This window comes from Polypterus senegalus, chromosome 4, assembly GCF_016835505.1.
Source record: "Polypterus senegalus isolate Bchr_013 chromosome 4, ASM1683550v1, whole genome shotgun sequence".
In the NCBI taxonomy this organism is placed as follows: Eukaryota; Metazoa; Chordata; class Cladistia; order Polypteriformes; family Polypteridae; genus Polypterus; species Polypterus senegalus.
The window spans coordinates 166695734-166839912 of NC_053157.1; the positions used below are offsets into that span (position 1 = coordinate 166695734).

Below are 144179 nucleotides of genomic sequence, written 5' to 3' on the forward strand. Positions count from 1 at the left end.
TCACTTGGTAACAGAGGAGAATCATTTCATTCCTCCACACAAAAAGTCACAGTTATTAAAATAAAAAAGAAGTTTCCTTTCTTGTCTACTTGTCTAAGGATGACAGACTGATTGTGGTAAATTTGCTTTTCAACATGACATCAAACTTTGTCTGCCCACTTTCATTTTTTTCACATCTTTTCTTTGTTCTCCCTCTGCCATATTTTCTTCATCTTTATATTGTACTTTCAGCTGAGGATCAAGACTCTGTGAAAATTGTCCATTCTCTTTCTCTCATTTCATTCGCTTGCTATTTCTTTTTCTGATCCTTCTTCATTCTCAATATTAAAGCTCAAGATAAAGGTCACATATACACCACTTTGTGGTATTCTGCAGACAATGCATTTTAGTTGGTAGGAGACTACTGCAGATAATGATCACACTATGCCTTGACATATAGACAAGCACTAGTGTAAAAATTGCAAACAGTGAGCCTACTACTGTTGAGCTGTGAGCTTGTAATCTGCTGCTGTTTTTTCATGTGCAATATGTTACTGGAGATCCACACCAAAAATTCAAATCCCGCCTCATATTACACTTTATGCTGAGAACATTAAGAATGGCCTCTATAATTTGTTTTAAGGCGTGAGGATTTTTCCATTCAAATTTTGGTAAGAAGCTAATATTCTGTTAAAATTGACATTAATATTTTTGATTGATTCAGGAAATATGTTGCTTAACCCAGTTATGCTTAAAATGTGGGACTTAGCCCATATCGGAGCTCTTTGTCCTGACATAGAACTAAAAGAATAAAATAAAAAAAAATGGGAGATGCATGTACAGGCAGAAAAATGGTCTGTAGCTGCGTTTACCCAAAATTTCCAATGTTCTGCAGCTTTAGTTTGCTTCGTGGGATTTGGCAATAGCTTGATGCATTGAAATGATTCCACAGACAAAATATCTTTGTTTTTAAAAGCTTTAGTAAAATTTCAATGTAAAACAGTTCACACAAAAATAGAGAAAAAAATTGGTATTGCAAAGAAAAGAAAAGTTTGTGTCTAAGAAAATTCTTTTTAAAACTTATATACCTTGTTTGTTTCTTAAAGTTTTCCAATACATGTTGAACCATTTCTAAATGGTCAGAAAACTGCATGGCTATCCCACTTACAAACCGCAAGTGGGTCTTTCAGTTCCTGCTAGCAATGAGACTAATTCTGAAAAACTGAGTTAATTAACACACTGTACCACAGATATAGCTGAGAAGGTGCTATCTCATGTTAACTTACAGGGGGGAATGTTATACCATAATCTATAGTTATGAAAGAAAATGATATTCTATTCAAATTAAGCAAACACTACTATGAGTTTAACTTAAATTACTTTCTAACTTTGGCTCTTACAGGGTCAAAGCCGGGAGATCAAAAATAGCAACCAAAACAAGAATGTGAGATTAAAAATAAAAGTGAAGAAGTTCATGTAAAAATAGTAAAAACTGAAGAAAATGATTGAGAAGGTAAAATAGCAAAAGGTCCTGAAAAGTCACTTGGAATCCACAGATTGAATAATAAGTGCCAACTCCTCACAGGCAGTATCTAGGAATATCGACCCGAGAGGCAGCAGCGTTAATCTCTCCCCCATAGGTGACTATGTATGTGATTTTCATCAATTAGAAATTATATTTTTTTCATGCTTTTCTTAAGATAATTACTATACTCTTCATAATTTGTATGAGTTTAATAGCTTTTTAAAAATTCTTTTACTTAAATAAATTACAGTTTTACCCAAATGTTTCCAGAAACTGTGACCCAGTTTCTCAAAACTCTAAACACAAACTGAAAAGAGGTAACTACTATGTCAAAACTCCACAAATCTCTTGCAAATTGAAACACAACACTCAAAACCACTGTCACAATAAGAGACAGGAAACATCAAAGGTTTGGGGCAGCCACCATATTATAATATCCCTGGGTATTTTTTTCATGAGTTGTGAATGGTATAACGTCCAAAACAGACATTTAAACTTTAGTTTGGAAAAATGTCGGCTTTAAAGGCCGTGACTGGAAGTGACGTCATCTGACCGGGAACTGGAAGTGATGTTGTCGAGACTGGTTTTCTTCTGGGCCGGAAGTGGCGTCATCAATGGTGTCGGTACCGGAAATGACATCATCAGTGTCACCGAAACCAAGTGTGTGATTTCCCGAGGATAGTCTGCAGAGGACGGAAAGAGAAAGTTAGTGCAGCTAACCACACTCTGGTCTGGCGTGGTACTACTATTATTTAAACCCTCTAGCTGCCTCCCATGCGCATGTGTCTGACACCATCTTCTCTCTTCTCAAGACTGACTCCTTCCAATAATTCAATATGCACAAATTCATACAGTGCAAATGTACGGCAATAAGTTCCCTTTTTCATCGTATAGGGTTTTTAGTCCCGAACAACTTCTACAATATTACATGCATGGCAGATACATCCCTGGCATGCATCTGTGTAGATGTCATCACATGTTGCCTCCATTGTCTGGAGTTGTGCCATACGCTTGTGGGTTCTGTGTTTGTGCACTTTCCACCGCCATGCTGAAAAGAATGCCGCCATTTGATTTAGAAATGGGGACTACGGTACACTCTGACACAGGATTGAATTGTTCTTCCAACTGAGTTTGCACAGGTGCAACATGAGTGAGACCAATTGGGAATTTGGACATTGCAGTTTGAAGGCCGGTGTTTCTAGGTGAACAATGTGTACGAAATGATACACTTCATGTTCAGGGATTTGCAAAACTGTGATTTAGAATGAAATTTGAATGAGACCAATGGAATTCTGCTTATGAGCTTCACGTTTTCAGAAGTTTGTGTAAAGTTCCATTTTTGTGTGTATGAAATGGGAAAAAACTGTAAGGTACAGGCTGTAGAGTGTGTAAAATCGAGCTATATAATAGAAAATTTGTATTTTTTCCAGACCCAGTACAGTAGTTCCTTCCTTCCTTTCCTACAGAATCAGATACCCACTCTTCATTGTAATCCATTTAGTTGCCATTTTTGTCACTCATTCCATGTATATGAAATGCACTTCAGTGAGTAATTTAATTTGTAAGAAATCTAGATGAGTTTTGATTTCCCAGAGGTTTTATCCATTGTTCATTGTCTTTTTAGATCACTTTTTTGTATACCTTTCTCTTTTGATTATATTAAATTATTAAGGAAAATTTAAAAAGAGCACCAACAGGCACAAATGACAATGAATGCTAAATTGCATCAGCTGTTCTCTTGTTATATCCACCTATGAGCATGTTAGCCAATAAAAAGTTTAAATATTAAAAAATAACCTAATACTACATGAAATATCATACCAAAGGAACTGCTATTAATATTAATTTGTGTCTGTGTATAAAACATTCCATTGAATTCCTTCAAAAAGCCAACAAATCTGTTATTGGTAAATTCGGAAAGATAAAAATGTTTAAAATTATGAGGGGCATAGCCAAGTTGGATGCCAGCTGTTGTATTAAAATAACCACTTGAACAAAGATGCAGGAGCACAGATGGAAGCTAGTTAAGAGGAAGTATCATACTGAACAAATGCTACATGTATTTCAAAGAAATGCCTTGGGGATTCTTTTTTTCAACTTTGGAAAAGCTAGGTTAATAGAAATAAAGAAATTGTGTTCAGTTAAGCAGACTTCTCTTAAGCTCATTTTTCTTGTGTTTTCATTTTGTAAAATCTTTGACTCACTTCTTCAAGTACTGCAGCTTTTCTCTGCCACATGTTTCCACCTTGTACAGTCATTTTCTGCCAAAGGTGGTAGACATTAAGATCCTTTTTTGTAATTTTTTATTTACCTTTTATTTAGCTGTTTCTAGTAATAAATGGCAGGGTTAGTTTCAGTTTTCATCCCTTGACAACTTACCATTCTCTGAAGGTGAAGATCAATAAAGCAGTATGGCCTAGTAGTTAAGGCGTTGGACTCAAATCCTGCTACTGACACTGTGTGACCCTGAGCAAACCACTTGACCAGCCTAATGTTGTAAGTCACCTTGGATAATGGCATCAGAATAATAAGTAAATGTAAGTTAGTAAAGCTGAGGATTGACCAGAGTGAATGTCAATAGCTTTCTTTAACAATTTGTACTCACTTTACAACTTTACTATTAGATTCTGGATGTCACATACTTGATGCCAACTTTCTCAAAAAAGACATTATTTCTTTGTTGTTAAACCATGGACCATTGTCCCTGACAGTTGTTCATGGAATACCATGTCTGGCACAAATAGACCTTTAGTGTTTGATAACACAGCCTGCTGTTACATTAAAAAGCAAAGCTATTGTAGTTCTGGAAAATCGGAAACATAGTGAATTACTTGGAGATAGTCTTGACCTTGTAAATGAAATAAATCCGTACCTATTTCAACATTAGATGACACCATGGGTTCTTTAGTTTGCTTGTATCCATACTTTACACATGTGCTGCAAGTGTTTACATAATCTTCAATGTCTTCATTTATTCCCTGTCAAAACACATGATCTCTCTCTCTCTCCTTTTGTCTTTTCAATGACAAGATACCTTCAATGCAGGCTATGCAAAATCTCTTGTCTTAATATATTTAGAATGATGATTCCATTCTTTCTTCAAAGAAGACCATTTTCATAGCATGTTCCTGCTCTAGTATGATAATACTGCTTGCACACATCACTTTTATGAATGTCCTAAAACTTTGTTTATAATTGCTTCTTTAGTATTTTCATTAGCAATTAGGGTTAGGGTTAGGGTAGGGTAGCGGTTATCATTTTTTTTTAATCAGAAGCCTGAAATATTTTCTACATGCCCATTTTCTTGGGTTTCTGTATCTCTTATCAGAGCTCTAGACTGTTTGGCAGTAATTATGATATATGTTCCTGGTGCATATTCCAACTTCAAGTCACATTTTTGCAACTTCATCCTCATACACTGTATTTTGGTTGTGATTAGTTTCTATATGAAATGTCGATAGGCCATAATTTTCAAACATTCCTCAGATAAATTCAACAATACCAGAAATGTGAAATGATTGATTCCTCACTGAATTAATATTTAAGGATAATTGCTTTGTTTATTGTCCTTTGTCACAATAACAGATCAAAGACATTGAAAAAGTTTGTGGCAGCCATCCGTTTATTGTGCCCTGGCTGCAATTGGGTCATTTTGAAGAAATGTTTACAGGTTTGAGTACAAAACAGAACTTAACTGAGAGTGAAAATATGGCTGCTTTAAAGGCTGGGACAGGAAGTGGCGTCATCTGAACCGGGAAAAGAAAGTGATTCTGTCGCGACCGAAGTGACACCATCAGTAGCTCTAGAACTGGAAGTGGCGTCTTCGGGACCAGAAGTGACGTCATCAATGGCTCCAGTACCGGAAATGACGTCATCAAAGGCGGCGGTACCTAGTGGGATTTCCAGTGAATGGTCTGCAGAGGACCGAGAAACAAAATCACCGTAGCTTGCCACCCCCTGGTCTGGACTGGTACTACTATTATTCATGCCCTCTAGCTGCCTCCCAGTCGCATGTGTGTGATACCTTATATAGTGCTGAATCATACTTAAAACTTATAATATGAGGCATGAAGGCAGAATGGCGTGTGTATGTTAAAAATTGTTTGGAATTTATGAGTGGTGAAATGACACTTTTTAGGAAAGCTTTATGCTTAGTGCTTTGAGCTTATATGAGATATTAGAACAATCTTCTTCAAACTGAAATTTCCTATTGAGCTTGTTAAGGTTTGTCCATATAAGGTAGATTCTTAATGATTTCCTTCTTATTTACATTCATTCAAGGCAATTGTACATTTTTTCAATAGCAGAGGAAGAAGAGTGCATTTGTTTAGTGTAATGGGATCACATCAAAATATTTACACGACCAATATGCCAGTTCCACCTTTGCTTGTAAAACTGTGGATTGAGGGTGAATTCTTTAAAGCACAATCAGAACCATATTCAGCAGCCTAGTTAAACATTCAGGTATAAAATACATGACACCAAAAATGACAATATTTCAAAATATTTTGCTAGTTGTTAAATAAAAAGATTTGTGCTTACCTTTTTAAGCAAATAGATTTTCTTCAATCACTAATAAAAAGTGCACATACTGAAATTAGAAAAAAAAAAAAATTAAGAGGAAGACCTGAGGGCACTTTTTAATATCTTTATGGTCTGCCAAGGTTTTTCTTACTCCTGCTGTTGCTTACAGCCACAAGAGACCTATTTTATGCTTCCACTTGTCTCATTGCTTTTTCTGTCTAGCTCTCATTCTTTTTTCTTTTATCTTCTACTTTGTTCTTGATTTTTTTCCTCAAGATCTTTTTATATATTCCACTCAAAAATCTAAAGTCTGCATGCTACACTGCAAAAAATGAAATCTAAGCAAGTGAAAAATATTTATATCATAATATCAATATTAATATCATAAATCATGTTTTCCTTATTGTAAGAATTATTGACTTTTCAAAAAATCTGTATTTATCATTATTTAGGTACTTCAAGAAATCTTGTCAAGTAAAAGTTGCTTACCTCATTGGCAGATTTGTTTCTATTTTTTTTTTGCATATGTGTTTTTTTGTGTTATCAACCCATTTTATTTTCTTCTTGATGCTGTCTGAGGGTTCTAGGCAGCCATAAATCTCACTGAAGTAGAAAGAAGAGAGTCCCCTTATGCAGTTCCCCTGTGCTTGGATGGGTGGCATATCGCAGTATAGTAAACATTCAATGTGGTCTGTTAACCATAATTTGTAAAATACCTGATTAAAATTCTTTTAGTTAAAATAATTTTGTGTGGGCAAGTTTTATTTGGTGTAAGATTGGTGATGGCTGGAGGTTTACTGTATACATGTGTCCCTGATTGACCCTACAGTCAGGCTTTTGTGAAGCATGTGCCACTAACTGGAGTCCTGACCTATATCCTAGGTCATTTTATTCTGTGTTTAATTATATAATAAAACCAATTTTTAATATTCTTGGTTCTTTTCTTAAGTGGTTTCAGATACACATCAAATGCTAATCCGCTTTATCTGAGTGTGTTGCTTGTTTTCCACAAATAGACGCAACTTTTCATTTATGGCTATTGTGTCAAGACTTTTAATGTTTACATTGGGAGAGTAGAAATAGAGGAGAGGGGTTTATATAATTCTAGAGGTTTGTGCGCAGATGAGACATTACGACTATCTACTTCAACATGGATTTTTTTTTTGTATTCTTGAGCTCATTCAGCTTTGATTCACTGTAGCATGTTCATGAATGGCTGAGCCAGGACTCTAACTAGAAGGGAGCCCAGGTGCACTTGGTCAGACACCAAAAAGAATACATTACAGCCACAAAATTTAACAAATCTTATTTTTTAAGCATTCTATACCTAAAATTGTGACATTGCTTGTATCACTCCCTGTTTCGATAATAAATAATTATTGTTTGAACTGGAAGCCAAAAAAGAAATTTACAATCTAAAAGATCAGATTTCAACGTCACATTACAAACTTAACAATAGAATCCCTGTAGCCTACAAAAAAAGTCGTAATGCTGGGCTGCCTTAAATTCCCACACACCTCTTTATCAGCATCTTTGTTTTGCAAATGTGTCAGCAAGCAGCCTGCTATTCCTTCCCCAACTCAGCTGAAGTCAGTCGCAAAGTTCTTCCAACTAAAGTCTGTTTATCTGGGTGTGAGGAACTTTGAACTGAATAAGGTAAATAATATATCGTTATTTGGAACACATACATTTCATGTGTGTTTCGTGTCTACAATCATCTGGGTAAATAAAGGATTACAGGAAATGCGAGGCAAGAAATGTTGAACACATAACTAAAATAGAAGCATACGCTTCAGGGATTCTAGTGTTAATACCAGATTAGAAAACCCTTTCCTGCCCTCTATACACCACTTTAGTCATTGTAATTTGATAACAGAACAAGAAGTCATAATTTCTAAAATGAAATCTAAAACCTACTACTGCCTTCCCAGTGGGAACTCAGTTGTCTTTTGGCCTTGGAACTCCTGCAGATTATTTTTCACCAACCAAACTAGTTTTTTTTTTTTCTGGCCTCCTAACCTTATCACCAGACTCGTCTTAACATTACATATAAGGACACAACTCTTCTACTTGATATTTATCTGTTTTTAAGAATGTATAGAAGTATTTGGCGGCACGGTGGCGCAGTTCCTAGCGCTGCTGCCTCGCAGTTAGGAGACCTGGGTTCACTTCCCAGATCCTCCCTGCGTGGAGTTTGCATGTTCTCCCCGTGTCTGCATTGGATTCCTCCAGGTACTCCGGTTTCCTCCCACAGTCCAAAGACATGCAGATTAGGTGCATTGGTGATTCTAAATTGTCTCTAGTGTGTGTGTGCGTGCGCCCTGCCCAGGGTTTGTTTCCTGCCTTGCACCCTGTGTTGGCTGGGTTTGGCTCCAGCAGACCACCGTGACCCTGTAGTTAGGATATAGCGGGTTGGATAATGGATGGATTTATTTGTTTTTTTCTTTGTTGCTTATTTTTCAATATTATTGCCTAATCTTATTTGTTTTTCTCTTCTTGTAACTTTCTCTTTGATATCTTTTAAAGCAATTTGAATTACATTGTTGTATGAAAATCTACTATACAAATAAATGTTGTTGTTCCTTAGACCCTGTCCTATCAAAACCTGTGAAAAGCTCAAAGGATGATTTGGCTGTACCCATACTTAGTGTTGTCAATATTTCATTATTGAATTGCCAGTTCCTGATGCACTAAAATGTCAGTTATCAGATTACAGTATTACTTAAAAATCCAGAACTAGACCCACATATGCTTAATAGTCATAAACCCATTTCAAATATACCCTTTCTTTCTAAAATGCTTGAAAAAGTACACATCACAATTGATTTGAGAGGCCAATCTGGCTACCACACTAGTAATAATACAGACATTTCACTAACCCAAGTTATCACCAACATTTTAATATCCTTTGAAGAAGGTGATTATGTTGTTAGATTTAAGAACGGAATATGACACCCTTTACCATTCTATTTTATTACATAGGCTGGAAAATTACATTGAGTTCATAGGCACTATCCTTGCTTGTGTTGACAGCACTCTGTCATTATACTAAAAAGTTAAATCTGGTGTCCAGCAGGGCTTAGTACTCTGATCTTTACTGTTTTCAGTTTACATGTTTCCACTGGGAACTATCATTAGAAAACAACATTAATTTTCACCTGCATGTAGACAACACTCAGTTATACTTTTTCTTTAGACCAAATGACATTTCTCTGATGGCAACTTTAATGAATTGTGTCAATGCGTTAAAGGAGTAGATGGGTGAGAACTACTTGTCACCGGATACAGAAAAATTAGAAATATTATTTACCGAATGGATGATGTACCTGTATACCATAAAAATATTCAGCTTTTAATTTAGTCAGAATCACTGTTAGCTTTACTCTGTCAGGTGTTATCTGTGACACTAGCACGTTGTTTAAAACACACATTACAAAACTATCAAAAAAATGTTTTTCCATCTTAATAATAAATAAAAAATGAAATCTTTTTCTAAATATGCATGATACTGAGAAATTAATTCATGCATTTATTTTCATTAGGATTGACTACTGCAATCCTTTATTCACTGGCAAGTCAAATGGTTCTTTATGAAGCTTTCAGTTATTCTAAATGCTGGTGTAAGAATTACTACATGAAGTAGAAAATACAAATATGTAACTTAAGCTCTCAAGTCTTTACAGTTAAACTTAGGGCTTATTTCAAAATCCTCCTTCTTACATATAAAGCCTTAAATGACCATGGCCCTGCTTACTTATTTGAACTTATCATTACTTACAAACTGCGGTGGGTTGGCGCCCTGCCCAGGATTGGTTCCTGCCTTGCGCCCTGTGTTGGCTGGGATTGGCTCCAGCGACCCCCGTGACCTTGTGCTCCGATTCAACGGGTTGGATAATGGATGGATGTATTACTTACAAATCAATGTGCACATTACAGGACACTGACCTACATAAGATTCCATGTATTAATAAAATAACAGTGGGAGATCAAGTAGTTATAGGGCCCCAATATTGTGGAATGATCCGCCTGCTAATGTAAGAAATGCCCCCTTCAGCCTCAGCTGTTAAATCTAGGATGAATACTCACTACTTTAGTCTAACATACCCTGACTAGAGCTGCTAATTAGTTCTGCATACTACATTTTTGTTTGTTAGTCATTTGCACAAAAAAATAAGTAATATCTATAAACCTTTAGCAACCCTCCTCTATTCTGTTTGTCTTCTCAGTATGTGGCACTGCTGTACTGTCAAGATGCTCTCCTGTCCAAGGAAAAGATTGTTTTACAAATGAAGAAGTATTCTGTCATCAGACTGGATGGCCCAACACAGACTCCACTATAGAATGCCCAGAAGGGGGTAGGCAGCTAGTTGGCTGAGACCACTAGGACTGTGTCTGTGACTGACTTTGTCTTTAATTGTCTCTCTCTTATAATCAACTGTGGACCACCCAGAGGTTTATTTTCTCCAGGGCTGCTGCTGAATGAATTTTTGTTTTCCTCTCTTCTGTTGTGAACTGCCCATAACTCAATAATTATAGTGATTAATGAACATTAATTATTGGTTTTGAATTATGCTAATATCCCTTTCTATATAGTTTTCTAAAATTTTTAAACAGATTTATGTCTTTATGTTTAGTAATTCTGTATTTAGTTATTCTGTACTGTAATTTTACCTGAGAACATATCACAGCACTCTGTTGCACTCAGTGAAGAGCACTATACAAAAATAGACAGAATTGCATTGAATATCAGTGATAACTAATAATAAGGCAAGAATTTAATACTGTGTCTTAGCATTTGCATGTGAATATAGAGCATCCATCCATCCATCCATCCATCCTCTTCCGCTTATCAGAGATCGGGTCGTGGGGCCAGCAGCTTGAGCAGAGAGGCCCAGACTTCCCTCTCCTCGGCCACTTCTTCTCCTCCGGAGGAATCCCAAGGCGTTCCCAGGCCAGCCGGGAGACATAGTCCCTCCAGCGTGTCCTTCCCCATGTCCCGGTTGGACATGCCCAGAACACCTCACCAGGGACACATCCGCGAGGCATCCTGATTAGATTCCCGAGCCACCTCATCTGACTCATCTCAATGCGGAGGAGCAGCAGCTCTACTCTGAGCCCCTCCCGGATGACTGAGCTTCTCACCTTATCTTTAAGGGAAAGCCCAGACACCCTGCAGAGGAAACTCATTTCAGCCAGTTGTATTCGCGATCTCATTCTTTGGGTCACTATCCATAGCTCATGACCATAGGTGAGGGTAGGAACATAGATCGACTGGTAAATTGAGAGCTTTGCCTTATGGCTCAGCTCCTTTTTCACCACGACAGACCGATGCAGAGCCCACATCACTGCGGATGCCACACCAATCCGCCTGTCGATCTCACGCTCCATTCTTCCCTCTCTCGTGAACAAGACCCCGAGTTACTTGAACTCCTCCACTTGGGGCAGGATCTCGCTCCCAACCCTGAGAGGGCACTTCACCCTTTTCCAGCTGAGGACCATGGTCTCGGATTTGGAGGTGCTGATTCCTATTCCAGCCGCTTCACACTCAGCTGCGAACTGATCCAGAGAGAGTTGAAGATCATGGCCTGATGAAGCAAACCAGACAACATCATCTGCAAAAAACAGTGACCCAATCCTGAACCCCACCAAACCAGACCGCCTCAACACCCTGGTTGTGCCTAGAAATTCTGTCCATAAAAGTTAGGAATAGAATTGGTGACAAAAGGCAGCCCTGACGTAGTCCAACTCTCATTGGAAACGGATTTGACTTACTGCTGGCACTGCGGACCAAGCTCTGACACCCATTGTACAGGGACCGAACAGCCCTTATCAGGGGGTCCGGTACCCCATTTTCCCAGAGCACAACAGGATTCCCTAAGGGACATGGTCAAACGCCTTTTCCAAGTCAACAAAACACATGTAGACTGGTTGGGCAAACTCCCATGCACCCTCCAGGACCCTGCTAAGGGTGTAGAGCTGGTCCAAGGTTCCACGACCAGGACGAAAACCACACTGCTCCTCCTGAATCCCAGGTTCGACTGTCCAACGGAACCTCCTCTCCAGGACCCCTGAATAGACTTTTCCAGGGAGGCTGAGGAGTGTGATCCCTCTGTAGTTGGAACACACCCTCCGGTCCCCCTTCTTAAAGAGGGGGACCACCACCCCGGTCTGCCAATCCAGAGGCACTGTCCCTGATGTCCATACAATGTTGCAGAGATGTGTCAACCAAGACAGTCCTACAACATCCAGAGCCTTGAGGAACTCTGGGCATATCTCATCCACCCCTGGGGCCCTACCACCAAGGAGTTTTTTGACCACCTCGGTGACCTCAGTCCCAGAGATGGGGAGCCCACCTCCGAGTCCCCAGGCTCTGCTTCCTCATTGGAAGGCATGTTAGTGGGATTGAGGAGGTCTTTGAAGTACTCCCCACACCGACCCACAATGTCCCGAGTCGAGGTCAGCAGCGCACATCCCCACCATATCGCCGGATGGTGGACCAGAATCTCCTCAAAGCTGTCCAAAAGTCGTTCTCCATGGCCTCCCAAACTCCTCCCATGCCTGAGTTTTGCCTTAGCAACCACCGAAGCTGCATTCCACTAGGTAATTTCACTGCTGGTACCTATTAGCTGCCTTCAGAGTTCCAATGGACAAAAGGGTCCACCAACGGGTTTGGGGATTGCCGCCACGACAGGCACCAACCACCTTACGCCACAGCTCCAGTCAGCCCATTCGACTCAATGTCCCCATCTCCCTAGGGACATGGTTGAAATTCTGCCGGAGATAGGAGTTGAAGCTGCTTCTGACAGGGGACTCTGCCAGATGTTCCCAGCACACCCTCACAATACGTTTGGGCCTACCAGGCCTGACTGGGATCCTCCCCACCATTGAAGCCAACTCACCTCCAGGTGGTGATCAGTTGACAGCTCCACCCCTCTCTTCACTGAGTGTCCAAGACATGTGGCCGCAAGTCCGACAACACGTCCACAAAGTCGATCATTAAACTGAGGCCTAGGGTTTCCTGGTGCCAAATTCACATATAAACACCCCTATGCTTGAACATGGTGTTTGTTGTGGACAATCCATGACAAGCACAGAAGTCCAATAACAAAACACCGCTCAGATTCAGATCGGGGGGGCAGTTCCTCCCAATCACGCCCTTCCATGTCTCACTGTCATTGCCCACGTGAGCACTGAAGTCTCCCAGCAGAACAGGGGAATATAGAACACATGATTTTAAATAACCTGATGTGTACAAAGTGAAAAATTATAGCAAATACTACATCCTGAGTTGTAGGTGTCTGAGTATGAAAACAAACTTCAGTGTAAGTAATAGAATAAACTGCTTTAAATTCAGTTCTTTAACATTGATATTTGTGATATGTTTGGGCAAACTTTCAGGCTGGCCCCACAAAGAACTTAAATAGCACTCATAAAATCTGTAAATTCTCAAGAATTGCAACACTAAATTGCAGACAATTTTAGATCTACTAGCAATAATAAGATACAGCGCCATTGTTAGGGAGGGCTACCAGTGCTTTAGCCCCAATAGGAGCTGTGTAGTCCCTGATCTTAGAGAGTCCCCAGCATTTCAATGCACATATTCCTATAGCCCCTGATCCTCGATAAGCGAGCCCTTGTTTTTCCCATTTATTGTTTTGTTAATGACCACCATCAACAGTGCGGAATCTCCAAGGGGGGCCCAAAAATATACCAAAAAAAGTCATCCATGGTTATGGCATGTGCACTCTTTAGTTTAAAAGTTCAAATAGGGGAAAATGTTTATAGAGCTGACAGTGGGAGCTCCTGAAAACTATATCTTCTCCTTGTCCTTACTTATGTATAAGTGAAACGCTGAGTTATTACACTTAGACCTTGTGTACTGCTGAGGCGTGACTCTTCTAGTATAAGATCTACAGACTCCTTTCAGTGAAGCATCAAGACTAATTATTTCTCCCTGAAGGTCGATGAATGAAATAGCCTAAGCAAGTACTAAAGGACTACTTTCCAATATTATCTCATGAAACATTAACTTAGTTGGTTGACTGCCCTGCAACCACTGAAGTTTGAGTAGAAATTACAATATTATTAATTATTAAATCTGTAGTTTGATATTAAAGGAGAAGGCAATAACCACTTTAAGTAGCTCTGTATTATTTCCCTTAATCTGGGAGGAGTGTCATAGTGACAGAGAAAAAAAATAAATGGAATTTGTGCCTTCATATTAAACAATCAGTAAATAAAGATTCACTGGTACAAAATAAACTCTTTGCTAAGCTTAAGTTAATCACACACTCTCCTTTTTCTGATAATCACAAAATTGCAATTGCTATACTGTAAAACGGCTGCTGAGGCAAAGTACTGAACCCTTACTGCAACACAGCAGCAAATCTGACAAAGATGCGCAATTTGATGCTGCAATACAATGCATTTAACGGTAAATACTGAGTAACATTAGTTTATTTTAAGTATATGTTTAGTGCATAAAATTCAAGTATAACAATGATTCGCAAGGTTTTGAGATTACTTCCAAAACCAGACGTCTTTGTCTAAAAGTGGCTGACACTAACTTTTCTACTTTAAGGTGTAATGGTAAATATACTGGATCATTAATGTTAAAACCTATTAACTGATGCTGAACGAAATAGCGGATTTTAAATTTTAAAATGTGCCATATATTGTTATAATTGTGTATGTAGTTATGTTTTTCTGAACCTATTTTAATTGTATTGTAAAATAATTTAATACTATTGCAAAATGTATTATGTCATAGATATAAATCAGGTTAACGCATTCATATACCGTGGACGGTCTCCATACAGTTCAGAAAGATAAGTGAAACAAAATTAACGTTAAATATTGAAAGAAAAATTCATATTACAATAATTTTAAACAGAGTTAATAATTAATTAATAAAAAGTGCCTTTAAGTTAAGTACAGTACTGTACTTGCCATTCTGGGGGGGGGGTATGGGGGATTGAGTGGAATTTGCGTGAAGTTCGCTGATTGGTTCCGAAATATTCTCAAGCCTCCGTTGTGAGGCGAGTGTATAAACAGGTGTCTTCTGGGAGTTGTAGTTTTATGAGCCATCCTTTTCGTTTGAGAAAGAATAGAGCAGTGTCTCATAATAGACTACAAGTCCCAGATTGACGCGCAATAGGGCAAGAGTTCTTTAAAGGCCGCATGCTCTCTGTCATCATAGTCAGTCATTGTGCAATCGGGTAGTTGAGTTCGGTGTAGGTTTCTGTAGCGTTTCTTTATTTCTTTCTTTTTTATTTATTTATTTATTTTTAATTTTTTTTTAAAATGAAATTGATTGGGTTATTTCTCTTCAGTGTTCATATGAACCTTTGTGTCCTTGCAAACAAATACTCCCGGCAAGCAAATGAACCAGAAAGCGGTGATCAGAATGTCGAGTTCAGGATAGCTAAACTGAACCAAGTATGGGAGAAGGCACTTCGGGTGAGTTTCTCAGTTAGTTGTATTTGTAGTTCACGGCTATTTATAAAAAGAGGTTTTCCTTCCAATAGTGTTCAATTAACAAAAATTTGTGAAACGATTTCTACTGCATTGTGTACTGCTTCTGGGCCGAATTAATTTTTCATTTAAGTGAAACAGCTACAAATGCATAATGAACTTGGCGATGCATGACTCAAAGCCTAATGCCCGATTTCTCAACAATGTAGTACGGAAACAGGCTGTCAGTAGCTTTTGTTCGTTGCTTTTCTGGTAATATGTAGGGTGCTTTTTGGTTTTGTTCAGGTTGCAAAACCAAACAAAATATGTAATTTGTGAATGCATATTATACGTCGTATGTGTGAGTGAGTATGCAGTTTGCTACGGTACATTTATGTTTGTTCTCTTTTTCAGAAGCATTTTGGTGCTAGGTTAATTTTTTTTTTTTTTAAACAATTGTTAACTTGATGCTGTTAAAGTTTAATCTAGATGTTTTCAGCTTCTGGTGATTGTATTTTAGTGTAGATATTATTATAGGCCAAGTGCTTAAGGGGTAAAGTAACAGCAATTAAAAGATCATCGTAGTAAGTTTGTCACGATTGCTGCCAAAGGTAGGAACAGGTTAATATAGTAAATGGTGTTAAAGCAATATTTTATGAAGATCATTCTTTAAGTTACAGGAAATCCATGTGAAGGCAGAGTTATGTGGCTGAACCTACTGGACTTAAAGGGTCTTTTTGTCAGCATTCTAAGAACTAACATTGGGTTTGAAACAGGACTATTTGAACAGTTTATGAAACATTATTCGTAATGGTCGGTTTCGCTTGAGACACTATCCTTCACCATAGGAAAGGGGGGAATAGTAGTAGATACTGTAAAGAATAGATTTATAACCTTGATGAACTCATGCTTGGTGAGCAGGTTTGTCAAAATGAAATTTTAGATCGTCTGAGTTTAAAATTGTCTTTCTATTCTTAGCATGATTTCCACCTATTGGTAGAACTTTTTCCCCCCTGAGGATAAGGGCAAATATTTTTTAATAAATTCAGAGTTTTCAGTGGTTTACAAGAAAGTAAAATTAAAAGTAAAAAAAATAAAGAAAAAACAAAAACGGAGGGCATCAATCAGTTAATCCTAGACCGAGATGATTAACAACACCACAAAAGTGAAGTTAGTAGTTCCAAGAATACTCCACCCAAAAATGATATATTTTTTAACTATTGCATACATTTTGTGTTTTTTTTTTTTATATTATATATAGCAATGACCTAAATAGGTGGGTCTTCAATGCAATAGCTTGATTTTGTTTAAATTGAGTTAAACAATATTGAGTCCGTTCTAGATTAACAAAAAAAAAAATTGGATGACGTATTTTAAGATGGTCCTGCAAAGATGGTTTCATAATAGTTAAAACTGTTAAAGTGAGTACATGTTTGGCTTAAATAGTGAGTAGATTAGTTAGTATGATGTCTAAAGCAGACTGGTTTAGGTATATATTAAAGAGTGAAAGGCACTGAAGAGAGCTGTTGAGTGCAGGAGTTCTGAACTACATCCTAGCAGGTGTATGGTGGACAGAGACCGTGAGTGACTAAGAAGCAGAGCAGCGATGCGGATGATCTGAGAGAGTGAGTGCTTATGATTACGCTAAATACAATTCTGTTTAAACATGTTCAGTGTTTCCCATACAACATTTTGATTGAAGGAGAAAAAATGGGTTATACTTTTGAATTCTGCTCCCAAAAATATATAAAAAAAAATCGCATAACAATTTTATCTGTGTCCAGTATACCTGTGTAATGTTTGACTCCCTTTACTGATTAATCTATCAAATTTACCTAATGAGAGGCTATTTGCTGATGACAAAAATAGTTGATACAAGTTCTTAAAGGGCCAGCAGCCTCCCTATGAGCATGATATCTCTCCATCACCTCTTTGCCATTCCTGAGACTGATATATATATAAATTTGTAAATACAGAATATAGTTTTCCGCAACATGGCATCTTATCAATAAACCATGTCTTTTGTGTACTCTACTAATGCATACGATTTAAATCTATTATTTAGTGTTTTGAATAAGACACATTATTGCAAAAATATTTAATAAACAAAAGTGAGATCTCTTTTTAATGAAGTAAACCAAAAATTAAAAATGCTCACACTTTTAAAAGTTGGAAATCCTCAAGTGCTTTGGAATGTACCAATTTGTACAGTTTCTAACACGTTATACTAAGTAGTAGGTCAGAGAACTGTTTACTTTGCAATTTAAATCACTGAAAGGGGTGATAAATGCTTTTGGTTTGAGGGTGAATCGTATTATTGCCGAAATGCAATTTGAATTATGTCCTAAAGCAACTCGAAACGAGTTTTAGATGGGAGGCTTTGGCACATTTTAAGGATGGCAGTTACTAAAATCTTACCTTTCCACAGTCACTGGAGCTCTCAGCCTAAATAAATTGCAGTGCGTGACTAATTACAGGACTGCTTGCAGGTTTTCACATGGGTGCCAAAATTCAATATTGTGCAGTATGAGTAGCACAAGGTTGAATTTTTTTGCAGTCAAAGTAAATCATGCTAGAATAAGAGCAGGTGATTTAAAAATGAACTGAACTTGCTTCAAGTCTGGATTCCACAGTGCCTTTTCTGACACCCTGTTGTCCGCACATATGGACTCCTGGGTGGATGACAATGACAACTGGGTGGCCTGCCCAGTAATTTCCTTGGTAAAAGAAACGCTAGATAATCTGAACCCATTTTAACTTCTGCTGGAAGGGGTGGAGTACAGCCCTAATAAATGTCTGTTAAGGCCATTGTTTCTTGTATTTTATTTACATATATCACCTTTATCTGTAGGCACTCTTGTATCAAGATCTAATGTTTGTCTGTTCAAATACACCCCATGGAAATTGACTTTTTTAATGTATTTACTTTTTTGCCATGACTATAGCAAAGTGTTTTTTTCACATGTCTAAGTCCAAAAGAATTGTCAAATAAATAAAATTGCTTCTCTGAGACACACAAGTGATACTTTACAGATTCCATATTAAGGAATTCAAAATGTTTCTGCAGCTATTGGAAAGGTGCAATACCTATATGCTTTGTTTATATTTGTTTGTGTGAGTGTGTGTTTCAGTTTAAAGCATTATAATTTTCATTTTTGTAGTTTATTATTTTGCTTTTTCACTAGCTTCAATTGTCACCTGTAAAGCAAGCTGAGCTGCACAGTGATTTAAAAATACAGGAAAAGGATGAGCTTAACTGGAAAAAACTGAAGGCAGAAGGACTTGATGAAGATGGTGAAAAAGAAGCAAAGTTAAGACGTAACTTTAATGGTAAGAATGCAAGATTTTTTTTTTTTTTTTTAAACTCATTAAACAAAATAAAATGTATTACATTATCTACATTGTTTTTAATTAATCTTAAAAGCCTCCAGTAACCAAGTGTCATTGCTTGCTTATCATGGGAGTTAGTTTTCAAATCCTATGATAATCTGCCAGTAAAGGGTAACCCCTAGCCCAACCCCTAACCCCACCACTCAAACACGCAGTGGCCACTTGGTAAACTTTAGACAACATATTCTATATAATATGAACAATGATGCTGTGGTTAGCTATAATTTGCATACTTAATAAATCAAAATCTCTGTAAAATCAAAAATCATACCTGTTGTGCAGATAGTCAAGATTGGTTTGTGATTTGTATGTATGTTCTGATTGTGTCTGTGTGGGTTTTGATTGTGCATTTTGAATGTTCTTAAAGTGTGTAAATGTTATCTAATCACACACTAAAGACACTGTCTTTATAGCTTTTAGTATACAAGCAGGAACTTCCATACTGCAGACATTATTATTTTACAATGTGAGATTTATTTGGTGATTTGTTTGGAAAAACATACTGTAAACGAGAGAAGAACCCACATTGACTTAGAATAAGTCTTTTTGGTATTTTTCATCTATTTAATATCTTTTATGGTCCCTTGAATTACTCTACCTTTTTAAAGGTCCTCCTAATGCCAGAAAGTACAAATTATTTCTTGTTTGTTTGACTTAAGTATTTGTCCATCTCTGATGGTCTTAATTTTCTCAATATACCGTATATACTCACGTTTAAGCTCTCCCGCAGATAAATCGGGTCTTGATTTTTACCATATAATTTCTGGTGTTTTCTAATGTCAGTTAAACTCGCGCTATTGGTCCAAGAGTTTGATAAACTAACGCCCACCTGAGAGAGTAACCATGGAGCACACTGCCTTTTTTTCCTATGTATTGTGCGTACGTGACCACACGGTAATACCCAAACTATTCCCAAGTGACATTTGCACTGTTTTTTTGTATCTCACACCCTCATACACCTTAATCGTAAGAGCATCCCTTAGCTACAATGGAGAGTTCGATCAAACAAAAATATAAAGCTGGTATTAAAAGTGGTTGAAGTGGTGAAAAATTGGTAACTGCGCTGCTGCAACAAAATTTGACGTGTCTGAGAAACTGGTGTGAGATTGGCGGAAGTAAGAAGATGTAAAAGGAAGAAAAATTGTTTTTTTGAACGGACAATTTTTCAGTTTTCAATACACGACTAATACGCAAATATATACGGTAAATCTAATCGGGTCACCATTTTAACAAAATCTGATGTCTCTCTGGTAAAGCATTTCCTGGTATGAATTTTTAAATAACCTTCACCATATTTTAACAAGTGTAAGTTAGAGGTGTAGACCTTTGTTTGACAGATTTTACCAGCATTTGCTGAAAAATTTATTCTGTAGAGTTCTCTTCGTTTTTTTTCTTCAGCGTTCAGTGTTGTGAAACTGGTGGAGATAAAAACGTAGCCACATCGAGTCATTAGGATTGAGTTTGAGAACTACTGAATTGGAATTCTAGTCATGTAATGTTAAAATGTCAGAACTACTCACTGTGGCACTGTTAATGTCTTTGAAATGAATCTAGTAAATACCTAAAATTGTACCATTACAATATTCCCATTAGATTGGACAATACGTTATCAATTAAAGACCAGCTTCTTATGCTGGATTAGTAAACATTCCTTTTATTAAATCTAAAATACTGATAAGCAATTTATAGTGCGGTCTTTTATTTATAGATCTGTTTATTAAAATATTGCAAAGTGTTAAGTATTAGAATTTTTACTTTTAGAATGTGAGTAAATAACTGGTTTTTGGTTTTAATATGCTAATTTTATAGTACAGTAATCCCTCGCTATATCGCGCTTCGACTTTCGTGGCTTCACTCTATCACTGATTTTAAATGTAAGCATATCTAAATATATATCTCGGATTTTTCGCTGGTTCGTGGAGTTCTGCGGACACTGTGTCTTTTAATTTATGGTACATGCTTCCTCAGTTTGTTTGCCCAGTTGATTTCATACAAGGGACGCTATTGGCAGATGGCTTAGAAGCTACCCAATCAGAGCATATATTACATATTAACTAAAACTCCTCAATGCTATAAGATATGCTTGATTATTCTTTTGCCTGCTTGATTGTTTGCTTGTCTCTGCCTCTATCTCACCCTCGCTGACATTCTCTGCGCCTGACGGAGGAGATGCGAACAGAGGGGCTGTTTGCTTAAAAGATACTGACGCTCTTCTAAAAAATGGCGCTTTATTGCAGTGCTTCGGCAAACTTAAAAGGACACGTATTGATTTTTTGATTGTTTGCTTTTCTTTATGAAAGCCAGCTCTCTCTTAAATTCTCTTCTTCTGATGCAGACACTCCTTTGAAGAAAAGATATATTTGCGTTCTTTTAATTGTGAGAAAGAACTGTCATCTCTGTCTTGTCATGGAGCACAGTTTAAACTTTTGAGTAAAAGGTGTTATTTCATGTCTAGAGGACTCTAATAATGTTAACAGTGAGGGAGAGTTTATAAGGGCTTAATATATATAAAAATAACCATACACACATGGTTTCTACTTCGCGGATTTTCATCTATCGCGGGGGGTTCTGGAACGCAACCCCTGCGATCGAGGAGTGATTACTGTATTGTAAAATATTTAAAACTCCTCTCTTCTAATTTAACTGAATTCCACTGTACAGACAATGGTTTTTGGTTTTAATATTCTAATTTTATAGTATTTGTAAAATATTTAACTCCTCTCTTCTAATGCATATTGAAATGCCTGCCTAGCCAAAAAACCTTTAGCGTAAATTACTATTCTTTGTTTCACAAATAAAGACCAGAGTTAAAACTTGACAGTGGTTTTTTTTTATATTTAAGTTTCTGTGCTTATTTTTTTTGGTTGCATGGTGGTACTGCTGCCACAGAGATCTAGTCTTGCATGTGAATCCCATGCACATTGATTATGTGGTTATAGTTTGCATGTACTCCCTGTCTGTATAGTATCTCATCTGGGTACTCTAAGGAGGAAAAAAAAAAAAAAAACGCATTACCAAGGATATATACACTAGGTTAATTGGCAAGTATACTTTGACCCTGTAAGTGGGATGTTTGTGGGTGTGAGTTAACATCCCTGGAGTGGTGCTCCAAGGTTGGTTCCTGCCTTGTTCCTCAAATTGCAGAGGGAAGAGACTTTGGCCCACTTTGATCAAGAATGGGATAAAATGGGTTTAAGAATGTTTGTTTGTTTGTTTGTTTGTTTTTTGAACCTAGTTTATCCATTGTAAGGTTGTAAGATGACTGAGGTGTGTGTGTGTGGATTTTGGGTGTGTGTGTGCGCGCCTTGCTCACTGAGAGATATTTGAAGATGGTGCATGGTGATTTTGTCATTCTGTTCTAATTGTCCAATTCTGAGCCTTTAAATTTCATTCTAAAGTGTTCATAATGAGTAAGTGCTTCATAATGTGTTAAAAAAAAACCAAAAAAAAAAAACACGAAACTACAAAAATGTCTGATTACTTTCATAAATATGTATTTCTCCCAATAAAGAAACAAACATGAATCATAAATCCACTTGGTTGATCCGGTGTGAAACGCATACAAACCCGTTTCATCATAATTAGGCACAATGTTTCCTTGCTCATACATATCAAAAGCTTTTTATAAAAAAAACATACAAAAATAACTTATTTTAAACCTTGAATCATACTGTATGATCTCTGTACTGAAATTCATGTTCTGAAAGCTTAATCGCATTGGTTATGTGTAATGCATTAAAGAACTTGCCTGTAGTGTGTGCTTCCATTAGCAACAGCAGGGAGGTGAATGATTCTAGGCATACAGTGGAACCTCGGTTCACGACCATAATTCGTTCCAGAACTTTGGTCGTGAACCGAAGCAGTTTTCCCCCATAGGATTGTATGTAAATACAATTAATCCGTTCCAGATCGTACGAACTGTATGTAAATATATGTAAAGGTTAAACAGAAATATAGTTAATTACACCATAGAATGCACAGTGTAGTAGTAAACTAATGTGAAAAAATTTAATAACACTGACACAACACCCAGGCTCCCTGCTCAGCTACACGAGCAGGCTCTCTCTCTCTCTCTCTGTGCATGTCTCTGTATGTCTGTCTGTCTCGCACACACCAAAACGTGGAACTCCCCCGTCAGCAGCACGTATGGCACTTTTTTAAAAATGAATTTTAAGCACAGCGGGGGGGGGAAGGAACATTACAACAAATCCAAAGTGTATTTAAAAAAACAACCACAAGCAACCAAAAATAAGATTGTAGGAGATCACGCTATTAACCTTAAAGCCCGATCGCTGTAAACACTTTTTTTTTAAAATGAGTTTTAAGCACAGCGGATAAAGAAAATGAACATTAGATCAAATCCGAAATTTATTTAAAAACCAACCACCAAGTTCGCGTGCACGTACTGCCTGCTTCTCAGAGAGAGAGTCTCCGCTGTACCCCCCTCTCCCCCTATGCAGAAGGCAGGCAATACGTGCACGCAAACCATTCCCCCCCAACCGCAAAAACTCCACCACCTCGGCACAGGCAGGCAGATAGGCAGGCAAACACGTGCAGCAATCTCCCCCTCCCCAGCAGGCTCTTGGCTAGCTCTGTTTCTCGCTCTCGCTCACTGCATAGGAAATGCACAGGGAGAGACTGAACATGTACAAACCGAAAGGGAAACTGGCTTGTTCATATACCGAGTGTGTGGTTGTGAACCGAGGCAAAAGTTTGGCAAACTTTTTGGTCGTGAACCGAGGTTCCACTGTACTGGAATTTATTTTTTTTCTTCCATCCATCTGTTGTGAAACAGTTTTGATTCATTTTAGAGCAATTCAAGTTAGACGCTTATTCTAGTAAATAAACTTTCTTCTCAAGTAAGAATGAGATTGTTAAAGTGGTAATTTTTTATTTTTTGCTTTTGTTTAGTAATTCTTGCAAAATATGGTTTGAATGGAAAAAAGGACACAAGACCTTTGGAAAACAATTTTCTTAAGGATCATGAGGGTGTGCAGGATGACTTTGAAGATCCTCGATTGGAGAAACTCTGGAACAAGGTATACGGTCATTTTTGAAATTTATTTTGAGGACTACTACTAATGTTTAATCCTTTTTTTTAAAAAAAAAAAAAAAACTTTTAGAATGGGTGGAAATATTGAAATAGTTATGACCTGGTCAGTGAAATAATTTACAGCCGCCCTATATTTAAATGGATAATCATTTTTACATTTTGATGTTCATATCTATATTTGTCATAATTTCAGATTTGAAAACCCATTCAAGTTATTCAAGTTTAAATATTTTTCTTTTTTTGGTGGCCTTCATATGTCGTGCTAAGTTCAGGGTGGTAGTTTTAATATTTTAAAAATAAATGTGTCTGTCTAGTAAATGTTTAGTTTGAGTGTGGGCATTCCAGTAGTGCCAATATCTTAGAGCCATGAATAATAAATCTTGATTAATTAGTGGCAGAATGGAAAGGTACAGGTTTTGCTTCATCCAATATTAAGAATGAGAAAAGGCCATTTAACCCAAATCATGTTGTGAATTGTTACCTGTCTAATGCATCCAGAAAAAGTGAAATAGATATGTGAAATCCCCGAAGATGCAGCATTTGGCTTCATTATAAGGTAGTGTATTCTACAGTATATGTCTTTTGGGCTTGGAGTAAAATACAGCATTTTCTAAAATATATGCATTTTACACTCGACTTCTTCCCAGTGTACCCACATGTGAAACTGGTTTTAATATTGCAGCTAGCATTAGCCTTGTTCATCCATACATCCATCCATTTTCTAACCCGCTGAATCCGAAGACAGGGTCACGGGGGGTCTGCTGGAGCCAATCCCATCCAACACGGGCACAAGGCAGGAACCAATCCTGGGCAGGGTGCCAACCCACCGCAGGACACACACAAACACACCCACACACCAAGCACACACTAGGGCCAATTTAGAACTGCCAATCCACCTAACCTGCATGTCTTTGGATTGTGGGAGGAAACCCACGCAGACACGGGGAGAACATGCAAACTCCACTCAGGGAGGACCCAGGAAGCTAACCCGGGTCTCCTAACTGCGAGGCAGCAGCGCTACCACTGCGCCACCGTGCCGCCCTTGTTTATCCATTATTCAATTTTTTTGAACTTGTGTTTTCCATTAATAGGTCATGGTGTGACAGAGCCAGTCCTTCCAGAATTCCACTCTAACAGGGCATACTCTTGCATTCTGTCATGACCATCTGTAGTCATGTGCATCCTTCCATATGGATGTTGTAGTGCCCACTCATGCACATATCCATGTAAAAACATAACTTGCATGCCTTTAGGATCTTGGAAGCTACCATACCCTTGGGGAAACCCATACAAGTACTGCTTTGTACCCATGTTTCTGAAACTGAGTCAGTATCACTAACAGCAGTGTGGTATAGCAGGTCCGCGGCTCTGAAAGAATGCCTATTTTATTAAATAATCCATTGGCCGTGTCAGTCTCCATGGGCGCACTCGCACAGATTCGGGGAGTTGGTGAAGTAATTGGGGTGAGACGCATCTCCACGAGAGGGTGCGATCTTTCTCAATTGCTTCCTACAGTGCATGATTGAGACGCTGCACTCATGGAGCTGTATTCCTCTGATGGGGATGTTTTGACTCCAATTTGCCGATTAATACAAATGTTAGATTATCTTGCACCTTCTGTATTGAAATTTTGTTGGCTCTAGAACATATGGTAAGCCATAATATAATGTCCACTGTATACGTAAGCAACTTGTCCTTGCATTTTTAACTAAATTTTATATACGTTTAACAAAAGCAGTAACCTCTGCAATATTTCCGATGAGACCCACTTTTTTGATTTTTCTGTAATGTACAAGTATTTGCCCCATCTTGATAACCTCTGTTTTTACATATTTGTGATAATAAGTCCCATCTGGGCAAAATACACCTTTAAGCTAAAATGATATTCATTGACTTCAGTTCAGCTTCTAACCATCACCCCTCAGAAGCTCATAGGGAAGTTGAGACTGTTAGACTGCGCTTCCTTATGCAACCAGATACTGGACATCCTGATGGAGAGACCCCAGAAACACTATCTCCAATACCATTGCGCTGTGTACTCTGCACACTTCTGTTAAGTTTGCTGACTCATGATTGTACAGCTAAACACAGCTGTAACTCCGTCATTAAGTTTACAGATGGCACAATTGTGGTGGGTTTTGTCAGTAATGGGTATTTGTCCTTTTTAAAAGATACAACAGTTAGAGGACTGGCGCAAGTACAATAATCTGTTTGTTAATGTGGACATGACTACATTGTTAGCTCTGTGGTTCTGTTGGTCAAGAGAACCACATACCTTGGTGTTCAGCTAACCCTAATTGGTAAATTAACACCACCTCCAAGGCCAAGAAGGTGCTGTAGCATCTCTACTTTCTTTGGTGGCAAACCTACCCCCCATTCTTATCTCATTAAACCGGGGCAACATTGAGAGTGATCTGAACAGCTGCATTACTGTCTGGTTTGGAAACTGCAGAGTCTCTGACTATAAGGTCCTACAACAAAAAGTGCACATCATAGAGGGTATTATTGGGACCTCTCTGCCCTCCATTAAATACCTCCTTTACTAAAGCAGATGCAGAAAAAGCATTTGACGTGGTTGAATGGGACTACCAATTTAGCACATTGCACAAATTTGGGTTTGGCCCAAATGTGTACATGAATCAAATAACTCTAATAGTCCAGAAGCCTCTGTTTGTATTAACAACATTATTTCAATCTACTTCAATAAGAACGTGGTAGTTAAGAAGGATGCCCCCAATAACCATTGCTCTTTGCAATTTCCATTGAGCATTTGGCCATTCACTTTCGAAATGTATCAGAGACAAAGGGGATTACCAGAGGCAGTCATGAACAAAAATTATCACTATATGCAGTGCAATAGCAGAATTTCAAAAGATATCTGGACTCCAAATTAATTTGAATAAAAGTGTGCTTTTTCCAGTGAACTCTCTAGCACCCAATATTAGACTGAACACCTTCCCACTTATTTTAGCAGATCCGTTCAAATGCCTTGGTATAAACATCACAACTAAATAAAGATCTTTTTCAACATAATTTAGCTATCGGCATGGAAACAAGATTTAATCAGATGGTCTACCCTCCATCTCGCATTAGCAGGGAGAATTAATACTGTCAAGATGAACATCCTTGCCAAGCTTCTATTTCTATTTCAGAGCATCTCCATATACAGGGTGACATAGAAAAACGTGAACTGTTGAAAAACACAATAAAAATAGAAGACGTCCAACAAAAAAATTTTATTGACAGCAATTGAACCACTACAACTTGCCTTTTAAGAGACAGTAATCCAAATTATCAATGTCTGAAAATTACATCCTGTAGATGGTGTCCTCCTGTACGTATGCATTCTTCCAATCTTCTGTTGAGGTTCCCCATTGATCGCTGCAACATCTCAGCTGGGATACCACGAATTTCGTCTTGAATTCTTTGTTTCAATTCATTCAATGTACTTGGCCGAGTTGTGTAGACCCAACTCTTAAGGTAGCCCCACAAGAAAAAATTGCAAAACGACAAATCCAGTGATCTTGAGGGCCAGGGAATTTCACTGAATCTTGAGATGACACAGTTACCGAACAATTCTTGCACAGCTGCCATTGATTGCCTTGCAATTGACTAATTTATTATTACTAAATTACTAAATGGCGAGATTGTTTACAGCTCAAGGTCCCTGTTCTGCAGTGCTGCCAACTGTACATAGCTGCCACTACGCATTTCAAAAGTTCCTGTTTTTCTGTGTCACCCTGTACATTATGAGGTTTCTGAACTCTTAGGACCAACCCCCCCCCCAAATGGGATGAAATGCCGAATTGCTACTGCCACATCTGTTTCAGGACTGGTTTTCTGTTGCCAAGGCTAATGCAGTTTTATAGTTCAGCAGCTTAGCACCGCGGAAACAACTGAGCCGATCGAGATCACACTAGAAGCGCTTGTTGCCAATGGGTGATGCAAAGAACATTATAAATGCAGGGAGCAGTATAATTTGGCCACTGACCTGGCCCTGACACTGCCTGTTTGCTGTGTCTGTGTATAGGAGAGTGGTAGCTCTCTCTGTAATAAATAACCTTGCTGTTCCTATTTCTAGCAAAGCCAGCTTTATTCAGCTTAAGTACTAAGACTCAGCTTTGTGTTTTGGGGTGCAAGACAGTGTCACAGCCTTATTAGTTTGTTCTTTAAGAAACCAGATTAAATTTTAAACTCCTTTGGAACTTGAAACCTCCACACATCCAGAGGCGACTCTACAATGAAATACAGCAGGAGGAGGCATGGCACTACCTAACTTTGTTTTATTACTGGGTGGCAAATATACAGCTATGAAGACCTGGACATCAACACAAATTGATGAATATACACAAGCCTGGTTTGCAATAGAAATAAAATCCTACTGTACTTCTTTAAATGCCTTACTTTGTGCCGTTGTAAATACAAATTATCATCAATATACTAATAATGCAGATGTCGATCAATCACTCAGAATATGGAACCAATATAGGAAGCACTTTAAGACAGAGAAGCTCCTGTGTGTTGCACAGCTACGTGATAGTCCCCTTTTTCTGCCCCCTCAAACCTACATAGTATTTAATGTTTAGAAAATGTCTGATGTGAAAACAGTTGGAGATTTGTATATAGGTAATCTCTTTGCATCTTATGAGCAATTACACTTCAAATTTAACTTGACATCAACACAATGTTTCCACTACTATCAAATCAGAAACTTCTCTGAATCAACCTGTCACCCATTTCTATTCTGGAGGCAATACTGATCAGTTTTGAAGACTCAAAAAGCATCTCGGTAATATATAAAAACATTTTAAACTCTCTTCCTTCCAAAGATCCCAAGGTACAACGGGGAAAGGATCTTTCACTTAACATCCAGCAACTTGTTTCCTCTATTTCTGCAGAAAATGGCATACTCTCCACTATCACCCATATTCCCCTACCAACTGCCCTATTCTCAGATTTCAGTTTACCAGCTGAAAATATCTCTGACCTTATAACAAAATCTAATTTTTCCACATGCCAATTAGATCCAATACCTACAAGCTTTAAGTCTTGTCTGTCACATATTTCCCCCATGATAACTCCTATAATTAACTCTTCCCTTACTACAGGCATGGTCCCCCTCTCACTAAAAATAATTACTCCAATCTGAAAAAACCTGGTTTAGACCCAAATATCCTTAACAATTATCGGCCTATTTCAAATGTTCCATTTATATCCAAAGTTCTCAAAGACAGTTGCCTTCCAACTCCAGTCTCATCTTTCAAAAAAATAACCTTTTTGAACAGTTTCAATCTGGGTTTTGCCTAAACAGCACAGAAACTGCCCTGATCAAAATCAAAAATGATCTTCACTGGGCAGCTGACATGGGACTTTTATCAATTCTTGTGCTTCTTAACCTCCGTTTTGCATTTGACTCCATATCCCATCAGATACTTTTTGAAACGTGTAGCTAGTTTTGGCATCTGTCGCCTTATCCTCCAGTGGTTTACTTCCTAACTCGCTGATTGGAAGCAATTTGTTCAAATAAAGGGCTTTAAATCTGAGAACACAAGTCATTACTCTGGGAGTTCCGCAGGGTTCTTTTTTGGGGCCGCTTCTTTTTCTCATTTATATCTTCCCAATAGGTAATATCTTCTGGCACCATGGTATTAAGTTTCATTGTTACGATGATAACCTGTTCTAAATCCATTGAACATATTACACCTATTCGCTCTCAACTTCACTGACTTCCTGTTAACTACAGAATACAATACAACATACTGCTCTTAACATTTAAAGCTCTCCACAACCTTGTCCCCTACCAACCTCACTTATCTCCTCCAGACTTACACTCCCGCTCGCTCATCTGCAACTCTGCTTTCTGTACCACACATCAAACTCGGTGCTATGAGAGCTTGTGCGTCTCTCATGGAGCTCCTCAACTCTGGAATTCTCTTCCCTCTCATATATGTCTGTTCGATTCAATAACACAATTTAAAACTACCCTCAAAACTTATCTTTTCAAGCTGTTACTGCCTGTTATCTTTGTTAGCTAATTATTGCTTTGTGATTTATCATTCTCTTGTTTTTATTTTACTATTGTTGTTTAATTTTGTGAGGTGGCCTTGAGTGCTAAGAAAGGCACCTATTAAATAAAGTTTATTATTATCATCCCCAAAAAGGCAGCCATGCATAGAATACACTTTTTAGCTCCATATGCTGTAGGCATTCAATTATCCAACTTAATATTTTACCAAGCATTTTCATCTTATTTAAAATTCTCAAATATATCTGGGGCAAGATTCAACCTGTGAACATTGCAATCGAGCTCCAGCCTCACTTGGCCACACCAAATTAACATTCTTGACAAAAATCTTTCAATGTCTATTGGAGAGCCTTAGTGTCACGGTCACTCCTAACCCATTAACATCTGTATCCGGTGTACTCCCATATGGGCTTAAAGTGGAGAAGGCCAAATTGATTGTAATTGCTTATACCACATTAGTATCAGTAGACTTATCTTGCTCAATGGGAAGAATCCCAGCCCACCTGTTACAAGTCAACATGTCTGCGTGCCAAATAAATAACATTCGACGTTTTGAAGAAATCATTTTATGACACTATTTACCTTTATTTATTTACTTACTTCCTAAAGCCTAAAGTCACAAGTAGTGTGCAGAGGGCATGCTCAAAAATGTGTGTAATGCCACGAAAAGTGCCTGCTGACACTTTAGTATGCAAGCAGTGGTATGCGCATTCTTGTTCCGATGTAGAAGGGAGCTGAGTTTACCTTTGTTAAAGCGCGTCTATGTGAAAACAGCAGTGTCAGATGCGGGGGTGTGGTGTGTTTGGGCTCATGAACGCGGCTGAGATAATAAAACTGACTTTAAAAAAAAAAAAAAAACAACAAAGCTAACCATTACAAGTATCATAAATTACACCGGCTGTTACAGACTGAAATCAAATGTATTTTTTTATTCTAAAATAGTAAGACTAAGAGCAGTTTACTTCTCAAAACGGAGTGGTGCAGGATTGAACTCGCGACCTTAAGATTCCCAGTCGGCAGCTGATTCTATTACGCCACGGAGGCAGTCATAATAAACAGGTGTCAATGTTGCATGTTAAGGCGGCTTTTTGTTTCTGCAGTTATATTTTTGAATAAAAGCACAATTGTTGTGTTAGATTTGTATCTTTTGTGAAAGTATTTCTTTGATACTTCAGGCTTCATACATTATATAGTTTATGCCTACATTTTGTCATCTACTAGTAGAATATAAAAAACGTTTCTGTTTTAACAATGTGTTTACACAGATTACTGTAGAAACGGAACAGACATGAAATGCGTGTGTTCCAAACAACAATCTATTTTTCCACTCTAAAACTCCACTTCACTCCCAGAAAATCAATCAAGGCATGAGCTGGGAGAAGTTTGTGCACGTTCTAAGTCGGTGGGGGGATGGAATAGCCGGCTGCTTGCAGCCTGATTTTTATCAGCACATTTAGATCACAAAAGACGCTGGTGGAGAGCTGTGAACGATTTTTAAGAAGCGATTTAAGGTGGGACGGAAATACGAGTTTTTTCGTAGGCTCTGGTAATTCTAGTGTTAATTTGGGGAACATCTAAAACCTTGCGTCAGAGCTGGAGACGCAATGGAAGGCTTGTGTGCAACTTGACAGCATTCGCTACACAGAGCAGATTGAAAATTGTCTGTCAGACTTTATCTAATGGAAAAAAGTAACGATTCGAGTGTTACCCAATGTAGCGGAGTAAAAGTAGCGTTTTTTCTTCACAAATGTACTCAAGTAAAAGTAAAGTATGGTGCAGTAAAACTACACTTAAAAAAAAAAATTGTACTTCTAAGTTACTTGAGTAAATGTAACTCGTTACTACCCACCTCTGATACTAAGTGTGTGTGTGTGTGTATATATGTGTGTGTGTGTATGTACATATACAGTAATCCCTCCTCGATCACGGGGGTTGCGTTCCAGAACCCCCCGCGATAGACGAAAATCCGCGAAGTAGAAACCATATGTTTGTGTAGTTATTTTTATATATTTTAAGCCCTTATAAACTCTCCTACACTGTTAACATTATTAGAGCCCTCTAGACATGAAATAACACCCTTTAGTCAAAAGTTTAAACTGTCCTCTATGACAAGACAGAGATGACAGTTCTTTCTCACAATTAAAAGAATGCAAATAGATCTTCTTCTCTTCAGGAGCAGAGAATTTCAGAGAGAGAGAGAGAGAGCTCGCAAAGAAAAGCAAACAATCAAAAAATCAATACTTGTGCTTTTAAGTTTGCCGCAGCATTTTTAGAGGAGCGTTAGTATCTTCTAAGCAAACAGCCTCTGTGCAAACAGCCCTCTGCTCACATCTCCTCCGTCAGCGAGAGAACGCAGAGAGAGCGAGATTAAAGCAACAATCAAAAAATCAATACGTGTGCTTTTAAATATGCCGAGCACCACAATAAAGCAGCATTTTTTTTAGAGGAGTGTCAGTATCTTTTAAGCAAACAGCACCACTACTCACACCCCCTCCGTCAGGCGCAGAGAATGTCAGAGAGGGTGAGAGAGAGGCAGAGACAAGCAAACAATCAAGCTCAGCGCGGGATGCATATATTATAGCATTGAGGAGTTTTAGTTAATATGTAATACATGCTCTGATTGGGTAGCTTCTAAGCCATCCGCCAATAGCGTCCCTTGTATGAAATCAACAGGGCAAACAAACTGAGGAAGCATGTAGCATAAATTAAAAGACCCACTGTCTGCAGAAATCTGCGAACCAGCGAAAAATCTGTGATATATATTTAGATGTGCTTACATTTAAAATCTGCGATAGAGTGAAACCGCGAAAGTCAAAGCGCGATATAGCGAGGGATTACTGTATCTCTATCTATCTGTGTTCTCCCTAGCGTCTTTTAGCCGGGCACTCTGCCCAGCTGTCATCTCGCATGACATTGTGAGGTGGCAGCCGCAGATCTGCAGGCACAGGCAGATCTAATAATCTGCAGAGATGGCAAGGGACGAGCGGGCGGGTGGGCAAATATTGCTAAAGCTAATAGCGGGGAAGAGGCGGAGCAGAGTTCAGAAGCAAAGAGTATGGGGAGGTGGCGTTTCAAGAGCGGGCTGTACATGGTAATAGTGGGGGTGTAGCAGCTTAATAAAGTAGCAAAGAGTATGGAGAGGTGGGCGGGCGAGAGGGGGCTGTACATGCTAATAGCGGGAGCGGAGCGGCAGTTCACAAGCAAAGAGGATGTGGAGGTGGGCGGGCAAGAGGTCTGATAAAATAAAAAAAAAAAAAAATCTTAAAATGGCTGTGCACCGACACTTCCCATCCAACCTGATGGAACTTGAGAGGTGCTGCAAAGAGGAATGGGCGAAACTGGCCAAGGATAGGTGTGCCAAGCTTGTGGCATCGTATTCAAAAAGACTTGAGGCTGTAATTGCTGCCAAAGGTCCATCGACAAAGTATTGAGCGAAGGCTGTGAATACTTATGTACATGTGATTTCTCAGTTTTCTTTATTTTTAATAAATTTGCAAAAACATCAAGTGAACTTTTTTCACATTGTCATTATGGAGTGTTGTGTGTAGAATTCTGAGGAAAAAAATGAATTTAATCCATTTTGGAATAAGGCTGTAACATAAAAAGTGATGCTCTGTGAATACTTTCCGGATGCACTGTAGATCAAATAGCCTGGGCTTATTTGCCCTTGGTGTTCTTTTACTTGGCTTAATTTGGTTATATGTTCTTGAGGTGCTGTCTCTTCTCCAGTAAGTTTTACTGAGCATTTGCTAAGCATGGTTGCTGGGGATCTGCAGCTGTTTTCAGAGACCCTGAGAATGTCTTCATTAGTTATTTTAGTGTTCACTTTTTTAATATATATCACCTACAGTCATTGCTTATACATATACCTGTATGATGTAGCATTATAGAAAATAAAACCACAGAAAAAATTTTTGAAATATTTCAATATTGATTTAATAAAATTTTATTGAATGTATTATCAGTTGCATTTGGTTACCGCAAATAACTAACTTTTTTTTATAAAATTAGCCAAAACAGATATATAGCATTTTGCCATGAAACTCATCATATATTATGACAATCTTAATTTCACTTCTTACAGAGTAACAAAGTGTGAAATTACTTTTAACCAACTGTTGTGCCTTGTATTATTTCTTTTTTCGGAGATTGGATTTAGAGCCTGCTGATAATCAAAAGCCTCTTTTTAATTTGTGTACTGCACAACTACCCTGGGCAGCTGCTGTAGCATCCTGTTAGACACACAGCAAGGTTTTTGTTGAGTCTGTCAGGCACACAAACTAAGTAGTTTTATTATCAAAGCTAGCTATCAGAGGCAGCATGAGGCTAAGTGGACCCACTGCATGAGCATTTATATGCAAAGACTCAATTTCAGTTCTTCAACTAAACCATGTAATGATTTGGATCATGATAGAGAATGATAAAGAGTTGGATGTTGGAGACAAGTGATGGGTAGACCTGTATGGAAATACAGTAAGTAGGTTATGAAAAGTGATGAATGGTAGGAAAGGTGGCATGTTTTTTTAAGTTGCACTTTTGCAGGGCTTGATGTAATATGGTATGCAATATTTTTTTCTTTAATATTTGTAATGTCTGTTTTTTTTTTTTGTTTGTCCTTATCAGGCAAAAACATCTGGAAAATTTTCTGAAGAAGAGCTACATAGTTTACACAGGGAGTTCCAGCATCACAAGGATAAAATACAGGAGTATAATATAGCAATGGAAACTGTGAGCAGAACTGAAGGTAACTAGATTCTGCTTGTAACTACTAGTCATCATTTGGGTACTATACTGTTCGGCTTTTTACTGAGCCTTTTGAATAAAGAAAACCTATTTCTAGACTTTCTTTTACGTAAGCATTTATGGTTTAACCTGCCTTAAATTCCAGTGGTATAAACAAATAAACTACAACCATAATCTTTTTAATGGCATTCATCCAGAGCTTGGCCATTTGACTAAAGTGGATGGATCTCCATAGTTTCTTTCATGATCCTTTTGAATGAACTCAAATGTAACCTAAGCAGCAGTCTCTCCTAACTAAAAATAGGGAAGAAATATATTTGAAAGATTCATATTATAATCAGGGCTTGTAAAAGAGTATTTTTAAAAGTGTATGTGAGAAACTTTTTATTAAACTGATATATAAATTTTGATTAAAAAGCTGGCATGACCTTAATATCTGTATATTAGCTTATACAAACTGCAGCATGCATATTTTTTTTTCCCTGACGTATTTTCAAACCACTAAATTTAAATCCTGTATGATTATGGGTAAGACTGTTAAAGTTAAAACATTTTACTTATTTTCTCCCATGGAAGCTTCATGTTGTTTAACAAAAGACTGTTTTGTTGGTCTCGTCCGATGCGAGAGATGGACGTCTGAAGTGGAGCTCCGCTAGCAGTGGTGCTATTTTTCATATTATTTGCTTATTATTCTGAGATATCCTGTATTTATTCAACCCGAGAGGGACCGCTACAGTATATGTAAACACATATAAACATGGCCAACAAGAAGGGGGTCCGAAGAATCAAGACTAAAGCTACATCCAAGCTGCGATCAGCAAGCCCTAGTTCGAGATACGGCCTCTCAGAGACAGACCTGGATCAGATGGGTGAAAGTACAGACTCCTCGGGACCACGGTCCGCTACATCGTCGCCGGCTGAGAGCGAAAAGGGGAGCGAAGGTGCGATCGTGAGTGCAGATGTGGATAGCTTCGCCCGATTGGAGAGGATTACCTGAAACTGGAAAAGGCCGGGAGGTCCGCGGCTTCAGTTACGCAATTACGCGGGACTGGAGCAGCGGGGACACCGGCTTCAGCAGAGTCTGCTGCTTCATCTACGGCACAAGAAGGCACATTTGAGCTATCTGAACTGAAAGTGTTGCTCGCTGAGCTCACGCAAGATATAAAGAAAAGCGAAGGCTAATGAGAAAGCAACGGCAAAGGCACTTGAGAGACTGAAACAGGAATTAAAACAGGAAATCCAACAGGCAAATGAAAGGCTGCGTCAAGAAGTACAACTTGAACTTCGACAGGTGCTGGGTAAAATTGAAGAGCGCATTGAGAAAAACTCGGTTAAACTGAGCACGCTTGCTGATCGATTGGAGCATCTTAGTGAGACATTCACGAATCGGATCGAAATAGCGAACATCTAGCTGCCAGTGCCGAGGAAAGAGCAGTAAATGTCAGTTCGGAATGTAAAAAACTCGGAGAAAAACTTGGAGACAGACTGGCTGCTTTAGAAGATGGGAATAGAAGGTATAATGTCAGAATTGAAGGCCTGCCGGAGAATCGAGAAAGTTTAAACCCGGTGAAATTCGCAACTGAACTTTTTTCTAAAATAATCGGGGGCGACTTTAAAGCAGAATCTGAGATAGCAGCGCTTACAGCGTCGCGATCAAACACCGTCAGACCCGACCAAGATCTTTTATAGTTCGTTTTGAACGATTATCATTTAAGTTAGAGGTGATGGAACTCCTCAGGAAAAAAAAGGAAGATATTATATATGAAAATTGCCACATTCGCGTCTTCCCTGACTTCTCTCCAGCAACAGCTATCAAACGCGCCGCCTTCTATAATATTAAACAGCGGCTACGGCAAGCCAATGTCAAATACGGCCTCCTGTATCCGGCAAAACTGAAAGTGGAATGGCAGGGTCATTTCTATGTTTTCGCTAGCAAGGAGGAGGCAGAAAATGAATTAAGAAAGCTGATCCCGGGACTAATCTGATACATAATTGTGAGTCATGGCGGTAAATGATAAAGCTAGGATTAATAATCTACTGTCTGATCTATTTGTTTTTAAAATACGGGTTTTTTATCAGCATATATTCTCATATTCTTGTATTATTACTTATTACTTATCATTACTTAGTATTACTAGGGCGCTAAATGTTTGTTTTATTGTGCTTAATTACGTTTTCCTCCTCTTTTTCTTTTCTAATTATTTCATGTGTACCCTAAATGAGACTGTTCAATATCATACCCTTGGTTTGCTGTTATTGCTATTACTGCATTAAGACTTGTTATGCTTGTTTTGGACACATCTTTAACACCATCACCTGGGTTTATTATCTGGGGATATCATCTTAATGCACTAAAATTGATGAAGATTATATATATATATATATATATATATATATATATATATATATATATATATATATATATATATAGTGCAAAATTCTTTTCTTTTTTTTTTTTTTTCTTTTTCCTCTTTTAAAGACTATATTGGTAACGGATATCTCTATCTTTTAACCTTAAAGTGCCACTGCATGGGGGCTTGATGTGCTTTGGACGTGCTCTGACCTAAACTATTTCACTTCCAGTTAAGACTATAATATGACACCAAAAACTCAGAATCAGTGTCTCCATGATGGGACAGTTAACTTCGTAAGCTGGAATGTTAAAGGCCTGAATCACGAATTAAAGAGAAAGAAAGTACTTTCTCACCTAACAGGTCTAAATGCTAAAATAGTATTTTTACAGGAAACCCACTTACTAAGTAAGGATCAGTTCCGGCTGCAAAAAGACTGGACTGGCCAAATGTTCCATTCTAGTTTTACAAAGAAAACTAGAGGGGTGGGAATTCTCATACATAGAACAGTACCATTTGTAGCATCAGATGTAGTATTGGATCCTGAAGGGAGATATGTGATGGTCATGGGAGACTTATCTAACTGTAAAATGATTTTGATAAATGTTTATGCACCTAATGTTGATGATAAGGAATTTATACAAAATTTATTTGCATCCATTCCCAATCTGAACACTCATAAACTTATAATGGCTGGGGACTTTAATTGTGTTCTAAATCCACTTTTAGATAAGACTTCCTCCACAGGGGGAACGGCAACTAACACCGCAAAGATAATTACAAAGTTTATAACTGATCACAACTTATCAGATCCCTGGAGGTTTTTAAACCCAAATTCAAGAACATATTCTTTCTACTCACCAGTACATCATTGCTACTCAAGGATTGATTACTTCTTTATAGATAATAACTTCTTGCCTAAGATTAAATCTTGTAAATACGATGCTATTGTTATTTCAGACCATGCTCCGATGATCTTGGAGCTGAAATTACTAAGCCCCATACACTCACCCCAAGCAGATGGCGTCTCAATCCGCTTCTATTAGCTGACGAGAATTGTACTGAATTTATATCCAAACAAATTGAATTCTTTCTAGAGACAAATACATCCCCTGAGATCTCTGCAGGAATACTCTGGGAAACTCTTAAGGCCTTCTTAAGAGGACAGATTATCTCATATCTTTCCCACAGAAATAAATCCGCGAAGAAAGTAGCAGAGATAAAAAGCGAAATTACTAAAATAGATGAAGAACATGCCAGACTACCAAGCGAGACTCTACATAAGAGGAGGCAGGCTCTACATTCAGAATTAAACCTCTTGACAACTAAAGAAACCGAACAACTAATTTACAAATCCAGACATCATTATTATGAACATGGAGAGAAAGCTAATAAGCTTTTAGCGCAACAAATTCACAAGCAAGATGTACGCAACGCAATCTCGATAATTACTAACACTAACGGAGATAAAATCATCGAACACAAAAATATAATGTACACTTTTAGAGACTACTATAAATCCCTATATACTACTGAGTTTAAAGAAGACAATATACAATCTAATGCATTTCTGGATAAATTACAGATACCACAAATTGGCGCTATTAGTGTGGAGGAGCTCGATAAACCTCTGTCATTATCAGAATTACTGGATGCTATAAAGTCACTCCAAGGTGGAAAAGCAGCAGGCCCTGACGGCTACCCTGCAGAGTTTTACAAGAAATTCTCCGCTCAGCTAGCTCCCTCCTATTAGCAACATTTACAGAAGCCAGAGATAACCAATCTCTTCCACAAACCTTTCGCCAAGCACTAATCACTGTCTTTCCAAAACAAAATAAGGACTTATTACAATGTGCATCATACAGACCAATTTCACTTCTGAATAACGACGTTAAAATACTCTCTAAAATCATAGCTAGAAGGATGGAGAAAGTGCTCACCTCAGTAATATCACAAGACCAAACTGGATTTATTAGGGGCCGACACTTATCTTCAAATCTTCGACGCCTGTTTAATGTAATATACTCACCAACTAAATCAAACACCCCAGAAATATTATTATCATTGGATGCAGAAAAAGCATTCGACATGATTGAATGGAAATACCTTTTACTATTTTGGAGAAGTTTGGGTTTGGCCCAACATTTGTGCATGGATTAAATTACTGTATACTAACCCAGAAGCTTCAGTTTGCATCAATAACATTTGCTCAGACTACTTTAAACTAGAACGTGGCACAAGACAAGGATGCCCTTTGTCACCACTGCTGTTTGCAATTGCCATTGAACCACTGGCAATACATTGTCGAAATACTGATCAGATAAAGGGGATTAGCAGAGAAGGACTGGAACAGAAAATCTCATTATATGCAGATGACATGGTACTGTATATATCGGACCCAGAAAATTCTGTGCCTGCAGTCTTAGCAGCACTCACAGAATTTCAAAAGCTCTCTGGTCTCAGAATTAATCTGAATAAAAGTGTACTCTTTCCGGTGAATTCTCAAGCATATAATATTAGATTAGACACCCTTCCTTTTATCATTGCAGAACAGTTTAAATACCTCGGGGTAAACATCACAAGTAAACATAAAGCTCTTTATCAACAAAATTTCGCGTCTGCATGGAAAAAATTAAACAAGACTTGCATAGATGGTCAACCCTTCATCTCACACTAGCTGGAAGAATTAACACTGTTAAGATGAATATTCTTCCTAAGCTCCTTTTTATTTCAAAACATACCAATATACATTAATAAATCGTTCTTTAAGCAATTAGATTCAACAATAACCTCATTTATTTGGAATTCTAAACATCCACGCATCAAAAGAGCGACCCTACAAAGACAAAAGGCAGAAGGCGGCATGGCTCTACCTAACTTCCAGTTTTATTACTGGGCAAATATACAGTCGATAAGAACCTGGACACAAATAGAAGAACATACACAGGCATGGACCGCAATAGAAGTAAAATCCTGCAGTACTTCTTTGTATTCCTTGCTTTGTGCTCCAATAAACACACGTTATCGGCAATACACTAATAACCCAATTGTGCTCCACTCACTTAGAATCTGGAACCAATGTAGAAAGCATTTTAAGACGGAGAAGCTTCTTTCTGTGGCACCCTGCAAAAGAACCACCTCTTTCAACCCTCACAAACATATGCAGTTTTTAATATCTGGAAAAAATTTGGAATTAACTTGCTTAGAGATCTTTATATAGACAACGTCTTTGCATCCTATGAACAATTACATTCCAAATTTAACATTCCAGCTACAAATTTCTTTCACTATCTTCAAATCAGGAACTTTGTTAAACAGAACCTTCCAGATTTTCCTCATCTTGCACCCTCATCCACGCTGGAAAAATTATTGCTCAATTTCAAGGAGTTAGACTCCATCTCTACAATATATAAAATCCTTTTACAATCCCTTCCTTTCAAAGATCCAAGAGGACACTGGGAAAATGACCTCTCAATTAATATATCCGAAAAGGAGTGGAAAGTAGCAATGCAGAGAATTCACTCAAGCTCCATATGCAAAGCATACAATTATACAACTCAAAATTATATATCGAGCACATCTGTCTCGACTAAAACTCTCCAAAATGTTTCCAGGGCATGATCCAACCTGCGAGCGTTGCAACCAAGCCCCAGCCTCACTAGGTCACATGTTCTGGGCCTGCTCCAAATTAACATTATTCTGGACAAAAATTTTTAATTACCTCTCAGACAGTCTTGGACTCACAATCCCTCCTAACCCATTAACAGCTGTGTTTGGGGTTCTTCCAGAGGGTCTTAAAGTGGAGAAAGACAAACAAATTGTGATTGCATTCACTACACTGTTGGCACGCAGACTTATTCTGATAAACTGGAAGAACCCAAACTCTCCTCTTTTAAGTCAGTGGGAAACTGATGTGTTATATTATTTAAAATTGGAAAAATCAAATACTCAGTTAGAGGATCTGTGCAGACTTTTTCAAAACATGGCAGGATCTAATCAGTAATATTTTGAAATGATTTTATAAAGCACAGAGAATTTGTTGATTTAGGTATTTTTACAAGCCTTAAATTTTACACCGTTTGGCTTGCTCTCTCTCTCAAGGGTGGGGATCGATCTGTTCTTAGCATAATTCTTTTTTTTTTGTAAAAACTTGATTGCTATGTATTGATTGTAATAAAATTAATAAATAAAAAAAAAAAAAAGACTGTTTTGTAATTACACTCCAAGTGATTAGATAGCTAATTTTCTAATATAATATTGAGAATGGGCAGCATGGTGGCGCAGTGGGTGCGCTGCTGCCTTGCAGTTAGGAGACCCAGGTTCACTTACTGGGTCCTCCCTGCGTGGAGTTTGCATGTTCTTCCCGTGTCTGCGTGGGTTTCCTCCGGGGGCTCCAGTTTCCTCCCACAGTTCAAAGACATGCAGATTAGGTGGATTAGTGTTTCTGAATTGGCCCTAGTGTGTGGGTGTGTTTGTGTTTGTCCTGCGGTGGGTTTGCACTCTGCCCGGGATTGGTTCCTGCCTTGTGCCCTGTGTTGGCTGGGATTGGCTCCAGCAGACCCTCCGTGACCCTGTGTTCGGATTCAGCAGGTTAGAAGATGGATGGATGGATATTGAGAATAGGGTTAGGGGACTGCATGTTACACAGCTAATTTACACAAAGGTAAACTGATTGAGTGTATGCTCTCCTCGGTCTTAACATTATTTTGCTAGCAAGGAAAGGTTAGCTGTTGGCTTACATTGTGAATGTATAGCCCCCAGCTCTTTTACTGCTGCTGTTTAATCCTGGCTTGGATCTTGTATGCAGCTTCTAACTGGTTTTAAAGGTATCATCAAAAACAGAGTTGTATGAAGGTAATATAATAAAAAATGTGTCAGATTGTGAAGGAACAGTGACGTTTATTTTTAGACCCTTCACTCCTACTGTCTGATGGCGACCATTGGCTGCCTAATTGTCTTAAAGTACAGCATGTTTTTAATTGCAGACCCAACCTCTGTAACTCTGCCCTATTTCTCTGCAAATTTTAAGATATATAAGCAAAATGACGACACCTTTTATTGGCTAACTAAAATGATTACAGTATGCAAGAAGGGTCCCGAGTTGCCTCGAAAGCTTGCATATTGTAATCTTTTTACTTGGCCAATAAAAGGTGTCTGTCATTTTGCTTGACTTCTCACTACATTCTTAATGGCTAACACGGTACAGCTCCCTAGTACTACTTAATAAAAGTAAAAATTGAATGTATATGTCTAGCACAAATTTGAGAGTTAGTACATTATGTTCTTTAAACAATGTTATTCCATTTATATGTGAAAAATCAAATGGGGTTTTCTTGTTTTGTAAAATTGAGTTTTAGAACAGTTATTTGTTTATGGTTATTTAAAAGGATGTTTTTGGAATGGTTTTTTTATCTGTAAGACAAATTTACTTTTGTGGCTAGCTCTGTTTGGCTCGCTTCTGCACGTTTTAAAAAAATCTGTCTTTAAGTGCCTAAGTATCTCTTGATACTTTGCTTGTATCAGAAAATAAATGGCAAATGATGTAATAAAAAGGAAAAAGCAATGATTTTAAAGGATGCCATTTTCTGAAAATATTTGTCATTAAAATTAGTGTTCCTGTACAAACCTTCCTCAGTTTTATGCCACCCTCCTTTTAAGTGAAGAGTGTTCACTAGAGTGCAACTTAATCTGTTATCCTTACTATTACAGTATATATTACTGTATTTTGTTTTCCTGATTCCTTTGTCTTGTATTTTGCTGACTTACAATATAGGGTGCAGTACAGTTGTTTTTGCTTTTTTGTCTGTGTGCCCTTTTTCCCTTTTCTTTAACAGTTGCAGCACTGGCAGTTAAAGTGATCAGGATCAGGGTGAGACCTTTGTGTATGGGGTGTTTTTTTTTTTTTTTTAGCACTATATCATTGCTACCTGCATCTAAAGTCATAAAGAAGGGTATAGTTACATGAAGGAAATTGCAATATATTTGAAAAATATAAAAATACTTTGGAAATATTTATTTAATGTGCATTGCATCTTCCTGCCAGTGACCTATGTATATTTGAAAAGGTCATACTTGTTTTGCAGGAGCAAAGTACAATAATTTAAATTATTCTGGATATTTTTAAATCTAGGATTTTTCTCACGATTTAGCCATGTACTGAAATGCATATTGAAGTGAAGTGTCCAGGATGAAGTAGCATATCATTTGTTAACAGACACCTTTCATTGATCCCCTCTTGATCAAAACTCCTCATTATTGTATGGACAGTAAACGGCTGATGAGGAATTGCAGAATTTGCTTGTGCCATGGTTGTGGTGGTGTTTTAAATAAATTTAGGTTATAATTTTTGATCAAAGCCCAGACCTTTACAGTATACCAATTGGTTTCTTTCAGAACCCTTTTTTTTGTCCAGAAATGATACCTGATATTGTTATGAGATTTACAAAAAAAATTACATCAGAAGGCAGTGGTAGAATAAAATGATGGTTATTTAATAAATTCTGTCGTCTTCCATGAAATAAAAGAAGGCAGTACCATTTTTTCAGGCAGTTAGCCTTTCAAGTGATTTCTTGTTTTTTCAGATCTTTTTGAGATAAAAACACTAATCGCATAAATGCATGTAATTAATCGCATGTAACATTAAAACATGTACTGTACTTATAAAATTAATGCATAAATCATGAAGTAAATACACACAGAGTCACACATTTAATGTAGAATCAACACAAAGGAGTTAAAAGTTCAGGTTTAAGGTCATTGTTTAAGTTTAACCTATGCCATTTTTTTTAACAACATACTACTTGATTAAGTACAGCCTGAATTTGAACACCTTCCTAAAATGCAAGTTGATAAGAATGCAATAAGAAAACGAGGCCAACATATTAATTAACAAATCAGCATAGCATACGAGACAGACATGTCAAAGTAAAAATTAAACAATTGAAGCCACTGTTGACTTTGAATTTAATGCTGAAAACTGATTTTAATTGAAAGAATAAGCGGCTCTTAAATGGGCATGCATTAAAAGTTGTGTTAAAACTCCATAAATGCTATCCTCCGTAGTTCTTCATCATCATCAATGACTTGATCATTGTACTTTCCAGCAGTGTTTTTCAATTTGTGTGCCATTGTGTCCCGTTGGTCCTGACCAGAGAGAGAGAGAGAGAGAGAGAGACACGCACTCCTCCTTTTGTATTTGTTTTGGTCTCTGAACAAACGTTCTAATACAATGACATTAAAGAACGGCTCTACATTTTGTATTGCATTATGTGACAGTCCAAAGCTGTCATCTAAACTTCACTTAAATGGTCGCTATCTTCAGGAAATATCCTATCAGTAAACTGTTTCAGCAAAACAGTCATGATGACAACTAACCAATGAATTGACTTGGTAGATGAAACCAAGCGCCTTCCATTGATCGGTTCACTCTTACTGAGTGACTATGACCAATTCGGTACACTGACAGGCTAATTGAACCAATATGTCCCTACTGATCTGGATAACGATTAAAAGTTTGTTCATGAACTGCAGGCAAGAGACTCACAGTACAGTACACTGAACTAGTTGACAGAAAAAGTCAGTTTGTGTACTGAACGGAGGAACAAACTACTGAACTAATTCACCAAAAGAATTGGCTCGTGTACTGAGACTCGCAGAATGCTGAATCAGTTCATTTCACTGAAATAGCGGTAGATTAATCCAAAAATGACCAATTTTATTTAGTCCTCAAAGATGTAAGCACTCATATTTTGTTTCTCTTGACCTCTAGGCTATAAAAATATTTTATTATTATGTGTGAGTTATTTATTTTGTTACTTGCTTTTTATATTGTTTATAATGTTTGGTAGTTAAAGTTGTTACAGATTTGTAGGTTAATAGCTGTAATATAGCTTGTTGTTTTTGAAGTGAATGAATCAGTGATTCAAAGATTCAGATCGTTTTGGTGAATCGAATCACAAAAAACGATGACTTTGCACATTACTACTGCAAATGGTAATCTCCAAGTTGCTTTTTTTGCTGCCCCCTGTCCTGCCCCTTTGGACAGTTCAGCACATATATAGACTTAATGCCTTTGTGGTTGGTAGAATCATGGTTTGCCTTGGGATTTTCTGTGCTGCAAAAAGTGTGCCATCACAGAAAAATGGTTGGAAAACACTGCTCTACTTACACCTTTGCCCCGGTACACTAAAACTGATCTCACTTACAAACTGATACTGTGCATTACTTGGATGGTTATGCTACGTTGTATGCGAATTAGCGAAGATACTGCAAACTTGAATCCTAGGTAAAAAATAATCATTACACTTCTGTTTCATAGAATTTTGTCATTATATTCGGGCTGGCAGGCTGGTGAGTTAAATGCAAGCATACTAGAGTCTTATTTTGGCTTTCGTGCCTCTTAACATATGACATTGATTCAGTCTTCTTATGGAAACGTGAAATAAAAATTATGCCCTCTCTTTTGTTTTTCAACTTTGCAGCTTTTCTCTAGCATTACACCAGGTCTGCCATAAGCCCCCAGCTCCTTTGCCCCTATCTCAGTATGTATAAATCAAGAAAATGAACACCAGAGCTACGTCTTGACAAGTTGTGTTACCATCGTGAACTGTGTAATACAAAATATTAAACCTTTAAATGAGGTAGTATATATTTATTTTGGAGAAGTTTGGGTTTGGCCCGAACATTTGTGCATGGATTAAATTACTGTATACTAACCCAGAAGCTTCAGTTTGCATCAACAACATTTGGTCAGACTACTTTAAACTAGAGCGTGGCACAAGACAAGGATGTCCTTTGTCACCACTGCTGTTTGCAATTGCCATTGAACCACTGGCAATACATTGTCGAAATACCGATCAGATAAAGGGGATTAGCAGAGAAGGACTGGAACAGAAAATCTCATTATATGCAGATGACATGGTACTGTATATATCGGACCCAGAAAATTCTGTGCCTGCAGTCTTAGCAGCACTCACAGAATTTCAAAAGCTCTCTGGTCTCAGAATTAATCTGAATAAAAGTGTACTCTTTCCGGTGAATTCGCAAGCATATAATATTAGATTAGACACCCTTCCTTTTATCATTGCAGAACAGTTTAAATACCTCGGGGTAAACATCACAAGTAAACATAAAGCTCTTTATCAACAAAATTTCGTCGTCTGCATGGAAAAAATTAAACAAGACTTGCATAGATGGTCAACCCTTCATCTCACACTAGCTGGAAGAATTAACACTGTTAAGATGAATATTCTTCCTAAGCTCCTTTTTTTATTTCAAAACATACCAATATACATTAATAAATCGTTCTTTAAGCAATTAGATTCAACAATAACCTCATTTATTTGGAATTCTAAACATCCACGCATCAAAAGAGCGACTCTACAAAGACAAAAGGTAGAAGGCGGCATGGCTCTACCTAACTTCCAGTTTTATTACTGGGCAAATATACAGTCGATAAGAACCTGGACACAAATAGAAGAACATACACAGGCATGGACCGCAATAGAAGTAAAATCCTGCAGTACTTCTTTGTATTCCTTGCTTTGTGCACCAATAAACACACGTTATCGGCAATACACTAATAACCCAATTGTGCTCCACTCACTTAGAATCTGGAACCAATGTAGAAAGCATTTTAAGACGGAGAAGCTTCTTTCTGTGGCACCCTGCAAAAGAACCACCTCTTTCAACCCTCACAAACATGTGCAGTTTTTAATATCTGGAAAAAATTTGGAATTAACTTGCTTAGGGATCTTTATATAGACAACGCGTCTTTGCATCCTATGAACAATTACATTCCAAATTTAACATTCCAGCTACAAATTTCTTTCACTATCTTCAAATCAGGAACTTTGTTAAACAGAACCTTCCAGATTTTCCTCATCTTGCACCCTCATCCACGCTGGAAAATTTATTGCTCAATTTCAAGGAGTTAGACTCCATCTCTACAATATATAAAATCCTTTTACAATCCCTTCCTTTCAAAGATCCAAGAGGACACTGGGAAAATGACCTCTCAATTAATATATCAGAAAAGGAGTGGAAAGTAGCAATGCAGAGAATTCACTCGAGCTCCATATGTGGAAAGCATACAATTATACAACTCAAAATTATATATCGAGCACATCTGTCTCGACTAAAACTCTCCAAAATGTTTCCAGGGCATGATCCAACCTGTGAGCGCTGCAAATTAGCTCCAGCCTCACTAGGTCACATGTTCTGGGCCTGCTCCAAATTAACATTATTCTGGACAAAAATTTTTAATTACCTCTCAGACAGTCTTGGACTCACAATCCCTCCTAACCCATTAACAGCTGTGTTTGGGGTTCTTCCAGAGGGTCTTAAAGTGGAGAAAGACAAACAAATTGTGATTGCATTTACTACACTTTTGGCACGCAGACTTATTCTGATAAACTGGAAGAACACAAACTCTCCTCTTAAGTCAGTGGGAAACTGATGTGTTATATTATTTAAAATTGGAAAAAATCAAATACTCAGAGGAGCTGTGCAGACTTTTTTCAAAACATGGCAGGATCTAATCAGTAATATTTTGAAATGATTTTATAAAGCACAGAGAATTTGTTGATTTAGGTATTTTTAAAAGCCTTAAATTTTACACCGTTTGGCTTGCTCTCTCTCTCAAGGGTGGGGATCGATCTGTTCTTAGCATAATTTTTTTTTTTTTTTTTTTTTTGTAAAATGTGATTGCTATGTATTGATTGTAATAAAATTAAAAAAAAAAAAATGAGGTAGTATATAAATATGGTACTGGACGTGTATGTAATTCTTTAGGTACACATTTATATTAATGATTTGTAATGTTAAAAAAAATCTACGAAAATGCTGTTCTGACCAAAGCACTTTCCTTTTCACAGTTTGGGTATTCACATGTTGTTTACATGCAATTTTTAGCTACATTACTTTTTACTTTTTTCACTACATGGCTAGAGGTTCTTGTTTTATTTCTAAATTAAAAGTATGTGATTCCCTGCTACTGAATGCATGAGTCCAGTCCGCTCTCCTCCTGCATCCATCTCATTATTTACATGAAAACCATTCCTGTTTTAGCCATTGAGAAACATTTTATATTATGAACTTGTGAGCTTCAGTGCTTCAAAGTGAATGTACTTGATGAGTTGCAGCTTTTGTTTCACATTTGAACTTTGTCCTTTTTGTTCAGTTGCAAGTTATTTCAGGAGGTTAATAAATTTATAAAACTAAATATAACTTCATTTAACCGACTTAGTAGCTGAGGTAAATGATGGAATGCCTTGATCATGAAAACATAATTTGAGCTTCAGAAATGCTGAATATTTCTTTTAAAGAATAATTACCAATAAAACTGTCCTTTAATTAAACACATTTTTATTAGTCTAATCTATAGTATAATATGCCTAAATATACGTGTTCTAAGTGGCTGTTGGGAAGTAGAGTTTAAAACACATTGCTTGCTTGCTTTGAGAAAGCCAAGTGCAAAGAAAGTGTCTATCACTGAGCTGATGCTTAGCCCCTTGAGCAGAGCTGGGATAATTCAGAAAGACAAAATATACCTTCCAGAGAAAATTTATAGGAGGACTGATTCCTTTTAGAAGAGAGAATAGTAAGGGGAAAACAAGTAAGAGAAATGCAGGGCTAAAAAAAGTATGTGAAAATTCTATTGTATTCCAGCTGATGGACTGAATTCGGAACTGTCCACTTATTTTACACTACGCTCTTTAGTAGCCTTTGTGCTTGTAGTATACTGCATCTGAGATTGAAAATGTCATAACAATTTGCAATATGTGTGCCTGTAATGCTTGATTTTCGAAGATGTTGATTCACTTGATAAAATACAAACACATTTATTGAAGAACTGCTTTATTAATTCTAAGCTCTGCATCAGAATCAAATGTTTGCTGGTTTTGATATTCATCTGATGTGCTCTATTGCTAGGAGTATTACATTTTTTTATTATACCAATCTGGAATGTTATATTCTAGCCCTGTGATAATGGTTTATTCATCCTTTGTGACTGAGCAGGCTGGCTGTTATGTCTACAATGCCTTAATGATGATGATGATTTTTATTATAGATTGATATATAAATAAAATGCATTATTATTGGCTTGTGAAAAGTTATGGAATCTTATTTCCAGAGACATGTTATAGCCCCAGCCTTATAGATCCACATGTTTGCTTTGTATTTATTTATAGGTATTTTCATCTGAAAACGGTCTGTCATTTCTTTTCTTTTTTTTTTTTTTTAATAAATAGATTTTATTGAAATCACACATCTGTCAATTTCTAAACATATGCAACATTTGCCAGTGTGCTGCGTCTGAGACCGGGATCTTACTTTATTGATATCAGTAACCCTTTATGCCAGCCAGAACATTTATCTTCAGCTTTATATATCATAAATCCGCTTGATTATATAAACAAGTAAGCAGTTTATAGCAGACATTCTGAACTTTTGAATGACCTGAAGTAAGCCACTGTAACAGTGACACATTATTCATATGGATCTTGTATTCTGAAACCTTTTGTATTTTGATTGATGCTGTTATCAGCCATTCGATTCCTGTATTTTGTATTTTTTTTTTTTTTTTTTTTCGTTTTACAAAATATAAAAAAATTAATTGTCCAATCAAGAAGTTTCAGCCATCCAAACGCAAGCAGACCATGGGACTTCTAAGCCAGTTTGAATGTTGTCTCTATCTGGACACCATGCTTAATTTACAGTCTATTTTTCTTTAGAGTGATTTTGTTGTGTTAGTAATGTCTTTGTAGTTTCATACAAAATCACTTCACAAATGTTTACGACAATAGCAGATATGGAGGCGATTTTTTAATTCAAGAAGAGCAGAAAGTGTTTTCTTGGCAATGGCTGCAAACTAATGCAGGTGATATGTAAGTTGATTGTATGTTAGTTTATTTGTGTTTATCTATTTACTTTTTCCCATTTCAATGTATTTTTCATTTTATTTCTGTGAATGGAGAATGTGAACAGCTGTACTTTGTGGCTCTTCCAGTCATGGGAGTGGGCTCTGGCATCTTGTTCTGCCTGGTGAGTCACAAATGGAATGGCAATCTGCTGTGCTGAGTGATGTTAGACATGCATACAATATTTTATGTGTTCTAATCTTACACTTGCTGACAGTGCTGCAGAAAGTGAGCGTATTTTATGTATACTAGTAAATAAGGGCAGTGCAGAATCGCTACATTTTTCTGAGTTCTCAAAGATGTTTATAGTGTTTTTTTTTTTTTTAATTCCTTCCGACTGAATTGTTTTTACAATGAAAATGTGAATGTTTATTTCTGTTCATGTCTTTATTGTTTCTTTGCACACTATTTTCCTTGTTGTTTTATGGTTCCGTTAGTATTGCCTATTGTTGCACATAATACCTCACGTGAATGGAAAACTGAAAGTGTATTGAATCAGAGGACATAGAGCACTTGATGATGGTGTTTTCAGTGATTTCTTTATAACTACATGCATAGATCTATTCTGCCAAATATACCACTACTTTTTTGTAGCTTAGGTCAGAAATGTTAAATATGTTTATGAGTTTTTTGCCCAAATCCCTTATTTTTATTGATATCATAGTTGATAACGGATATGTGGCCCTTTCAGAATGAAAAAATATAACTTATGTTTTCCAAAGAACATGACTTAAAAATGTTTAAAGTAATTTGTCACCATTAGGCTATATTACTCTGTTACATTTAATAAACTTGCATGAACTTTGGTTGATGGCAGGAGTGCATTGTACATTTAAAAAAAAAAGTATATTATGATGGTTTGCCAAACCAACACCTTTGCAATGACAAGTTTAGCCTGGTTTTCTGAACCCTTTTTCCCCTGCTCAGGGTCAGAGTCGTATCAAATGGTAGCCCAAATACCCCAGACAGTGAGGTGCATGGACAGTGCAGTCATAAGCGCCATAGACTAAATTATTTTATTATATTTTGCTATTATAGTGAAATTACTATTTAGAATTATGAAGGCTGCAACTATTTAATCAAGTACCTGGATTAAAAAAATCTGATAACGGGTATGCTTTTTAAAATAATTTATTGAAAAAATAAACCAGAGAATGTTTCCATTTGTTGATGATTTTATTTATTGATTCTCAAAACAAATACATTTTAATATTTGTCAAAGAGTAAATCACAGGTAAATTACAAAAACAATGTATTCTCAATTAGTGCAGTTTTATAGTGGTGTTTTTTTTTTTTTTTTTTTTATAGCTTTTTACGTTTATTCTACCAAAATATTGTTGTTGATGCTTGCACCTGCTACAATACCAAAATGGTGTTGCTCTGTAATTCATATACTGGTTGTGTGTCACATTAAAAACAATATGCAAATAATTAATACTTAAATGCTATGTAATCTGATGATTGTCCAGATAGTTGCTAATTGTTAAACCACCTAATTTTGTAGCTCTGTTTGTGTCTGATGCGTGTATTTCTTTAAGAGATCTTTTTTTTTTTTTTTTCTTATGTAGAAATTCACAAGAATGTTATCAGTCCTTCTGAGATGGAAATTAAAGAACATGTTTTGCATGAGAAGCATGCTGATCTTAAAGAAAAGCTCAGAAACATTAACCAAGGCTTTGAACGGTTACGCCGATTGAGTCATCAAGGTTATGGTCAAGATAGTGGTAAGTGGTCTCCTTTCCTCAAGCATCATTTTTAATTCCATTTTATTGCTGATTTTTGTGCCACTTAAAATTCAGTTTCTTTTGTTATTTTCAGAGTTTAAAGAACCAAGAGTACTAGAGCTTTGGGATATGGCAAAAATGGCAAACTTTTCCGAGGATGAGCTTGAATCATTTAAAGTGAGTTAAATTTTTTGTTCTATTAATAGTTTTTGTTAAAGCACAGATTTAAGTCCATTTAGCTTTATTTTCAGTAACCCTGTTCTGACAGCTAGTTTGAAAGTTAAATGCTCCATCATAAAATATACAAAACAGAGTTTATATTTAAATACCAAAAAACCCAGAGAGAATTGATGATAAAAAAAAATCTTGTATCCTTTAAGTCTTTGCGGGTGTATAATGTTTAAAACCTATCACCAGAGATCACCAAGTTGCCTTGTGGCCTTTCTGGCTTGCCATGCAGTGCTGAATCTCCTTGGCACCATTTAAATATAGCACTAGTACACCTTTTGGCCCATGCATGATGTATGTTTCACCCACAAAGAGGTAGCCCCTTCCCTCAGGAACCATGGTCTGCTGTCCTAGTAAGCTGTCATGGAAATTCTGTTTATTCCCATGCAAGTCAAAACCATAGAATACTTCATTCCTGATAAAATTTTGTGACATTTCTTGTCCTTGGCCATTTAGTGAGAAATCTGGCATGCCTGGATATATAATTATAGTTTCTACTAGATTCTTATTCTTGTTATAGCAAAAGCACATTTTATAGACATTCTGTAGTGTACATTTACTTGGCTGTCATACAGAATATCTGGTGAAGTCATCCCCAACAAACAGACACAGAATGCTATTGCAATATTTGTAAACCCAATTTCCATTTCTTTGAGTGATAATATTTTTGCAATGACATCATTGATTTTTCAAAAGCATTTAATTCACAAAATCAGTGTGGTGTTTTTTAGGGTATGTTGAATAGGAAAAATTAATAGACAAAGTACTGGCACATGTGCTTAATAGCAAGTGAAACAAAAAGGTAGTTAGTAACATAACTGTAAAAACCAGTCTTAAAATACTGGGTTCTATAGGGTGGTCCAGATCTAATTATGCAATTTTCATTACGCTATAAACTTAGGTTTATTACATAGAAAATCACCCAAAAAATCCCGGACCATTGAGGTGTGCGAACTGACGGCATGAAGAATCGTCTTCGCACCGAACTGGAATCGTCCCCACTTAAGTCAGTCATCCAGACGATCTGGATCTGCATAATTAGATTTGGACCACCCTGTAAATTAAATAATTTTAAAGGCAGTAGAATCAAGATTTTTTTTTTAAATATGGTAGTCTTTTTGGTCCTGATCACATAAGGTTATAATATAAAGAGGCCTCTGTTGACCAAGTTTTAAGTATTTTCCAGTCATTAGAGGAGTATAAATTTAGCAGACAATTCTGAAATTAAGAAAATCTACAATGAGACAAATAAGGTACAAATTTAAAATGTTCTTTAAAATTGTTTCAGAGATCAACAAGAAATGACCCACACTAATTCCTAGTAAAACCACATCATAAGCACTTCCCATAACCTCCTTAGTGTTGCACCAGAGCATTACTTGGGCTGCCAAAACTGCGCTAAAAGCGTTAGTCCCAAGTAACTCAGGCAACTGTACTGATGCGTCTTGCCTTAGAACTGAAAATCACTCAGGCTATAAAAGTGCTGTCATTTTTTGGAGAAATTATTTCTGATTGCAGGCTGTCACTAATTAAGAAATATCTGCTCTTTACCAACAATGAAGACTTTGAGAATACACATCCAGCAGCCAAACTGACGAAAGTTTGGGAGACGTACCAAGCGATTGTAGTAAAATTAGAGAGTTTACATTCCAGACTGCGATGTCAGCATTGATTGAAAGTCTCATGGCTTATAAGTGCAGACTGTCATGGATACAGTTCATTGCGTCAAAAAGAGCAAGATTTGACATAAAGCTTTACAAGATTTGTGAATCTAAAACGGGATACATTTGGAATTCGGTTCTGTACACCGGGAAAGGGACGATGTTTGATCCAAAATACAATTGGTACAGCATTGCTAGATCATCAGTGCTGACTTTGATAGATGCTCTGCTGGATCAAGGTTACTGTGTAAGCATGGGCAATGTTTATACTTCACCAGAGCTATTTGCTTATGAACAGTGCGTGCCAATTGTCTTGGCAGGCCTGAAGACTCTGGCAGAGCTAAATTACAGCAAGGTGCGTTGGTAGCTTGGCAGAAGTGTAAAGTGCTTGCGCTGAAATGGAAAGACAAAGATGTTTGTCGTCTTAGCATTGTACACAATGCAGCAATGGTCAATGTACAGGCAAAAGGCAACAAGCAGGTTACAAAGCCTTGTGCTGTGGTCGACTACAATAGCATGATGGGCAGCGAAGATCATGTGGAACTGACTTTCTATCCCATTATGTTAAGGCAACAAATGAAATACTACAAAAAGATTTATTTTGTAATCTGGTAGAACAACCCACTTCTGTTGGCAGACGAGAATTGTACAGAATTTATATCCAAACAAATCAGTTTATTTCTAGAGACAAATACATCCTCAGAGATTTCTGCAGGAATACTCTGGGGAAACTCTTAAGGCCTTCTTAAGAGGACAGATTATTTCATATCTTTCCCATAGAAATAAATTAAAAACCAAGAAAGTATTAGAACTAAAAAAGTGAAATTACTAGAATAGATGAAGAACATGAGAGGCTTTCAAGCGAGGCTCTACATAGGAAAAGGCAGGCTCTGCATTCAGAACTCAACCTCTTGACAACTAAAGAAACTGAACAACTAATTTATAAATCCAGACATTATTACTATGAACACGGCGAGAAAACTAATAGCTTTTAGCTCAACAAATCCACAAGCAAGAAGTCCGCAACGCAATCCCAGTAATCACCAAAACGAACACCAAAATATAATGCACATATTTAGAGACTACTATAAATCCTTATATTCTACTTAGTTTAAAGAAGACAGCACACAATCTAATACATTTCTGGATACAATTACAGATACCACAATTAGATACTTTTAGTGCGGAGGAACTGGATAAAACTCTGCTGTTATCAGAATTACTAGATGCTATAAAGTAACTTCAAGGCGGGAAAGCAGCAGGCCCTGATGGCTACACTGCAGAATTTTATACCACTGGCAGTTCACTGTCAAAATTCTTATCAGATAAAGGGGATTATCAGAGAAGGACTGGAACAGAACATTTCTCTATATGCAGATGGTATTGTGCTGTATATATCAGACCAACAAAATTATGTGCCTGCAGTCTTAACAGCACTCGCAAAATTTCAAAAGATCTCTGGTCTCAGAATTAATCTGAATAAAAGTGTACTCTTTCCAGTGAATTTGCAAGCATATGATATTAGATTAGACACCCTACCTTTTTTCATTGCAAAACAGTTTAAATACCTAGGGGTAAACATCACAAGTAAACAAAGCTCTTTATCAACAAAATTTTGCCGTCTGCATGGAAAAAAATTCAGCAAGACTTGCATAGACCCTTCATCTCACTCTAGCTGGAAGAATTCACACTGTTAAGATGAATATTCTTCCTAAGCTTTTTTATTTCAAAACATTCCAATATACACCAATAAATCATTTTTTAAGCAATTAGATTCAACAATAACCTCATTTATTTGGAACTCAAAACATCCACGTATCCAAAGAGCGATCCTACAAAGACCAAAGGCAGAAGGCGGTATGGCTCTACCTAACTTTCAGTTTTATTACTGGGCAGCACACATACAAGCTATAAAAACCTGGACACACATAGATGAACATATACAGGCCTGGTCTGCAATATAAGTAAAATCCTGCAGTACTTCTTTATATTCCCTGCTCTGTGCCCCAATAAATGCAAGTTATCAGCAATATACTAATAACCCACTTGTGCTTCACTCAATCAGAATATGGAACCAATATAGAAAGCATTTTAAAATGGAGAAGCTTTTATCTGTGGCACCTCAGCAAGAGAACCACCTCTTTCAACCATTGCAAACATATGCAGTTTAAATATCTGGAAAAAATTTGGGATTAACTTGCTTAGAGATCTTTATATAGACAACATCTTTGCATCCTATGAACAATTACACTCCAAATTTAACATTCCAGCTACACATTTCTTTCACTTTCTTCAAATTAGAAACTTTGTTAAACAGAACCTGCCCAATTTTCCTCATCTTGCACCCACATCCATGCTGGAAAAAATATTTCTCAATTTCAAGGACTCGGACACCATCTCTGCAATATATAAAATTTATTTTACAGTCCCCCCCCTTTCAAAGATCCAAGAGGACACTGGGAAAAAGATCTCTTAATCAATATATCAGAAAAGGAGTGGAAAATAGCAATGCAGAGAATTCACTCGAGCGCCATATGTGCAAAGCATACAATTATTCAACTCAAAATTATATATCGAGCACATCTGTCTCGCCTAAAACTCTCCGAAATGTTTCCAGGGCAGGATCCAACCTGCGAATGCTGCAATCAAGTCCCAGCCTCACTGGGTCACATGTTTTGGTCCTGTACCAAATTAACATCATTCTGGACCAAAATTTTTAATTCCCTTTCAGACAGCCGTGGTGTGTCAATCCCTCCTAACCCATTAACAACTGTGTTTGGGGTTCTTCCAGATGGGTTTAACGTGGAGAAGGACAAACAAACTGTGATTGCATTCACTACACTTTTGGCACGTAGACTTCTTTTGGTAAACTGGAAGAATCCTAACTCTCCTCTTTTAAGTCAGTGGGAAACCAATGTTTTATACTATTTGAACTGGAAAAAATCAAATACTCAGAGGATCTGTACAGATTTTTTTTCAAAACATGGCAAGATCTAATCAGTAATATTTTAGATTAAGCTCTTAAAGCACAGAGGAAGCAATTATTTCTGCATTTCTTTTTCTTCTCTATTGGCTTATCAAACTAATCAATTTAGGTATGTTTACAAGCCTTAAGTTTTACTCCGTTGGCCATGCACTTTCTCTCAGGGGTGGGGTTCGACTTTTTTTCAGTCCTACTTTTTGTAAAAATTGATTGATTTGTATGGAATGATTGCAATAAAATTAATAAAAAAAAAATAAAAATAAAATAATTTAGTGAAACTGCATCTCATGCAAACTTTATGTGCCTGCTTATAAAACCAATCATTGCCGCACATGGATTGTCCACACTAGCGATAAAGAGACACGATCTAGCACATCGCAGATCAATCCGGAGTGTCTTATTGTTAAACATTTTATTGATTAGACCCAACAGAGAAAAAAAGCAGAATCCAACTTGTACCTGTGCAGTGTGCTGTTCAAAATCTGATAAATCTGGAAAGAAATTTTGAAAAGAAACACGCAATTACTGTCCTGACGTTTGGACTGTGTCTTTCACTGGGCTTTAAAATTTACCACACAAAGGACTCATATAAAATTTTAGACTGTTTTGGCATAATTAGTAGTATTATTGTTACTGATATTTTGTTGTTATTGCATTTCATATTTTTATTCAGCATTACTATTGTTTGTATCATTATTATGCTTTTGAGATTTAATAACTGTGGTGGGCTGGCACCCTGCCCGGGGTTTGTTTCCTGCTTTGCGCCCTGTATTGGCTGGGATTGGCTCCAGCAGACCCCCGTGACCCTGTATTTAGGATATATCGGTTTGGATAATGGATGGATGGATTTAATAACTGTAATTTTTCATTCCAAAAAAAAAACAATGCTTTTTACATATTTTTTTGGAATGAGGTGCAGTGCTAAGGAGGGTCATTGATATCCATGTCCTTGTTTATATCCTAAAGATCATGCAACATAAGGTAAATACAAGTAGTAATGGAAATAATGTCAGGGCAGCAAACAGTAGTGACTTACAACTTGAACTTGTATTGCCAGGCAGCACAGTTGCTAGGAATTTCTCTGGGTGTTGCATCCTTGCACATAAGGTAAATACAATTAAACACAATGTACAATATATGACCCCATCTCAACATTATATACAGTAGTATTGAAAAAGATATTGCATAAACACACATATATAAAATATTACCAACCAGTAAAGGAAATCCTTATAAACGGAGAAAATAAAAAAAAGAAAAAATACAATTTAGATTGAATTATGGTGTTTAGAAGTCAGGAAAAGATGCTGATGAATCAGAGACTGTGTTTAACCATAATGACTGCAGTACGAAAGAATCTGTTTATGCGTTTAATAGTTTAGCTTTTAGTGGCTGGTAATGTTTCCTTAATGGTAATAACTAAAAGAGATGGTTGCTCGGGTGAATGTAGTTTATAATTGTGTTTCCCGCACATTTCCTGACCTGTGATGTACAAATATACAAGACCTCCGTAGAGTCCAGTTTCAGGCCTGCAGCCTTTTCTGCTGCAGTTTGTTTCAAGTAAGGATCGCCATACCATACTCTTAGGAGGAAAGTCATCCATCCATCCATTTTCTAACCCGCTGAATCCGAATACAGGGTCACGGGGGTCTGCTGGAGCCAATCCCAGCCAACACAGGGCACAAGGCAGGAACCAATCCTCGGCAGGGTGCCAACCCACCACAGGGAGGAAAGTCATGTTGCTTTCTAATGACCGCTCTATAAAACTGTACCAGCACAGGTTTTTTTTTTTTTTTTGGTTGGTTTGTGGGGGCGGGGAGAGGGACATTCACTGCCGTGCTTTTTTGATAAGAGCAGTTATGTTTTCATCCCTTGATTGTGAGTGGTTGTTGTGCCAAGAAATTTTAATTATTCCACACTGCTGACAGTGACACCATTTACAACTAGGGGTGTAGGGCGTGATCAGTGTCTCCTTAAAATGCAGCATTTTCTGGTAATTCAAGTTAAGGTTGTTGAGGGTGCATTAAGTGGCCAGCCGATTTCCCCTCCATCCGATATGATACCTCATCCCTGTCTTTGAACAGGCCAGTCAGAGTGATGTCATCAGCAAAGAACAGTTAAACAGATGGGTCCTCCTTGTTAGAAAGTCTGAGATCCAGAGACCTTTGGCATAGTTCACATTGATACTTAGAAATTTGCTATGAAGAAGCTTTGATATTTGGTTTTAAAATGTAGAACTGAAATCCACAAAGAATCTCCAGCTACTTATTCCAGGATCTTATGTGCTGCAAGATGTTGTGGAGAGGCAAGTTCATTTTCAAATGACCAGTTGGCACGATAAGCAAACTGTACTGGAGAGTATGTGTGACATATTTGAAATGCTAAAGAATCAGGCATTCAGATGTTTACAGAAGCATATGTGAAAGACTGTAAACCTTTTGGAAGATTGTGCCCAAAGTTTACCTTTTTTGTTACAGAAGTATAAACATAGAGCAAATGATTGTAGTGGCCGTACTTTTCTTTCTTTTTTTAACATTTGCCCAAACTTTTATTTCCTGCATGAAATCAGACTTATTAGTACATTTACATCAATCCATTGTTTCTGAACTCCTGTGAAGTGCTGTTTTCAAAGTATGTTACAGGACTACTAACACTTTGTTATTGCGTGTCCTGTGAAAAAATCCAGAACCAGAATGTTAAAAGGATCTACAGTGTTACTGGTAGACAGCATTACATTTGTCAGTGTACCTTTAACACTAGAATTACCAGAGCCTACGAAAAAACTCGTAGATCCGGCCCACCTTAAATCCGTTCACACCTCTCCGCCAGTGTCCTTTGTCCTCTAAATGTGCCGATAAAGACAGGTTGCAAGCAGAAGGCTATTCCATCCCCCCACCAATTTAGAACGTGCACGAACTTCTCTCAGCTCATGTCTTGATTAATTATCTGGGAGTGAAATGGAGTTTTAGATTGGAAATAATAGATTGTTATTTGGAACACACGCATTTCATGTGTGTTCCATTTCTACAGTAATCTGTGTAAACACATTGTTAAAACATAAACGTTTTTCATATGTTAGTAATAAATGACAAAATGTAGGCATAAACTACAGTGCATCCGGAAAGTATTCACAGTGCATCACTTTTTCCACATTTTGTCATGTTACAGCCTTATTCCAAAATTGATTTAAATTCATTTTTCCTGAAGCCACTCCTTTGATATCTTAACTGTGTGCTTAGGGTCATTGTCCTGCTGAAAGTCTGAGGTCAAGAGCGCTCTGGAGCAGGTTTTCATCCAGGATGTTTCTGTACATTGCTGCAGTCATCTTTCCCTTTATCCTGACTAGTCTTCCAGTTCCTGCCGCTGAAAAACATCCCCACGGCATGATGCTGCCACCACCATGCTTCACTGTAGGGATGGTATTGGCCTGGTGATGAGCGGTGCCTGGTTTCCCCCAAACGTGACGCCTGGCATTCACACCAAAGAGTTCAATCTTTGTCTCATCAGACCAGAGAATTTTGTTTCTCATGGTCTGAGAGTCCTTCAGGTGCCTTTTGGCAAACTCCAGGTGGGCTGCCTTGTGCCTTTTACTAAGGAGTGGCTTCCGTCTGGCCACTCTACCATACAGGCCTGATTAGTGGATTGCTGCAGAGATGGTTGTCCTTCTGGAAGGTTCTCCTCTCTCCACAGAGGACCTCTGGAGCTCTGACAGAATGACCATCGGGTTCTTGGTCACCTCCCTGACTAAGGCCCTTCTCCCCCGATCGCGCAGTTTAGATGGCCGGCCAGCTGTAGGAAGAGTCCTGGTGGTTTCGAACTTCTTCCACTTACGGATGATGGAGGCCACTGTGCTCATTAGGATCTTCAAAGCAGCAGAACTTTTTCTGTAACCTTTCCCAGATTTGTGCCTTGAGGCAATCCTCTCTCGGAGGTCTACAGACAATTCCTTTGACTTCATGCTTGGTTTGTGCTCTGACATGAACTGTCAACTGTGGGACCTTACATAGACTGGTGTGTGCCTTTCCAAATCATGTCCAATCAACTGAATTTACCACAGGTGGACTCCAATTAAGCTGCAGAAACATCTCAAGGATGATCAGGGGAAACAGGATACACCTAAGCTCAATTTTGAGCTTCATGGCAAAGGCTGTGAATACTTATGTACATGTGCTTTCTCAATTTTTTTTTTATTTTTAATAAATTGCAAAAACCTCAAGTAAACTTTTTTCACGTTGTCATTAAGGGGTGTTGTGTGTAGAATTCTGAGGAAAAATATCAATTTAATCCATTTTGGAATAAGGCTGTAACATAACAAAATGTGGAAAAAGTGATGCACTGTGAATACTTTCCGGATGCACTGTATATAATGTATGAAGCCTGAAGTCCAAAGATCAAATAAACACTTTGACAAAAGGTTCAAGGAAAAGACAACAGTTTCTGTGGCGTAGCGGTAAGATTTGCCGACTTGTAATCAACAGTCCCTGGTTCGATCCCGACTCATTCCTATATTTGCCATTTTCAGTAGTGAGCTGCTCTTATTGTTAATATTTATACAGAACACACATACACTTGTTTTGCGCCTGTAACACACAGTGTGCATTTATAGGACTTGTAAAAGTTATCTTTTTTTCACTTTTATTCTCTCTAAATCACGATACATACTACCGCCCCCCCTCATCAAGGGATCTGACGCTGTTCATTTTTATTTGAAACTGGGAATAACTGAAGATGTGAGTGGTATTTTGAGACAATGGAACGGATGCAACATTATTCATATTCATTTGCCTAACATTTTGTGGTTTGTAATCGGTGACCGCGTGTTTTTTTTCCCCCGATCTTGCCAGTCCCCACATGTTGCTGTATGCTGTTTCTTTTGTACTCCAGGACATGCAAAGGAAAGATTAGTACAGAGCAGTAACTTGTATGCAATCATCAGATTCAAATGTGAACAATTCACACACACGCAAGGATCGTCCTGACTCGGTTTACTTTCCTGGGGAAAGCGGCTGTCTGGAGCAGAAGCTTGACGATGTTGAATCCTCCTTTTCTTTTTCAATCGCCTTTTCTAGTAAGATGCGATGATGAAGTTCCTCTGCAAGCTGAGCCATGAACATATACTGTGCGTTGATCCTGCTGCACTGAATGAGCTCACACCTTCTGCAACAGCACCAACATGTATTCAAACCCGATCTGACGCTGTTTGTTTTCAGATAATATTGCATGTGTTGTGCGTTGATCCTGCTGCACTGAATAAACTCATGCCTTCTGTAACAGCGCCTCATATGGACATAAAATTTATAAAATGGTATACACTGTGAGTTAATGAGATCGTTATACTGTATTTTCATGTGGGATGCTCCTTTTTAAAAAATTTTTAAAATTGAGGCTGCAATTAACATGAACAAGTGTCCTTAAACTTATTTTTAAGATCCATAACACACAGACAGACAGCACTATGTAATAGAGAGACAGACAGACAGGCAGAGAAGTCACTAGATACATAAATAAACAGGGAAGACAATGTATAATAGATATATAAAAAAAACAGCTAAGGGAATGGATATATAGATAGATAGGCAGACAGGGAAGCTGCTATATAATAATAAAATTACTGTTATTACTATATAGATAGACAGGGAGCTCAGGCAAAGGTTAAAAAGGAAAAAAAAAAATTTTCTCCCCAAGGGGGAATCGAACTCAGGTCTCTGAGGTACAGCAGGCCTACTGCACTCTGAGTCAGCAAATCTTACCGGTATGCCGCAGAAGCTGTTGTATCATTCTTGAACCTTTTGTCAAAGTGTTTATTTGATCTTTGGACTTGAGCCTTCACACATTTTATAGTTTATGCCTATAAACATTTCTTACTAAAATATGAAAAAAGTTTCTGTTTTAACAGTGTGTTTACACAGATTACTGTAGAAACGGAACACACGTGAAATGCGTGTATTCCAAATAACAATCTATTATTTCCACTCTAAAACTCCACTTCACTACCAGATAATCAATCAAGGCATGAGCTGGCAGAAGTTCATGCACATTCTAAGTCGGTGGGGGGGATGGAATAGCCAGTTGCTTGCAGCTTGTTTTTATCGGCACATTTAGAGGACAAAAGACGCAGGCGAAGAGGTGCAAACGGTTTTAAGGTGGGCCGGATCTATGAGTTTTTTCGTAGACTCTGGTAATTCTAGTGTTTTAGTGAAAGCACACTTGTCATCTAGTTTATTTCTCATATTTTAGAGGTTATACTAATGAAAATTAGCTTGGCTTCAAAAAATCAAATGAATTGCATAAATGTAGCATCTGTTTATTTGTATTTAGCTATGGAGTATGTAGTTTTGCCCACCCTGCTGACTAGAGCTTTGAAGCACTAACTGCATTTTAATTGAGTATTAAAAAATAAAGCAGCTTATTTCATTGGCAGTGTAGACACGCCAGAGAGGCACTTGATGTGAAACTTCCCTTGGTTTTTACTTGCTACAATGGATGTTAGCACTGCCAGTGTCGAAATGGAAATCTGTAGATGGACACAATGCAATCAGACAAATGAATGTGAAGCCTCTTTTTAGGGTCTTTGTAGGACACAGTATTAAAAAGCGATTTATCTCACTATCATTGTCTCTCTTCTTGCAACTGTGTGACCCTACAAATTTAAAACTATAATTGTTTACATTTATAGTGATTCTGAACTAACTTAGTAATGGGCAAAAATTGCCAACAATGGAAGTCTGTGTTTGTTTTTTGCCCTCTATCTAACAATTGTGCTCTGAACACCAAGCATTTGTTTTTCTTTTCAGTACGGGTTGATGTAGTACTATATGTTGATGTAGTACCTTCAGTCCCTGAGCCATTTTTGTGAACAAGTAGTCAGCTAAATAAATAGTCATCTACAGCCCCGTGTTTTGAACTTGTGTCCCAAAAAAAAGTTTACCTCACTGATAAAGTGACACAAGGAAAAGAGCAATTGAAATTCATCAGCAATTCTGAACTCCAGTCTACTAATATGAATGGAGTACTACATTCCAACTAATCTGTAAAGCACCCATTAATTAGCCAGTTGGCAAACAAGTACATGATGGAAAGTAAAAGCCTGAGGGCAGATAAAGATATAGGAGCATTAAAACAAAGACAATTAGACTGAATAACAGTTTCTACCCTGTTGCTGTTAGGGCACAGAATGCCACCTAATCACCTCCAATGCAGCAGTGCAATAGATGACATCTTGTGTAATAAGGTCTTATGTTGAATGTTTGTGTTCTACCTTATTTCTTCTTATCCTTTCCTATCCTTTTGTAATTCTATTTCTTTATATTTTGACACCGCAGGGACTGCACCTAATTTCATTGTATTTGTTACAATGACAATAAAGATATTCTGATTCAGTGGTGCACTATCCCATCAAACTTTAAGACCCGAACAATATTAAAATGTAGCAATCATCTTGGTATTTCAGCAAATTTTATTTTTCTTGCTTTTTCTTAATGCTGCCTAAGTGCACTTTTCAGATATTTGTAAATTTGCCTCTGTAAAGACTTACTTGTGGAATAAAATAGAAAAACTATAATTTTAATGTGATCTTCTTGTTAGGAAGAGCTAAAACACTTTGAAGCCAAAGTAGAGAAACATCAGCATTACCAAGAGCAGCTAGAACTATCACACCAGAAACTCAAACATGTTGAAGCTCTAGGAGACAAAGAGCACATGGTGAGAAACAAAGAGAAGTATACCATGTTGGCTGAGAAGACCAGAGAAATGGGCTACAAGGTTAGTATGTCATCTTCTCATCTAGTAATATGTGGCTATGGTCAACTGCTTGAAATAACCTGCAGGTAATAAGCAAACAGATGAAAATGAATGTGAAGTCAAAAATGAGGGGTTCACCTGATCAAACTACCAGGAGGGTAAAGAACTTTTCAGTTAGCAGAAGCCATGACCTCCTTTGGATTTATATGTCTATTTCATTGTCTCATACCTTGATTTGAGAATGAATTTTACTTTTTTAGCATCAGTAATATCACCTTATGAAATCTGCTTGACTCCATCTCCATGTTTACGGTGGGGCTGGGGCCTATCACTGCAGTGTCATATGAAAGACAGGAGCCAGCCCTGGACATGCCTCCTTTCAGTCACATGGCACACTCCAGGTCCATTTGGGATTGCTAATCAATGAGGAAGCAGTGCAGACTCCACACTGCCAGTGGTACGATTTGAACGTAGAACACTTGATCTGTATGGCAGCTGAGCTAATCAAGGTGTTGTCCATGGAGAGAAGTGATAAAGAGATTTAACCATTTTAAAAATGCTAGACTTCATTCCCATACTGGTAACTGCCAAATCTCCAGACTAAAAAGCTGTTTATTTAGTGTTCTATAAGTGGGAACAAGTCTTCTGTTTGTAACTTTTTAAAAGATACTAATTAACTGTTGCTTCACATCACCTCCAGATATTTGGATTTGTATCCCAGATTATGTTCCCCATGTTTGCAAGAGTGTTGCCTGCCTACTCTACTTTCTTGTCCGCTACCTCAGAGACAGGTTATGTGAGGTTAATGGCCACCTATAAATTGACCCTGAATCTGTGATTCTGTTATGGCCTGGTGCTATGTATCAGGTTGGTTCCCGCCTTAAACTTGGCGCTGCCAGAGCAGTCTGTGATGGGTTCAACTTTGTTGATAAACTGCCCTTCCATTTCTGAAAAGTGGAAATGATCTCACTCATTTGTTTTTGACTGAAATACACACATCAGCCTGGCATTCGTCCTGTTGTTCGTTACTTTTTTAAAGATGGCACTCCTTGAAAAGTGAATGTACACTATAATGAGGATGTTTTAAGTGTCCCAGTATTATTGTGTGCCTTTTTAGTGCCTTTGTACTGTTGATAACTAGTTTCATCCATATATCTGTCAGCCTTTAATGTTCTGTACAGCTTTACCATTGAACCTTGATAATTCGGTGTAGTGTAAAAGTTGAGGTATCTGTACTTTGCACTGCTATGAAAATACAAGAATTGCTGGCTAGATAATAATGTATTCTGTTACATGTGCTGTGAATTTCCCCTTGGGATTAATTATCTATCTATATATCGATCGATTGATCGCCAGACTGTATACCAGCCCTTCTGTTTATACCTCCATGAAATACTAAATTAGCATGTCACTCCCAAAGCCCCTTTAATTTAAGGTTGTTACTGGGTCCAGTTTAATCTGTAAATGTAAAATTAGTCCGTACCCTCATATCCAATCTAATACGTTTCAATGTGCATTTTCATTTAAATGTTCAAAAGCTGAACAGAAAATTTCAAATGCCTCCTGTCACCATCATTTAACTGCCAATATCACTACTGTCTGGGTCATTTCCTACACGGTGGCCTTTTCAGTCATGTCAGCATGCAGCCCCACTCCTGCGCATGAAGTAAAGGTCGGCTTTCCAGCATGCCTAATTTTGGATTCTTGGCACACAGAGTCTGACTTGATCAAAGGAAAAGCATAAAAGTGTGTCTTCTGCGCTGCGTTTTTTTTGTTCTGCCTGTCGAACGCATTGAGGTGGTAGGGAAAATCCTGCTAAAAGCTCCTGTGACTGGCCAAATGCATCACACACCACCACGGCTTCTTCTCGTATCTGTCTTTAGTGTCCTTGCTTTCTGATTCCTCAATCATTTGTTACAATGCTGATTTAATTTTCTTTTTCCCTCCCCAGATGAAGAAGCATCTTCAAGATTTAACAGGCAGGATTACAAAGGGTGGACTTCAACACAATGAGCTTTAGAGGGAAATGTATGGACCTTTTAAATACTCTGAACTCTGAGGCTTAATCACATGGTGCACTATGTGAGTTCACACAAAGGAAAATTTTCAAAGCATTGTGTTTGTTCTAAACTTTATAATCGCATTTTAAGTGAAGGTTTTATATAGTATACAGTTTCCCTTTTCTACTGTGATTAATATTAAAATTTATATTACACACTGCGTACAGAGTTGTCGTACAGTGCGCCGTCATTTGTATGTTTTCTGACGTGGAGTCATCCAAACAGTGGGCTTCAGGTTTGTCGGACCACCTCTGTGGAGCAGTGAAGCATAAAACTGCACACCAGTTATGTATAAATGTCACCCGTGAAGTCACACTCATTCTTATTTCCATTGTAAGCAAACATTTTGTCTTTTGTGTAAATTAGTGTATTGTTTAAAATTGCACTTTTTTAACAATTAAATTGTTGTACATATTTGTAATTTACAGTTGCATTTAAGATGAATTCTAATCAAACACATTCCAGTGTTATCCTCATTACCAGAATAGTTGTGGAAAATATTTAAAAATCCTTTTTTTTTTTTTTTTTTCTCTCTCTCTCTCAAGTATGGATACTTCTAGCAAAAGTAAATGCTAGAAAATAGCATTGTTTAATAAAACTGAATTCCAATAAAATTTTTTTTACTTATTACAGTTTTCTTTTTTTTTCTATAGATTTTCTGTGTTTAGAAGAAGTAACCATTACTATTTGTTACAGAGGAATAATGAGCAGTAAAGTGTTATTCTTTAACAAAAGGTAAAACAAGGACTGCACAACTTGTATATTTCAATGTACAGCAGAACTCTTACACTGCATCCTTACATTACGGGTGGTGTGCGCTGAGCAGAGTGCCAGTCCTCTGTCTGGTTGTATTATATGTTCAAGGTCTGTAACTACAAGAAACTCAAACACGCCTTATAGGATATTTGCATTACAGATTTATATTATCAAGTAGGATTATGCTAGCCCATAATGCATTTTTTGCCCTCACCCTGCCTAGATGTTAATACAGTTTTTGTGTTCAGGCAGCCCTAAACACTCCTGAACTGTCAATTACCAAAGCACTGTTAGGTTAGATTAGTTCAGTTTATTTTCCATATGTCACAAGTACTTTGGAGCTTTTACTCATTTAACCTTATACTTTGGTAACACCGGCATGGTGGCGCAGTGGGTAGCGCTGCTGCTGCCTCGCAGTCCGGAGACCCGGGTTTGTTTCCCAGGTCCTCCCTGCGTGGAGTTTGCATGTTCTCCCCGTGTCTGTGTGGGTTTCTTCCTGGTCCTCCGGTTTCCTCCCACAATCCAAAGACATACAGGTTAGGTGCGTTGGCGATTCTAAATTGTCCCTAGTGGGACAATTCAAGCCATAAATTGCAGTGGGCTGTTTGGACTCCATTCAGGGTCTTTATACACTTTTGGTCGAGTGGTAACCATGCAATACCAGCTGTTTGAATTCCATCTCTTCACCGGCAGTGGTCACTTGGAGTAGAAACCATTTGGCATTTAAATAGCTTAGTAGCATCTTTCCTACTGCAGATTATACCTTCTGATACACCTGGTTAGCACTGCACCACCAAACACCTGCTAGTCATTTTAGTTTAAGTCATGAATTCAGCAAGTGATCGTCCCAGGATCGCTGTGATAATCGCCCCGTTCACTTATAACATTTTCCAGACTTCCTCCCTGGTTTTGGTTTAGTACATCGTTTTATCACCAGTTGCTGAATTGTATATTTTATTTTGCTGGAGCACTCTCAATGGCATTTTCACCCAGGAATTCCTCATGTGCATACAAAGATAAGGTTTCACTATGGAAATGCGTTCCTCTATTCAATACAATACAATTTATTTTTGTATAGCCCAAAATCACACAAGGATTGCAGCAATGGGCTTTAACAGACCCTGCCTTGACTCTCTAAGAAGACAAGGAACAACTCCCAAAAAACCCCAGTAGGGAAAAAATGGAAGAAAACTTTGAAAAGGCAGTTCAAAGAGAGACAGAAGGGGGTCAATACATTACACAGAACAGAACAAATCCTCAATACAGTATAAAAATTTTTAGAAGTACGTAGCAGAATTTAACAATGGATGACATCACATAATATGATTTGGATTTGTTTATAGTCCTGGAGACCTCATCCATCAAGCTGCCTTCCCCATTTGGCCATTCCACTGCTGAAACAGTACTGGGCCATCCAATCCGATGAAAGGACCTCTTTTTTTTTTTCCATGATTCCAGTGATCCTCCATCAGGGATGACTTTACCATAAGCAGGCACAACAACTTGGCAGGTGGGCCATGGCACCAAGTGCCACATTTGAGTACCGAGAAGAGAAACCGAATAGGTGAGGGTTAGTATCAAATTATAACCATGTTTCTTATGTTTTAGTGCTAATGACTAACAACAGAGATGCAGTATGTACAGTAAATCAGCAGCTCTAGTCAGGATATGCTAAACTGAAGTAGTGAGTTTTCAGCCGGGATTTAAAAACGGGCCGAAGGGGCATCTCATATAGTAGCTGTCAGACCATTCCACAGTTTAGGGGCCCTGTAACTAAAAGCTTGACCTACCACTGTCATTTTATTAATCAGTAAGAATCCTAAGAAGACTGGCATCTTGAGATCTTAATGTACATTCTGGTTTGTAAGTAATGATAAGTTCAGACAAGTAAGCCGGACCTTGGCCATTTAATGCTTTTTATGTTAAAAGGAGGATTTTGAAATCTGCCCTAAACTTAACCGGGAGCCAGTGTAAGGATTTAAGAACTGTAGTTATGTGTTTGTAATTTCTTGTTCTTGTAATAATTCTTGCAGCCGCATTTTGGAATAACTGGAAGCTGTATAAAGAACAGTTTGAACATCCAGTGAACACCGCATTGCAGTAGTCAATCCTACTAGAAATAAATGCACAAATTAATTTCTAAGAATCCTGTTTATTTAGAAAGCACCTTAATTTCCTAACATTTTTAAGATGGAAGAAACATGATTTGGAAAACTTTGTAATATGTGCTTTAAATGACATGCTAGAGTCAAAGAGCCAAGATTTCGGTCTGATTCAGTAAAATTAATTGGGATTCCAACTGAGTTAAACGATGACAGAATATTGCTTTGATCAGCGTCATTCCCTCCAATAATTAAAATCTCTGTTTTATCTGTATTTAAAGACAAGTAGTTCTCATCCATCCAGTACTTTTAATTCACTAAAACAACTAATTAAAGACATCAGAGAAACTTCATTTGATTTAAATGATAAACTGAAAATTAACATTATGTTTCCTAATGAGAGATCCCAGTGGAAGCAAGTAAAGTGAAAACAGTAAAGGTCCCAGTACTGAGCCCTGCGGGACACCATATTGAACTTCTGTGTATAATGATGGAGTGCTGTCGGCACATTTCTGTACATATTGAAATCAATTTGATAAATAACAACTAAACCAAACGCTGCACTTAGTGTATCCAGAGAGTATTCACAGCGCATCACTTTTTCCACATTTTGTTATGTTACAGCCTTATTCCAAAATGGATTAAATTCATGTTTTTCCTCAGAATTCTACACACAACACCCCATAATGACAACGTGAAAAAGTTTACTTGAGATTTTTGCAAATGTATTAATAAAATAACTGAGAAATCAGTTATGAGATCTGGGATCTTATATTTTTAATTTTCTCAGTAAAGAAGTTCATAAAGTCTGTACTGCTAATGTCTGTTGGTATTTTGCACTGATGATCTGAATTCCCATTTGTTAATTTAGCCACTGTTCTAAACAGTACCCGAGGATTTTTATTATTGCTATCTATTATTGTAGAATAGTATTCTGAGCGAGCTTTAAAGAGAGCTTTTTTATATTTATTAACACTCTCTGTCCATGCAATTTGAAAGACATGTAGCTTTGTTGTTCTCCATCTGCGCTCCAGTTTTCGACACTCTAATTTAAGAGCTCGAGTGTTTTCATTAAACCAGGGAGAGTTTCTATGTGCTTTGATCACTTTTGTTTTAAGGGGAGCCACTGTGTCCAGAGCATCTCTCAAGGTCACATTATAATATGATGTTAGCTGATCTAAATGGTTTTCCACAATTACATTCGACTTACTCAAGGTATCTATAAATTTTGAAGCAGAATTACAATCTAGATGTCTTTATTTTAATCTGTGAGTGCGTTGGCAAGGGCAGAACTAAATCAAATGTAATTAAGTAGTGATCGGAAATAATTTAATGGAGTAATACTTAAATTTTGAATTTCAACTTTAAGTTATAACTAGCAGAATACCCGCGCTTCGCAGCGGAGAAGTAGTGTGTTAAAGAAGGTACGAAAACGAAAAGGAAAAATTTTAAAAATAACAACGTAACATGGTTGTTAATGTAATTGTTTTGTCATTGATATGAGTGTTGTTCTCATATCTATCTATCTATCTATTATATATATATATATATATATATATATATATATATATATATATATATATATATATATATATATATATATATATATATATATTTTTTTTATATATATATATATATATATATATATATATATTATATATATATATATATATATATATATATATATATATATATATATATATATATATATATATTTTATATATATATATATACCGCTTGGCAGCGGAGAGTAGTGTGTTAAAGAAGAAAAGGAAACATTTTGAAAATAACGTAACATGATTGTCAATGTAATTGTTTTGTCACTGTTATGAGTGTCGCTGTGATATATATATATATATATATATATATATATATAAATACCAGCGCTTCAGCGATGTCATGTGTTTAAAGAAGTTATGAAAAGAAAAGGAAACATTTTAAAAATAATGTAACATGATTGTCAAAGTAATTGTTTTGTGTATTTGGCGGCAGCGTCACAAAGTTGTTTTCGTAGCTGCATCAGAAAATGTACCCACGCGCCTGACACGCCTCCTTTTTACTGTTTTCTCACAGCTTGATTGCTGCTGTCATATATATATATATATATATATATATATTATACTTGTTTGTATGTGTCCATATGTGTGTGTGTGTATAGCTTTGGTCACTGAGTGCAAGGGAAAAATAATAAATTATAGTCTATGTTATTAAACAGTAAAACATTAACGTTTTAAGAAGTACAGGTACATTGAAATTACATTTTCTATGTGAACGTTCAAATTTGTGCCTCTGGTAATGTGCCTTACCGGCATTTAAAGAAAATTAGTTTTGTGTCCTCTGCAGTGTTAAGAGAGAAAGGCTTTGGTTTGGGATAAAAGGAAAAAGGTGTAAAGAAAGGAAAGTTGCCTTTTCTTTTCTATAGTATAGAGAGATGTGTTCGCTGACGTTATGATCGCCTTTTGAGGACAGTCGCGGTGGGTCTTGTGTAGACTGGTGAGACGTCCCCGCCATTAATCGGCTGTGATGGCACTGTCAGTCCTGCACTCGTGTGCGTGTCTTCATAATTCGAGGTGAGGACCTGATAATCGTGATATGCGTGCAAAAGAAAGTGTGAATCCTTAATATTATTTTGCCGTGGTGTAGAAAAGGGGTCCCGTGTTTGCAATTGTCTGGGCTTTAGCGCAGGGGGAGGATGAAAAAAATTAAAAGTGCTCACTTTGACTTAAGGCAGAAGCGCAGTCAGCGTCTCAAAGGCCGGCACAGCTATGCACGTGCGCTGGCTGCTCGACTGTTGCTGGGCAGGAGACCCCAGTTTGCAGACACGTTCATGATATCAAAAGTCTCAGCACTCTTTGGTGGTCATTCATATATCTATATCTATATCTATATCTCTCAAAATACCCGCGCCTCGCAGTGGAGAAGTAGTGTGTTAAAGAAGTAATGAAAAAGAAAAGGAAACCTTTTAATAATAACGTAACATAATTGACATTGTCATGAGTGTTGCTGTCATATATATGCCTGCCTAAATAAGTCACCCTCACTTTGCTCTTACTTTTTACCGCTCATTTAATCATGGCTAGTGGCGGAAAAATTATAAAAGGAGGATGGCTTTACCAAAACAATTATTGATGGCGAATCGATTATTCATAAAGCTTGAATTGGTGATCTGTTTTTCTGTGTTAACCTCATATTTTTCATACTTCTTCTCAAACTAAGGTGGTGCGAGGGTAAAATGAATCGTGATGCGCTGATCAATGTAATCGGTGTACCAGGAAATCATGCATTGATAAAAGCTCCCCTTTGCTTGTAATGCAAAGTGTGATTAAATGCATTATTTTTTAACGCGTTATGGAGCACATGCATCGAAGCTTCTCGGCTGTGCTTGTGCTAAGAAAAGGAAAGATTTTAAAAATAACGTAACACGATTGTCAATGTGACCTTTTGTAAGTAGTGCCTGGAGGATTCAGTGTGTAGAAACTCTAGAGACAGCGTGTGTATTAACTTGTGGATTTTTCTGTGAGTATTTGGTGGCAGTCTGGAAGCGGAGCTCAGCTCCGACCGAAATTAGATGAATGGTAGGGGAGATGATGACGTGACTCCCCCACCCGCCTTAACTGTCAATCCCCCCACAAACACAGTCTCTCGGAATTTGCATAAGCACACCCCTTCACCTACAATTTTAACTTCGTTACAAAGTGATCAAAACTCTCGTTTATATCCTCTCATTAAACTTGTATCCCGCATTACCTGTGGGCATGTGAAACGCCAGCGGTAGCCTGTCTTTGAACTTAATTTAAAGTTTAGGTTTACACCTTTCTTTCCGAGGCAGCAACACTCATGAATATGGTAGTATATGTCACTCGCTCGCTTCTTATTGTTTTTCGCTGTCTTCTCAATTATATAATGCATGTTTTCTTAAGCGCTTTTTGGAGGTCTTCCTGGTTTTCTACGCACTGCATTGACAATCAGTTCACGTGATTATGTGGGCGGCGTGATGATGTCACACGAAACTCCCCCCACGTCATTCCAGCTCAACTCCATTACAGTTAATGGAGAAAATACCTTCCAGTTATGTCCATTAGGAGTAGAATTTCGAAATGAAACCTGCCCAACTTTTGTAAGTAAGCTGTAAGGAATAAGCCTGCCAAATTTCAGCCTTCTACCTACACGGGAAGTTGGAGAATTAGTGATGAGTGAGTGAGTAAGTGAGTGAGTGAGGGCTTTGCCTTTTATTAGTATAGATTAAATCTAATGTGTCGTTATGATTATGAGTTGGACCTTTGACAATCTGACAAAATCCTACTGAATTTAACAAATAAGTAAAACATACGACATGGACAGAAGACAAGTACCACAAAGAACTAACAGCACAAAGTGTGCATGGGAACTTTCCGCTACCTTCACCAAGTACATTTGCTGCTGCTAAGCCAGGGCCAGGCTGTTTACCGTGCTGGCTCACTTTTTCATTTGTCACCATGTACTTTAAATGTAATTCACTGCAAAAAAAATTAATTGGCATCAATAATACACAAGTGGTATTGCCACACTCTAATTGTACTACATTTGTATTCCATAACTTTGTATACAAATTCCCAGAATGGACACCAACAGCTCCAAATCCTTATCCTTTATTTTCTTGTCCAATCTTGTCTCCTGCACATTGTCCTGTCAGCAGGGGCACCAAGAAGCAAAATGAGTAGGATGATAAATGTGCCCTCAGGAACAGGCACAGGTCAAAAACTGGGCAACCAAGCCAGAAAAATACAAAACACATGTTGCAAATCAGAAACCAAGAACCAAAAGTCAAATACTGGAAAGTCAAAAATAAATAAATTGCAGGGAAAAAAAGCACAGAGTTTTGGGATCCTAAAGTCAAACCTTTAAAATTGTCACCAGTTCAGATGTCATCAGCACTGTATCTCCTGTGAAAAACTGCGAAGGTAATATGGGAGATGCAAGTAACACTGAATAGGGGCGCTTATTGCAATCTAAGATAATGTGCTAAACAAAAAGCAACTATCCTAACACACACAACGTGCCTGTCTTCCTTCAACTCCGGCCTACCAGCCAATTCTCTTCCCCTACCTGTTAAACGGCCTACTTGCTCGACTTGCTTCTTCAGCCATTTCTGGCACTGAAGCCCTTGTCTGTTTTTTCTCAGTTGGCAGGCGAGATCCCTGCACGTCACTTATGGGGATGCCCTTGAAACTACAGATCGTCTGGACGTTTTGGTAAGCTTTTTATTGACCTGATGCCTCTCCTGATACCAACCTCAGTTTCTGGTAGCAGGCTACTGCAGCCTTTGCTTAAAAAGTCTAACTGCCATGGAGCAGTTTAGTGGTATTCTCAGGCCCCACCATTTGTACACAGGTCATAATTCCCTTTGATTCCATATAATATGACAGAAATGTGCATATGGAAGTGCTGTTACAATAAAGAAAGGACTTGTACATTTATTTCGATGTGCTTTTTAATCCTTGGATTTTAGTGTATATGTGATAAACTATACCACTCATTCAAGGAAGCTGGCAATTATTTTTGCCAGTTGCATTTCATCTAAAAACTGTAGTGGCTGCTGTGCCACTGTCCATTAGTTTAGAAGTTTGCAAGGTCCTAAGTGGTTTTAACAGGTTCAGCACTGCATAGACGGTCACACTGTCAAAATGAAATGAAAGCTCCATCGTAATGCCATTGCGGCCATTGGTCATCTGACAAAGGAGATTTCTAAACTTTTCAAACTAGATCTGCTAAATTACACATCCTTCCTCTATGGTCATTACAAATGCGGGTGCCAGCATGATGTATGCAATGCCCCAGCTCAAATCCTGCTGCGCATTATCATTAAGCATTAAGGTACCTCCAGACTTAAGGTGTACCACAACATGCCCGGCCATCCAAAGTGAAATCTCACTTTGAGCAAATCTGCTCAAAAGCTTTTTAATGTCTTTTCATGGACCTTTCATTGTATTGGACTTTCAATAAAGCCACATCCCAATATGGATGTTAATGCGTTCTCTTAAGTTTATGGTGCAGTAAAACTCTGCTCAAAACAGATCTGTAGCTATTAATTCAAGGGAATGTTAGAAACTTGCAAGTATGTTTAACTGAGGCCCATGCACTTTAGAGAAATAATTCTCTGTCATTCCTATCATAAGCATTAAAGCCACCCAGTAAGACCACTAAGCACCATGCACACTTTCTCTAAGTAGGCTGAATATTCCAATTACAGTTGCTGACTGGTGAATATGTGCAACTGGTAGCTGTATTAAGTCAACCCTCTCACCCACCGGAGTAAACTCCAATTGCATTATCAGCCAGGGGTTTGGGGGTATCCTCACACCTACCTGAGATCTTTCACCCATTGCAAAACTGGTGCAGCCGATTCCCCATCCCTGTCAGGGAGATGATGTTCCACGTTCCCACAGACAAGTCTTCATTGCAAATGTGTGGTCCATCTAGGACCATCCTGCCTATGTGTACCACTAAACTTGTATCACACCTGACCATCAACCTTCATCTTGCAGATGGTAAGCCCACAAGATGGCTTAACATTACCATTTCAGTCTCTGGGTTACCTGACCAATAGGCATATGCCGGCAAATGTCAACCCTAGGCCTGGCTCCAGAAGAGGGTCCTGGTATCCCTATCTCAGGCATGGTACACCATTTTTTAATTTTGTACATTTATGAGGGTCATTGTGAACCTCTCATTGTCTGAACTTTCAGCTCATCCCCGTTAGCCAAGGGTGTTCCTACCAAGAGCACAAAAACTCTAGCCAATAGCACTGAGCATGACTAAGGTGTACACGCTCCCAACACCTTGGCATGGTAACAGTCCAGGGTGGTAATGATGGAGATACCTGGAAGTACATGATTAGGAGGACTTATTTACTGTGGGTGTCAGACTCCATCAAGGCTACGTCTTGTCACTGCTCCTATTTGTGGATTTCAAGGATATCAAGGCACATGCAAGGATGCAAGAGTGTCCACCTGGCTAGGCTAGATGCAGACAACGTTGTCCTCTTTGCTTTATATGACTGTGGCCTTCAGCACACACTTGAGCGATTTGCTGCCAAGTGCGGAGTACCTGGGATGAGAATCAACACCTCCAAATCTGAAGTTATGGTTCTCTCCCAGAAAAGAGTGGATTCCTCTCTCCAGTGTTGTTTGGGGGTGTTGCCTTTAGTGGAAAAGTTCAAGTATCTAAGGATCTTGTTTACAAATGACAGAAGACAGGAATGTGAGATTGATAAACAGATTGGAGCGGTGGCTGTTCTGCCAGCACTGTATCACCAGTCGGTGGTGGTGAAGCATTAGCTGAATCTAAAGATGAAACTCTCACTTAACCTCACATTCCTGTCCTCACCTGTGGTCATGAGTTGTGAGTAATAACCAAAAGATAAGGTGAGAAGTTCAGTGACTTGAGAGCAACTCAGTGTGGAATTGCTGCTCCTCTGGTTCTGGTTTGGACATGTCGTAAGAATGGTTCTCAGGCTGCTCCCCATGGACATGCTCAAGGGCACATCCTACTGGGTACAGACCCCATCACAGACGTGGGAAATAGTGAAGGAATTATATCTCTTGTCTGCATTGGGAACTTCTGGTGACTCCCCAGGAAAAAGTTGGAATCTGTGGCTGGGGAGAGATCTGTCCTGCTATTACCAGGAAAAGCCGTTTTAAGGATGAACTTAATAAGTAATATACATAAGAGCAATGCCTGAAGGGAATTCGGCTCACCCTAGGTCATCAGTCCTAGCCTTAGCACCCAAGTTGCAGGCCAGTATGTAGTTTAGCAATACTGTTCTACTTGGTAACTAATTGTGTAGTATATGAGGGTCACTGTATGTAGAAATACTGTACAGTATAATATTTGTGGGAAATTCACACTTAACCTCCTTTCATCTGTGCTCCCATGTTCCTCACCTTAAAATAACAGCTGGCATCCATTCCACAAGTTCTAAACACTTTAATTGTGTCAGCTCTGGCTCCCCATTTGCTCTTTATCTCTTCCAGCCTTTGCTCCTATGTATAAAACACCGCTAGTGTAACTACAGTGAGGCATTTAAACAGAAATCTGCTGGTAAATCCAATCCATTGACCTGCCCAGTTACGCAAATCACCAGACCAGAACAAAGTTAATAAACTTTATAGTTTTGTTTTTATCCTTTACTGAGTTATAAAATTATAAGGATATTCACTTGCAATTGGTGGACGAAGGGGGCGGCTCTGAGGCCAAGTATCTGCGCTGGTATCCAGAAGGTTGCTGGTTCAAATCCCTGTCACTGCCAAAAGAGATCCTACTCTGCTGGGCCCTTGAGCAAAACCCTTAACCTGTAATTGTTCCAGGGGTGTTGTACAATGGCTGACCCTGTGCTGTGACCCCAAGGGGTATGCAAAAACTAACAAATTCCTAATACAAGAAAAAAATGACATGCTCTATGGTTTCTAAATGAATTTCACAAACTGAATATTCATCACATTTGAAATTAAATCGTGTCCTCACAAACGCCTCTGAGGGTTTAATGTAATTAAGAACTTTGGATGATCAGTACTCTATTTTGGATGAGATGTGCATATTCTTACTTTTCTCAAAGAAGCAGCTCACTTACTTTGCTGGCTCAGGGTAAACCATGCAGGACATGTTTGCCATCTTATGAGATAAATACAGGTTGGGAGAATAAATTGCCTGTAAATGTCACTCGTCATCTTGTTTAGCATCCTCTCTTGCTTCTGTAGTTTCTTGGAAAAAATGTAAACTGTTTCAAGTACAATTAGTCAGCAGCACTAACGGGAAAAAATAATATAGCGAGCGATGTTCATAAGCAAATGTTCTACAGTATAATATATATTTTGTACACATTACAGGAACTGAGACCATAAAACAATAATGAGCTTTTAGCACACTCCATGTTTAAGTTACTATATGTGCAAATACTGTATATTATTTCGGTGCCGTGTGCACCTTGCTTTAGGATAATGTAACTTTTTTGAGCTTTAAACTGTAATCAGCCTGGAGCAGCACACCCTGGTACCTCTGATCAAAGCCTGGAGTGTGTGCTCGCAGATCAGCTGCCGCTGCCTTGTGCCTTTAGGTCGCGTCTGTGTCAGTTCTTTGTCTTCTCTGTGTGGCTGGTGTCCACTACTATCTATAGCGAACACTGTCTCCCAAAGTACTGCTGCTACTACCTCAAACCTAGAACTTCAAATCACTAAAGGTGCCATGTAAAAAACACACCCCAATACCTGCTGTTAGATCTTCAGAAGGCGCAGTGAAGAGGAGCACAGGCTTACTGGAGTTACACTTGAGGATGGAACAAGAAGTGACTATGTTTTAGTAATTTTTTACTTTGGTGTTTTTATATCTCATTTTATGTTCTCCCCTGTCTTTAAGACATCATTTTATAATGGTGAAGATTTCTTTTTTCTTTCACATTTCACATAGATTTGCCTTTTTGACATTTCTGCTTAACACTAGAATTACCAGAGCCTACGAAAAAACTCGTAAATCCGTCCCACCTTAAATCGCTTTTAAAACCGTTCTCACCTCTCCTCCAGCGTCTTTTGTCATCTAAATGTGCTGATAAAAATCAGGCTGCAAGTAGCTGGCTATTCCATCCCCCCACCGACTTAGAACGTGCACAAACTTCTCCCAGCTCATGCCTTGATTGATTTTCTGGGAGTGAAGTGGAGTTTTAGAGTGGAAATAATAGATTGTTGTTTTGAACACGCGCATTTCATGTCTGTTCCGTTTCTACAGTAATCTGTGTAAACACATTGTTAAAACAGAAACATTTTTTATATTCTAGTAGTAGATGACAAAATGTAGGCGTAAACTATATAATGTATGAAGCCTGTAGTCCAAATAACAAAGAAATATTTTCACAGTAGGTACAAATCTAACACAACAATTGCGCTTTTATTCAAAAATATAACTGCAGAAACAAAAAGCCGCCTTAACATGCGACATTGCCACTTGTTTATTATGACTGCCTCCGTGGCGCAATAGAATCAGCTGCTGACTGGAAATCAAAAGGTTGCAAGTTCGATTCTGCACCACTCTGTTTTGAGAAGTAAACTGCTCTTAGTCTTACTATTTTAGAATAAAAACATACATTTGATTTCAGTCTGTAACAGCCGGTGTAATTTATGATACTTGTAAAGGTTAGCTTTGTTTTTTTTTTTTTTCGGCCGCGTTTTGGCAGAACAGAGTTACTATTAGCATGAAGAGAGAGGAGGTTCAAATGAGACATAAAAACTATAAGGAGTGAACTACTGGTTCCCAGCCAAGATGTCTGAACTACCTTCACTACGTTTCTGGCTTGTAATTGTGATTTATGTAGGGAAAGAAGGAGCTCCCTCACTGAGTTGTTGTTTAACATGTAAAAGCAAAGTCTGTCTGAGTTAAATTTTGCTTTTTCAAAATGCAAAGTTCATGTGAACACAAAATAATAATCAGCACATTAACCAAAATCATGTACATTGTTGTATTTCAACCATGGTTCTTCCCCTGGTTGGTCTTCAAGTTCCTTCTTTATGTCCTTTTTGTTCATTTTTGCTTCTTTTGTCTATGTTATGTTAATAGTGTTACTGGTTTTAATTATTTAGATTACTCTGTGTTTATGATTAGTTTTGGGTTCTCATTATTTTCTGTGAGTCTATGCTTGTTCTGTTGTGTCTTGATTCCCCAACAAGTAGAGCCACCAGTTCCTCACGTCAGAGACTGGAAAACCCACAGTCCCTTGCAGTTCACCGAATCCACTGGTATTGGTGTTGGTCACTTCTCTACTCATTATTTAGTGTTTTTAGTGAATTTCTGGATTTTTGACCTCTGTGATCTGCCTCTTGACCATTCTTGGGATTTCATATTGGGACTGTTTGCCATCTGTGCCTTTGTGCTACTCAGAGTTTGTTTTGTGCCTTAAAGCATTTTGGTAAAAATTATTTTTTTATTTGGAAAGATTCTGTTAGCCCCTTTGTAACTAGCTAGAGTTTGATGGTTTTCACTCCTTTCATGGGTCTTTATCTAATATCTTCATTGTAGTTCAGGGACAAACCTGTGCCTACAATATCTTCACAGTATGATGTGCAGTTTTTGAACCAGTCCAGGACAGACTGTGGCTTGTCATCGGGAATACTGGTGTGCACAGCCATGTACTCATGCCAGGCCACTTCAGAATTGCCAGTTCATCTAACAAACTTTCTTTGAATGCAGGAGAAAACTGTAAAGTTAAAGAAAATATATGTACATTCAGTTACCCATAATTATGTTTCTTGTGATGAAGCATCTGTAATCTAGGGACGAGATGCAACTTTTTTAAGAGACTTTTTGGAATGAAGTTCCACAAGACTTTTACCATGAGATTCTTTCAAGTCACGTCATACTTACAAACCTTTGGAAGAACGACCAGTGGGACGGTGACTTTTGCCATTAGATTCTTCAAATCACGCCCTACTTGCAACTCTTTTCAAACAAGACCACGCTCATCTGACCTCTCAGTCGTATGAATGCTTTTGGCAGACACACTTCCTGCGCTCTCAGCACTTATGAATTTTATCAGGAAATAATTTTATACATTCTAGATGAAACATCAACAACTAAGTGAAGAAGAATTGAAAAGAGACCTAAAAGCATTGGAGAGAAAAGAATGCAAAAAAGAACAATAATAATTTATGTGCAAATTTAGAAAATAAGGAAAGTAATAATCAGCCCGGATCAAGTGAAGTTGAAAACCTTGCAGGTCCAATCGGAGTCAGAAATAAAAGACAGAGTAGAACTTCAAAAAGAAGTGTGACACACATTCAGAGCAGGACAAGAAAGGTAATGTAGTACATATTCCACGAATAACATTAGACACAAAAGAAGATCTTGATATGCCATTCGTATTTAAATGTTTACAGTTTCCCGTGAAAATAGCGTTTGCTATGACAATTAACAAATCACAGGGACAAACATTCGGAAAAGTCAGTTTATTTATTAGAGAGAAAGACACGATATTCACTCATGGGCAGTTATACTTTCCATTGTCACAATGTAAGTCCAAACATGGAATCAAAATTCAATGCAATCTTGAAGAAAAGTTAATTCCAAATATTGTTTTTACTGAAGTTTTAAAGTAAAAGTGAAAATAATGAATTTGTAACAATTCCCATGAAAATAGCAATCTCTTGGAATTGTATATCTGGTTAACCAAACCCTGGGGTTGGTGAGCGAATGTATGTGGCGGGAGATCGACAAAGGGAGAAAATGAGTCACGTATCTTAAAAAAAAAATGTATTCCTAAGCTTTCAACAACCTGTCAGGTGTCGTCATCATCAGAGGAATATGATTAGACATACAGGAATCAAAGGCAATATATAGCGAGTGAGGGGTGGGGGTGGAGGTTGTAAGGGGGTGTAGTTGGAGTAATAAGGTGAATGTATTAATATATACTAGCTGTCCCCTGTAGTAGTGAAACAGGACAGTGAGGAGGGCCCTGCCCAGCTCCTTACCCCAGACATCACGTTTCCTCATCCCCCTCGTCCAGCAGCCTCTTTCTCGGATTAGCGCAAATATATCGCTCCTGCATGCAAACTATGAAACGCAGCGCAATGAGAGAAGTCGTAAAATCCACCAGAATGTTCAAGCTAATTACAGAAAAAAACCCAATCAAAATCTGTTAAGTAGTTCTTTCGCGAAAAGCGGACAAACAGACAGACGTTGGATTTTATATAAACTGCTCAAAAAAATTAAAGGAACACTTTGAAAACACATCAGATCTCAATGGGGAAAAAGAAATCCTCCTGGATATCTATACTGATATAGACTGGGTAATGTGTTAGGAACGAAAGGATGCCACATCTTTGATGGAAATGAAAATGATCAACCTACAGAGCCCTGAATTCAAAGACGCCCCAAAAATCAGAGTGAAAAAATTATGTGGCAGGCTAGTCCATTTTGCCAAAATTTAATTGCAGCAACTCAAAATTGTACGCAGCACTTTGTATGGCCCCTGTGTTCTTGTATACATGCCTGACAACATCGGTGCATGCTTCTAATGAGATGACAGATGGTGTTGTGGGGATCTCCTCCCAGATCTGGACCAGGGCATCACTGAGCTCCTGGACAGTCTGAGGTGCAACCTGGTGGCATTGGATGGACCAAAACATAATGTCCCAGAGGTGTTCTATTGGATTTAGGTCAGGAAAGTGTGGTGGCCAGTCAATGGTATCAATTCCTTCATCCTCCAGGAACTGCCTGCATACTCTTACCACATGAGGCCAGGAATTGTCGTGCACCAGGAGCCACTGTACCAGCATAGGGTCTGACAATGGGTCCAAGGATTTCATCTTGATACCTAATTGCAGCCAAGGTGCCTTTGTCAAGCCTGTAGCGGTCTGTGTGACCCTCCATGGATATGCCTCCCCAGACAATCATTAACCCACCACCAAACTGCTCATGCTGAATGATGTTACAGGCAGCATAATGTTCTCCATGGCTTCTCCAGACCCTTTCACTTCTGTCACGTGCTCATCGTGAACCTGCTCTCATCTGTAAAAGCACAGGGCACCAGTGGTGCATCTGCCAATTCTGGTATTCTATGGCGAATGCCAATCGAGCTGCATGCTGCTGGGCAGTGAGCTCAGGGCCCATTAGAGGACATGGGGCCTTGGGTCACCCTCATGAAGTCTTTCTGGTTGTTTGGTCAGAGACATTCACACCAGTGGCCTGCTGGAGGTCATTTTGTAGGGCTCTGGCAGTGCTCATTCTGTTCCTCCTGCCCAAAGGAGCAGATACTGGTCCTGCTGATGGGTTATGGACCTTCTATGGCCCTCTCCAGCTCTCCCTAGAGTAACTGCTTGTCTCCTAGAATCTCCTCCATGCCCTTGAGACTGTGCAGGAGACACAGCAAACCTTCTGGCAATGACACGTATTGATGTGCCATCCTGGAGAAGTTGGACTACCTGTGCAACCTCTGTAGGGTCCAGGTATCACCTCGTGCTACCAGTAGTGACACTGACTGTAGCCAAATGCAAAACTAGTGAAGAAACAGTCAGAAAAGATGAGGATGGAAAAATGTCAGTGGTCTCCACCTGTTAAACCATTCCTGTTTTGGGGGTCATCTCATTGTTGCCCTTTAGTGCATCTGTTGTTAATTTCATTAACACCACAGCAGCTGAAACTGATTAACAACCCCCTCTGCTACTTAACTGACCAGATTAATATCCCATAAGTTTCATTGACTTTATGCTATACTCTGATTAAAAAGTGTTTCTTTAATTCTTTTGAGCAGTATATATACACACACACACATATATATATATATATATATATATATATATATATATATATATATATATATATATATACATACACAGTATATAAATGCTAAGGCTTGTGTTTGTCTGTCACATGATTACTCGCAAACCACTGGAGATAGGAAACCTCTGAAAAGTTATTGGGGTTTACATCTTACTTATGAGAATGCTTGTGAGGGTGATATGGCAGAAAGGAAAAGAACAGTGATGACAAAGCCAAGTTTAAAGCACCTTGCTGAGACCACTCAAAGAAGAAGATGAACCACAGCACCATATGCTCAGCAAGTAGAAGAAACAGAATGCATGCGTGACAAACACAGACAAAACTTGTGCTGCTGTCCTCATATCAAAATGATTGTTATGCTTGCAAAATACAGCACTAAACACTGGCGCAAATAAGAACTCCAACGGTGAACACTCCCGAGTCAAGCAAACGGCAGGAGGCTTTTCAGTGACAACTATGGTTCATTGACATGTCAGGCATACTCCACAATATAGAACAACTACAACAGAGAAATACATGCCGAATAAACATGGAGATCTTCAAATACTCACAACATCTGTTCATATACAAAAGGTGCTTTTACATCCTTAATAGATTTTTGATGGAAGAGCACTACTTACGAAAGGTAGATCAGTGATGCGCTCACTGTGGGCTGGTATTGTTCACACTGAAAACGAAACAACGTTTGGCCAAAATGGAATGTTCAGCTTTCTCTGTATGAACCACATTTATTTGTGGACTGGCAGTGTGTTACTTGCTGCTGTTTTGCAAAAAACAAAAAAAGCTATATATGAACTCTATGAACTGAACTGTAACTGTAGTTAATGCTGATTTTGATTAATACTTTCAAACAGACTTTTGTGAATTGTAACAGTGGCAAAGTGTAACTAGTTTGTTAGGCTGTTAAAGCACAGTTTATTATTTTTGATAAATGCATGTCTTTATTGGTACAGTTAGAATATATAAATTATCTATATCTATATATAAATCTATATATATATATATATATATTGTCTGCAAAACTATGTTTTTGCCAGTTTTAATGTAAGGGATGTAGCACAACAAATCTTTGGTAGCCTTCCACCTACAATCAAGAAAAAGGTAACTGACAGGATAAAACTAACCAATAGGAACAGGTTGAGCCTGTTGGTCTTCATTGACAAATGGTGAAACAATCAGGAAATGATGAATTCTGAAATGAAGAGTGTGTGCATTAAAACAGCCACGCAGAAATGTGCTGTCAAGAATTCCCATTTAAATGTATTAAAAAAAAAAATTTGAAACAGTATAATTAATTAAGGTAACTACATTTTTAAAATAAGTGACTTTACTTCCTAAGAATAGCACAACAATATGTAATATAAATTTTTATGGAGAACAGCAAACCAAGGTTCAGTAACAATCTGAGGATTTTAATATGGGCATGACAAGTTTAATAAGTAACTCCATCCAGTATGTATTTAATTTAAAGCTGGTGCAGCACCATGCCAGTCCTCATTAGAAGTGACCCAATGAGTTCTTCATCTGCTTGTGACGATGCGGGTTCTGCTCCATGCTCCCATCCGCTGTCCGGAAACCCTTGAACCCAACACCGTCGATAGTTATAACCGAGATGAGCTAGACAGTGAGGCAACAACGTAGCAAGGGGATGATGTAAAAAGTGCAAAGAGCTGGTCTCGTCCGATGGAGTTGGTCTCGTCCGATGCGAGAGATGGACGTCTGAAGTGGAGCTCCGCTAGCAGTGGTGCTATTTTTCATATTATTTGCTTATTATTCTGAGATATCCTGTATTTATTCAACCCGAGAGGGACCGCTACAGTATATGTAAACACATATAAACATGGCCAACAAGAAGGGGGGTCCGAAAGAATCGAAGACTAAAGCTACATCCAAGCTGCGATCAGCAAGCCCTAGTTCGAGATACGGCCTCTCAGAGACAGACCTGGATCAGATGGGCGAAAGTACAGACTCCTCGGGACCACGGTCCGCTACATCGTCGCCGGCTGAGAGCGAAAAGGGGAGCGAAGGTGCGATCGTGAGTGCAGATGTGGATAGCTCGCCGATTGGAGAGGATTACCTGAAACTGGAAAAGGCCGGGAGGTCCGCGGCTTCAGTTACGCAATACGCGGGACTGGAGCAGCGGGACACCGCTTCAGCAGAGTCTGCTGCTTCATCTACGGTACAAGAAGGCACATTTGAGCTATCTGAACTGAAAGTGTTGCTCGCTGAGCTCAGGCAAGATATAAAGAAAAGCGAGAAGGCTAATGAGAAAGCAACGGCAAAGGCACATGAGAGACTGAAACAGGAGATGAAACAGGCCAATGAATGTCTGCGACAGGAAATCCAACAGGCAAATGAAAGGCTGCGTCAAGAGGTACAACTTGAACTTTGACAGGTGCTGGGTAAAATTGAAGAGCGCATTGAGAAAAACTCGCTAAACTGAGCACGCTTGCTGATCGATTGTAGCATCTTAGTGAGACATTCACGAATCGGATCGAAATAGCCGAACATCTAGCTGCCAGTGCCGAGGAAAGAGCAGTAAATGTCAGTTCGGAATGTAAAAAACTCGGAGAAAAACTTGGAGACAGACTGGCTGCTTTAGAAGATGGGAATAGAAGGTATAATGTCAGAATTGAAGGCTTGCCGGAGAATCGAGAAAGTTTAAACCCGGTGAAATTCGCAACTGAACTTTTTTCTAAAATAATCGGGGCGACTTTAAAGCAGAATCTGAGATAGCAGCGGCTTACGCGCACGCTGATCAAACACCGTCAGACCCGACCAAGATCTTTTATAGTTCGTTTTGAACGATTATCATTTAAGTTAGAGGTGATGGAACTCCTCAGGAAAAAAGGAAGATATTATATATGAAGATTGCCACATTCGCGTCTTCCCTGACTTCTCTCCAGCAACAGCTATCAAACGCGCCCTTCTATAATATTAAACAGCGCTACGGCAAGCCAATGTCAAATACGGCCTCCTGTATCCGGCAAAACTGAAAGTGGAATGGCAGGGTCATTTCTATGTTTTCGCTAGCAAGGAGGAGGCAGAAAATGAGTTAAGAAAGCTGATCCCGGGACTATTCTGATACATAATTGTGAGTCATGGCGGTAAATGATAAAGCTAGGATTAATAATCTACTGTCTGATCTATTTGTTTTAAAATACGGGTTTTTATCAGCATATATTCTCATATTCTTATATTATTATTACTTATTATTACTTATTACTTATCATTACTTAGTATTACTAGGGCTAAATGTTTATGTTTTATTGTGCTTAATTACGTTTTCCTCCTCTTTTTTCTTTTCTAATTATTTCATGTGTACCCTAAATGAGACTGTTCAATATCATACCCTTGGTTTGCTGTTATTGCTATTACTGCATTAAGACTTGTTATGCTTGTTTTGGACACATCTTTAACACCATCACCTGGGTTTATTATCTGGGGATATCATCTTAATGCACTAAAATTGATGAAGATTATATGTATATATATATATATATATATATATATATATATATATATATATATATATATATATATATATATATAAGTGCAAAATTCTTTTCTTTTTTTCTTTTTCCTCTTTTAAAGACTATATTGGTAACAGATATCTCTATCTTTTAACCTTAAAGCGCCACTGCATGGGGGCTTGATGTGCTTTGGACGTGCTCTGTCTCTGGGTATGTCAGAGGACTGGGACTGCATGAAGTGGGTTTTAGCCTCACCTGGGGAGGCAAAAAGGGAGGGTGGGGGTTAAGGGGAAGAGAAAGAGAGCAGGCTTGATCTATATCTAATCTATCATCTCAATCTTTATAATTATAACTATCAACGTAATAATAAGCTGCATGGCAACAACTCTTGGGGGAATAGGAAATTAATTCCTAAACTATTTCACTTCCAGTTAAGACTATAATATGACACAAAAACTCAGAATCAGTGTCTCCATGATGGGACAGTTAACTTCGTAAGCTGGAATGTTAAAGGCCTGAATCACGAATTAAAGAGAAAGAAAGTACTTTCTCACCTAACAGGTCTAAATGCTAAAATAGTATTTTTACAGGAAACCCACTTACTAAGTAAGGATCAGTTCCGCTGCAAAAGACTGGACTGGCCAAATGTTCCATTCTAGTTTTACAAAGAAAACTAGAGGGGTGGGAATTCTCATACATAGAACAGTACCATTTGTAGCATCAGATGTAGTATTGGATCCTGAAGGGAGATATGTGATGGTCATGGGAGACTTATCTAACTGTAAAATGATTTTGATAAATGTTTATGCACCTAATGTTGATGATAAGGAATTTATACAAAATTTATTTGCATCCATTCCCAATCTGAACACTCATAAACTTATAATGGCTGGGGACTTTAATTGTGTTCTAAATCCACTTTTAGATAAGACTTCCTCCACAGGGGAACGCAACTAACACCGCAAAGATAATTACAAAGTTTATAACTGATCACAACTTATCAGATCCCTGGAGGTTTTTAAACCCAAATTCAAGAACATATTCTTTCTACTCACCAGTACATCATTGCTACTCAAGGATTGATTACTTCTTTATAGATAATAACTTCTTGCCTAAGATTAAATCTTGTAAATACGATGCTATTGTTATTTCAGACCATGCTCCGATGATCTTGGAGCTGAAATTACTAAGCCCCATACACTCACCCCAGATGGCGCCTCAATCCGCTTCTATTAGCTGACGAGAATTGTACTGAATTTATATCCAAACAAATTGAATTCTTTCTAGAGACAAATACATCCCCTGAGATCTCTGCAGGAATACTCTGGGAAACTCTTAAGGCCTTCTTAAGAGGACAGATTATCTCATATCTTTCCCACAGAAATAAATCCGAAGCGAAGAAAGTAGCAGAGATAAAAAGCGAAATTACTAAAATAGATGAAGAACATGCCAGACTACCAAGCGAGACTCTACATAAGAGGAGGCAGGCTCTACATTCAGAATTAAACCTCTTGACAACTAAAGAAACCGAACAACTAATTTACAAATCCAGACATCATTATTATGAACATGGAGAGAAAGCTAATAAGCTTTTAGCAACAAATTCACAAGCAAGAAGTGCATAGCAATCTCGTAATTACTAACACGAATGGAGATAAAATCATCGAACACAAAAATATAATGTACACTTTTAGAGACTACTATAAATCCCTATATACTACTGAGTTTAAAGAAGACAATATACAATCTAATGCATTTCTGGATAAATTACAGATACCACAAATTGACGCTATTAGTGTGGAGGAGCTCGATAAACCTCTGTCATTATCAGAATTACTGGATGCTATAAAGTCACTCCAAGGTGGAAAAGCAGCAGGCCCTGATGGCTACCCTGCAGAGTTTTACAAGAAATTCTCCGCTCAGCTAGCTCCCCTCCTATTAGCAACATTTACAGAAGCCAGAGATAACCAATCTCTTCCACAAACCTTTCGCCAAGCACTAATCACTGTCTTTCCAAAACAAAATAAGGACTTATTACAATGTGCATCATACAGACCAATTTCACTTCTGAATAACGACGTTAAAATACTCTCTAAAATCATAGCTAGAAGGATGGAGAAAGTGCTCCCTCAGTAATATCACAAGACCAAACTGGATTTATTAGGGGCCGACACTTATCTTCAAATCTTCGACGCCTGTTTAATGTAATATACTCACCAACTAAATCAAACACCCCAGAAATATTATTATCATTGGATGCAGAAAAAGCATTCGACATGATTGAATGGAAATACCTTTTACTATTTTGGAGAAGTTTGGGTTTGGCCCAACATTTGTGCATGGATTAAATTACTGTATACTAACCCAGAAGCTTCAGTTTGCATCAATAACATTTGCTCAGACTACTTTAAACTAGAACGTGGCACAAGACAAGGATGCCCTTTGTCACCACTGCTGTTTGCAATTGCCATTGAACCACTGGCAATACATTGTCGAAATACTGATCAGATAAAGGGGATTAGCAGAGAAGGACTGGAACAGAAAATCTCATTATATGCAGATGACATGGTACTGTATATATCGGACCCAGAAAATTCTGTGCCTGCAGTCTTAGCAGCACTCACAGAATTTCAAAAGCTCTCTGGTCTCAGAATTAATCTGAATAAAAGTGTACTCTTTCCGTGAATTCGCAAGCATATAATATTAGATTAGACACCCTTCCTTTTATCATTGCAGAACAGTTTAAATACCTCGGGGTAAACATCACAAGTAAACATAAAGCTCTTTATCAACAAAATTTCGTCGTCTGCATGGAAAAAATTAAACAAGACTTGCATAGATGGTCAACCCTTCATCTCACACTAGCTGGAAGAATTAACACTGTTAAGATGAATATTCTTCCTAAGCTCCTTTTTATTTCAAAACATACCAATATACATTAATAAATCGTTCTTTAAGCAATTAGATTCAACAATAACCTCATTTATTTGGAATTCTAAACATCCACGCATCAAAAGAGCGACCCTACAAAGACAAAAGGCAGAAGGCGGCATGGCTCTACCTAACTTCCAGTTTTATTACTGGGCAAATATACAGTCGATAAGAACCTGGACACAAATAGAAGAACATACACAGGCATGGACCGCAATAGAAGTAAAATCCTGCAGTACTTCTTTGTATTCCTTGCTTTGTGCTCCAATAAACACACGCTATCGGCAATACACTAATAACCCAATTGTGCTCCACTCACTTAGAATCTGGAACCAATGTAGAAAGCATTTTAAGACGGAGAAGCTTCTTTCTGTGGCACCCTGCAAAAGAACCACCTCTTTCAACCCTCACAAACATATGCAGTTTTTAATATCTGGAAAAATTTGGAATTAACTTGCTTAGAGATCTTTATATAGACAACGCCTTTGCATCCTATGAACAATTACATTCCAAATTTAACATTCCAGCTACAAATTTCTTTCACTATCTTCAAATCAGGAACTTTGTTAAACAGAACCTTCCAGATTTTCCTCATCTTGCACCCTCATCCACGCTGGAAAAATTATTGCTCAATTTCAAGGAGTTAGACTCCATCTCTACAATATATAAAATCCTTTTACAATCCCTTCCTTTCAAAGATCCAAGAGGACACTGGGAAAATGACCTCTCAATTAATATATCAGAAAAGGAGTGGAAAGTAGCAATGCAGAGAATTCACTCAAGCTCCATATGCAAAGCATACAATTATACAACTCAAAATTATATATCGAGCACATCTGTCTCGACTAAAACTCTCCAAAATGTTTCCAGGGCATGATCCAACCTGCGAACGTTGCAACCAAGCCCCAGCCTCACTAGGTCACATGTTCTGGGCCTGCTCCAAATTAACATTATTCTGGACAAAAATTTTTAATTACCTCTCAGACAGTCTTGGACTCACAATCCCTCCTAACCCATTAACAGCTGTGTTTGGGGTTCTTCCAGAGGGTCTTAAAGTGGAGAAAGACAAACAAATTGTGATTGCATTCACTACACTGTTGGCACGCAGACTTATTCTGATAAACTGGAAGAACCCAAACTCTCCTCTTTTAAGTCAGTGGGAAACTGATGTGTTATATTATTTAAAATTGGAAAAATCAAATACTCAGTTAGAGGATCTGTGCAGACTTTTTCAAAACATGGCAGGATCTAATCAGTAATATTTTGAAATGATTTTATAAAGCACAGAGAATTTGTTGATTTAGGTATTTTTAAAAGCCTTAAATTTTACACGTTTGGCTTGCTCTCTCTCTCAAGGGTGGGGATCGATCTGTTCTTAGCATAATTCTTTTTTTGTAAAACTTGATTGCTATGTATTGATTGTAATAAAATTAATAAATAAATAAAAAAAAAAAAATTAAAAAAATTTGAAACAATATAATTAATTAAGGTAACTACATTTTTAAAATAAGTGACTTTACTTCCTAAGAATAGCACAACAATATGTAATATAAATCTTTATGGAGAACAGCAAACCAAGGTTCAGTAACAATCTGAGGATTTTAATATGGGCATGACAAGTTTAATAAGTAACTCCATCCAGTATGTATTTAATTTAAAGCTGCTGCAGCACCATGCCAGTCCTCATTAGAAGTGACCCAATGAGTTCTTCATCTGCTTGTGACGATGCGGGTTCTGCTCCATGCTCCCATCCGCTGTCCGGAAACCCTTGAACCCAACACCGTCGATAGTTATAACCGAGATGAGCTAGACAGTGAGGCAACAACGTAGCAAGGGGATGATGTAAAAAGTGCAAAGTGCTTTTATTAACAATAACAAACAAAAGAGTGTTCAAATAAACAAAGTGCAGTATCCAAAGTTCAATAAATAAATGTGGAGGATTAAAATAATTACAAAAACAAACAATCCTTTAAAACGACGAGTAGGTTAAAACACAATGCAAGAAGCAGTCTTCTAAAAATCAATGTCAAGCCTGGTGCTTCTTTTACATTAGCATCTCACTTGCTTCTCCCATTTCGGCTCTGCAGCAGGCGAGACGCTCTCTCTCTGCAGCTGTCCTTCATTCATCAAACACACGGGTCTGGAGGCCTCCCGATTCCTGGGTTCGGTCGCGCACTCATCCCAGGCCTGAGACTTGGTTCTCACCCAACGGCCAGGACGCACACGATGGGGAATCCACCACCAAATCTCCCGACTCCCTCTGCCTTCCCGGTCTTACGCAGCCAGTCACCCTTCATTGTTTACTCCCGCTACTCGTTCACTCAGTGGGAGTGAACACTACCACGATTCCCACCCGGGTGCCAGCCAAACACCCAGGCTGCCTACTTAGCTGCCGCGAGCCTGCTCTCACTCGCTCTCTCGCAACGGCTTTCTCGCTCACTCGCTCACTGCTTCCTCCTGCAACCTCCGTTTCCTTCTCTTTTCTTGTTCATCTCTCTTTTTTTCTCCCAGCTGACTCGCGCTTCTATATATTGAGGGGGGCCATAGCAGCTGCAGCACATTAGCAACCCCAGGAACAATCACCGATGTGGGCAGTCCCTCACCTGTACACTAGGTGAGAAACACCCACACCGCAGACTGCCCTGAGATCCGCTACAGCCACCACGCCCCCTCGTTAAGCCGCGAGCGCGGGGATTATTTATTTTAAAAAACTGGCCTTTGCTGAGAGAGAGCTGTGGACCCACAACACCACACTGCTCTTTCAGGGGGCTCACAGTCTTTAGAAAGACAGTTTGCTGTCGCCAAACTGGTTAAAATTTGTGGTGACTTTGAAAAGCTTGCCATTTTTTTAAAAGCTTACCTGCAGTTGGCAGTGAAGCTGCACATTTGAATGTCAGCTCATACTAATGCTGACTCCCTGCAACGTCATGCCCAGGCTGATGCAAACATGTTAGCACCATTATATAATTTACAATGTATGGTGGGTTAGAAAGGAGACTGTTTTTAACAGAACAGTCTTGGTCCTGCCGTATCCAATTCAAAGTTTCAGAACCTGTCTCAGCAGCAAGACAGGACACCGTCCAGGGCAAAGCAGCAGTCCATCACAGGGCCCACTCAACCACACATACAGTATGTGGAGCAGCCATTGAACCTACATTGCACATCTCTGGGGATGTGGGAGGAAAATCAGAATACCCAAAGAAAACTTACACAGACAGCACGCTCACCCGTGCTCGTCCCGCAGCAAGCTCGTCTACTTTTATCAAGGCTGCTCTCTTGGACCTGGATTGTAAATGGTGACTCTTCATGTTTTACTGACTTAGTACCATCAGGGTATTCATTTTTAAACTCTTCTCAGCTGACTTGTCGTGGTGAGGGCATTGCCACTGTTTTTAAAAGTATGTTCGTGTGTCGGAGCCTTACAAGGGGTCCATTTAGCAGCTTCAAACTGCAACTTTTTGAAGTGTGCAGCTCCCCTTCTTTATTGTTTGCTGTGGTTTATAGACCCTCCTGTAATTAATGGTACAGTAATCCCTCGCTACTTCGCGATTCACGATTTTGCGGGTTTTTAAATATAGTAGTAGTATTTCCTAGCCTAAGAACAACAAAACAAGTTCGGTGACTAAGTGCGTTGTAACACGGGCTGTGATTGGTACATGGGAGAGAATGACAAATCACAGCTTCCCGCTTTCTAATCGGGCCCGTGATTGGTGCTTTGACTGATGCCCAGATACCACAGCACCTCCCCTTATCTCTCTGTCGCGGCCATTTCGCTTCATGCTTTCTCGCCGAGCGGTTTACTTTACACTGTACTGTGTGTGATTTTTTTGTGGTTTCTTTGTGTTGAACTTCGCTTCAACTTTCACCCCCTGCAATGGTTCCCAAACGTCCTCCTTCTTGCAAGGCTGGTGCTGAGCCTAAACGCCAACGAAGAATGATGACGATCGCTGAGAAGGTGAAACTTCTGGATATGTTGAAGGAAGGGAGAACGTTCGCGGCTGTGGCTGCAGACTGGCTAAGGATCTGCAAGAGCGGTCACAGGAATGGGACAACGATATGGTTCGATCAGTCCAATTTTGCAACAAGGTCGACGACGCCATGACCGCCTACAAGCTGCTCTTCGACCGGAAAAAGAAGCAGCGGCAGTAGCTGCCGATCACAATTTTTTTGCAACCTCGCAAAAAAGAGCCAGTTCCTACTACTACTACATATACACCTTCGGAAACCGTGGAGGAGGTGCCCCACGAAATGGCACCGCCGTCTGAAGAGACGTAAAATACAGTCACCGGCTGCGCAGTAAAAGTCATCATTACCTTCATCGTCATCATTTTTACTGCACAGCCTATTCATCACCATCATCACGTCATATATAGGTACGTGTACTTCGCTATACAGTAACTGTAAACTTATCTACCGATTTCATATTGCTTAACAGTTGTCCCTGTTATTAATAGAGTAAAGGGTGGGTTGTTAACAGTACAGGGAGGGTTTAAAAACGTACAAATACACGTTAAATTATTAAATAAATATGGTGTCCCTACTTCGCGGAAATTCAGTTATTGCGGCCGGCCTTGGAACCTATCTCCCGCGGTAAACGAGGGATTACTGTATCTTCATTTCTGAATTCTCTGATCTCCTGGCTGATATCACCCTTTCATATGACAAGGTATTTATTGTTGGTGATTTTAACATGCACGTTTGTTGTCAATCGAAACCTTTTTATCACTATTGGACCCATTTGATTTTATCCAGCATATTAATACACCAACTCACTCTCTTGGTCACACCCTTGATCTTGTTCTTACATCTGATATTTCAATTAATAATATTGATTTATGCAATGTTTATTTTACTGATCACTTTTCTATAATGATGGATTTGAATATTACTGTTGATGTTCCTACTACTAGTTGTGCTCCACACTGTTCTCGCTTTTTAAATTCTTCTATTATATCTGATTTTAAAACCATATTCTCTAGTCTTGATGTACATGTTCAAAACGATGGTATCAATGATTCTGTTTTAAAATTTAATTCTTCTTGTAAAACGGTTTTAGACTCAATTGCTCCGCTCAAGATACGCTGTAATAAGGGAAGACCTGCTCCCTGGCTAAATGAAACTACGCGATTGCTACACCGCGCCTGTCGAACTGCGGAACGGTGTTAGAAAAAAAAAGAACTGATTGTTTCTAAGCAGATTTTTAGGACTTCTCTATTCAACGTCCAGGTTGCAATTAAGAAAGCTAAATATGATTTCTTCGCTGATTTAGTATCCCATCATTCTAAGAATCCTAGGGTGTTATTTAATTCAATTAATGCGGCCACTCACCCTCATTCTGTGACAGGATTAAATAGCACTGTTCATTCATGTGAGCAGTTTCTTTCATTATTTGTCAGTAAAAATGATACAGTCCGCTGTGGTATTATTCAAACTGGCTACAAACTTCCTACTGTTAATCATGGCATTGTCTTGGAATCTTTTGATCTTGTCTCACTTTCACAGTTAAAAAGAATTATTGACACCTTTAAACCAGCTCCTAGCCCTCTCGATATAGTACCACCATGCCTCGTAGTGGAAGCCTTTGATGTTTTGGGTCCACTTTTACTAGCCATCAACAATGGCTCTTTTAGTGAGGGGGTTGTGCCCTCATTTTTTAAACATGCTACGGTCCGTCCCCGTCTAAAAAAGACAGAATTAGATCCTGGAGTTTTAGCCAATTTTCGCCCGATTTCCCATTTGCCATTTCTGGCTAAAACATTAGAAAGAATTATTTATAATCAATTGGTTGATCACATTAACTCCAATAATTTATTTGAGATCTACCAATCTGGCTTTGGGCGTTATCATGGTGTTGAGACGGCCCTCCTGAAAGTATTCAATGACATCTCTATTATTACTGACTCAGGTGGTGCTGCAGTCCTTGTCCTCCTTGACCTGTTCGCTGCCTTTGACACTATTGACCATGAGATATTACTGATGCCGCTTGAACATCTTGTTGGGCTTAAAGGGGCTGCTCTTAACTGGTTCAGGTCATATTTAACTGGTAGACACTTTTCAGTGTCTTTAAATTCCTCTTTTTCGTCTACTGCTCCTTTTAAATGTGGTGTTCCTCAGGGATCAATTTTGTGTCCTATTTTATTCTCTATATACCTTCACCCTATTGGAGCTATTTTTAGGAAATTTTAAATTTCTTTTTACTCCTATGCTGATGATACTCAGGTTTATATTCCTGTCTGCCACTCGCAATAAATCAACTCCACAACTCTCTTTCTGAACTAAGATCCTGGACGGCTAATAATTTTCTTGATCTGAATCAACATAAAATGTAGATGCTTATAGTGGGTCCATCAGCTAAAGCCCAAATTGGTCTTGGACTTCACGGCTCTTTCTCTGTCTTTTGCAAACCTCACGTCCGCAATCTAGGTGTTATCTTTGACAGTAACCTCTCTTTTGAGAAACAAGTAAATTCTGTAGTCAAGAGTTGCTTTTTCCAGCTTCCTCTATTAGGTAAGATCAAGCCTTTTTTATCTTCTAGTTATCTTGAGAAAGCTACTCATGGTTTTATTTTTTTTCGCCTTGATTACTGCAACTCTCTGTATTCTGGGATTAGCAAATCCCTGATACACAGGTTACAGTTGGTCCAGAATACTGCCGCTTGCTTTCTCGTTGGGGCAAGAAAGTATGACACTGTTTCTCAAATTTTTGCTTCTTTACACTGGCTGCCTGTTAGTTTTCAAATTGATTTTAAAATCTTGCTGCTAGTTTTTAAATCTTTACATGGACTTGCTCCTGCCTATTTATCCGAATTGTGTGCTTTACATCAGCCGTCCAGAGTGCTTAGATCTTCTGGTCAGTTGTTTCTTATTGTCCCTCATACCAAGTGTAAAACTAAGGGGGACAGGGCTTTTTGCAGCTGCTGCTCCTCGCCTGTGGAACTCTTTACCTCGTCACATAAAAGAGTCGTCTACAATTGAACTGTTCAAAACAAGATTAAAGACTCATTTCTATTCACTTGCATCAGGTGACCTTCAGTAATAGTGATGGTTTCCTCATTGTGATTATATAACATTACTTCTATTTATTATTTACAGTATTTTATTTGTTGTTTTATTTTATTTCTATTTATGTTAACTGTATGTTTTTTTCTTATTTTATTGTAAACCACTTTGGCCACAGCATTCCTATGTTGTTTTAAATGTGCTATATAAATAAACTGACATTGACATGCAAACAAATAATGAGTGGATGTCAGAATTCACCAAGGGAGGCTGGATCCATGAGAAAATAGCTCTAACCACTGCCAAACTTTCCTCCCATGATTAACTATATAACACAAAATTTATTGTAGGAAAGGTGAGTGTTTATTTTTGTTTAATGAAAACTCCATATTCAGCTTAAACAGAATAACATTCTAAATTCTTCAGCTTCTAAGGTGATGTTTATCATTAGTTGATTGCTTATATTAGACAGAAAAAAAATTTAAAATCTGTTTATTCAATACTCACATAGCCTGGTTTGGCTGATGATGAGATGCTGTATCAGTCAAGAAAATGTTCTATGAGGGGAAACAGCAGCATTTATATAAAACCGTACAAAACACTTACATACTGCATAATTCATTTACTAAGTACAATTGAATATTTTATACAGTAATATCTTTTAATTCAAGAAATGCTAAAATCTGAAGTAAAAGAAGTTAATGCTGCCCTGGTACTTTTCTTGGTTGAGGACCAGTGCATGTTAACTAGCTCTGAGCCTGCCATGCAGAACATATAAAAACTACTGTAATAGCACATTATAATGCGCAGATTTCAAGTGTGCTGCTACAAATATCTACATTATTATAAACAGTGAAACACTTCATAACAATTACATTAGATGTAGAGTTTATTATTTTACTTTGGAACAAACAAGAAGTTTCTACCAATTGGTAACAGTAAATAAAACATAGAAAAGTGTTATATTTCACCAGAACATTTCTGTAGAAAAATAATTCCTTTTATTCAACAAAAAAACACTTTTAGTCAGCTCATTTACCTTTCTATTATATATGTTAGTATTTGGCATATATTTTATTCTTCTTTTAAAACAAAATCTTTTTATGCATAAAATATACTATGGTACACAAAACTAAAATTCAACAAAATTTTGTTAAAACCCAGGAGTTTCAAGAGAAAAAGATGCCTTTTACAGTAAATTATGACTGGGAAACTCTGTGTACTGAGATATGTGTCTGTGTTTGTGTGTACACACTATAATATAAATTTAGCAGAACACAAACTGTCCACATAAATTCCATCAATGAAGTTGAACTCGAGCATACAGAAGGTCAAACAACAGTTTAATTTAGTTAAAGCTGCCAACGATATATCCAGCTAATGACAAACATTTAGCCAATGAGTGCGTTTACATGCACCCACAAGACCAGATAAGGTGAGTAACTGGGATTAAGGCAGAAACCCAGTTTCTTTAAAAAAAAAAAAAAATTAACTTACAGAGTTCTCTCTTGGCAAAACACTCCAACATCATTAAACTGGGTAAAAATGTTGAAACTTTACCAACATCCACCATGAATTTGATAACAAGCACAGAGCCGGTGTCTCCCGAGATTGTGCTGCTGAGTTTAGCACTGTACATTCCACTCATCAATGTAAATTGATTGATTTCTGAAATACTGAAACAGATTATTTTAGCAGGGGGAAGGAATAATACAATCGCCTGAGAATTTGCCTCAGGAATTTTTTTTTGTAGATGACTCTGCCGTTTTCGACCAACGGCTGCTGAGACAGTTTGCAAAGCTTACAAAGTCCTTCACTGTAACCTGGTTAAGGGGTTTACATGGCCACACAAGGGTTAGTCGTGGAGAAATCTATGCGTGTTAACCCGGTTTCTCAAGGGCCAATATACTGATTTCTCTAACCAGAATAAGGGTGTACATGGCTTTTTCAAAACCAGTTTCTGTGAAAAACTGGGCAATTAAAGCGCATGTAAACACACTCAATGAGAAATGATTGAAATACTTTCTATTTCTTGAAAGTCTTCCTTTGCATTAATCTTTGTTCATCGTGGATAGACTCATAACTGAGAAAATATTTTTACTCTGCAAATTTTTGATTTTAAAAGCATAAGTTACTTTTTACATAAATGTTTCATTATTTTTATTAAATTGGTTGCATGATTCTTTTTACAGTGGTATGTACTCTATTATACTGGCAAAAGGGGTCGGATGAGATGCAGTAACATTGTAGTTCCACAATGGCCATATCTTGCAATTCCGTGCTTGTTAGTTAATCAGTTTAGGACAGACCTTCCTAAAGTATACATTTCTGTGAAAGAATGCTATACATGTAAAGCACTATGATCAGATTGTATATAAACATGTTTTGAGTGATGCCAGAGTAGGCAGGCTTTTGTATGACTAGCTAACTTAGGACTTCATTAAAATAAAGGGAGTAGTAAATATATTCCTGCATCCATTCCAGTCTTCTGTATTTTTAAACAACAAACGCCTACTTATACAGTACTGAGTACAGTTGTAGAAATGTCCCATTTTAGTAAGACTGGTAATGACAGGAGGTATAAAATGTAAATTGTCCACATGGCTATTTATGAAAGATGTAACTTATTGTTTGTAAACATAATTTACAATTTGTTATCAAAAAGCTGTTGAAGTTATCACTGCATATAAGTTTGCACAACAGCATTTCTAGAGCAGACATTGACCAATATTTCTTTTAGTCTATTTGTTACAATTTTGTTTCATCAGTCCATATGTTGAAAACTGTTCTATAAAATTGTTGGAATGGAACAGTCATAAACTAGGATTACTGTAACTACAAAGCCTTTGTCTAAGATTCTAAATTTTAATGAAGACAATATGGCAAATGCCTGATGTCTGGTAAAGTCCTGTTCAAGGAGAAGCTCTTCCACAATTAGTTCACTGCAATGCCCCTCGCTTTTTCTGTTCAAGTTCTTGCAGACGTTCTTCTCTAAACTGAGCATGCTGTGTTCCAACTTTATGAGCTGTTTCTGTTGCAGTAATGTCTATATGAGCATATTTAGTGGTGCCGCCACCTGGAAAACAAAAAGCATGCATTTCAGTTTCTAATAACATATGCAGTCAAAACTTATACAAGCACAAGGTGGTAACTGCTCCTGAACTAGGCACCAGTGTGGTGTACATTCACCCTTACAGAAACATTTAGGGTTTGTCTATCTTTCTGGGGAGCATTCTACAGAGACACAAGCATATTCCAAGGACTCCACAGCTATAAAGCAGCACTGTTAACCACAGACTTATTTTGAAATTGTAAAATGTAATTTGATTAAGGGGCCACTAAAAGCCGCTACAATACAAAGAATCAGGAATGAGGAAGACAAAAGGCCTTCTAGACACCTGCACAAAGTTCAATAAAACACACTTCTTAGTGTAATAAGCAATGTGAAACTATGTTTTGTTTTCATCCTCATTAGTGATCAGCAAGGTAACTTGGTAAAAACACATACAAAAGCTAAAATTAATGGTGTGCAGACTTATCATTTTACCATAAGCACCCCACCACAGGAATTGTAAAAATATGCAAATGAACACTGATTTGTAACCACAGCACAGGAGATGGCAACAGTAAAGCATATGTTAAGAACAAAATGTCAGTCAATTGCTCTGATCTGATGTTTTGTAAGCGACTACAAGAATGAGGAAAGGAAAAACAAACAAAAAAAGTACAAACTGTGTAAGGAAAAATGTAATCTGTTGGGAGTCCAAGAACAAAAGATCTACCCTACTTCAGGATTAAGATAACTATGTACATGTACTATACATGGATATTGCAACTGGGCGCTGCCAGGGAAGGACTACCAGGGAAGGACTACCTTGGTTTCCGCACAGCCTGGAAGGGGTCTGGACAACCTAGACGTGATATCAGAAACAGTTTCTGGGTCAAATTTAAAAGAGAGACTGTGGCCTCATTTAAGAGAGTCAGAGTCGAGAGGCTATGAGCAACACTCAACTGGAAGAGGAAGGAGAGTTTATATTTGTGTATTGTGGCTGGTGTTAGTGTAAGAAAGGTGCTGGAAGCAAATGAAAACCTTTTATTTGAGTCGGGAAATGTGTTGGGCATTACTGTGTCTGCAGTTTGGAGTTCAGCATCGCCCCCTTGTGGTTACAGCATATATAACAACCTTGCCTCACCTATTTACTTTCATACCATACCATTTTACAAGCCTGCTTAGTCCTGAGTAGGGTCACAGGTGGCTGAAGCCTATTCCGGCAAGCACAGGGCGCAAGCAAGAAAAATCCCTGAACAGGGCACTAGTTTATCACAGGGTGAACTTAGAGACACACACATTCACACACCACACACACACAAGGGCCAAATTACTACTGCCATTCAACCTAACCTGGATATCTTTGTATTGTGGAAAGAAACGGGAGCACCTGAAGGAAACCCTTGAAGACACGGGGAGAACATGCCTCATTAGTGCAAGGCAGCAGCACTACCACTGTGCCACGGTGCCATTCCACATTTACTTTCATCTCATCTGAAACCCTGCAGCAGTGTTGACATGGTGACTTTGATTCCCAGCAGACAGAAGGAGTGCTCTTGCGCTAATGGCTTAAAGTTTAAATATGAACACTGGCAAAAGCAGGATCTTATCTAAGACTGCAGGTAAACTATTTTCATGTTTTGTTTTTTCCTCAACATCTTTGTATAACAAGTTCATCATCTTGCTGAACTTCAGCTTTTTTCTAAGAGTACATCTTTTTGTCTCATTGTTTAGCCATGTTGCATTTCCAAAATAAACTGTTTCCTCACTTATTTAAATCTGCACCACTTTGTGAGAAATGTATGGGTTCAAAAGAGGTACACAGTGTTGCTAACCCTTAGGGAGAAGGGTTGTTTTTTCCACCTCAAAAAAATTCCAAAAACTCTTTTTACTGAGTTTCACAGTTGCAGAACTGCGGGTGAAAGGAATTTTAGCGTCAATTTTGCTCAACTGTAAGTGAAGGGACACTCTGCTCTGTTGCCCCTCACTACTTACCTACTGTATTTTGCTACATTATATTTTACATAAACTATGAAGTGAGGTTCAGGCCACCAGACAAACAGAGTGATAGTATGGTGAATGTCGATCAAGCATGCAAACTGGAGCATCATTGAACACTGGACATGTGACAATAGGTCTGAGATTAACTAATTACAAAGCCTGGTATTTTTGACAAATCATCCCTATTGTCCACTGTTAAACCATTAGTTCACAATGCCAACCAATTCTCAGCATTATGTAGTTTTTGCTGTGCATCATTTGCATGCATAATAAGAAAAATACAAACGTAATACAAGAAAAATGGTGATAGAAATAAGCGGCAATGAAACAGAATGAAGCATGATTTTTTTTTTTCCATAGCCGAGTATCTCTTGTTCAGAAGATGTTAGAAAAATAATAATAGGGGTCCTTGTTTTTGAGTGAGTAAATGTCATTTATAACTTTTACTGCTCCTTGTTGGTAGACATTAATTCAAGCCCATTTTATGATGAGGCTGTTCTCATTTTAGGCTTTGATGCCAAAACAGAGTTGTGATATGTAGCAATTTTAAATCAGCTTTAAATGAATCACCTTTGAATTATCACTATAACATTACTGCCTATCATCACTGATGCTGTAATACGGAGCCCTGCAGAAACAAATTTCACCTCCCCACAAATACCTCCCTATGGATTATGTACATATAAATTAGGGTCAGTTTGCAGATTTGTTTTCATTTTGACATTTAAGAGTCTTTTTCTGATGAACAGTGTCAAAAAAGCCTTAACTCCACTGTGATTCAGTGTTATAAAACAATGAAACATGAGGTCTCAGAATCCTTGGATGTGGTTGTGGAGTTTTCTTATGGTTCAGTGGGATAATTCACTATTGTGTTCATATTGTGAAGACTCAACTTTGTCCTAAATTTCATCCATTTGCAGACTGTTTATCATAGAAACTAACACATGGTGTAAAGTGAAACTTAAAATATACACATTTTTAGGTATGCAATGACTCTTCTCTGTGCCATAAAAATGATAACATTGAAGGTTTAGTTAAGTAACCACAAAAACGTACTGTACAGAAAATAGTTACAGAAAGGCACAACATTCTTAACAATCCTATTGTCATACACATAATTAACACCCTGATGCAAGAATAATTAAGAGAGGAGTACATAAAAATATTAACAGTCATTCAAAATATAAAACTGACCTGAACAAGAGCACAAAATGCTACAACAGAAAAAGCAGCAAATGTACTGTATATATTCAAAAATGTATTCAATATGGAACACATTTCCTGCACAATACTGTTATAATGAAGTAAAACACTACCAGCTAACAGTAATCCATGTTTATTTTTTTTTACTTGCATTTAAATGTCAGCTTTGCTCAGACATTTTAAACTACTGTTTAGAAATTTACCATCTAATGATAGCTAGTAGACATTTACCTTGTAAAAATATATTTCTTCATGCACATGGAGTTTAGTTAACGGTCTTAACGCACAATGGATATACTCAGTTTGCTGTGCTTATAAATCTTTTTCCATCACTCACAATGTTTATTTGCCTTGGGCAAGATTTCTTCTTTATGTGTCACACTACCAGACAATATGTGAATATGTGAAAAAAAATTAAATCATAACATCATTGTCATCCGTAAAGAGTCCAAAAGGCAATGAGCAAAGCAAAACTTTATGAGGTACAATCATTGAGTTCAAATTATGAAAACAAGCAGGGACAACTGGGTACAAAACACAAAATCAATCCTCCATATAAAGTCCTCCAGTGCAAGACTACAAAAGGATGTTTATTTTTATGAGATATGTTTCATTTTTTAAAAAAGAAGATTATAGTAGTAAATATAATATGTGCTTTGTCACTTGTGTAATACTTTGAAAACATTTTGCCACATCTGTTGTAATAACTTTTATCTATCCATCCATCCATCCTCTTCCGCTTATCCGAGGTCGGGTCGCGGGGGTAGCAGCTTAAGCAGAGAAGCCCAGACTTCCCTCTCCCGGCCACTTCTTCCAGCTCTTCCAGGAGAATCCCAAGGCGTTCCCAGGCCAGCCGGGAGACATAGTCCCTCCAGCGTGTCCTGGGTCATCCCCAGGGCCTCCTCCCGGTTGGACGTGCCTGGAACTCCTCACCAGGGAGGAGTCCAGGAGGCATCCTGATCAGATGCCCGAGCCACCTCATCTGACTCCTCTCGATGCGGAGGAGCAGCGGCTCTACTCTGAGCCCCTCCCGGATGATTGAGCTCCTCACCCTATCTTTAAGGGAAAGCCCAGACACCCTGCGGAGGAAACTCATTTCAGCCGCTTGTATTCGATCTCGTTCTTTCGGTCACTACCCATAGCTCATGACCATAGGTGAGGGTAGGAACGTAGATCGACTGGTAAATTGAGAGCTTTGCCTTACGGCTCAGCTCTTTTTTTACCACGACAGACTGATGCAGAGCCCCCATCACTGCGGATGCCGCACCGATCCGCCTGTCAATCTCACGATCCATTCTTCCCTCACTCGTGAACAAGACCCCGACATACTTAATCTCCTCCACTTGGGACAGGATCTCGCCCCCAACCCTGAGAGGGCACTCCACCCTTTTCCGGCTGAGGACCATGGTCTCGGATTTGGAGGTGCTGATTCTCATCCCAGCCGCTTCACACTCAGCTGCGAACGCTCCAGAGAGCTGAAGATCACGGCCTGATGAAGCAAACAGGACAACATCATCTGCATAAAGCAGTGACCCAATCCTGAGTCTACCAAACCGGACCCCTTTAACACCCTGGCTGCGCCTAGAAATTCTGTCCATAAAAGTTATGAACAGAATCGGTGACAAAGGGCAGCCCTGGCGGAGTCCAACTCTCACTGGAAACGGGCTCGACTTACTGCCGGCAATGCGGACCAAGCTCTGACACCGGTTGGACAGGGACCGAACAGCTCTTATCAGGGGGTCCGGTACCCCATACTCCCGGAGCACCCCCCACAGGATTCCCGAGGGACACGGTCGAATGCCTTTTCCAAGTCCACAAAGCACATGTAGACTGGTTGGACAAACTCCCATGCACCCTCCGGATCCTGCTAAGGGTGTAGAGCTGGTCCACTGTTCCACGACCAGGACGAAAACCACACTGTTCCTCCTGAATCCGAGGTTCGACTATCCGATGGACCCTCCTCTCCAGAACCCCCGAATAGACTTTTCCAGGGAGGCTGAGGAGTGTGGTCCCTCTATAGTTGGAACACACACTCCGGTCCCCCTTTTTAAAGACTGTCCATTATAATAAAAAAATAATATTTTTTTTATTATTTTTTCTTTAAAATAACTTTTATATTGTTAAAAAAAACAATACTGCAACCACAATCCACTAAAAGGCGCATGCTAAATGGTGGGGCATAGCAAGATATGCTTCATATCAGGAACACAAAATACACAAAAGCATATGTGGCTTTGTAAAGCATGTATGAGATATGTTTTTATAATTTTTTTCACAAAAACAATCAATGATTTTATGAGACAATAGCAGAGCACATAAGAGTCGCTCTAAATGATTCTCATGCATAGCATTTGGTAATATAATATGGTCTGCTCTCAGTAGTAGGGAAACACAGTGCTGATCCTGCATTAAGAAACCTATTGCTTCCAATATTCTGCACTAGGTAACCCTGTCCTTATAAACTAGGCATTCTGGCAGGGGGTTCTAGAATACTGATTGTACTCACTGTTGTACACAAGTGCAAAGATGCATGATTTTCATTTAAAACAGCACAAATAACACTGTGGTAAATTATGTGGATCTATTCCAGAAATCAGGGAGAGTGGTTCTATAGTACATTGTCAGAGATAATGGATAACAGCTGAAAGATAGATTATTCTTAAAATGAACCAAACAGTACTGAATATCGAGACATGAGACACTACTGTATAATTTCTCCAAAACTAAGTAAGGCATTGCCAGCAAAAAATTAGGTTGCCATTGGTGGCATATATAAAATAGTAGCTCTCTACTCCATCTTGTGGATATAAAAATATTGCTGTGCCTTCAACAAGTAAGTAGAGTTTACATGGTGGCATTATGCTGAAGAATTAAACTTTATCAAGTGATTGTCACAGGGTGCATCTTATGTCTCCAGACCCATCAATTTATTTATATTAAACTTTTTTCAAAAACTGTCCATTATCTATATATTTTTTCAGGATCTGTGTAGTGATTCTGCATACTTCTGTAAGGCACAGATGTTAAACTCACTTACTGGAGGGTCATGGTGACTAAAAGTTTTTATTTCCAGATATCTTGCCAATTTAGTAATCAGCTACTACCACTAACAAAAGTAATTTTTATGTGTTTAATTTGATTTTCTTATTAGGATTCATAAACCTCTGCCTTACACAGAAAACTGAGTTATGAATGTAAAGGAGAACTGAACTCATTTTAAGCTGAGGGCTGCCTGTATATGAAAATGCAAAGAAGAGTTTTGAGAAGAAATGACCATTGAGCTAAACTTAATCTCAAATTGGCAAAATATCATCTACTTGAGATTTGAAAGCCTCCAAAGTATCATTGCTTCTGTGATTGAATAAATGTTCATAAGGTTCCTAGCTTGTGTATGAAATTTACTCTTGATTTACTTCCATTTGTTTTCCTGTCTCTTGACTGAAGAACACACTTTAAAGTAACAGCTATTATTTAGCCTACACTTGTGTAACCTCTTAAGCCGTATTTACTTAAACTGAAAAGGTTCAGCTCTTCAAATCTTTCAGTTCTTTCACTCCAATGCTGGGGCCTCAGGCATAACGACGTGCGTAGAATTCACACTATAACGTGGCGTTTCACACTCTAACATGGCGTACGGACAAAGGCGGAAATGTGCTTACGCACAAAAAAATCCAGATGCATAAATCTGTGCGAATGCCAACTTCCACGTTCTTCCAATACATACAGTGCATCCGGAAATTATATACAGCGCATCACTTTTTCCACATTTTGTTATGTTACAGCCTTATTCCAAAATGGATTAAATTCATTTTTTTCCTCAGAATTCTACACACAACACCCCATAATGAATAATAATTAATTACTTGAGGTTTTTGCAAATTTATTAAAAATAAAAAAATGGAGAAATCATATGTACATAAGTATTCACAGCCTTTGCCATGAAGCTCAAAGTTGAGCTCAGGTGCATCCTATTTCCCCTAATCATCCTTGAGATGTTTCTGCAGCTTAATTGGAGTCCACCTGTGGTAAATTTAGTTGATAGGACATGATTTGAAAAGTATACATTCTTACATTTGTATAACATAAAACATTTATAACATATAATATATACACATATACAGTCCATCCGGAAAGTATTCACAGCACATCACTTTTTCCACATTTTGTTATGTTACAACCTTATTCCAAAATGGATTAAATTCATTTTTTCCCCTCAGAATTCTACACACAACACCCCATAATGACAACGTGAAAAAAGTTTACTTGAGGTTTTTGCGAATTTATTAAAAATAAAAAAACTGAGAAATCACATGCACACAAGTATGAACAGCCTTTGCTCAATGCTTTGTCGATGCTCCTTTGGCAGCAATTACAGCCTCAAGTCTTTTTGAATATGATACCACAAGCTTGGCACACCTTCCTCTTTGCAGCACCTCTCAAGCTCCATCAGGTTGGATGGGAAGCGTCGGTGCACAGCCATTTTAAGATCTCTCCAGAGATGTTCAATCAGATTCAAGTCTGGGCTCTGGCTGGGCCACTCAAGAACATTCACAGAGTTGTCCTAAAGCCACTCCTCTGATATCTTGGCTGTGTGCTTAGGGTCATTGTCCTGCTGAAAGATGAACCGTCGTCCCAGTCTGAAGTCAAGAGCGCTCTGGAGCAGGTTTTCATCCAGGATATCTCTGTACATTGCTGCAGTCATCTTTCCCTTTATCCTGACTAGTCTCCCAGTTCCTGCTGCTAAAAAACATCCCCATAGCATGATGATGCCACCACCATGCTTCACTGTAGGAATGGTATTGGCCTGGTGATGAGCGGTACCTGGTTTCCTCCAAACGTTACGCCTGGCATTCACACCAAAGAGTTCAATCTTTGTCTCATCAGACCAGAGAACTTTGTTTCTCAATGTCTGAGAGTCCTTCAGGTGCCTTTTGGCAAACTCCAGGCGGGCTGCCATGTGCCTTTTACTAAGGAGTGGCTTCCGTCTGGCCACTCTACCATACAGGCCTGATTGGTGAATTGCTACGGAGACGGTTGTCCTTCTGGAAGGTTCTCCTCTCTCCACAGAGGACCTCTGGAGCTCTGACAGAGTGACCATCGGGTTCTTGGTCACCTCCCTGACTAAGGCCCTTCTTCCCCAGTCACTCAGTTTAGATGGCTGGCCAGCTCTAGGAAGAGTCCTGGTGGTTTCGAACTTCTTCCACTTATGGATGATGGAGGCCACTGTGCTCATTGGGACCTTCAAAGGCGCAGAAATTTTTCTGTAACCTTCCCCAGATTTGTGCCTCGAGACAATCCTGTCATCTCAGAGGTCTACAGACAATTCCTTTGAGTTCATGCTTGGTTTGTGCTCTGCCATGAACTGTCAACTGTGGGACCTTATATAGACAGGTGTGTGCCTTTCCAAATCATGTCCAATCAACTGAATTTACCACAGGTGGAATCCAGTTAAGCTGCAGAAACATCTCAAGGATGATCAGGTGAAACAGGATGCACCTGAGCTCAACTTTGAGCTTCATGGCAAAGGCTGTGAATACTTATGTACATATGATTTCTCCATTTTTTTATTTTTAATAAATTTGCAAAAATCTCAAGTAAATCTTTTTCGCATTGTCATTATGGAGTGTTGTGTGTAGAATTCTGAGGAAAAAAATTAATTTAATCCATTTTGGAATAAAGCTGTAACATAACAAAATGTGGAAAAAGTGATTCGCTGTGAATACTTTCCGGATGCACTGTTAATACCATTCAGTGTATAAAGTAACGCACGTGCACACACCTGCTGCCCCATCCCAACTCCTCCCAGAATTATGCCTCTTTGAATATGCAAATCAACATAAATAGCCCTTAAGCTCAGCGTTCTGTGAAAAGGCAATGGCAAAAGCATGTGGGGAAATAGAACAATTTCAGCAAATACCGACTGGAGGCAAGGGAAAACGTACTATTTGTTGGTTTAAAACTTAAAAAAAAAATCAAAGTTAAAGATCTCTTCAAATTTAATGTTTGCAAGATGATAAATGATGGACATCCCTTTATTCCAGAACAACTGGGAGAATTAACATCACTAAAATTAATATCTTCCAAAGTATCGTAACCTTTTTCAGAGTATCCCTATTAACAAATCATATTTTTTAGACATTAGATATAATTGTTACTTTTGTTTGTAAATCAAAAAGTTCATGTAAAAAAGATGGTTTTGCCAAGAGCTAAAGCCAAAGGGATGGTTCTTGAAGATGATGGGAGGAAGCATAAAGTAATGAAAAACTTTTAAGTCTGAGTTTCTACTGTTGATTGTTTCAGGGCACATTTATTTCAGCCATCCTTAACTCTACACTATGTTTAATTAATGAAAGTTACTTTGTATTTTCAATATTTTGCCTTCTTTGAGCACACCATTTTTACTGGGTGCAACTTTGAAACTCTGGAATCTGAAACATGCCCAACTTCCTAAACTCCCATTAATATATATGGTTGTAAGTACAGCAATGGAATAATACAAGACTGGCACATACTATGTCATGAAAAAATCTATTACAATATTTACTCAATTGGAAGATTAACTCAGTGGGAAAAGAATGTCTTATTTTGCAGAAAATTATAAAATATCAATCTTTTTTCTGTGATTATTATAAATTGTTTGAGAGTAACATAGAAACAAAAATCTCTAATCTAAAGAAATTAGGCACAGTCAATAATCAGGCAGGGGTCAGTTTCACTAAAAGTCATACAATCTTTTACCAAAGTCAAAATATTAACCAGAATACAAAAGTTCAAAAACAAAGTAAGAATGAAATTCAGAAAAACATGTATATCTGGTGTCACATGCACAGTAGCCCCACTGCATTACAGTGTCCAGATAAACAAAAATATTTAAAAAATGAATAACATTCAAAAGCAAAACAAAATTATTTATTCAGATGTTAGATGCATTTTTGACATCAAATTTGGTAACAGTTCATTAATGTTTTACTACAAATAACAATGAATGAAGGACTACAGTATACTGGGTTTTTGTCTACGTAACACTCTGAATTGTATAGAGGAGGTGAGCTGATATTGATTTGATTTAATGTGAAACATAAATGCATGAGAAGCAGTACTGATTGAATCCTTGATTATTCTGTGTCCCATTCATTGTAATATGATTCTTAAAATTAATAAAATAAAAAATTACATTACCTTTTAAACTCAAACATACTAATGCATACAGTTTTGCACATCATTTAAAATTTGTCTTATTAAGTGTTGGTTTCTGGCTATAATGCTTTACTTTGTTTTATCTTTGAATAAAAACAAATTGCAGCTTTGAAAAAAATCAAATCAATAACATTAAGTAGACCCATGAAGTAATGAAATTGAAAATTAAATAGATATCTTTAGACATACAAGATTTTCTTTATTGGAATTAAATATGTTTTATTTAGTTTCAGTGGTACTTTTGGAATGAAAAATCTGGTGGGGCCACATGGATCTGGGAAAGACAGAGAAGAGATTCTGTTAAAAGGGGAGATGCCATCCTGAGAATCTGGGCAGAGGTTGTGAGGTTCAGTGAGAGAGAAGGAAAGAGAGAGGGAGGAGATAGAGAGAGTGATAACCAAGCACTTAAAGAGCAGAATTTATAAGACCTACTGTTCCGCTTAAATTCATTGGTCCATTTATGTAGCTGTGAAGAAGGATCCCGGCTTGGATTGGCTTACACCAATTGCATGTATTCCTGTGCAGGCAGTGAACATGGCAGAGAAAAGATCATTGGAACTGCATGGAACGAGCTGTGGGAGATCAGAGTGGCAACAGTGGCAGTGGAGGGTGAATGCAAAAGGACATGTCCTCCATTGAACCTCATGTTAGGAAGAGAGCGGTAGACACTGCATTTCACAATGTATTGGGCAACCAAAACCAGAGAAGATAAAATGTCTGTCAAATAATGCCATAAAAAATCACCCAAACTGAAGATCTATCAACATATCACTTTCTCATACAGTAAAACTATCAAAGTACAGTATTAAAAGCCATCTCAACATCAGCCTCACATAGCCAACATCAAAAGAAGAAATGCAAAAGAATATTCGTAGATGTGTAATTTTTGTTCATTGGGCAAAGTGCTAAATTGAAGGATGTCTGGAATGCACTGGGTATAATTACTGGACTCAAGGTGCTAGAAGTGGACAAAGCTAATGCTCTGAAACAACCTTTTACTAGATTTTCCCTCCCACTGTCACCTTGAAATGACCAGTCTCCACACACCATCCCTACTGCATCAACAACTCCTACCACTTCAACTGGAATGGCCAGTGACAAGTCCACCTCTGACCATCACTGTGGGCTCTCCATAATAGAAGACCAAGTAAGAAGACAGCTGAAGAAGCTACACACAGGAAAAGCTGCAGGAACAGATAGAGTTAGTCCTCGAGCTCTTAAGGTCTGTGTTGACCAACTTTGTGGTATCCACTGTCATCTGTTCAGTCTGTCCCTAAGGCTTCAAAAAGTGCCACTGCTGTGGAAAACATCCTGCATTGTTCCTATTCAAACGAAGGCAGACATCTCTTCACCTAATGATTATAGATCATGAAGACCACTAGGAGACTGGTATGGTACTGAAATATATATGTGTCCTTTTGTGGTAGACCACCTGGATCCAGTGCATTTTGCCTATCTGACAAGGATTTGAAAATGGAGGATACAATTATCTATCTTGTCCACAAGGCTTATTCTCACCTGGACAAAGTTGGCAACACTACAAGGATTATGTTTTTTGATTTCTCCAGTACCTGTAGTACCATCCAGCCATCCCTGTTATGGGGTAAACTCAGAGATATGGAGATGGATGAGCCTATGGCATCCTGGATAATGAACCATCTGTCAGGCAGATCACAGTTTTTGAGACTCAAGACTGTGATTCTGATGCGGATGTAAGTAACACTGGAGCACCACAAGGAACAGTCCTGTGTCCTTTTCTCTTCACTCTGTACTACTCTGACTACAAATATAACACCAGGTCATGTCACTTGTAGAAATTCTCAGATGATTCTGCAATTATGTAGTGTATTGAAAGAGGGGACGAAACAGACTATGTGTGTCAGGTGGAGAAGTTTATTTCTTTGTGCAAAGATAAATAGATAGATAGATAGATACTTTATTAATCCCAAGGGGAAATTCACATAATCCAGCAGCAGTATACTGATACAAAGAAACAATATTAAATTAAATAGTAATAAAAATGAAAAGAATTAAAATAAAATTAATGTTCACATTTACTCCCCCGGGTGGAATTGAAGAGTCGCATAGTGTGGGGGAGGAACGATCTCTCAGTCTGTCAGTGGAACAGGACAGTGACAAAAGTCTGTCACTGAAGCTACTCCTCTGTCTGGAGATGACACTGTTAAGTGGATGCAGTGGATTCTTCATGATTGACAGGAGTTTGCTTAGTGCCCGTCGCTCTGCCACAGATGTTAAACTGTCCAACTTTAATCCTACAATAGAGCCTGCCTTCTTAACAAGTTTGTCCAGGCGTGAGGCGTCTTTCATCTTTATGCTGCCACCCCAGCACACCACAGCGTAGAAGAGGGCACTCGCCACAACCGTCTGGTAGAACATCTGCAGCATCTTACTGCAGATGTTGAAGGATGCCAACCTTCTCAGAAAGTATATTCTGCTCTGAGCTTTCTTACATAGAGCATCAGTATTGGCAGTCCAGTCCAATTTGTCATCCAGCTGCACTCCCAGATATTTATAGGTCTGCACCCTCTGCACACAGTCACCTCTGATGATCACAGGGTCCATGAGGGGCCTGGGCCTCCTAAAATCCACCACCAGCTCCTTGGTCTTGCTGGTGTTAAGGTGTAAGTGGTTTGAGTCGCACCATTTAACAAAGTCTTTGATTAACTTTCTGTACTCCTCCTCCTGCCCACTCCTGATGCAGCCCACAATAGCAGTGTCATCAGCGAACTTTTGCACGTGGCAGGACTCGAGTCATATTGGAAGTCTGATGTATATAGACTGAACAGGACCGGAGAAAGTACAGTCCCCTGTGGCGCCCCTGTATTGCTGCACACAATGTCAGACCTGCAGTTCCCAAGACGCACATATTGAGGTCTGTCTGTAAGATAGTCCACAATCCATGCCACAAGGTGTGAATCTACTCCCATCTCAGTCAGCTTATCCCTAAGGAGCAGAGGTTGGATGGTGTTGAAGGCGCTAGAGAAGTCCAAAACATAATTCTTACAGCACCACTGCCTCTGTCCAGGTGGGAGAGGGATCGATGAAGCATATAGATGATGGCATCCTCCGCTCCCACCTTCTCCTGGTATGCGAACTGCAGAGGGTCGAGGCGTGGCGGACCTGTGGCCTCAGGTGGTGAAGCAGCAGCCGCTCCATGGTCTTCATCAGATGTGACGTCAGAGCAACAGGCCGGAAGTCATTCAGCTCACTAGGACGTGATACCTTTGGGACAGGAGTGATACAAGATGTTTTCCAAAGCCTCGGGACTCTCCCCTGTTCCAGGCTCAGGTTGAAGATGCGCAGGCCTTCAGCAATCGTGGCGATACACCATCTGGACCCGCTGCTTTGCTGGCACAAAGTCTTTTCAGCTCTCTGCTCACCTGGGCTGCTGTAATTGTGGGTGGGGATGTCTCACCTATGCTGGTATCAGCAGAAGGATGGTTGGAGGATGCAGTACTCGAGGTGAGAGTGGGTTACTGTGATCAAACCTATTAAAGAAGTTGTTCATTTGGTTTGCTCTCTCCATGTCTGTCTCGATGGCACCCCCCCGCTTCGAGCTGCAGCCAGTGATAATCTTCATCCCATCCCACACTTCCTTCATACTGTTTTTCTGCAACTTCTGCTCCAGCTTTCTCCTGTACTGCTCTTTCGCCGTGAGCTGGGCTCGGAGTTCCTTCTGCACGCACTTCAGCTCATGCTTATCACCACCTTTAAAAGCCCTTTTCTTCTGGTTCAAAAGGCCCTTGATGTCACTTGTAATCCATGGCTTGTTGTTAGCATAGCAGCATACTGTTCTTACTGGAACTACAATGTCCATACAGAAGTTGATGTAATCAGTTGTGCATTCAACAGCCTCTTCAATGTTCTCACTATGTGATCTCAGCAATATATCCCAGTCTGTAGTTCCAAAGCAGTCTCTCAGAGCCTGCTCTGCCTCAGGGGACCACTTCCTGAATGAGCGTGTGGTTGTAGGTAGCGCCCTCACTCTTGGTTTGTATTGAGGCTGAAGCAGAACCAGGTTATGATCTGCTTTCCCAAGCGCAGGCAGTGGGGTGGCGCTGTATGCGTCTTTAACGTTTGCATATAGTAGGTCAATAGTCCTGTTTCCCCGAGTTTTACAATCCACATACTGGAAGAAGGCAGGTAATGTTTTATCCAGCGTTACATGGTTAAAGTCTCCAGCGATTAGCACAAGTGCCTCAGGGTGCTGCGTTTGTAACTTAGCAACTGCGGAATGGATGATGTCACACGCCATCTCGCGTTGAGGGGATGTAAACAATAACAGCAATCACATGTCCAAACTCTCTGGGCAAGTAATAGGGGCGCAGACTTACGGCCAACAGTTCGATGTCCCTGCAGCAAGTGGAGATTTTAACGTTTACATGTCCTGAGTTGCACCACTTTGTATTGACATAGAGAGCGAGTCCTCCTCCTTTTTTCTTTCCACAGGTACTTGCGTCTCTGTCCGCTCTAACTGTGCTAAACCCGGGTAGCTCCACGTTAGCATCTGGGATGATAGACGTTAGCCATGTTTCACTAAAACACAGCAAGCTGCATTCTCTGTAGGTTCTGACATTTTTCACCAGCACAGCCAGTTCGTCGATCTTATTTTGTAGTGAGTTTACATTTCCCAGGATCACAGAAGGCACCGACGGTTTATAACGCCATTTTCTCGATTTAATCTTATTTTTATCTTTGCCCGCTCGGCTGCCCGATATCGTCTTCTTACCTCGTCAGGTAAATAAGGAACCACACCGGCATAAGCATTTCTTCTCAGTGCTTTAAGCTGACTACTTGAATAGGCGATTCTCGGAGTGTAACAATCCATGTCAAATAGTAAAATAGTAAAATGTGTAAAAAGTGTCCAGGGAGCAATTCCACATAAAAGAAAGTGGTAGAAGTGATCAGTGAGATAGAGAAAAATAGAGATAAAAAGGTAAAAAGATAAAGTCGTATACGGAGCTGCTGGAAAGGCTGCCACTCGGATGCGGCACCGGAAATGTCTGCATCTTAATATCAGCAAGACCAAGGAACTAGTTTGCCGGACCAAAAACCTCTGGTCCACTGGGGATCCACATTAATGACAGGTAAGACTGGTCTCAGAACACAGAGGGACAAATTTCTAACACTATCCCCCGTGCTTATTATCTGGGTGTATTATCTTAATGCACTAAGATTGCTGAAGACTATATATATTTTAAATGCACAATTTTTATTTTTTTTAAACTATATTGGTAATAGATATCTCTATCTTTTAATCCTAAAACGCCGCTGCGTGGGGGCTTGTTTTGCTTTGGACGTGCTCTGTCTCTGGGTATGTCAGAGGACTGGGACTGTGTGAAGTGGGTTCTAGCCTCACTTGGGGAGGCAAAAATGGAGGGTGGGGGGTTAGGAAGGAGAGAAAGAGAGCATGCTTGATCTATACCTAATCTATCCTCTTAATCTTTATAATTATAACTACCAACGTAATAATAAGCTGCATGGCAACAACTCTAGGGGAAATAGGAAATTAAGGCCGAAGCTGTCTCACTTCCAGTTAAGACTATAAAATGACATCAAAAACTCAGAATCAATGTCTCCATGATGGGACAGTTAATTTCATGAGCCGGAATGTTAAAGGCTTGAATCACGAATTAAAGAGAAAGAAAGTACTCTCTCACTTAACAAGTCTAAACGCTAAAATAGTATTTTCACAGGAGACCCACTTACTAGGCAAGGATCAGTTCCGGCTGCAAAAAGACTGGACTGGCCAAATGTTCCATTCTAGTTTTACAAAGAAAACTAGAGGTGTGGGAATTCTCATACATAGAATACTCTGGGAAACTCTTCAGGCCTTCTTAAGAGGTCAGATTATCTCATATCTTTCCCACAGAAATAAATTTGAAGCCAAGAAAGTAGCAGAGATAAAAAGCGAAATTACTAGAATAGATGAAGAACACGGCAGACTACCAAGAGAGACTCTACATAGGAAAAGGCAGGCTCTACATTCAGAACTAAACCTCTTGACAACTAAAGAAACTGAACAACTAATTTATAAATCCAGACATCATTACTATGAACATGGAGAGAAAGCTAATAAGCTTTTAGCTCAACAAATTCACAAGCAAGAAGTGCGCAACGCAATCTCAGTAATCACCAACGCGAACGGAGTTAAAATCGTCGACCACAAAAATATAATGCACACTTTCAGAGACTACTATAAATCCTTATATACGAGGTGTGGCAGAAAAGTAATGAGACTGATTTTTTATTTACCAAAGTTTTTATTTTTTTCAAACATCAATGTTATCCCCTTCAAAGTAGTTCCCTTGGGCAGCTACACACCGATGGAGACGTTGTTCCCACAGTTGTTGTTGAAATCTTCAAACGGTATGGTTTTCAGCATGTCCGTTACACTCTTTTGGATGTTTTCTAAAGTCCCGAAATGACGTCCTTTGAGGACATTTTTCAGTTTAGGAAAAAGGAAAAGTCACACAGACTGAGGTCAGGTGAATAAGGGGCTGGGAACCACAGGAATGCCTTTGAGGTCAAAAATTCTGTTATGGAGAGGGCAGTTTTTCGGCACCATTTTGGCACAGACCTTTCGCATGTGCAAATGTTCAGTCAAAATTTGATGAACGGTAAATCTGTTCAAATTTAATTGTTCACTCAACATTCTTAATGTTAAACGACGGTCTGATCTCACAAGAGTGTTCACACGTTCGATGTTTTCATTGGTTTTCGAAGTTGAAGTCCTCCCTGAGCGGTGTTCATCTTCAGCGTGTTTTCTGCCTTCAAAATGATTTGTGCCAGCGAAAAACTTGAGCTCGGGATAAAGAATGTTCCCCATAGGCCTGTTTTAACTTTTCAAACGTCACACTTGCTGTTTAATGGCACAACGTTGCTCCAAATTCCGCTGTTCCATTTTGTGTGACGCACAACCAAAAACACAACTTCGCTAATAGCAGTCACAAAAATCCGTAGTTAGCGGAAGGAGTTGAAACTTCGCACTGAGCTATGGGAGGGTACTGATACACGTGCTCTATCAAGGACAACAGCGCAGCGTTGCCAGATCGCTTGCAGTGTTGCCAGTCTCATTACTTTTCTGCCACACCTCGTACTACTGAGTTTAAAGAAGACAATACACAATCTAATGCATTTCTAGATACATTACAAATACCACAAATAGACACTTTTAGTGCTGAGGAACTTGAGAAACCTCTGACGTTATCAGAATTACTAGATGCTATAAAGTCACTCCAAGGCGGGAAAGCAGCAGGCCCTGATGGCTACCCTGCAGAATTTTACAAGAAATTCTCCGCTCAGCTAGCTCCTCTCCTATTAGTAACATTTACAGAAGCCAGAGATAACCAATTTCTTCCTCAAACCTTTTGCCAAGCACTAACCACTGTTTTTCCAAAACAAAATAAGGACTTATTACAATGTGCATCATACAGACCAATTTCACTTCTGAATAACGACGGGTGGGGATCGATTTGTTCTTAACTCAATTTTTCTTTTTGTAAAAACTTGATTGATTTGTATGGAATGCAATAAAATTAATAAAAAGGAAAAAAAAAGAACACAGAGGGACTATATAAGAAAGGGCAGAGCAGGCTCTTTTTCCTTAGGAGATTGCATTCATTTAATGTGGGAAATGACATCCTTCATATCTTCTATAACTCTCTAATGGCCAGTGCAGTTTTCTATGCTGTGATGTGCTGGGCTGGCAACATCACTTTAAGAGTGACCCACAGAATCAACAAACTAATTAAAAGGACAACCTCTGTTATAGGACCCACTCTTGACCTCCTGGAGATAGTAGTTAAGAACAGAATTACAACAAAACATGAGTGCCATTATGAATGATGCTGCACATCCTCTCTGTGACACACTAACATTAAATACTTTCCGCCAACAAATTGTTCAGCAAAAGTGTATCAAGAAATGCTAATGGGGCTTGTTATACCAATAGCAATAAGTCTGCTTAATGCCTCATTGTGACCGTGACAGTCAAGTCAGAACTTTCCTTTGTTTTTAATTTTCTTGTTTTATAGCCATTCTGGTTTGTATCCAGACAAAAGTGTGTGTGTATATTTATTTATTTATTTACTTTCTTATTTATTTATATAAAGAACTTCTGAAACATGCCAGATTTCCCCTTGGGGACAAATACAATTGGTTGGTTTATTCTATCTATCTATGTATCTGTCTATCTATCTATTATGCATGAGTAATCAATGTGATTCATGATAAGAATGAGTACTACTGCAGGAATAATCGTATGCCTAGAACAATTCAATATTGAAGGGCCTGTCCAAGTAGTCAAGAAACAGGTTTATAGCACCTGGCATGAACAATATTTTATGTACCCCGTAAAAAAGAAACATTTATCTAGTAAAGAAATTACACTGTACATATTATGTAAAAATTGACAACTTTACTATGATGACTAATGAGAATTTGCTGTTAACATTTTAACAATCCAGTATACATTACTGAGGCAAGTTCACTTTTAATTTCTGCATGACAATCCCATCTGCCGGAGGGGTGTAGTGCTCCACTTGCCCTTAATTCAGAAACATGATTGTTTAGTTTGCCTATTTTAAGAAAACTAACTTAATGAATTACACTGCTACCTGATTAATCAAACACTCTGCGTAAGACTCATGTGTCTCTTCATTATCATTGTGGAGTTTGGTCTTTCTCTGTGTGGGTTTTCCACCAGGTACTTGTGTTCTCCTCCTGTACCCTCAAGTATAAATGTTGGCAGATTAACTGTGAATGTGATTGTGGTTTGTGTGTGTGGGTTCTGCAATGAACTGGTTTCCTTGTCCATGACTGTTTTCTGCCTTGTGCCAAGGGCTGCTCAGATAACCTCTGGCTTCCAGTGACACTAACTTGGATTAAGTGAGCTGAAAATGTATTACTTACTGTATGTTATTCTTTTAATATGAATTATTATGTCATACACTATTCAAGGCAAATATTAACTGAAAAAAGTGTTCAAGTTGTAAAATGTAGCTGTATACTGGGTATAGATGTATACATTTGATTAAAACAGCATATTTTGTTACCATCATTTAAGTGAGATAGGTACTCCAGAAATCAGTTACAGCACTAAATAGTTCATCTGACAAACAAGGAGAGTATTATTAATTTTTCTTCATTTAATTCCAGCTTGAGGCATGAATGGTTAGAACAGCACTAGTTCATGATTTTCTTAAATAAAATTAGTCTTGGACAGCCTTTTTAAATAGATCTCAGACAAACAATAAACATTTGCTAAAAAATGCTGCTTTATAGGCAAGAAGTCCACTGCCATTGTGGCATCTATTGAAAAACAAAACTTTCACTGACAACAATAAGTCTATTCAATAAACCAAAAGAATGGCATTATAATGGTTTTGCGCTGTCTTCTAAAGTCTTTTAAGGTAAACTTGGAAATGGTTTAACCCTTAAGTTACTCAAAAGCACTCATGTATATACCGTTAACACAAAATTTACCTTAAGTTAATATTTTTACTAAATTTAGAAATTACTGATGTGTTACCTCTAACACCAGAACCAGATTCCTGAAGTTCTAATTCCATATAATGAAGCTGCTTCTTTGACGCAGGGCTGACAGGAATATTGACGTAGGTAATTCCGTCACCACGAGGCTTTTCTGGTATCAGCAGGTCCATTGGGTACGTAAATATACCTGCTAGCAATGCACAAACAGAACGATTAATGCCACTGTCTCATATAGTAGTTTGAACAGATTCTCAGTGCAACATTGGGGAACCTGGTATAAGATACAGAATACGTGGAAATTCAAGGAAAGCTTTTTAAACCAATTAGAGCGGTGTTCTTTTTTTAAATACTCATATCAAACTGAATCCATTATTTCTATAATATAAAAGTCTCTACATCTTATTTTTCTCAGGAAACTTAAAATACCTTAAAGTTCTAACACAAAAGACTGCCTCCACAAACAAAAGAAACATTTGAACTAGAATGTGTGTGGGGTTCCCTGATGAAGACGCAAAAATCACCAGTCCAAACAAATAAAGCTTCTTCCTAAAATAAAATAATCAACATTCCTCTTTTAAAAGGTTTACTTCTTAATGTATGGACCTCAGTAACAGTGTATTATTGTACATACGTCTCATGTGAATAAGTAAATAATGTACTGATTTTCAATTTGAAAATATAATATGTAATAAATGTACCGATGATATTTAAATTTGAAAATATCTTTGATATTTTGAAAACACATAAATGTATACAAGAAAAAAGACTTTATGGGGATGAGGAATTTCTTGGAAAACTCAAAATGGGAAAATAAAAATGTAGCAACTACAGGTATAAAGGAGAGATGGTGTCACTTCAGAGATATCCTGATTAAGCCTCAAAATAAATATTTTCCAAAACATAATTAATCAAAATGGCTAAAGAAATGCCCTCAATGGTTAAATAAGTACATACTGTAACTGAAATTGAAGATTGAAAAGTTTACTACACATGAAAATTAAAAAGTGGCCAAAAGTTCTGACTTTGAGGAATACTAGACATTACAGCAAGCATTCTACAGTATAGTGAAAAGAGACACTGAAAAAAGAATTGCTAGTGAAGACAAAATAAACAGCAAACAAGTTTTGGGGATTACTACAGTTAAACAAAACAACAAAAGTAAAAGAGCATTTAAGAAACCTCTGAGATGATGACAGAAAAGTTGCAAAAGTGACTCCAATCTACAAGAAGATGGATAAGTTGGATTCTGGTAATTACAGACAGGTAACTCTTACTTCTATACTGTGCAAAATTATGGAAACTATAATAAAAAATAAATTAGGAAACACCTGCATGAAAACAGTATACAAAATAACAGTAAGTATGTGTTTATATAAGGACAATTTGACAAAAGCACCACATATATCATAACTTACTTAGACAATTAAAAAGGTTTGTCACATTTCCATACTGAAGAATAATTTTAAAACTAAAAGCTACTTGCATCAGAGGTAACCTACCTAATAGGATTTCAGGTTGGTTAACTGGCAGGAGACAAAGAGTACAAATAAGACATGGGTGCTCTGTATGGGATAAGGTCATCAGTGCTGTCCCTCAGGAATCTGTCCTTAGAGCCTTATTTTTTCTGATTTATATTAACTAAACAGTTTCCATTATAGTTAGTTAACTTGTGAAATTCATAGATGATATAAAAATTGAAAAGACTGTAGTTTCTCAGGAGGCAGGCAAAATAACTTACAATATCCAGGCAATCTTTAGGACTTAAAGGAAACTTGGAAAATAAGGTTTAATGAACATTAAGTATAAATAGAAGATATGAAAAATTGTCTTACAGGAAAAGGATTTAGGGATTTATGTTTGCACAACATTCTTGTTGTCTAAGCACTATGCAGAAGCAATTAAAAGGCCAAATAAAATACTAATATTTATTGTAAAAACTGTTGAATATAAATCAAGAGAAGTTATACTTAGACCAGATAATGCACTAGTAAAACTCTATCTGGAGTACTGTGTGTTGTTCTGGCCACCACACTTTAAAGAAGACAGAGCTGTACTTGAAGCTGCACAGCAGAGTGCAATCAAATACATCCCATGTTCAAAGAACATGTCCTACTTTGACAGACTCATGGGGTTAAACTTTGTATCCTTGAACTAAGTAGGCTATATCAATTACTTACATTTTCTATTCAAAATAAAATATGTATATTGATTATTTTACTCAAGATATGAAGCTGGCTAACAATTAACAGATTATTAAGGTGTTGTTACACAAAACCCAGGTATGTAAATGTTCTGCAATGATTGAATTTTGTTTTCTCATAAAAGTTGTATTTGTTAGTATTATTGGACATATAGTCTCGCTGTCAAATTTTCCTAATAAGAAGAGGCAGTGAAAGGCAAATAAAAACAATCATTTTAATTTTTTGTCTATTTTTAATGTGTGTGTGTGTGTGTGATACTCACACAAAAACTGGACAGGTATGTTAGTGAAAGGATACTACACTATCCTACTCTAAGCAATATGATTGTTTTTGCTTTTTTGAGGTCTTAATTTTTTTTATTTAGGAACTTTAACGGTTCATTTCTATACATCACTATTTCTTGATGCAGATAGGTCATAAATTCCATAAAAAAAAAAAAATAAAGAGGGGCAACATTACTGAAAACAGTACAGATATATTTACAAACAAATGTACATTATTAAAATTGATGTTTTCCTTTGAAAATTACATTTGGGTATTTTATCACTTAATATAAATCTTCTTTATATAGCTTGGGTAAAGTTGTAAAAAAACAATATATAGTCGCGTTTCAATTACAATGATCACAAATCAACATGTAGTATTTATTTTTTCCACTGACTGCACTGGTAGTTCTTTGTTTTACAGAAACCTATTAAGATCAAATCAATTTTAAGATTTTCTAAACATTGTCTAAAACAAAATTCTTTTATTTTCTTTTATACTCAAAGAGACACTAAATTGTCCATTTCCCATATAATATAATTGCAACAGATATATATTCATACAGCTAAAATATTCTGGTACTATGAGTAACTGAATAATATCTCATAGAATAAGTATAGCAAGTGTTTATTCATGTTTAGCACTCTTGACAGTCAGTGTGCTGTTATAACATCTGTAACTTAGGATAATGAGACTAGACTGTTATGCTACAGGAGACTCTACTTGCCTTCCTGTTTATATTATTTCTGCATGGCATTTCTTCATTAAACATAATTACTTATATTAAATGCATTTGGTATTCACAATGCTCATAAACTAGCAAGGATTTATTTAACTTTAAAGGATAAACTGTCATTAGTCTTATGACAACAGAGAAAATAAATTAGTATGTGAGGATCTAGGGATATTTTTTATGTTTATTTTTTTTTTCATTGGTCCTTTTATTTTATATATATTTTAACGCTATCAGTTTTATGCTTTGATAATATAATTTGTTGTGCTGTGATTCAAAAATTGCTTGCCATAGCTGTTTTTTCAGAAGACACCAATGAATGACAGCATTTTATATTAAGCACATAAAAAACTGAGCATACTCATTGGAACTTTGCCTCTATCAGGCACAGATTGACACTGTTCATCAGAAACATTGGATATAGGTTTATTATCTGGGAGGCTGATCGGGAACTAGAATAACTCATGCACAGGAAAATGGTTTTTATTATTTTTATTTGGAGTCTTTTGCAACATTCCCTTTTTTCTTCTTGTGATTTACTACAACAACTTTCACCAGCTGAGGGCGTCTGAAAGTTCACATGACAAAAATACCAAATTTCAATAATACGTGTACAATTTTGGTACTAATAAACATATAAAAGACATGTGACAGGACATTTACTTTAAGTAGAACTGATTAGAATTCACTTCATTGTAAAGCTTTTGATATTCATTTTGTGTACATTGACATACTTTTTAAGCAGAAACCTCAAGCTGTCCTGAACACATTAAGTGGTCAAAATATAGACATACTGCAGAAAATGACTGAAACATGCAATGTGTATTCACTGATTTTATTAACATATACTTGATATATTGTGCCACCTCAGATCAACTCTCATGTCTTGACAAGTGGCAACAAACACTATATACTGTATATTGTATGTATGTATCTATATAGATACACACACACACCCCACACACACACACACACACATAAATAGATACATAAATACAGTGGGATGCAAACGTTTGGGCAACCTTGTTAATAGTCATTATTTTCCTATATAAATCGTTGGTTGTTACGATAAAAAATGTCAGCTAAATATATCATATAAGAGACACACAAAGTGATATTTGAGAAGTGAAATGAAATTTATTGGATTTACAGAAAGTGTGCAATAATTGTTCAAACAAAATCAGGCAGGTGCATAAAATTGGGCACCGTTGTCATTTTATTGATTCCTAAACTTTTAGAACTACAAACCGGATTCCAAAAAAGTTGGGACACTATACAAATCGTGAATAAAAACTGAATGCAATGATGTGGAGGTGCCAACTTCTAATATTTTATTCAGAATAGAACATAAATCACGGAACAAAAGTTTAAACTGAGAAAATGTATCATTTTAAGGGAAAAATATGTTGATTCAGAATTTCATGGTGTCAACAAATCCCAAAAAAGTTGGGACAAGGCCATTTTCACCACTGTGTGGCATCTCCCCTTCTTCTTACAACACTCAACAGACGTCTGGGGACCGAGGAGACCAGTTTCTCAAGTTTAGAAATATGAATGCTCTCCCATTCTTATCTAATACAGGCCTCTAACTGTTCAATCGTCTTGGGCCTTCTTTGTCGCACCTTCCTCTTTATGATGCGCCAAATGTTCTCTATAGGTGAAAGATCTGGACTGCACACTGGCTATTTCAGTACCCGGATCCTTCTCCTACGCAGCCATGATGTTGTGATTGATGCAGAATGTGGTCTGGCATTATCTTGTTGAAAGATGCAGGGTCTTCCCTGAAAGAGATGACGTCTGGATGGGAGCATATGTTGTTCTAGAACCTGAATATATATTTTTCTGCGTTGATGGTACCTTTCCAGACATGCAAGCTGCCCATGCCACACGCACTCATGCAACCCCATACCATCAGAGATGCAGGCTTCTGAACTGAGCGTTGATAACAACTTGGGTTGTCCTTGTCCTCTTTGGTCCGGATGACATGGCGTCCCAGATTTCCAAAAAACTTCGAATCGTGACTCGTCTGACCACAGAACAGTCTTCCATTTTGCCACACTCCATTTTAAATGATCCCTGGCCCAGTGACCACGCCTGAGCTTGTGGATCTTGCTTAGAAATGGCTTCTTCTTTGCACTGTAGAGTTTCAGCTGGCAACGGCGGATGGCACGGTGGATTGTGTTCACTGACAATGGTTTCTGGAAGTATTCCTGAGCCCATTCTGTGATTTCCTTTACAGTAGCATTCCTGTTTGTGGTGCAGTGTCGTTTATGGGCCCGGAGATCACGGGCATCCAGTATGGTTTTACGGCCTTGACCCTTACGCACAGAGATTGTTCCAGATTCTCTGAATCTTCGGATAATGTTATGCACAGTTGATGAAGATAGATGCAAAGCCTTTGCAATTTTTCGCTGGGTAACACCTTTCTGATATTGCTCCACTATCTTTCTGCGCAACATTGTGGGAATTGGTGATCCTCTACCCATCTTGGCTTCTGAGAGACACTGCCACTCTGAGAAGCTCTTTTTATACCCAATCATGTTGCCAATTGACCTAATTAGTGTTAATTGGTCTTCCAGCTCTTCGTTATGCTCAAATTTACTTTTTCCAGCCTCTTATTGCTACTTGTCCCAACTTTCTTGGGATTTGTTGACACCGTAAAATTTTGAATCAACATATTTTTCCTTTAAAATGATACATTTACTCGGATTAAACGTTTGATCTGTCATCTACATTCTATTACAAATAAAATATTGACATTTGCCATCTCCACATCATTGCATTCAGTTTTTATTCACAATTTGTTTAGTGTCCCAACTTTTTTGGAATCCGGTTTGTAATTATTGGAACTCAAATTGGTCAGTGACCCCTGACCTACATACACAGGTGAATCCTATAATGAGAAAGAGTATTTAAGGGGGTCAATTGTAAGTTTCCCTCCTCCTTTAATTTCCTCTGAAGAGTAGCAACATGGGGGTCACAAAACAACTCTCAAATGACCTGAAGACAAAGATTGTTCACCATCATGGTTTAGGGGAAGGATACAGAAAGCTGTCCCAGAGATTTAAGCTGTCTGTTTCCACAGTTAGGAACATATTAAGGAAATGGAAGACCACAGGCTCAGTTCAAGTTAAGGCTCGAAGTTGCAGACCAAGAAAGGTTTCAGATAGACAGAAGCGACGAATGGTGAGAACAGTCAGAGTCAACCCACAGACCAGCACCAAAGACCTACATCATCATCTTGCAGCAGATGGAGTCACTGTGCATCGTTCAACCATTCGGCGCACTTTACACAAGGAGATGCTGTATGCGAGAGTGATGCAGAGGAATCCTTTTCTCCGCCCACAGCACAAACAGAGCTGCTTGAGGTATGCTTAAGCACATTTGGACAAGCCAGCTTCATTTTGGAATAAGGTGCTGTGGACTGATGAAACTAAAATTGAGTTATTTGGGCATAACAAGGGTCGTTATGCATGGAGGAAAAAGAACACAGCATTCCAAGAAAAACACCTGCTACCTACAGTAAAATATGGTGGTGGTTCCATCATGCTGTGGGGCTGTGGGGCCAGTGCAGGGACTGGGAATCTTGTCAAAGTTGAGGGACGCATGGATTCCACTCAGTATCAGCAGATTCTGGAGACCAATGTCCAGGAATCAGTGACAAAGCTGAAGCTGCACCGGGGCTGGATCTTTCAACAAGACAACGACCTGAAACAATGCTCAAAATCCACTAAGGCATTCATGCAGAGGAACAAGTACAACGTTCTGGAATGGCCATCTCAGTCCCCAGACCTGAATATAATTGAAAATCTGTGGTGTGAGTTAAAGAGAGCTGTCCATGCTCGGAAGCCATCAAACCTGAATGAACTAGAGATGTTTTGTAAAGAGGAATGGTCCAAAATACCTTCAACCACAATCCAGACTCTCATTGGAACCTACAGGAAGCGTTTAGAGGCTGTAATTTCTGCAAAAGGCGGATCTACTGAATATTGATTTCATTTCATTTCTTTTTTGTGGTGCCCAAATTTATGTACCTGCCTGATTTTGTTTGAACAATTATTGCACACTTTCTGTAAATCCAATAAACTTCATTTCACTTCTCAAATATCACTGTGTGTGTCTCCTATATGATATATTTAACTGACATTTTTTATCGTAACAACCAACGATTTATACAGGAAAATAATGACTATTAACAAGGTTGCCCAAACTTTTGCATCCCACTGTACATACATACATACAATATATATGATGGGTGGCCTGATGAACAAGGAGACTGCAAGACAGAAACAGTAAAATCCAAGGAAATAGGAAGAAACATGTACTGGCAGGGATAAATTGGTAATCTTAGAAAGGCTTTAGACAGCGTATCCAGGAAGAAAATCTGAATTGTGACCTGTGTGCAAGTGGTTAATTTTCTTTGAGGGCATGCAAACTGGCACTTGCTAAAAATTCCTGATTAAAGGGTTTTTCTCTCTGTACTTTCAATTAACAGAAAAGACAGGTCTGCTGTTGCATTAGAGATGAAGTACTGTTTACAAGCTCCTGGGAACTATGGATGAAAGGCAGTTGATGCCTGTCACAGTAGATTAGAGTGGCCACAATTGCCAAAGAACCAGTATGTACATGGAAAGATTATGGGTCACGTCATGAAGAATGATTTTTGACTGCCCTCAAATAGGTTCTGGAAAACCATTTGGTAAATTAGCTGAATCTAGGCTTTTCTCAGTAAGGGTAAAGAAATTTTGTTTGTGATTGAGAATATTGTTCTGAAGCAGGAAGAACATTTTATAGCTCTCTTGGATCAGGATTGTGGTTCTGCCTTTAAATAATTCTTGAACCAACATTACTAAAGTGGTAGTCATACAAGAAGAACGTGTACAAGAAAGTATCTTATACTATAGCAATCATCTGGGGCCTCATGTATAATGCTGTGCGTAGAACTCGCACTATAACATGGCGTAAGCACAAAAGCCGAAATGTGCTTACGCACAGAAAAATCCAGATGCAGGAATCTGTGCGTACTCAACTTCCACGTTCTTCCGTTACATAAATCCCGATCAGCGTGAAAACTAACGCTCGTGCACGCGCATTATGTAACTCCCCAAATCCTCCCAGAATTACGCCTATTTAAATATGCAAATCAATATAAATCGCCCTTAAGTGCAGCCTTCTGTGAAAAGACAATGGGAAAAGCACAGGGAAAATATAAGAATTTCAGCGAATACCAAGTGGAGGCAAAGGAAAAACATACTATTTGTTCAAATAAACCGTGGTATAATCAACAAAATGAAGTTGATCGAGTGACATAGCGTGTTGGAGAAACTTGAAAGCTCACATTCACAAAATCGCACAGTGCCGGAAATAAAAAAGAAGTCACATATCAAAGTTGCTGTGAAAAGCCGAGTTGTAAGCCCACTGTCTGAGTGTCATATGAAAGCTTATTAGGGTACAGAGAAAAAAGGCACACGGTGGGGAAAAAGCACGAAATGTCAACTTTAATCTCGAATTTTCCACTTTAATCACGTAGTTTATTTTGTCATTTAGTAGAACATTATAAACTTCATCTTAAAATCGTTTAATTAACCAGTTTCTCAAAATTACATCGTAATTAAAGTAGCACGTTAAATGCTTTGTTTTGTATTTGATCTTCTACTCGTATGTGATCTATGTGTGTGAATCACTACTTGCTTCTTAAACTGGCTCTCTTCCTCCAACTGGACACAGAGTCCATTACATTTCTGATATTACAGCTCTCTGAATAACTAAAATACTGAGATGTATACGTGATGTCATTTTCATGATGATAGGAGCTAAAGCACATTATTAAACATGTGTTTCATGAGCCTCGTGCTCATGACAAGCATTTATCTTTTGTCGAAATTTGTCGCTGCGTTTTTAGCTGTGTTGTTATTTTCTCTTTCTGTTTTATATTCAATATATATTGGCGTGGCCGCCCCAAGAGTCCTTGCTTTTCTTTCCCCAAGTAACCGATCGACACACAATCAGCTCTGTAATAGAAGTCAAGCCATCTGTAAGCTTAGCGCCGATTCTTCAAAACGTTTAAAGAACATTGAAATATCTTAGTAGTACATGTTTAATTATTCTATCCTTCACGACACTCCCAGTGAAGAATATAGATTATTTAAATGAAGTTAAAGTTTTATGTGTATAATTTAACAAACATATTTTGCTGCATTTCACCTTAAAAATGATATCGTCATCATATGTAAATACGCACTTTATAAAGTGGCCCAGGTTGTGAGATATTATAACTGTAATGCAAGTTTACAGTGGGGTGATTGTACTTATAAGTACAAACAGTTCTACAAGGAGCACTTGATTGAGTGCATTTAAAGTTCTTGGGATTAAACTGTTTTGAACCGCGAGGTCTGTACAGGAAAGACTTTAAAATGTTTTGCAGTGGCTGAGACAGCGTGTCCTTAAAGCTGTATACCGATAATTCTCTTTCCGATCAGCTGCTGCTGTGATTCACACTCAGATACAGTGATATAAATACTCCAAGTCGTGCAGTGAGAGTAATATGGAAAAGATGATCCGCTGTGGCAACTCCTAACGGGAGGAGCTGAAAGAAGAAGAAGAAGAAGAAGAAGAAGTGAGAGTAACAACGCTAAAGCAGTTATGGTATTTGGAATACTATGGCTGTTCCCTGGACCATTATATTGTTACGAGTTAATTACAATCAGATGCATTACACTAATAAACAATATGCGGTTAGTTTCTGTGTATTTATAAAGCCGCGTCATGAAAATAATGAGTAATCACACAAGAACAGTACCATTGCTTTGACGCTGGATGCCGCCAGTTTGCAAAACCGAGCGGAGAACTTGCGTACGACAAGGCATGAGGTACCGTGGAAAAGTGTGTGGCTTTACGCCAAGTGTAGGTTTTATGCATCACGATTTGAACGTGGAAAAGTTCTTACGCAACATTTCTGTGCGTACGCACCGTTTATACATGAGGCCCCTGGTGAACAAGAACTAGGAAAATGGAAAATTTTAAAAAGTATGTTAATATGTATTTGAACTTTACTTCAAAACAGGAATTCTTTTAAGAATGAACACAGGAATTAAAAATTCACAAAGAAGACATTCAATCCCAAATTTGTAAATGGCATACAAGCACTGCGAATCATCATCAACAACACTACCATGTTCAAAGCCAGGGTTCTGGTATAAAAGTATACAAACCATGTTCAGCAGATGAGCCTATTTCACATGTCTTTGGAATTTCAGCTGCAGAGATCATCAGCTCATAGGTTCTTCGTGGATCTAAACATGCATTAAAAAATATATTTGACAATTAGCATATTTGCTCACATGATAATACCACTGGGCTTTATATTATAAAATCTTGATTAATCTGTATTTTATTGCCAATACAAATAAAATTTGTTTTTTAAGACAGAATATTACAAACAAATGAAACCACAAATAATTTAAAAAGGATTATTGGTATGTTTCTGATTTAATTATGGTTTGATATTAACTAGGCAGAATTTAAATATGATTATACAAATTGTTGCTTCATACTTTTTCCCCTTCAAAAGTAATTAAAAAAAGAAATGTATTTACATTGGAAACGTAGATGGACTTACTGCTAAAAGAGTAGTGTCCCATTAATGACCTTAACAGCTTTTATAATGGTGTGCCATTTTCATATCACATTGTTAATAAATATATACCGACACTTTTATAATTTGCTTTTAAAAGCTTTTTTTTTCCTTCGTAGCAAGATGCCTTAGTTTAATGGAAGTACAATACACTAAACAGCATACTTTATATTTTATCTTTCCTGACAGCATCTGAAGTGAGTCAGTCTCAGATGTGCTGTACAATTAAGTCATTTAAATACAGAAGCATAATATTCTGAAGTCCACTTTATCCAATTCAGGGTCAAAAGTGTATCTTGGAGGAATTGGACATAAAGTTAAGTACCAGATCTGCGCATGGGTTCATGTCCATTGCAAGGCCCATTCATGCACACTCCCAGTCTCACAATAGGTCAGTTTACAACTGACTATTAATCTTATATGACAACTAACATACATTACTTTGCGCCCTGTGTTGGCTGGGATTGGCTCCAGCAGACCCCCCGTGACCCTTTAAATTAGGAAATAGCGGGTTGGATAATGGATGGATGACATACATTACTTTATTTTATTCTATTTCGCATCTACAGCACTCTACTTTAATGTGTAAATCATCTTTTTATGATTTTTCAAACTGTGTAATGATAGTACAAGGTGAATCTTGTTTGCAGTATTATAATTCAATTTGATTTAATTTTCAGCAGATTGAATTGCCTTATCTACTGTTAATTATTTAAGCCAATTTCTTCTGGCTTCAAAGTGTGGACATTGTGAAGAGAATAAGAGATGGACATGCTTCCCTCATGTTTTGATAGATAGATAGATAGATAGATAGATAGATAGATAGAATAGATAGATAGATAGATAGATAGATACTTTATTAATCCCAAGGGGAAATTCACATAATCCAGCAGCAGTATACTGATACAAAGAAACAATATTAAATTAAATAGTAATAAAAATGAAAAAAATTAAAATAAAATTAATGTTAGCATTTACTCCCCCGGGTGGAATTGAAGAGTCGCATAGTGTGGGGGAGGAACGATCTCCTCAGTCTGTTAGTGGAGCAGGACAGTGACAAAAGTCTGTCACTGAAGCTACTCCTCTGCCTGGAAATGACACTGTTAAGTGGATGCAGTGGATTATTCATGATTGACAGGAGTTTGCTTAGTACCCGTCGCTCTGCCACAGATGTTAAACTGTCCAACTTTAATCCTACAATAGAGCCTGCCTTCTTAACAAGTTTGTCCAGGCGTGAGGCGTCTTTCATCTTTATGCTGCCACCCCAGCACACCACCGCGTAGAAGAGGGCACTCGCCACAACCGTCTGGTAGAACATCTGCAGCATCTTACTGCAGATGTTGAAGGATGCCAACCTTCTCAGAAAGTATAGTCTGCTCTGACCTTTCTTACATAGAGCATCAGTATTGGCAGTCTAGTCCAATTTGTCATCCAGCTGCACTCCCAGATATTTAAAGGTCTGCACCCTCTGCACACAGTCACCTCTGATGATCACAGGGTCCATGAGGGGCCTAGGCCTCCTAAAATCCACCACCAGCTCCTTGGTCTTGCTGGTGTTAAGGTGTAAGTGGTTTGAGTCGCACCATTTAACAAAGTCTTTGATTAACTTTCTGTACTTTTTTTCTGTACTTTTGCCAGAAAATGCAGAATTTTCATAATATTAACTAGTAGAAAATACAGCATTCCCAACACTATACAATAAGCTATATGTTCAAGAGATCAATAAATGAAGGAAATATGGTGTGTGCATCTTCTTTTCAGCATATCATTGTTGCTTCATGAACATTCTGGCATATCCGACAACAATTCTTAAAATCAAAAGAACTTGCAAGTTTAAATATGTCAGGTGTCAGTTTTTAGTTTAGAATGTTATGTTGCTTGCTTTTCCAATTTGAATGTGGAATAGGCAAGATGAGGTAAACTAAAGGAAATATACAAATACACATTTTTAGAATCCATGGAGACAATGTGCTGATTGACTTTCAATAGTCTGTAGTTCTTAGCTGGAGGCAGTTGTTAATTTCAATAGTGGTTATTTATATTATATTGTACATATGAAAAGAACTTTTCTCATCATTTTTGGCATAATATACAGTAGTACTTTTCAAAATATGGCCAAAAAGAAAACTCACACTGGAAAGAGAACTTTTTCCTCTATCCATTCTAAGGGTTCTACAGCCATGCTTTATACAATAGATGTTACTACTATAAAAAAAAATAATTTTAGTTGAACGTTTTAATATTAATATTGAGTTATGTTCTAATAGACTCGAAGCTTCAAGTCCGGAAGCAAATATTGACTTTCTTCGGCACAGGCTGGTGATGTTCCTGCAGCATAATAGGTTCACTGTCTAAAATGACTACACTCTCCCATGCTTACTGTTGCCTTCCAGAGAAAAGTACTGCCTGCTTCTGACAGAAATGAGCTGGTTCCCTTCTCAGACATATGAACTAGAACTGGAAACATCTTATGCAATTTAATTTAACTTATCCTGGTCCTGTCTGTGTTAAATTCAAACTCTCTTCCTATGTCGACGTGAGTGATGGTTTTTCTGCAACATCCCCAAAACATGTTAAGTAAACTTTTAACTCTAAAGTTGTCTTAGTGTGATTAAGAATGGGTGTATGTATGATTGCGCCCAATAATTGCCTAGCACCCCATTGTTGGCTGTTTTCCTCTCTCAAACACATGATGCCAAGATAAGCTCCAGCTCCTCATGATTCTAAAGTTCATCAATCTAGAGCAGAAAATGAATGAATGCATGGGTGAATGATAAACTGTATAAACTGCTGAAGAGTGACAGCACTAAAGCTTTTATTTTGAAAGACTAGGGAGTTTTGTTTCCAGATGTCAATGTGGTTCATATTTTGGTAGTGGCCTCTTAAAATTATGTAAAAGAATTATAAGTTGCTCGTTTATAGCAAATGTACATGTTAATAATTTGATAAAATCCTTGTACTTGCTTAATTTTGGAATCCAGTAACAACATTTATATTGTGTCAGGGCTGGATTAACCATTAAGCAAAATAAGCATTTGCTTAGGGCATCAACACCACAGAAATTTTCCACTGCCAGATTTAACATTGTCCATACGGTGCAAAACTGCAAATAGTGCACCTGAACTAGGCTCCACAAAAAGGGGCTTCCTGATTAAATGTAAAAATGACATAAATAATATATATACAATAACAAAAATAATAATAAAATAGTAGTAATACAGGTTAATGATACAGTATACAGTATATTAAAATTAGAATCTGGTAACTCCCCCATGGTCTACCGAGGCTCACATGATCGTTCTAGTCTTGGTCATGTTGGCTGTCCCGTTCAGTCATCCAATCATGCTGAACTTTATAAAATAAAACATTGAGTGAGTCTTTCCAAATGTAGACATTTGCTTTCATATATTTTTAACATTAATGGTCACAAATTGCTCATTCTTTTTCACAGCTTAAGTATATTAAAAATCCCAACAGATGCCTTATCTCTTCTAGGTATAGAAGCAGATGTGTTACGTATGATTAGTTTTGAGGATCAGATCAAAGACTTTGAAATTAGAAAAAGGGAAAACTTTTCAAATATAACTAAAGTGGAAGTCAACAAAAATAAATATTATTCTCCATCCTACTGTAAGTTACATAAAATTTTATTTTACAGTTTAATATTGCTTATATTTTGAATTAGATACAGTATACTGTATATGAGAACACCAAAATCTAAGTGCTTAGGGCCTCTAATCCGGTCCCAATTGTTTTAATATGCCTATTTGTTGTCGTAAAATGTTTTTTGTATCTCCAATATTATTTCATAGGTAGTATAAAGCTCACTTCGACTCTTCTTGTATTAACGAATACCATTCAGATATGCTAGTACTCCAGGTTCTCGGAATTATTTAATACAATGATGATGCTTAATGCCCACCCTTCTCCCTCGAGATGGCTCCATGTCTTCTGGTTTGGACATTCTAAAAAAACAAGCTGCAGTTGTTGCAAATTTATTAAAAATAAAAAAATTGAGAAATCATATGTACATAAGTATTCACAGCCTTTGCCATGAAGCTCAAAGTTGAGCTCAGGTGCATCCTGTTTCCCCTGATCATCCTTGAGATGTTTCTGCAGCTTAATTGGAGTCCACCTGTGGTAAATTCAGTTGATTGGACATGATTTGGAAAGACACACACCTGTCTATATAAGGTCCCACAGTTGACAGTTCATGGCAGAGCACAAACCAAGCATGAAGTCAAAGGAATTGTCTGTAGACCTCCGAGACAGGATTGTCTCAAAGCACATATCTGGGGAAGGTTACCGAAAAAATTCTGCTGCTTTGAAGGTCCCAATAAGCAAAGTGGCCTCCATCATCCGTAAGTGGAAGAAGTTCCAAACCACCAGGACTCTTCCTAGAGCTGGCCGGCCATCTAAACTGAGTTATCAGGGGAGAAGGGTCTTAGTCAGGGAGGTGACCAAGAACCCGATGGTCACTCTGTCAGAGCTCCAGAGGTCATCTATGGAGAGAGGAGAACCTTCCAGAAGGACAACCATCTCTGCAGCAATCCACCAATCAGGCCTGTATGGTAGAGTGGCCAGACGTAAAGTAAAAGGCACATGGCAGCCCGCCTGAAGTTTGCCAAAAGGCACCTGAAGGACTCTCAGACCATGAGAAACAAAATCCTCTGGCCTGATGAGACAAAGATTGAACTCTTTGGTGTGAATTCCAGGCGTCACATTTGGAGGAAACCAGGCACCGCTCATCACCAGGCCAATACCATCCCTACAGTGAAGCATGGTGGTGGCAGCATCAGGCTGTGAATACTTATGTACGTGTGATTTCTCAGTTTTTTTATTTTTAATAAATTTGCAAAAACCTTAAGTAAACTTTTTTCACGTTGTCATTATGGGGTGTTGTGTGTAGAATTCAGAGGGGAAAAAATGAATTTAATCCATTTTGGAATAAGGTTCTAACATAACAAAATGTGGAAAAAGTGATGCACTGTGAATAATTTCCGGATGGACTGTATATGTGTATATATTATATGTTATAAATGTTTTATGTTATACAAATGTAAGAATGTATACATTTATATAATGTTTTATATGTTATATGGTTTACCTTACCTAAGTAGGTATGAGGCAGGTTAAATTATGTGCTAAGTATCACATAATCAAACTAGGAAATAAAAAAGTCTAAACTAGGAAATAAACTAGGAGCCTTGTGCTTTAAAATCCAGTGCAAGAGTGCAAGTCACTCCTCAACATATTCCCAAAGCCAATTATGGGACTTTCATATTTTTACCCTTTTGTGAATTTTTTTTTTAAATGCAGTCAATAGTCACTTGATGTTGACCTGTTAAATATTTACATTATATTAAAGGTATATATAGTGTTAAGAACGTGAACAAAAAATTACATTGTTTGGTAATTCATAGGCGGCATGGTGGCGTAGTGGTAGCGCTGCTGCTTCGCAGTTAGGAGACCCGTGTTCACTTCCCGCGTCCTCCCTGCGTGGAGTTTGCATGTTCTCCCCGTGTCTGTGTGGGTTTCCTCCGGGCGCTCTGGTTTCCTTCCACAGTCCAAAGACATGCAAGTTAGGTGGACTGGCAATTCAAAATTGGCCGTAGTGCGTGCTTGGTGTGTTTGTGTGTGTCCTGTGGTGGGTTGGCACCCTGCCCGGGATTGGTTCCTGCCTTGAGCCCTGTGTTGGCTGGGATTGGCTCCAGCAGACCCCTGTGACCCTGTGTTCGGGATTCAGCGGGTTGGAAAATGGATGGATGGATGGTAATTCATAGGTAAAATAAACCTACCTTCTGCTGCATGACCAGTTTTCTGTTGACCACAGGCAGCCATTAGTTCATAGCCCTCCTTCTGCAAACAGTTAATAGTTTTATTAAAACATTTTTAAAAATTAAAAACTGGTTATTATACTGTACATACAGTATATGGCAATTAGACATAATGATAAACTATGATATTCATTAAATATATACATAATGAAATACACTGAGTGTAAAATTGTCACAAATTTATAATGTAGGTGGTGTCTCCACTTTTTCAAAGTTAAAAATAATGTAAATTGGAAAATAGAGAAAACAACAGGTGAACTACCCCAGTTTACTTTTTGGTTCCTCGGTTTCTTAATTTTTTCTATTCTGTCAGCAGCCCTTCATTAACAGAATGACCATTCAAAAAAATATTGTAAAAATTGTATAACTATCTGATTTTAAATTATCAAACAAGTACAAACCAGCAAACTTGGTTTGCATCATTAGATGTGAATAGTAAAGAAATGCAAGTTCAGTTCTATGGAATTGAACTAAAATTATAACCTGAAGGCATCAGGCTTGATAAGAAAACATTTTCAAACTGCTCTTATATTTGTAAAGAGTTTCTTGTATCTGTAAAGAGTTGCTCAAGAAAGAAAATAGGAGGCAAAGGAAAACTGAAGAAAAAGCTAATAATCCTAGTCTCTATGTGAAATTCTCATTTTTTTAATTTTGTGGTGTTAGGCAGAATCAGTCAAGCAAACTAGACTGTCCTGCTTTCTTTCATACACTTATTAGGTTATACTTAAAAGTAAGTATCCCATCTACATGCATTTAGTAGACCATTTTTGTTGTATGCAGCTTAAAGTTTTGAGTTTACCATTTAAAAATACCAAAATAGAACATTCATCCAACCATTTTGCGAATCAGCTCATTTCAATATGGAGATGCAGGGGGAAAAAAAAAACATATAGGAATGTGGATCTGAATTTTTAACACAAGATTCTGGAGCTGTAAAGTAGCTGTGTGAATAAATGTATCATATAACCCAAAATAACAACAAAACATTCACCATAATCAATAATCAATACATCTTTTTAATATACAACACCTTTAACTCTTTCAGGGCTGATGTCGACTTTTGTCAAAAGGAGGAGTTTACGATGGTAATCGACTGTAAACTGTGACAAAACCAGCCGTTAATGTTTTAGTTGGACTCTCGCTGCTATAAAGAAAGTTAGCTTCATTGGTTTGATCGAGATTTCCTGCACTTGTGTGAGTAGCAAGGTACAAACAAGAGCAAACATGACACTAAAATAATGGTGAGAGATCAAAGTGAATGCATAAAGCAAAACACTCTGTGGACGAAGTTTTGCCTATTATCTCAGAACTGGACTATGACTTGTTGGACTCCGATTTTGATACAAGTGATCGAAAACGAATGTGAGGTTCCTGCTTCAGCTGACTGGTCCCCAGCTAATCGTGGTGTTGAACAGGTTCATATAGCTGATATGCCTACGGTAATGTTCGCCAGGGAGGACTGCCACTTAACAATGATAAGAGGTAGAAACTAAATTGCAATGTACTGTGACAGTGACTGCTGCTGCTACTGCTGCCCCAGCCATACAAAGACAGCCTTGCAGCAAGCCTGCCACACATTCTTGGCAAAGTGGCAGCCGCAGCAATCAGCAACAGACGCTTTGTGTTGATTTCTGTGTGAAACCATTGCTTTTCAGAAAGTATGTTTTTTGGAAAAAATAATCAGCCCTCAAAGAGTTAATGTAAAGTCACTGCACACCAAATTCAATCTGCATTAATCCTAAGTGTATTAGTTTGATTATAAAAAGAAACAAATACCTCACTCGGCCTATCTGTCCCCCGCCCTTCCATAACTTCATAGGTCAGATCTGTCTTAGTTTTATCTTCCTTTTTTCTGGTTTTCTTATCTGTAAAGAATAAATTAGTTTGTGATACAGTTGTATACTGAGCACATTTAAGCATTTTTTTCATGAGTAAAAGGAAAGACTTTTAGAGTAATTCCTTCTGTTCTTAGTTTAAAAGTTCATATATGGATTGAGTAATTTAAATTGTTATAAGATAAAACATTTCACAATAACATTGATTGAAATCTCTAATGGCTAACAATAATGAATTTGTTTTTAACATTTTTTTTCACACAGATTGTAATTTCAAATGTCTACATAAGCTACCTCGAAGTATAATATTGTATATTAAAGATAATAAACTAATCTGGTTATACTTATTATAATGCTACCTGAAATATAAGACTAAATGAGGATTTCAAATCAAAGTGTTAATTTATACAGTGCCGTCCATCTGGTTTACCATATGAAAAACAAATTAGTGTTTGCTCAAAAAAATAAACCAATATGAATTGTAAATATGCAGCATGTCACCTTGCCTATACTTCTGTTTAAATGCTGTATAAAACTTAAGACGTACCTTTTGTTCTGCAAAAGAAATAGCTACAGACAATCTTTGACAAATTCTGGATGTCAGGAGTGTGGAATATTTTCTTTATAATGAACTGTCCTTTAGAATACAAAGGGGAATTTAACTGTATTCAAAATCTATAACAATATGGTTTAAGATTTATTATAGAATATTATTTTTTCAAGTTTCTCTGTCATTTTCCTCGATAATAATGATACACCTTTCTAATGTATAATTACAAAACAGACAAGAACGGCACACAGTTCAATTTCAAAATAAATGATACTGTCGCATTATACTGTGCTTTGAAGTAAACTGACAGCTGGAAGATATAATTTATTACACTATTGACATACCCAACTTTTTAAACCATGTTAGTGCACATTATACTACATAAATCATCTGTAATAAGACAGAAATTCAATAATATGATAAAGCAAAGCCTATTGAGGAATATTTTAATTTGTTTAAATGTGTCTAATTTTTAAATATTTAAAATTAATTCACAATTTTGTTTTCATCTAGCTAGATGTCTGTAATGCACTCCAAACAGGACTACTTAAGAAATACATTAATTGACTGAAACTAAATCAAAATGCTATCGAAAGAATCTTACTCATTAAAAGAAAATCAAAGCGTATCTCTTAGCATTGTTACATTGGTTACCAGTGTCCTTTGTTGTGAATAAGTTTGCCCTCCCTTATATTAGGAGTGCCTGTCCCCCTACATTCCCAGTCATAACCTTAAACCTCAAACGCTGGCTCTCTTATTATTCCAAGAGCTAAGCATAAAAAAAATGGTGTAGTGGTCTTTTGCTGTCATACACGAAAAATCCGGGATGCCTTTCTAAAAGAGATATGCCACACAACTACTGTGGAACATTTACAAAAAGAAAAAAGAAAAAAAAAAACACTTCTTTATGTCAGCTTTTTCATAGTTGTGTTGTTTTCATCAGTACTAATAGATTATAATAAGCACTGCAATATAATATACTTTACTGATTTGCAATCATTAGTTCAGTTTTCTGCATTGGCATTTTGTGCCAATGCCATCTGATTTAAGTACTCTGAAGCCTACTGTGATGTTGGAAGGAATGTGGACACTCCAGTCTTTTAGGATATAGCATCATAACATTAATGAACTGTTTTAGACTTTGGATGTTTTATAGACTACCCAGGGCTGGGCATTTGGAATTTTTATGTTTCTATTCTCCCTGACAATAGCATCAGACTTAATGTTATAATCATTAGAGGCTTAAAAAAATGACTTATTCAACTTAATCCATATTTAAGGACTCTGCCATTTCTATTGCACACTTTTTATCTGTATTTTGTTAGTTTATATTTATTTATTTGATCATTTTATTTAATTATTATTCTTTGCATTTTTTTCCTTAACTTTCAGAAGAGCACTTTGAGCTACATATCTCATATGAAAGCATGATTTAAAAATTAAATGTTGTTAATTGAAAGCATTTGGGTTTATGTTTATTTTTACGAGGTACATATATAGTTCAATAAGTCGAGCATGCCACAACAAACATAAATACTTTAAAACTGGATATTAAATAGGAGGAAAGTCTTCACCTGGATAAACAGAAAATACAGAAACATCCTCGCAACAATCATGCTGTCTAAAAATGTTCTCTTAAGGGAGAAAAAGTGCTGATGTAGTGAATTTGCGGAGAAGGAACTGCTTAAGATGTGTGAGCAATACTATTTTTGCTAGGTATAAACAGACAAGGTAAATTGTTACATTGTGACTGCTGAGAAATGTCTGGCAGTGGCAAAAGACTGGTCCACTACCTGAAGCATCATGAGAAGCAAAGTAAAATTTGGCACCGAAGTTAGACGGAAAATCATATCATTTACAGGTAATTATACACAAATAAGAAAATTCCTTGATTGTGATATCCCTTTCAAGGAAAAAACAAACATGTGATTCTAAAAAGTACTGTAGAACTGCAAATGCCACACTAATGCTGAAACAGGTAATCTTATCATAAACGATTCGACAGGAATTTCTCACAGTGAACTATTTTGGGCAGGCAACAAGACATAAGTTCTTTGCTAAACTTAAAATCTTGCTTTGGTAGAAAAAATGTAAACAAAACAAGCAGTGGAACAAATGACATGGTCAGATGGGCCATCGTCTATGAACTGGCCGAGTACTGTACATGTAATGTTTCAGTGCCAGTGTTATGGTGTTAGATTCATTTTTTATTGCATGATTTACTGATGTCCTTGGTGAGTCTTTTTGGGATATTTGGGAGTGGTGCATGAGACAGCATTTTCAAGTACCATCACTTAAACATCTACTGATTGAATTTCTCACTGGAGAATGGTGTCCAATAAATTTGTAGATACTTGCAGGATCTATGTATAAGTGGGCTGAAGATGCTTTTGGCAACATCATTATCCTCAATGCCCTTTTAAGACAACTTTTGCATTTCCTTTATTTTCTCACGTTCCTGTATGTTTTATTAACATGACACTTGCTCCCTGTTGATTTTATAACATATGATTAAGGCAGTGGATATGTGATTAAGGCAGTGGATATGGCTAATATATTTGAAATACTGATATAAATAAGGACTTAAGGGAGTGCTACATTTCAAAAGAGATAATGCTTCTATGACAACTTTGTTTGAGAAGTCAGTGGAGATGCCAGACTGTAGGAACTTACTTTAGAAATAAGACAGTACTAAGAGTACACTGTCCATTACTGCATATCTGAATCGATAAACATCATTATTCATAATATGAAAGTGTTAACAAAACAGTCATATCTGTAGAGACAAAAACATATTTACTTAACTAATTACAGTAACTAATTAAACTGGTCTTTTACACACAGTTGATTAAAGTGAACTGATTAATACACATTATCAGTTCTTGATTTTAGCTACATTTTTCAGAATGACATATTCTTTTTTCCTCTATATTTCATTTATGGAACATCTATAGAAGGAAATTTACCAGTAGGCAGTTATTTCTGAAATATGTTAAACTGTGGCTTCATTATTTATTTTTGTTTGTATGTGCTGTAGAAAAATAAAGTATTTTTTCTATTCAGTTTTTAGAAAGTCATGTGTTGCATTACAAGGTGTCAAAAGTTAAATCTTACATTTCATTAATTGTACACCAAGCAATCACAGTCACAGCAAGGTAAAATGTTACAACATTTATTTAGATTTTTTATTATTTAGGAATGCAAAGGTATGCCACAATAATAAAAGTGTACCAATTCTTTTTTACTTTCGCTTTTATATTAAATCTTAAAAAAAGTAAAGTGATTTGAAATCAAGGATATAAAATTATTTCAGAAGTTTTTCCAACACATTTCAGTATTCTATATATTTTTGTTTACACAAGTACACTAGGTCATATTTCACTATCAGATGAAATACTGCAGCAAACATATCTGCAATTTAAAACAAAATGATTTACATGCACAACCAGTGCTTCAGAATGCTGAAGTTTTAAAAGTTCCAGTTAGACAAAAAATGGAGAAAAATCTCCAAATAGCATGCTATACCTTTTCTTCCAAAAGAAAAGTGACAACATACAACAATAAAGAAGGAAGAAAAGAAGTAAAAGAAACAGACACACAAATAAGTACAACAAAAGAAAATATGACACATGTTTTATTAAAAAAAGAAATAATGCTAAAAATAAAATGCTGCAGAGAAGACTGAGACAGAAATCTAGTAGAAGAAAACAGAAAGAAAACAAAAGTGAAGTGGTTGGTGAAGTTAAAAAACAAAATTCCTACCTTCTTCAGCCTCTTCATTGGCCTTCTCCTTGTCTTCGTTTTTCTCAGAAGACTCAAAACAAGCTGTTGTAGTTGATCGAGTTCCACTTCTGTTCACTGATATTGATTTTGCATTTAATAAATTGTTACCTTCTACTTCAAGAAAGCTACAGGGCATTTTTGAGTTTAACTCAAAGTTGGGCTCCCAGGAACTATGATTCAGTTTAGGCCAGATAACTGCATTTTTGGTATCCCATAAGTCTGTGTTAAATAAGCCCTCCTCATTTGTTTTTTGTTCATATCCCTTCATACATCCATGTTTATTTTTCAAAGACATTTCACACTTAGCTGACCTAGCAATGTTGGTGCTGTGTCTTACAGCTAAAGGCATCAGTCTCTTTGCAGGTGACATGGGTTCATACAGACTCTGCTCACATGATGGTGTAACAAGTCATACAGGCGTGCTAATGAAGCAATAGCTGCTAAACACATCATTGATGCAAGTTAAATTGTTCTTCTCTGATTGCTGGAGTGCCACAAAGGTCTGAGCCTTATTTTCTGTATTTCTCATTCTTTGCACGTGGTAACTCTTTGACAGAAGGAAGTTCTTGTTATTATGACATTTATGTCTAGCTTTTGGTAAAAAGTAAGGCATATTCATTACAGTTCGCTGACTGTTAGCTTTCCAAACAGCTTCATAAGTGTCCTCCAGACCAGTACAGTCCTTTTCATTTTCATAAATTCTTTTCCATACAACATCGTTTTTTTTTAGAAGTGATGTCCAGAAGAGGGTGAAACAAATCCCAAGCATATCTTCTTTTCAAAATATCAAGATGAGATCCTGCTTCATGATATATAAACAGCCAAATTTTTAAAATGCTGGCATCCAATGGCTAGATGCATTGACAATGAAATCTCTATAATCAGTTACAGCACAATAATAAGCAATCTGAGCTAGCTACAAGACTATTGCCAGAATGATATTCTTACTAATCATTCATCATAAAAATCATACATAAATGTATAAACAGATGTAATTAACATTTTTACAATAATTCTTGACTTTTTACAGATTGACTGGCAGAGCGAAACTATTTATATTTTAGGGGATTAAAAATATGTTTTATTTTTTTTTTCATCATGAAACATAACTGAAAAAAATGTAGTTCAGCTTGAAATTAGAGGCATTAGGCCCTATTAGGCTGCATTGACATTGGACCTGTTGTATTATTCTGCCTAAAACAACTTGAATTTAAATTATAAATATTCTTTACTTGTTAAGCCTGTAGCTTTCTGAAAAATTGTAATGTATTTTAGTTACATTAGTGCAGGGGTGGGCAAAGTCATTCCTGGAAGGCCGCAGTGGCTGCAGGTTTTTGCAACAACCCAGTTGCTTAATTAGAAAACAATCCTTGCCAATAATTCAATTTCATGGCTTGTTAGTGTTTTAACTCTGCCATGTCAGGCCATTCTCATATCCTAGATTTGTATTTCTTTCTAAT

The 144179-nt window shown here is 37.8% G+C and overlaps 2 protein-coding genes across 5 annotated transcripts in view; one reads left to right on the forward strand and one right to left on the reverse strand.

Annotated features, from left to right (window-relative positions):
* Positions 1-15217: 15217 nt before the first annotated feature.
* On the forward strand, positions 15218-66880 carry lrpap1 (low density lipoprotein receptor-related protein associated protein 1). The gene is made up of 8 exons (XM_039751625.1): positions 15218-15487; positions 18667-18811; positions 23783-23910; positions 34573-34693; positions 51532-51687; positions 51782-51864; positions 64144-64320; positions 66251-66880. The coding sequence occupies exons 1-8, from the start codon at positions 15332-15334 to the stop codon at positions 66317-66319; spliced, it is 1035 nt and encodes a 344-aa protein (XP_039607559.1). The 5' UTR covers positions 15218-15331; the 3' UTR covers positions 66320-66880.
* Positions 66881-97272: 30392 nt separating this feature from the next.
* The window catches only part of dok7b (docking protein 7b), a 228770-nt gene continuing 181863 nt past the window's right edge, over positions 97273-144179 (reverse strand). The window contains exons 9-13 of one of the 4 annotated variants that reach the window (XM_039751627.1): positions 138328-138416; positions 136513-136573; positions 130293-130373; positions 119921-120070; positions 97273-99993 (exon numbers count right to left, since the gene is read on the reverse strand). In XM_039751627.1, coding sequence (XP_039607561.1) covers positions 99857-99993; positions 119921-120070; positions 130293-130373; positions 136513-136573; positions 138328-138416 — 518 coding nt within the window. In that variant the 3' untranslated portion in view covers positions 97273-99856. Of the gene's footprint in view, positions 99994-119920; positions 120074-130292; positions 130374-136512; positions 136574-138327; positions 138417-143098; positions 143522-144179 lie in introns of those variants that run through there. The other 3 variants (XM_039751626.1, XM_039751628.1, XM_039751629.1) reach the window with 3 other exon arrangements.

What these genes read in the sequence shown, in the direction of transcription:
- lrpap1 (XM_039751625.1), top strand. Translation starts at nt 15,332, where the DNA reads ATGAAATTGATTGGGTTATTTCTCTTCAGTGTTCATATGAACCTTTGT. An exon ending in AGGTTATGGTCAAGATAGTG is followed by an intron (nt 51,688 to 51,781) that starts GTAAGTGGTCTC and finishes TGTTATTTTCAG; the next exon opens with AGTTTAAAGAACCAAGAGTA. An exon ending in ATGAGCTTGAATCATTTAAA is followed by an intron (nt 51,865 to 64,143) that starts GTGAGTTAAATT and finishes TCTTCTTGTTAG; the next exon opens with GAAGAGCTAAAACACTTTGA.